Source organism: Cavia porcellus, unplaced genomic scaffold (genome assembly GCF_034190915.1).
Source record: "Cavia porcellus strain 051 isolate PalLab524CR breed Dunkin Hartley unplaced genomic scaffold, mCavPor4.1 scaffold_66, whole genome shotgun sequence".
In the NCBI taxonomy this organism is placed as follows: Eukaryota; Metazoa; Chordata; class Mammalia; order Rodentia; family Caviidae; genus Cavia; species Cavia porcellus.
In genome coordinates this window covers 72023-216201 of record NW_026947549.1, presented here as the reverse complement: position 1 = coordinate 216201, position 144179 = coordinate 72023, and positions in this window count along the sequence as shown.

The window sequence follows — 144179 nt, the reverse complement described above, 5'->3', positions numbered from 1 at the left end:
ACGGGGTGGTGCGCATTGTATGGGTGTGTGTTACATTACATTCACTAGTAGGAGTGAGAAAAACATCACGGGGTGGTGCGCATTGTATGGGTGTGTGTTACATTACATTCACTAGTAGGAGTGGGAAAAACATCACGGGGTGGTGCGCATTGTATGGGTGTGTGTTACATTACATTCACTAGTAGGAGTGAGAAAAACATCACGGGGTGGCGCGCATTGTATGGGTGTGTGTTACATTACATTCACTAGTAGGAGTGAGAAAAAATCACGGGGTGGTTCGCATTGTATGGGTGTGTGTTACATTACATTCACTAGTAGGTTTGAGAAAAACATCACGGGGTGGTGCGCATTGTATGGGTGTGTGTAACATTACATTCACTAGTAGGAGTGAGAAAAACATCACGGGGTGGTGTGAATTGGAGGGTCTGTATTAGGATAGGCAGTAAGTGGCACTGTAGGATGGAGAAAAGCACCGCGGGGTGGTCAGCATGGGGAGGTCAGGGAACATGCAGTGGCAATGTAGGATAGGTTTCTGAAAAACATCGCGGGGTGGTGCGCATTGTATGGGTGTGTGTTACATTACATTCACTAGTAGGAGTGAGAAAAACCTCACGGGGTGGTGCGCATTGTATGGGTGTGTGTTACATTACATTCACTAGTAGGAGTGAGAAAAACATCACGGGGTGGTTCGCATTGTATGGGTGTGTGTTACATTACATTCACTAGTAGGAGTGAGAAAAACATCACGGGGTGCTGCGCATTGTATGGGTGTGTGTTACATTACATTCACTAGTAGGAGTGAGAAAAACATCACGGGGTGGTGCGCATTGTATGGGTGTGTGTTACATTACATTCACTAGTAGGAGTGAGAAAAAAATCACGGGGTGGTACGCATTGTATGGGTGTGTGTTACATTACATTCACTAGTAGGTGTGAGAAAAACAACACGGGGTGGTGCGCATTGTATGGGTGTGTGTTACATTACATTCACTAGTAGGAGTGAGAAAAACATCACGGGGTGGTGCGCATTGTATGGGTGTGTGTTACATTACATTCACTAGTAGGTGTGAGAAAAACATCACGGTGTGGTGCGCATTGTATGGGTGTGTGTTACATTACATTCACTAGTAGGATTGAGAAAAACATCACGGGGTGGTGCGCATTGTATGGGTGTCTGTTACATTACATTCACTAGTAGGAGTGAGAAAAAAAGCACGGGATGGTTCGCATTGTATGGGTGTGTGTCACATTACATTTACTAGTAGGTGTGAGAAAAACATCACGTGGTGGTGCGCTTTGTATGGGTGTGTGTTACATTTCATTCACTAGTAGGAGTGAGAAAAACATCACGGGGTGGTGCGCATTGTATGGGTGTGTGTTACATTACATTCACTAGTAGGAGTGAGAAAAACATCACGGGGTGATGCGCATTGTATGGGTGTGTGTTACATTACATTCACTAGTAGGTGTGAGAAAGACATCACGGTGTGGTGTGCATTGTATGGGTGTGTGTTACATTACATTCACTAGTAGGAGTGAGAAAAACATCACGGGGTGGTGTGAATTGGAAGGTCTGAATTAGGATAGGCAGTAAGTGGCAATGTAGGATGGAGAAAAGCACCGCGGGGTGGTCAGCATGGGGAGGTCAGGGAACATGCAGTGGCAATGTAGGATAGTTTTCTGAAAAACATCGCGGGGTGGTGCGCATTGTATGGGTGTGTGTTACATTACATTCACTAGTAGGAGTGAGAAAAACATCACGGGTTGGTGCGCATTGTATGGGTGTGTGTTACATTACATTCACTAGTAGGAGTGAGAAAAACATCACGGGGTGGTGCGCAATGTATGGGTGTGTGTTACATTACATTCACTAGTAGGAGTGAGAAAAACATCACGGGGTGGTGCGCATTGTATGGGTGTGTGTTACATTACATTCACTAGTAGGAGTGAGAAAAACATCACGTGGTGGTGCGCATTGTATGGGTGTGTGTTACATTACATTCACTAGTAGGAGTGAGAAAAAAATCACGGGGTGGTACGCATTGTATGGGTGTGTGTTACATTACATTCACTAGTAGGTGTGAGAAAAACAACACGGGGTGGTGCGCATTGTATGGGTGTGTGTTACATTACATTCACTAGTAGGAGTGCGAAAAACATCACGGGGTGGTGCGCATTGTATGGGTGTGTGTTACATTACATTCACTAGTAGGTGTGAGAAAAACATCACGGTGTGGTGCGCATTGTATGGGTGTGTGTTACATTACATTCACTAGTAGGATTGAGAAAAACATCACGGGGTGGTGCGCATTGTATGGGTGTCTGTTACATTACATTCACTAGTAGGAGTGAGAAAAAAAGCACGGGATGGTTCGCATTGTATGGGTGTGTGTCACATTACATTTACTAGTAGGTGTGAGAAAAACATCACGGGGTGGTGCGCTTTGTATGGGTGTGTGTTACATTTCATTCACTAGTAGGAGTGAGAAAAACATCACGGGGTGGTGCGCATTGTATGGGTGTGTGTTACATTACATTCACTAGTAGGAGTGAGAAAAACATCACGGGGTGATGCGCATTGTATGGGTGTGTGTTACATTACATTCACTAGTAGGTGTGAGAAAGACATCACGGTGTGGTGTGCATTGTATGGGTGTGTGTTACATTACATTCACTAGTAGGAGTGAGAAAAACATCACGGGGTGGTGTGAATTGGAAGGTCTGAATTAGGATAGGCAGTAAGTGGCAATGTAGGATGGAGAAAAGCACCGCGGGGTGGTCAGCATGGGGAGGTCAGGGAACATGCAGTGGCAATGTAGGATAGTTTTCTGAAAAACATCGCGGGGTGGTGCGCATTGTATGGGTGTGTGTTACATTACATTCACTAGTAGGAGTGAGAAAAACATCACGGGTTGGTGCGCATTGTATGGGTGTGTGTTACATTACATTCACTAGTAGGAGTGAGAAAAACATCACGGGGTGGTGCGCATTGTATGGGTGTGTGTTACATTACATTCACTAGTAGGAGTGAGAAAAACATCACGTGGTGGTGCGCATTGTATGGGTGTGTGTTACATTACATTCACTAGTAGGAGTGAGAAAAACATCACGGGGTGGTGCGCATTGTATGGGTGTGTGTTACATTACATTCACTAGTAGGAGTGAGAAAAACATCACGGGGTGGTGCGCATTGTATGGGTGTGTGTTACATTACATTCACTAGTAGGAGTGAGAAAAACATCACGGGGTGGTGTGAATCGGGGGTCTGAATTAGGATAGGCAGTGAGTGGCAATGTAGGATGGAGAAAAGCACCGCGGGGTGGTCAGCATGGGGAGGTCAGGGAACATGCAGTGGCAATATAGGATAGGTTTCTGAAAAACATCACGGAGTGGTGCACATTGTAAGGGTGTGTGTTACATTAAATTCACTAGTAGGAGTGAGAAAAACATCACGGGGTGGTGCGCATTGTATGGGTGTGTGTTACATTACATTCACTAGTAGGAGTGAGAAAAACATCACGGGGTGGTGCGCATTGTATGGTTGTGTGTTACATTACATTCACTAGTAGGTGTGAGAAAGACATCACGTTGTGGTGCGCATTGTATGGGTGTGTGTTACATTACATTCACTAGTAGGAGTGAGAAAAACATCACGGGGTGGTGCGCATTGTATGGGTGTGTGTTACATTACATTCACTAGTAGGAGTGAGAAAAACATCACGGGGTGGCGCGCATTGTATGGGTGTGTGTTACATTACATTCACTAGTAGGAGTGAGAAAAACATCACGGGGTGGTGTGAATTGGAGGGTCTGAATTAGGATAGGCAGTAAGTGGCACTGTAGGATGGAGAAAAGCACCGCGCGGTGGTCAGCATGGGGAGGTCAGGGAACATGCAGTGGCAATGTAGGATAGGTTTCTGAAAAACATCGCGGGGTGGTGCGCATTGTATGGGTGTGTGTTACATTACATTCACTAGTAGGAGTGATAAAAACATCACGGGGTGGTGCGCATTGTATGGGTGTGTGTTACATTACATTCACTAGTAGGAGTGAGAAAAACATCACGGGGTGGTGCGCATTGTATGGGTGTGTGTTACATTACATTCACTAGTAGGAGTGAGAAAAACTTCACGGGGTGGTGTGCATTGTATGGGTGTGTGTTACATTACATTCACTAGTAGGAGTGAGAAAAACATCACGGGGTGGTGTGAATTGGAGGGTCTGAATTAGGATAGGCAGTAAGTGGCACTGTAGGATGGAGAAAAGCACCGCGCGGTGGTCAGCATGGGGAGGTCAGGGAACATGCAGTGGCAATGTAGGATAGGTTTCTGAAAAACATCGCGGGGTGGTGCGCATTGTATGGGTGTGTGTTACATTACATTCACTAGTAGGAGTGATAAAAACATCACGGGGTGGTGCGCATTGTATGGGTGTGTGTTACATTACATTCACTAGTAGGAGTGAGAAAAACATCACGGGGTGGTGCGCATGGTATGGGTGTGTGTTACATTACATTCACTAGTAGGAGTGAGAAAAACATCACGGGGTGGTGCGCATTGTATGGGTGTGTGTTACATTACATTCACTAGTAGGAGTGAGAAAAACATCACGGGGTCGTGCGCATTGTATGGGTGTGTGTTACATTACATTCACTAGTAGGAGTGAGAAAAACATCACGGGGTGGTGCGCATTGTATGGGTGTGTGTTACATTACATTCACTAGTAGGAGTGAGAAAAAAATCACGGGGTGGTGCGCATTGTATGGGTGTGTGTTACATTACATTCACTAGTAGGTGTGAGAAAAACATCACGGGGTGGTGCGCATTGTATGGGTGTGTGTTACATTACATTCACTAGTAGAAGTGAGAAAAACATCACGGGGTGGTGCGCATTGTATGGGTGTGTGTTACATTACATTCACTAGTAGGTGTGAGAAAAACATCACGGGTTGGTGCGCATTGTATGGGTGTGTGTTACATTACATTCACTAGTAGGATTGAGAAAAACATCACGGGGTGGTGCGCATTGTATGAGTGTGTGTTACATTACATTCACTAGTAGGAGTGAGAAAAAAATCACGGGGTGGTTCGCATTGTATGGGTGTGTGTTACATTACATATACTAGTAGGTGTGAGAAAAACATCACGGGGTGGTGCGCATTGTATGGGTGTGTGTTACATTACATTCACTAGTAGGAGTGAGAAAAACATCACGGGGTGGTGCGCATTGTATGGGTGTGTGTTACATTACATTCACTAGTAGGAGTGAGAAAAACATCACGGGGTGATGCGCATTGTATGGGTGTGTGTTACATTACATTCACTAGTAGGTGTGAGAAAGACATCACGGGGTGGTGCGCATTGTATGGGTGTGTGTTACATTACATTCACTAGTAGGAGTGAGAAAAACATCACGGGGTGGTGTGAATTGGAAGGTCTGAATTAGGATAGGCAGTAAGTGGCAATGTAGGATGGAGAAAAGCACCGCGGGGTGGTCAGCATGGGGAGGTCAGGGAACATGCAGTGGCAATGTAGGATAGGTTTCTGAAAAACATCACGGGGTGGTGCACATTGTATGGGTGTGTGTTACATTAAATTCACTAGTAGTAGTGAGAAAAACATCACGGGGTGGTGCGCATTGTATGGGTGTGTGTTACATTACATTCACTAGTAGGAGTGAGAAAAACATCACGGGGTGGTGCGCATTGTATGGGTGTGTGTTACATTACATTCACTAGTAGGAGTGAGAAAAACATCACGGGGTGATGCGCATTGTATGGGTGTGTGTTACATTACATTCACTAGTAGGTGTGAGAAAGACATCACGGGGTGGTGCGCATTGTATGGGTGTGTGTTACATTACATTCACTAGTAGGAGTGAGAAAAACATCACGGGGTGGTGTGAATTGGAGGGTCTGAATTAGGATAGGCAGTAAGTGGCACTGTAGGATGGAGAAAATCACCGCGGGGTGGTCAGCATGGGGAGGTCAGGGAACATGCAGTGGCAATGGAGGATAGGTTTTTGAAAAACATCGCGGGGTGGTGCGCATTGTATGGGTGTGTGTTACATTACATTCACTAGTAGGAGTGATAAAAACATCACGGGGTGGTGCGCATTGTATGGGTGTGTGTTACATTACATTCACTAGTAGGAGTGAGAAAAACATCACGGGGTGGTGCGCATTGTATGGGTGTGTGTTACATTACATTCACTAGTAGGAGTGAGAAAAACATCACGGGGTGGTGCGCATTGTATGGGTGTGTGTTACATTACATTCACTAGTAGGAGTGAGAAAAACATCACGGGGTGGTGCGCATTGTATGGGTGTGTGTTACATTACATTCACTAGTACGAGTGAGAAAAACATCACGGGGTGGTGCGCATTGTATGGGTGTGTGTTACATTACATTCACTAGTAGGAGTGAGAAAAAAATCACGGGGTGGTGCGCATTGTATGGGTGTGTGTTACTTTAGGTGTGAGAAAAACATCACGGGGTGCTGCGCATTGTATGGGTGTGTGTTACATTACATTCACTAGTAGGAGTGAGAAAAATATCACGGGGTGGTGCGCATTGTATGGGTGTGTGTTACATTACATTCACTAGTAGGTGTGAGAAAAACATCACGGGGTGGTGCGCATTGTATGGGTGTGTGTTACATTACAATTACTAGTAGGTGTGAGAAAAACATCACGGGGTGGTGCGCATTGTATGGGTGTGTGTTACATTACATTCACTAGTAGGAGTGAGAAAAACATCACGGGGTGGTGCGCATTGTATGGGTGTGTGTTACATTACATTCACTAGTAGGAGTGAGAAAAACATCACGGGGTGATGCGCATTGTATGGGTGTGTGTTACATTACATTCACTAGTAGGTGTGAGAAAAACATCACACGGTGGTGCGCATTGTATGGGTGTGTGTTACATTACATTCACTAGTAGGAGTGAGAAAAACATCACGGGGTGGTGTGAATTATAAGGTCTGAATTAGGATGGGCAGTAAGTGGCAATGTAGGATGGAGAAAAGCACCGCGGGGTGGTCAGCATGGGGAGGTCAGGGAACATGCAGTGGCAATGTAGGATAGGTTTCTGAAAAACATCACGGGGTGGTGCACATTGTATGGGTGTGTGTTACATTAAATTCACTAGTAGGAGTGAGAAAAACATCACGGGGTGGTGCGCATTGTATGGGTGTGTGTTACATTACATTCACTAGTAGGAGTGAGAAAAACATCACGGGGTGATGCGCATTGTATGGGTGTGTGTTACATTACATTCACTAGTAGGTGTGAGAAAGACATCACGGGGTGGTGCGCATTGTATGGGTGTGTGTTACATTACATTCACTAGTAGGAGTGAGAAAAACATCACGGGTGGGTGCGCATTGTATGGGTGTGTGTTACATTACATTCACTAGTAGGAGTGAGAAAAACATCACGGGGTGGTGTGAATTGGAAGGTCTGAATTAGGATAGGCAGTAAGTGGCAATGTAGGATGGAGAAAAGCACCGCGGGGTGGTCAGCATGGGGAGGTCAGGGAACATGCAGTGGCAATGTAGGATAGTTTTCTGAAAAACATCGCGGGGTGGTGCGCATTGTATGGGTGTGTGTTACATTACATTCACTAGTAGGAGTGAGAAAAACATCACGGGTTGGTGCGCATTGTATGGGTGTGTGTTACATTACATTCACTAGTAGGAGTGAGAAAAACATCACGGGGTGGTGCGCAATGTATGGGTGTGTGTTACATTACATTCACTAGTAGGAGTGAGAAAAACATCACGGGGTGGTGCGCATTGTATGGGTGTGTGTTACATTACATTCACTAGTAGGAGTGAGAAAAACATCACGTGGTGGTGCGCATTGTATGGGTGTGTGTTACATTACATTCACTAGTAGGAGTGAGAAAAACATCACGGGGTGGTGCGCATTGTATGGGTGTGTGTTACATTACATTCACTAGTAGGAGTGAGAAAAACATCACGGGGTGGTGCGCATTGTATGGGTGTGTGTTACATTACATTCACTAGTAGGAGTGAGAAAAACATCACGGGGTGGTGTGAATCGGGGGTCTGAATTAGGATAGGCAGTGAGTGGCAATGTAGGATGGAGAAAAGCACCGCGCGGTGGTCAGCATGGGGAGGTCAGGGAACATGCAGTGGCAATATAGGATAGGTTTCTGAAAAACATCACGGAGTGGTGCACATTGTAAGGGTGTGTGTTACATTAAATTCACAAGTAGGAGTGAGAAAAACATCACGGGGTGGTGCGCATTGTATGGGTGTGTGTTACATTACATTCACTAGTAGGAGTGAGAAAAACATCACGGGGTGGTGCGCATTGTATGGTTGTGTGTTACATTACATTCACTAGTAGGTGTGAGAAAGACATCACGGGGTGGTGCGCATTGTATGGGTGTGTGTTACATTACATTCACTAGTAGGAGTGAGAAAAACATCACGGGGTGGTGCGCATTGTATGGGTGTGTGTTACATTACATTCACTAGTAGGAGTGAGAAAAACATCACGGGGTGGCGCGCATTGTATGGGTGTGTGTTACATTACATTCACTAGTAGGAGTGAGAAAAACATCACGGGGTGGTGTGAATTGGAGGGTCTGAATTAGGATAGGCAGTAAGTGGCACTGTAGGATGGAGAAAAGCACCGCGCGGTGGTCAGCATGGGGAGGTCAGGGAACATGCAGTGGCAATGTAGGATAGGTTTCTGAAAAACATCGCGGGGTGGTGCGCATTGTATGGGTGTGTGTTACATTACATTCACTAGTAGGAGTGATAAAAACATCACGGGGTGGTGCGCATTGTATGGGTGTGTGTTACATTACATTCACTAGTAGGAGTGAGAAAAACATCACGGGGTGGTGCACATTGTATGGGTGTGTGTTACATTACATTCACTAGTAGGAGTGAGAAAAACTTCACGGGGTGGTGTGCATTGTATGGGTGTGTGTTACATTACATTCACTAGTAGGAGTGAGAAAAACATCACGGGGTGGTGTGAATTGGAGGGTCTGAATTAGGATAGGCAGTAAGTGGCACTGTAGGATGGAGAAAAGCACCGCGCGGTGGTCAGCATGGGGAGATCAGGGAACATGCAGTGGCAATGTAGGATAGGTTTCTGAAAAACATCGCGGGGTGGTGCGCATTGTATGGGTGTGTGTTACATTACATTCACTAGTAGGAGTGATAAAAACATCACGGGGTGGTGCGCATTGTATGGGTGTGTGTTACATTACATTCACTAGTAGGAGTGAGAAAAACATCACGGGGTGGTGCGCATTGTATGGGTGTGTGTTACATTACATTCACTAGTAGGAGTGAGAAAAACATCACGGGGTGGTGCGCATTGTATGGGTGTGTGTTACATTACATTCACTAGTAGGAGTGAGAAAAACATCACAGGGTCCTGCGCATTGTATGGGTGTGTGTTACATTACATTCACTAGTAGGAGTGAGAAAAACATCACGGGGTGGTGCGCATTGTATGGGTGTGTGTTACATTACATTCACTAGTAGGAGTGAGAAAAAAATCACGGGGTGGTGCGCATTGTATGGGTGTGTGTTACATTACATTCACTAGTAGGTGTGAGAAAAACATCACGGGGTGGTGCGCATTGTATGGGTGTGTGTTACATTACATTCACTAGTAGAAGTGAGAAAAACATCACGGGGTGGTGCGCATTGTATGGGTGTGTGTTACATTACATTCACTAGTAGGTGTGAGAAAAACATCACGGGTTTGTGCGCATTGTATGGGTGTGTGTTACATTACATTCACTAGTAGGATTGAGAAAAACATCACTAGGTGGTGCGCATTGTATGAGTGTGTGTTACATTACATTCACTAGTAGGAGTGAGAAAAAAATCACGGGGTGGTTCGCATTGTATGGGTGTGTGTTACATTACATATACCAGTAGGTGTGAGAAAAACATCACGGGGTGGTGCGCATTGTATGAGTGTGTGTTACATTACATTCACTAGTAGGAGTGAGAAAAAAATCACGGAGTGCTGCGCATTGTATCGGTGTGTTTTACATTACATTCACTAGTAGGAGTGAGAAAAACATCACGGGGTGGTGCGCATTGTATGGGTGTGTGTTACATTACATTCACTAGTAGGAGTGCGAAAAACATCACGGGGTGGTGCGCATTGTATGGGTGTGTGTTACATTACATTCACTAGTAGGAGTGAGAAAAACATCACGGGGTGGTGCGCATTGTATGGGTGTGTGTTACATTACATTCACTAGTAGGAGTGAGAAAAACATCACGGGGTGGTTCGCATTTTATGGGTGTGTGTTACATTACATTCACTAGTAGGAGTGAGAAAAACATCACGGTGTGGTGCGCATTGTATGACTGTGTGTTACATTACATTCACTAGTAGGAGTGAGAAAAACATCACGGGGTGGTGGGAATCGGAGGGTCTGAATTAGGATAGGCAGTGAGTGGCAATGTAGGATGGAGAAAAGCACCGCGGGGTGGTCAGCATGGGGAGGTCAGGGAACATGCAGTGGCAATGTAGGATAGGTTTCTGAAAAACATCGCGGGGTGGTGCGCATTTTATGGGTGTGAGTTACATTACATTCACTAGTAGGAGTGAGAAAAACATCACGGGGTGGTGCGCATTGCATGGGTGTGTGTTACATTACATTCACTAGTAGGAGTGAGAAAAACATCACGGCGTGGTGCGCATTGTATGGATGTGTGTTACATTACATTCACTAGTAGGAGTGAGAAAAACATCACGGGGTGGTGCGCATTGTATGGGTGTGTGTTACATCACATTCACTAGTAGGAGTGAGAAAAACATCACGGGGTGGTGTGAATCGGATGGTCTGTATTAGGATAGGCAGTGAGTGGCAACGTAGGATGGAGAAAAGCACCGCGGGGTGGTCAGCATGGGGAGGTCAGGGAACATGCAGTGGCAATGTAGGATAGGTTTCTGAAAAACATCACGGGGTGGTGCGCATTGTATGGGTGTGTGTTACATTACATTCACTAGTAGGAGTGAGAAAAACATCAGGGGGTGGTGCGCATTGTATGGGTGTGTGTTACATTACATTCACTAGTAGGAGTGAGAAAAACATCACGGGGTGGTGCGCATTGTATGGGTGTGTGTTACATTACATTCACTAGTAGCAGTGAGAAAAACTTCACGGCGTGGTGTGCATTGTATGGGTGTGTGTTACATTACATTCACTAGTAGGAGTGAGAAAAACATCACGGGGTGATGTGAATCGTAGGGTCTGAATTAGGATAGGCAGTGAGTGGCAATGTAGGATGGAGAAAAGCACCGCGGGGTGGTCAGCATGGGGAGGTCAGGGAACATGCAGTGGCAATGTAGGATAGGTTTCTGAAAAACATCACGGGGTGGTGCGCATTGTATGGGTGTGTGTTACATTACATTCACTAGTAGGAGTGAGAAAAACATCACGGGGTGGTGCGCATTGTAAGGGTGTGTGTTACATTACATTCACTAGTAGGAGTGAGAAAAACATCAAGGGGTGGTGCGCATTGTATGGGTGTGTGTTACATTACATTCACTAGTAGGAGTGAGAAAAACATCACGGGCTGGTGCGCATTGTATGGGTGTGTGTTACATTACATTCACTAGTAGGAGTGAAAAAACATCACGTGGTGTTGCGCATTGTATGGGTGTGTGTTACATTACATTCACTAGTAAGTGTGAGAAAAACATCACGGGGTGGTGCGCATGTGTGTGTTACATTACATTCACTAGTAGGAGTGAGAAAATCATCACGGGGTGGTGCGCATTGTATGGGTGTGTGTTACATTACATTCACTAGTAGGAGTGAGAAAAAAATCACGGGGTGGTGCGCATTGTATGGGTGTGTGTTACATTACATTCACTAGTAGGTGTGAGAAAAACATCACGGGGTGGTGCGCATTGTATGGGTGTGTGTTACATTACATTCACTAGTAGGAGTGAGAAAACTATCACGGGGTGGTGCGCATTGTATGGGTGTGTGTTACATTACATTCACTAGTAGGAGTGAGAAAAACATCACGGGCTGGTGCGCATTGTATGGGTGTGTTTTACATTACATTCACTAGTAGGAGTGAGAAAAACATCACGGGGTAGTGCGCATTGTATGGGTGTGTGTTACATTACATTCACTAGTAGGAGTGAGAAAAACATCACGGGGTGGTGCGCATTGTATGGATGTGTGTTACATTACATTCACTAGTAGGAGTGAGAAAAACATCACGGAGTGGTGCGCATTGTATCGGTGTGTTTTACATTACATTCACTAGTAGGAGTGAGAAAAACATCACGGGGTGGTTCGCATTGTATGGGTGTGTGTTACATTACATTCACTAGTAGGAGTGAGAAAAACATCACGGGGTGGTGCGCATTGTATGGGTGTGTGTTACATTACATTCACTAGTAGGAGTGCGAAAAACATCACGGGGTGGTGCGCATTGTATGGGTGTGTGTTACATTACATTCACTAGTAGGAGTGAGAAAAACATCACGGGGTGGTGCGCATTGTATGGGTGTGTGTTACATTACATTCACTAGTAGGAGTGAGAAAAACATCACGGGGTGGTTCGCATTTTATGGGTGTGTGTTACATTACATTCACTAGTAGGAGTGAGAAAAACATCACGGTGAGGTGCGCATTGTATGACTGTGTGTTACATTACATTCACTAGTAGGAGTGAGAAAAACATCACGGGGTGGTGGGAATCGGAGGGTCTGAATTAGGATAGGCAGTGAGTTGCAATGTAGGATGGAGAAAAGCACCGCGGGGTGGTCAGCATGGGGAGGTCAGGGAACATGCAGTGGCAATGTAGGATAGGTTTCTGAAAAACATCGCGGGGTGGTGCGCATTTTATGGGTGTGAGTTACATTACATTCACTAGTAGGAGTGAGAAAAACATCACGGGGTGGTGCGCATTGCATGGGTGTGTGTTACATTACATTCACTAGTAGGAGTGAGAAAAACATCACGGCGTGGTGCGCATTGTATGGATGTGTGTTACATTACATTCACTAATAGGAGTGAGAAAAACATCACGGGGTGGTGCGCATTGTATGGGTGTGTGTTACATCACATTCACTAGTAGGAGTGAGAAAAACATCACGGGGTGGTGTGAATCGGATGGTCTGTATTAGGATAGGCAGTGAGTGGCAACGTAGGATGGAGAAAAGCACCGCGGGGTGGTCAGCATGGGGAGGTCAGGGAACATGCAGTGGCAATGTAGGATAGGTTTCTGAAAAACATCACGGGGTGGTGCGCATTGTATGGGTGTGTGTTACATTACATTCACTAGTAGGAGTGAGAAAAACATCAGGGGGTGGTGCGCATTGTATGGGTGTGTGTTACATTACATTCACTAGTAGGAGTGAGAAAAACATCACGGGGTGGTGCGCATTGTATGGGTGTGTGTTACATTACATTCACTAGTAGCAGTGAGAAAAACTTCACGGCGTGGTGTGCATTGTATGGGTGTGTGTTACATTACATTCACTAGTAGGAGTGAGAAAAACATCACGGGGTGATGTGAATCGTAGGGTCTGAATTAGGATAGGCAGTGAGTGGCAATGTAGGATGGAGAAAAGCACCGCGGGGTGGTCAGCATGGGGAGGTCAGGGAACATGCAGTGGCAATGTAGGATAGCTTTCTGAAAAACATCACGGGGTGGTGCGCATTGTATGGGTGTGTGTTACATTACATTCACTAGTAGGAGTGAGAAAAACATCACGGGGTGGTGCGCATTGTAAGGGTGTGTGTTACATTACATTCACTAGTAGGAGTGAGAAAAACATCAAGGGGTGGTGCGAATTGTATGGGTGTGTGTTACATTACATTCACTAGTAGGAGTGAGAAAAACATCACGGGCTGGTGCGCATTGTATGGGTGTGTGTTACATTACATTCACTAGTAGGAGTGAAAAAACATCACGTGGTGGTGCGCATTGTATGGGTGTGTGTTACATTACATTCACTAGTAGGTGTGAGAAAAACATCACGGGGTGGTTCGCATTGTATGGGTGTGTGTTACGTTACATTCACTAGTAGGAGTGAGAAAAACATCACGGGGTGGTGCGCATTGTATGGGTGTGTGTTACATTACATTCACTAGTAGGAGTGAGAAAAACATCACGGGGTGGTGGGAATCGGAGGGTCTGAATTAGGATAGGCAGTGAGTGGCAATGTAGGATGGAGAAAAGCACCGCGGGGTGGTCAGCATGGGGATGTCAGGGAACATGCAGTCTCAATGTAGCATAGGTTTCTGAAAAACATCGCGGGGTGGTGCGCATTGTATGGGTGTGTGTTACATTACATTCACTAGTAGGAGTGAGAAAAACATCACGGGGTGGTGCGCATTGTATGACTGTGTGCTACATTACATTCACTAGTAGGAGTGAGAAAAACATCACGGGGTGGTGTGAATCGGAGGGTCTGAATTAGGATAGGCAGTGAGTGGCAATGTAGGATGGAGAAAAGCACCGCGGGGTGGTCAGCATGGGGAGGTCAGGGAACATGCAGTGGCAATGTAGGATAGGTTTCTGAAAAACATCGCGGGGTGGTGTGCATTTTATGGGTGTGTGTTACATTACATTCACTAGTAGGAGTGAGAAAAATATCACGGGGTGGTGCGCATTGTATGGGTGTGTGTTACATTACATTCACTAGTAGGAGTGAGAAAAACATCACGGGGTGGTGCGCATTGTATGGGTGTGTGTTACATTACATTCACTAGTAGGAGTGAGAAAAACATCACGGGGTGGTGCGCATTGTATGGGTGTGTGTAACATTACATTCACTAGTAGGAGTGAGAAAAACATTACGGGGTGGTGCGCATTGTATGGGTGTGTGTTACATTACATTCACTAGTAGGAGTGAGAAAAACATCACGGGGTGGTGCGCATTGTATGGGTGTGTGTTACATTACATTCACTAGTAGGAGTGAGAAAAACATCACGCGGTGGTGCGCATTGTATGGGTGTGTGTTACATTACATTCACTAGTAGGAGTGAGAAAAACATCACGGGGTGGTGCGCATTGTATGGGTGTGTGTTACTTTACATTCACTAGTAGGTGTGAGAAAAAACATCACGGGGTGGTGCGCATTGTATGGGTGTGTGTTACATTACATTCATTAGTAGGAGTGAGAAAAACATCACGGGGTGGTTCGCATTTTATGTGTGTGTGTTACATTACATTCACTAGTAGGAGTGAGAAAAACATCACGGTGAGGTGCGCATTGTATGACTGTGTGTTACATTACATTCACTAGTAGGAGTGAGAAAAACATCACGGGGTGGTGGGAATCGGAGGGTCTGAATTAGGATAGGCAGTGAGTTGCAATGTAGGATGGAGAAAAGCACCGCGGGGTGGTCAGCATGGGGAGGTCAGGGAACATGCAGTGGCAATGTAGGATAGGTTTCTGAAAAACATCGCGGGGTGGTGCGCATTTTATGGGTGTGAGTTACATTACATTCACTAGTAGGAGTGAGAAAAACATCACGGGGTGGTGCGCATTGCATGGGTGTGTGTTACATTACATTCACTAGTAGGAGTGAGAAAAACATCACGGCGTGGTGCGCATTGTATGGATGTGTGTTACATTACATTCACTAATAGGAGTGAGAAAAACATCACGGGGTGGTGCGCATTGTATGGGTGTGTGTTACATCACATTCACTAGTAGGAGTGAGAAAAACATCACGGGGTGGTGTGAATCGGATGGTCTGTATTAGGATAGGCAGTGAGTGGCAACGTAGGATGGAGAAAAGCACCGCGGGGTGGTCAGCATGGGGAGGTCAGGGAACATGCAGTGGCAATGTAGGATAGGTTTCTGAAAAACATCACGGGGTGGTGCGCATTGTATGGGTGTGTGTTACATTACATTCACTAGTAGGAGTGAGAAAAACATCAGGGGGTGGTGCGCATTGTATGGGTGTGTGTTACATTACATTCACTAGTAGGAGTGAGAAAAACATCACGGGGTGGTGCGCATTGTATGGGTGTGTGTTACATTACATTCACTAGTAGCAGTGAGAAAAACTTCACGGCGTGGTGTGCATTGTATGGGTGTGTGTTACATTACATTCACTAGTAGGAGTGAGAAAAACATCACGGGGTGATGTGAATCGTAGGGTCTGAATTAGGATAGGCAGTGAGTGGCAATGTAGGATGGAGAAAAGCACCGCGGGGTGGTCAGCATGGGGAGGTCAGGGAACATGCAGTGGCAATGTAGGATAGGTTTCTGAAAAACATCACGGGGTGGTGCGCATTGTATGGGTGTGTGTTACATTACATTCACTAGTAGGAGTGAGAAAAACATCACGGGGTGGTGCGCATTGTAAGGGTGTGTGTTACATTACATTCACTAGTAGGAGTGAGAAAAACATCAAGGGGTGGTGCGAATTGTATGGGTGTGTGTTACATTACATTCACTAGTAGGAGTGAGAAAAACATCACGGGCTGGTGCGCATTGTATGGGTGTGTGTTACATTACATTCACTAGTAGGAGTGAAAAAACATCACGTGGTGGTGCGCATTGTATGGGTGTGTGTTACATTACATTCACTAGTAGGTGTGAGAAAAACATCACGGGGTGGTTCGCATTGTATGGGTGTGTGTTACGTTACATTCACTAGTAGGAGTGAGAAAAACATCACGGGGTGGTGCGCATTGTATGGGTGTGTGTTACATTACATTCACTAGTAGGAGTGAGAAAAACATCACGGGGTGGTGGGAATCGGAGGGTCTGAATTAGGATAGGCAGTGAGTGGCAATGTAGGATGGAGAAAAGCACCGCGGGGTGGTCAGCATGGGGATGTCAGGGAACATGCAGTGGCAATGTAGGATAGGTTTCTGAAAAACATCGCGGGGTGGTGCGCATTGTATGGGTGTGTGTTACATTACATTCACTAGTAGGAGTGAGAAAAACATCACGGGGTGGTGCGCATTGTATGACTGTGTGCTACATTACATTCACTAGTAGGAGTGAGAAAAACATCACGGGGTGGTGTGAATCGGAGGGTCTGAATTAGGATAGGCAGTGAGTGGCAATGTAGGATGGAGAAAAGCACCGCGGGGTGGTCAGCATGGGGAGGTCAGGGAACATGCAGTGGCAATGTAGGATAGGTTTCTGAAAAACATCGCGGGGTGGTGTGCATTTTATGGGTGTGTGTTACATTACATTCACTAGTAGGAGTGAGAAAAATATCACGGGGTGGTGCGCATTGTATGGGTGTGTGTTACATTACATTCACTAGTAGGAGTGAGAAAAACATCACGGGGTGGTGCGCATTGTATGGGTGTGTGTTACATTACATTCACTAGTAGGAGTGAGAAAAACATCACGGGGTGGTGCGCATTGTATGGGTGTGTGTAACATTACATTCACTAGTAGGAGTGAGAAAAACATTACGGGGTGGTGCGCATTGTATGGGTGTGTGTTACATTACATTCACTAGTAGGAGTGAGAAAAACATCACGGGGTGGTGCGCATTGTATGGGTGTGTGTTACATTACATTCACTAGTAGGAGTGAGAAAAACATCACGCGGTGGTGCGCATTGTATGGGTGTGTGTTACATTACATTCACTAGTAGGAGTGAGAAAAACATCACGGGGTGGTGCGCATTGTATGGGTGTGTGTTACTTTACATTCACTAGTAGGTGTGAGAAAAACATCACGGGGTGGTGCGCATTGTATGGGTGTGTGTTACATTACATTCATTAGTAGGAGTGAGAAAAACATCACGGGGTGGTGTGAATTGGAGGGTCTGAATTAGGATAGGCAGTAAGTGGCACTGTAGGATGGAGAAAAGCACCGCGGGGTGGTCAGCATGTGGAGGTCAGGGAACATGCTGTGGCAATGTAGGATAGGTTTCTGAAAAACATCGCGGGGTGGTGCGCATTGTATGGGTGTGTGTTACATTACATTCACTAGTAGGAGTGAGAAAAACATCACGGGGTGGTGCGCATTGTATGGGTGTGTGTTACATTACATTCACTAGTAGGAGTGAGAAAAACATCACGGGGTGGTGCGCATTGTATGGGTGTGTGTTACATTACATTCACTAGTAGGAGTGAGAAAAACATCACGGAGTGGTGCGCATTGTATGGGTGTGTGTTACATTACAATCACTAGTAGGAGTGAGAAAAACATCACGGGGTGGTGCGCATTGTATGGGTGTGTTTTACATTACATTCAATAGTAGGATTGAGAAAAACATTACGGGGTGGTGCGCATTGTATGGGTGTGTGTTACATTACATTCACTAGTAGGAGTGAGAAAAACATCACGGAGTGGTGCGCATTGTATGGGTGTGTGTTACATTACATTCACTAGTAGGTGTGAGAAAGACAGCACGGGGTGGTGCGCATTGTATGGGTGTGTGTTACATTACATTCACTAGTAGGAGTGAGAAAAACATCACGGAGTAGTGCGCATTGTATGGGTGTGTGTTACATTACAATCACTAGTAGGAGTGAGAAAAACATCACGGGGTGGTGCGCATTGTATGGGTGTGTTTTACATTACATTCAATAGTAGGATTGAGAAAAACATTACGGGGTGGTGCGCATTGTATGGGTGTGTGTTACATTACATTCACTAGTAGGAGTGAGAAAAACATCACGGAGTGGTGCGCATTGTATGGGTGTGTGTTACATTACATTCACTAGTAGGTGTGAGAAAGACAGCACGGGGTGGTGAGCATTGTATGGGTGTGTGTTACATTACATTCACTAGTAGGAGTGAGAAAAACATCACGGGGTGGTGCGCATTGTATGGGTGTGTGTTACATTACATTCACTAGTAGGAGTGAGAAAAACATCACGGGGTGGTGCGCATTGTATGGGTGTGTGTTACATTACATTCACTAGTAGGAGTGAGAAAAACATCACGGGGTGGTGCGCTTTGTATGGGTGTGTGTTACATTACATTCACTAGTAGGAGTGAGAAAAACATCACGGGGTGGTGCGCATTGTATGGGTGTGTGTTACATTACATTCACTAGTAGGTGTGAGAAAAACATCACGGGGTGGTGCGCATTGTATGGGTGTGTATTACATTACATTCACTAGTAGGAGTGAGAAAATCATCACGGTGTGGTGCGCATTGTATGAGTGTGTGTTACATTACATTCACTAGTAGGAGTGAGAAAAACATCACGGGGTGGTGCGAATTGTATGGGTGTGTGTTACATTACATTCACTAGTAGGAGTGAGAAAAACATCAAGGGGTGGTGCGCATTGTATGGGTGTGTGTTACATTACATTCACTAGTAGGAATGAGAAAAACATCACGGGGTGGTGTGCATTGTATGGGTGTGTGTTACATTACATTCACTAGTAGGAGTGAGAAAAACATCACGGGGTGGTGTGAATCGGAGGGTCTGAATTAGGATAGGCAGTGAGTGGCAATGTAGGATGGAGAAAAGCACCGCGGGGTGGTCAGCATGAGGAGGTCAGGGAACATGCAGTGGCAATGTAGGATAGGTTTCTGAAAAACATCACGGGGTGGTGCGCATTGTATGGGTTTGTGTTACATTACATTCACTAGTAGGAGTGAGAAAAACATCACGGGGTGGTGCGCATTGCATGGGTGTGTGTTACATTACATTCACTAGTAGGAGTGAGAAAAACATCACGGCGTGGTGCGCATTGTATGGATGTGTGTTACATTACATTCACTAGTAGGAGTGAGAAAAACATCACGGGGTGGTGCGCATTGTATGGGTGTGTGTTACATCACATTCACTAGTAGGAGTGAGAAAAACATCACGGGGTGGTGTGAATCGGATGGTCTGTATTAGGATAGGCAGTGAGTGGCAACGTAGGATGGAGAAAAGCACCGCGGGGTGGTCAGCATGGGGAGGTCAGGGAACATGCAGTGGCAATGTAGGATAGGTTTCTGAAAAACATCACGGGGTGGTGCACATTGTATGGGTGTGTGTTACATTACATTCACTAGTAAGAGTGAGAAAAACATCAGGGGGTGGTGCGCATTGTATGGGTGTGTGTTACATTACATTCACTAGTAGGAGTGAGAAAAACATCACGGGGTGGTGCGCATTGTATGGGTGTGTGTTACATTACATTCACTAGTAGCAGTGAGAAAAACTTCACGGCGTGGTGTGCATTGTATGGGTGTGTGTTACATTACATTCACTAGTAGGAGTGAGAAAAACATCACGGGGTGATGTGAATCGGAGGGTCTGAATTAGGATAGGCAGTGAGTGGCAATGTAGGATGGAGAAAAGCACCGCGGGGTGGTCAGCATGGGGAGGTCAGGGAACATGCAGTGGCAATGTAGGATAGGTTTCTGAAAAACATCTCGGGGTGGTGCGCATTGTATGGGTGTGTGTTACATTACATTCACTAGTAGAGTGAGAAAAACATCACGGGGTGGTGCGCATTGTAAGGGTGTGTGTTACATTACATTCACTAGTAGGAGTGAGAAAATCATCACGGTGTGGTGCGCATTGTATGAGTGTGTGTTACATTACATTCACTAGTAGGAGTGAGAAAAACATCACGGGGTGGTGCGAATTGTATGGGTGTGTGTTACATTACATTCACTAGTAGGAGTGAGAAAAACATCAAGGGGTGGTGCGCATTGTATGGGTGTGTGTTACATTACATTCACTAGTAGGAGTGAGAAAAACATCACCGGCTGGTGCGCATTGTATGGGTGTGTGTTACATTACATTCACTAGTAGGAGTGAAAAAACATCACGTGGTGGTGCGCATTGTATGGGTGTGTGTTACATTACATTCACTAGTAGGTGTGAGAAAAACATCACGGGGTGGTGCGCATTGTATGGGTGTATGTTACGTTACATTCACTAGTAGGAGTGAGAAAAACATCACGGGGTGGTGCGCATTGTATGGGTGTGTGTTACATTACATTCACTAGTAGGAGTGAGAAAAACATCACGGGGTGGTGGGAATCGGAGGGTCTGAATTAGGATAGGCACTGAGTGGCAATGTAGGATGGAGAAAAGCACCGCGGGGTGGTCAGCATGGGGATGTCAGGGAACATGCAGTGGCAATGTAGGATAGGTTTCTGAAAAACATCGCGGGGTGGTGCGCATTGTATGGGTGTGTGTTACATTACATTCACTAGTAGGAGTGAGAAAAACATCACGGGGTGGTGCGCATTGTATGACTGTGTGTTACATTACATTCACTAGTAGGAGTGAGAAAAACATCACGGGGTGGTGTGAATCGGAGGGTCTGAATTAGGATAGGCAGTGAGTGGCAATGTAGGATGGAGAAAAGCACCGCGGGGTGGTCAGCATGGGGAGGTCAGGGAACATGCAGTGGCAATGTAGGATAGGTTTCTGAAAAACATCGCGGGGTGGTGTGCATTTTATGGGTGTGTGTTACATTACATTCACTAGTAGGAATGAGAAAAATATCACGGGGTGGTGCGCATTGTATGGGTGTGTGTTACATTACATTCACTAGTAGGAGTGAGAAAAACATCACGGGGTGGTGCGCATTGTATGGGTGTGTGTTACATTACATTCACTAGTAGGAGTGAGAAAAACATCACGGGGTGGTGCGCATTTTATGGGTGTGTCTTACATTACATTCACTAGTAGGAGTGAGAAAAACATCACGGGGTGGTGCGCATTGTATGGGTGTGTGTTACATTACATTCACTAGTAGGAGTGAGAAAAACATCACGGGGTGGTGCGCATTGTATGGGTGTGTGTTACATTACATTCACTAGTAGGAGTGAGAAAAACATCACGCGGTGGTGCGCATTGTATGGGTGTGTGTTACATTACATTCACTAGTAGGAGTGAGAAAAACATCACGGGGTGGTGCGCATTGTATGGGTGTGTGTTACATCACATTCACTAGTAGGAGTGAGAAAAACATCACGGGGTTGTGTGAATCGGAGGGTCTGAATTAGGATAGGCAGTGAGTGGCAACGTAGGATGGAGAAAAGCACCGCGGGGTGGTCAGCATGGGGAGGTCAGGGAACATGCAGTGGCAATGTAGGATAGGTTTCTGAAAAACATCACGGGGTGGTGCGCATTGTATGGGTGTGTGTTACATTACATTCACTAGTAGGAGTGAGAAAAAAATCACGGGGTGGTGCGCATTGTATGGGTGTGTGTTACATTACATTCACTAGTAGGTGTGAGAAAAACATCACGGGGTGGTGCGCATTGTATGGGTGTGTGTTACATTACATTCATTAGTAGGAGTGAGAAAAACATCACGGGGTGGTGTGAATTGGAGGGTCTGAATTAGGATAGGCAGTAAGTGGCACTGTAGGATGGAGAAAAGCACCGCGGGGTGGTCAGAATGGGGAGGTCAGGGAACATGCAGTGGCAATGTAGGATAGGTTTCTGAAAAACATCGCGGGGTGGTGCGCATTGTATGGGTGTGTGTTACATTACATTCACTAGTAGGAGTGAGAAAAACATCACGGAGTAGTGCGCATTGTATGGGTGTGTGTTACATTACAATCACTAGTAGGAGTGAGAAAAACATCACGGGGTGGTGCGCATTGTATGGGTGTGTTTTACATTACATTCACTAGTAGGATTGAGAAAAACATTACGGGGTGGTGCGCATTGTATGGGTGTGTGTTACATTACATTCACTAGTAGGAGTGAGAAAAACATCACGGAGTGGTGCGCATTGTATGGGTGTGTGTTACATTACATTCACTAGTAGGTGTGAGAAAGACAGCACGGGGTGGTGCGCATTGTATGGGTGTGTGTTACATTACATTCACTAGTAGGAGTGAGAAAAACATCACGGGGTGCTGCGCATTGTATGGGTGTGTGTTACATTACATTCACTAGTAGGAGTGAGAAAAACATCACGGGGTGGTGCGCATTGTATGGGTGTGTGTTACATTACATTCACTAGTAGGAGTGAGAAAAACATCACGGGGTGGTGCGCTTTGTATGGGTGTGTGTTACATTACATTCACTAGTAGGAGTGAGAAAAACATCACGGGGTGGTGCGCATTGTATGGGTGTGTGTTACATTACATTCACTAGTAGGTGTGAGAAAAACATCACGGGGTGGTGCGCATTGTATGGGTGTGTGTTACATTACATTCACTAGTAGGAGTGAGAAAATCATCACGGTGTGGTGCGCATTGTATGGGTGTGTGTTACATTACATTCACTAGTAGGAGTGAGAAAAACATCACGGGGTGGTGCGAATTGTATGGGTGTGTGTTACATTACATTCACTAGTAGGAGTGAGAAAAACATCACGGGGTGGTGCGCATTGTATGGGTGTGTGTTACATTACATTCACTAGTAGGAATGAGAAAACCATCACGGGGTGGTGTGCATTGTATGGGTGTGTGTTACATTACATTCACTAGTAGGAGTGAGAAAAACATCACGGGGTGGTGTGAATCGGAGGGTCTGAATTAGGATAGGCAGTGAGTGGCAATGTAGGATGGAGAAAAGCACCGCGGGGTGGTCAGCATTAGGAGGTCAGGGAACATGCAGTGGCAATGTAGGATAGGTTTCTGAAAAACATCACGGGGTGGTGCGCATTGTAGGGGTGTGTGTTACATTACATTCACTAGTATGAGTGAGAAAAACATCACGGGGTGGTGCGCATTGTATGGGTGTGTGTTACATTACATTCACTAGTAGGAGTGAGAAAAACATCACGGGGTGGTGCGCATTGTATGGGTGTGTTTTACATTACATTCACTAGTAGGAGTGAGAAAAACATCACGGGGTAGTGCGCATTGTATGGGTGTGTGTTACATTACATTCACTAGTAGGAGTGAGAAAAACATCACGGGGTGGTGCGCATTGTATGGGTGTGTGTTACATTACATTCACTAGTAGGAGTGAGAAAAACATCACGGGGTGGTGCGCATTGTATGGGTGTGTGTTACATTACATTCACTAGTAGGAGTGAGAAAAACATCACGGGGTGGTGCGCATTGTATGGGTGTGTGTTACATTACATTCACTAGTAGGAGTGAGAAAAACATCACGGGGTGGTGCGCATTGTATGGGTGTGTGTTACATTACATTCACTAGTAGGAGTGAGAAAAACATCACGGGGTGGTTCACATTGTATGGGTGTGTGTTACATTACATTCACTAGTAGGAGTGAGAAAAACATCACGGGGTGGTGCGCATTGTATGGGTGTGTGTTACATTACATTCACTAGTAGGTGTGAGAAAGACATCACGGGGTGGTGCGCATTGTATGGGTGTGTGTTACATTACATTCACTAGTAGGAGTGAGAAAAACATCACGGGGTGGTGCGCATTGTATGGGTGTGTGTTACTTTACATTCACTAGTAGGAGTGAGAAAAACATCACGGGGTGGTGTGAATTGGAAGGTCTGAATTAGGATAGGCAGTAAGTGGCAATGTAGGATGGAGAAAAGCACCGCGGGGTGGTCAGCATGGGGAGGTCAGGGAACATGCAGTGGCAATGTAGGATAGGTTTCTGAAAAACATCGCGGGGTGGTGCGCATTGTATGGGTGTGTGTTACATTACATTCACTAGTAGGAGTGAGAAAAACATCACGGGGTGGTGCGCATTGAATGGGTGTGTGTTACATTACATTCACTAGTAGGAGTGAGAAAAACATCACGGGGTGGTGCGCATTGTATGGGTGTGTGTTACAATACATTCACTAGTAGGAGTCAGAAAAACATCACGGGGTGGTGCGCATTTTATGGGTGTGTGTTACATTACATTCACTAGTAGGAGTGAGAAATACATCACGGGGTGGTGTGAATCGGAAGGTCTGAATTAGGATAGGCAGTGAGTGGCAATGTAGGATGGAGAAAAGCACCGCGGGGTGGTCAGCATGGGGAGGTCAGGGAACATGCAGTGGCAATGTAGGATAGCTTTCTGAAAAACATCACGGGGTCGTGCACATTGTATGGGTTTGTGTTACATTAAATTCACTAGTAGGAGTGAGAAAAACATCACGGGGTGGTGCGCATTGTATGGGTGTGTGTTACATTACATTCACTAGTAGGAGTGAGAAAAACATCACGGGGTGGTGCGCATTGTATGGGTGTGTGTTACTATACATTCACTAGTAGGTGTGAGAAAGACATCACGGGGTGGTGCGCATTGTATGTTTGTGTGTTACATTTCATTCACTAGTAGGAGTGAGAAAAACATCACCGGGTGGTGCGCATTGTATGGGTGTGTGTTACATTACATTCACTAGTAGGAGTGAGAAAAACATCACGGGGTGGTGTGAATTGGAGGGTCTGAATCAGGATAGGCAGTAAGTGGCAATGTAGGATGGAGAAAAGCACCGCGGGGTGGTCAACATGGGGAGGTCAGGGAACATGCAGTGGCAATGTAGGATAGGTTTCTGAAAAACATCGCGGCGTGGTGCGCATTGTATGGGTGTGTGTTACATTACATTCACTAGTAGGAGTGAGAAAAACATCACGGGGTGGTGCGCATTGTATGGGTGTGTGTTACATTACATTCACTAGTAGGAGTGAGAAAAACATCACGGGGTGGTGCGCATTGTATGGGTGTGTGGTACATTACATTCACTAGCAGGTGTGAGAAAAACATCACGGGATGGTGCGCATTGTATGGGTGTGTGTTTCATTACATTCACTAGCAGGAGTGAGAAAAACATCACGGGGTGGTGCGCATTGTATGGGTGTGTGTTACATTACATTCACAAGTAGGAGTGAGAAAAAAATCACGGGGTGGTGCGCATTGTATGGGTGTGTGTTACATTACATTCACTAGTAGGAGTGAGAAAAAAATCACGGGGTGGTGCGCATTGTATGGGTGTGTGTTACATTACATTCACTAGTAGATGTGAGAAAAACATCACGGGGTGGTGCGCATTGTATGGGTGTGTGTTACATTACATTCACTAGTAGGTGTGAGAAAAACATCATGGGGTGGTGCGCATTGTATGGGTGTGTGTTACATTACATTCACTAGTAGGAGTGAGAAAAACATCACGGGGTGGTGCGCATTGTATAGGTGTGTGTTACATTACATTCACTAGTAGGAGTGAGAAAAACATCACGGGGTGGTGTGAATCGGAGGGTCTGAATTAGGATAGGCACTGAGTGGCAATGTAGGATGGAGAAAAGCACCGCGGGCTGGTCAGCATGGGGAGGTCAAGGAACATGCAGTGGCAATGTAGGATAGGTTTCTGAAAAACATCACGGGGTGGTGCGCATTGTATGGGTGTGTGTTACATTACATTCACTAGTAGGAGTGAGAAAAACATCACGGGGTGGTGCGCATTGTATGGGTGTGTGTTACATTACATTCACTAGTAGGAGTGAGAAAAACATCACGGGTTGGTGCGCATTGTATGGGTGTGTGTTACATTACATTCACTAGTAGGTGTGAGAAAAGCATCACTGGGTGGTGCGCATTGTATGGGTGTGTGTTACATTACATTCACTAGTAGGAGTGAGAAAAACATCACGGGGTGGTGCGCATTGTACGGGTGTGTGTTACATTACATTCACTACTAGGTGTGAGAAAGACAACACGGGGTGGTGCGCATTGTACGGGTGTGTGTTACATTACATTCACTAGTAGGAGTGAGAAAAACATCACGGGGTGGTGCGCAATGTACGGGTGTGTATTACATTACATTCACTAGTAGGAGTGAGAAAAACATCACGGGGTGGTGCGCATTGTATGGGTGTGTGTTACATTACATTCACTAGTAGGTGTGAGAAAGACATCACGGGGTGGTGCGCATTGTATGGGTGTGTGTTACATTACATTCACTAGTAGGAGTGAGAAAAATATCACGGGGTGGTGCGCATTGTATGGGTGTGTGTTACATTACATTCACTAGTAGGAGTGAGAAAAACATCACGGGTTGGTGCGCATTGTATGGGTGTGTGTTACATTACATTCACTAGTAGGTGTGAGAAAAACATCACGGGGTGGTGCGCATTGTATGGGTGTGTGTTACATTACATTCACTAGTAGGAGTGATAAAAACATCACGGGGTGGTGCGCATTGTATGGGTGTGTGTTACATTATATTCACTAGTAGGAGTGAGAAAAACATCACGGGGTGGTGCGCATTGTATGGGTGTGTGTTACATTACATTCAATAGTAGGAGTGAGAAAAACATCACGGGGTGGTGTGAATCGGAGGGTGTGAATTAGGATAGGCAGTGAGTGGTAATGTAGGATGGAGAAAAGCACCGAGGGGTGGTCAGCATGGGGAAGTCAGGGAACATGCAGTGGCAATGTAGGATAGGTTTCTGAAAAACATCACGGGGTGGTGCACATTGTATGGGTGTGTGTTACATTAAATTCACTAGTAGGAGTGAGAAAAACATCACGGGGTGGTGCGCATTGTATGGGTGTGTGTTACATTACATTCCCTAGTAGGAGTGAGAAAAACATCACGGGGTGATGCGCATTGTATGGGTGTGTGTTACATTACATTCACTAGTAGGAGTGAGAAAAACATCACGGGGTGGTGCGCATTGTATTGGTGTGTGTTACATTACATTCACTAGTAGGAGTGAGAAAAACATCACGGGGTGGTGTGAATTGGAAGCTCTGAATTAGGATAGGCAGTAAGTGGCAATGTAGGATGGAGAAAAGCACCGCGGGGTGGTCAGCATCGGGAGGTCAGGGAACATGCAGTGGCAATGTAGGATACGTTTCTGAAAAACATCGCGGGGTGGTGCTCATTGTATGGGTGTGTGTTACATTACATTCACTAGTAGGAGTGAGAAAAACATCACGGGTTGGTGCGCATTGTATGGGTGTGTGTTACATTACATACACTAGTAGGAGTGAGAAAAACATCACGGGGTGGTGCGCATTGTATGGGTGTGTGTTACATTACATTCACTAGTAGGAGTGAGAAAAACATCACGGGGTGGTGCGCATTGTATGGGTGTGTGTTACATTACATTCACTAGTAGGAGTGAGAAAAACATCACGGGGTGGTGCGCATTGTATGGGTGTGTGTTACATTACATTCACTAGTAGGAGTGAGAAAAACATCACGGGGTGGTGCGCTTTGTATGGGTGTGTGTTACATTACATTCACTAGTAGGAGTGAGAAAAACATCACGGGTGGTGCGCATTGTATGGGTGTGTGTTACATTACATTCACTAGTAGGTGTGAGAAAAACATCACGGGGTGGTGCGCATTGTATGGGTGTGTGTTACATTACATTCACTAGTAGGAGTGAGAAAAACATCACGGGGTGTTGCGCATTGTATGGGTGTGTGTTACATTACATTCACTAGTAGGAGTGAGAAAAACATCACAGGGTGGTGCGCATTGTATGGGTGTGTGTTACAATACATTCACTAGTAGGAGTCAGAAAAACATCACGGGGTGGTGCGCATTTTATGGGTGTGTGTTACATTACATTCACTAGTAGGAGTGAGAAATACATCACGGGGTGGTGTGAATCGGAGGGTCTGAATTAGGATAGGCAGTGAGTGGCAATGTAGGATGGAGAAAAGCACCGCGGGGTGGTCAGCATGGGGAGGTCAGGGAACATGCAGTGGCAATGTAGGATAGCTTTCTGAAAAACATCACGGGGTCGTGCACATTGTATGGGTTTGTGTTACATTAAATTCATTAGTAGGAGTGAGAAAAACATCACGGGGTGGTGCGCATTGTATGGGTGTGTGTTACATTACATTCACTAGTAGGAGTGAGAAAAACATCACGGGGTGGTGCGCATTGTATGGGTGTGTGTTACTATACATTCACTAGTAGGTGTGAGAAAGACATCACGGGGTGGTGCGCATTGTATGTTTGTGTGTTACATTTCATTCACTAGTAGGAGTGAGAAAAACATCACCGGGTGGTCCGCATTGTATGGGTGTGTGTTACATTACATTCACTAGTAGGAGTGAGAAAAACATCACGGGGTGGTGTGAATTGGAGGGTCTGAATCAGGATAGGCAGTAAGTGGCAATGTAGGATGGAGAAAAGCACCGCGGGGTGGTCAACATGGGGAGGTCAGGGAACATGCAGTGGCAATGTAGGATAGGTTTCTGAAAAACATCGCGGCGTGGTGCGCATTGTATGGGTGTGTGTTACATTACATTCACTAGTAGGAGTGAGAAAAACATCACGGGGTGGTGCGCATTGTATGGGTGTGTGTTACATTACATTCACTAGTAGGAGTGAGAAAAACATCACGGGGTGGTGCGCATTGTATGGGTGTGTGGTACATTACATTCACTAGCAGGTGTGAGAAAAACATCACGGGATGGTGCGCATTGTATGGGTGTGTGTTTCATTACATTCACTAGTAGGAGTGAGAAAAACATCACGGGGTGGTGCGCATTGTATGGGTGTGTGTTACATTACATTCACAAGTAGGAGTGAGAAAAAAATCACGGGGTGGTGCGCATTGTATGGGTGTGTGTTACATTACATTCACTAGTAGGAGTGAGAAAAACATCACGGGGTGGTGCGCATTGTATGGGTGTGTGTTACATTACATTCACTAGTAGATGTGAGAAAAACATCACGGGGTGGTGCGCATTGTATGGGTGTGTGTTACATTACATTCACTAGTAGGTGTGAGAAAAACATCACGGGGTGGTGCGCATTGTATGGGTGTGTGTTACATTACATTCACTAGTAGGAGTGAGAAAAACATCACGGGGTGGTGCGCATTGTATAGGTGTGTGTTACATTACATTCACTAGTAGGAGTGAGAAAAACATCACGGGGTGGTGTGAATCGGAGGGTCTGAATTAGGATAGGCACTGAGTGGCAATGTAGGATGGAGAAAAGCACCGCGGGCTGGTCAGCATGGGGAGGTCAAGGAACATGCAGTGGCAATGTAGGATAGGTTTCTGAAAAACATCACGGGGTGGTGCGCATTGTATGGGTGTGTGTTACATTACATTCACTAGTAGGAGTGAGAAAAACATCACGGGGTGGTGCGCATTGTATGGGTGTGTGTTACATTACATTCACTAGTAGGAGTGAGAAAAACATCACGGGTTGGTGCGCATTGTATGGGTGTGTGTTACATTACATTCACTAGTAGGTGTGAGAAAAGCATCACTGGGTGGTGCGCATTGTATGGGTGTGTGTTACATTACATTCACTAGTAGGAGTGAGAAAAACATCACGGGGTGGTGCGCATTGTACGGGTGTGTGTTACATTACATTCACTACTAGGTGTGAGAAAGACAACACGGGGTGGTGCGCATTGTACGGGTGTGTGTTACATTACATTCACTAGTAATAGTGAGAAAAACATCACGGGGTGGTGCGCAATGTATGGGTGTGTGTTACATTACATTCACTAGTAGGAGTGAGAAAAACATCACGGGGTGGTGCGCATTGTATGGGTGTGTGTTACATTACATTCACTAGTAGGTGTGAGAAAGACATCACGGGGTGGTGCGCATTGTAGGGGTGTGTGTTACATTACATTCACTAGTAGGAGTGAGAAAAACATCACGGGGTGGTGCGCATTGTATGGGTGTGTGTTACATTACATTCTCTAGTAGGAGTGAGAAAAACATCACGGGTTGGTGCGCATTGTATGGGTGTGTGTTACATTACATTCACTAGTAGGAGTGAGAAAAACATCACGGGGTGGTGCGCATTGTATGGGTGTGTGTTACATTACATTCTCTAGTAGGAGTGAGAAAAACATCACGGGTTGGTGCGCATTGTATGGGTGTGTGTTACATTACATTCACTAGTAGGTGTGAGAAAAACATCACGGGGTGGTGCGCATTGTATGGGTGTGTGTTACATTACATTCACTAGTAGGAGTGATAAAAACATCACGGGGTGGTGCGCATTGTATGGGTGTGTGTTACATTATATTCACTAGTAGGAGTGAGAAAAACATCACGGGGTGGTGCGCATTGTATGGGTGTGTGTTACATTACATTCAATAGTAGGAGTGAGAAAAACATCACGGGGTGGTGTGAATCGGAGGGTGTGAATTAGGATAGGCAGTGAGTGGCAATGTAGGATGGAGAAAAGCACCGAGGGGTGGTCAGCATGGGGAAGTCAGGGAACATGCAGTGGCAATGTAGGATAGGTTTCTGAAAAACATCACGGGGTGGTGCACATTGTATGGGTGTGTGTTACATTAAATTCACTAGTAGGAGTGAGAAAAACATCACGGGGTGGTGCGCATTGTATGGGTGTGTGTTACATTACATTCCCTAGTAGGAGTGAGAAAAACATCACGGGGTGATGCGCATTGTATGGGTGTGTGTTACATTACATTCACTAGTAGGAGTGAGAAAAACATCACGGGGTGGTGCGCATTGTATTGGTGTGTGTTACATTACATTCACTAGTAGGAGTGAGAAAAACATCACGGGGTGGTGTGAATTGGAAGGTCTGAATTAGGATAGGCAGTAAGTGGCAATGTAGGATGGAGAAAAGCACCGCGGGGTGGTCAGCATGGGGAGGTCAGGGAACATGCAGTGGCAATATAGGATACGTTTCTGAAAAACATCGCGGGGTGGTGCGCATTGTATGGGTGTGTGTTACATTACATTCACTAGTAGGAGTGAGAAAAACATCACGGGTTGGTGCGCATTGTATGGGTGTGTGTTACATTACATTCACTAGTAGGAGTGAGAAAAACATCACGGGGTGGTGCGCATTGTATGGGTGTGTGTTACATTACATTCACTAGTAGGAGTGAGAAAAACATCACGGGGTGGTGCGCATTGTATGGGTGTGTGTTACATTACATTCACTAGTAGGAGTGAGAAAAACATCACGGGGTGGTGCGCATTGTATGGGTGTGTGTTACATTACATTCACTAGTAGGAGTGAGAAAAACATCACGGGGTGGTGCGCTTTGTATGGGTGTGTGTTACATTACATTCACTAGTAGGAGTGAGAAAAACATCACGGGTGGTGCGCATTGTATGGGTGTGTGTTACATTACATTCACTAGTAGGTGTGAGAAAAACATCACGGGGTGGTGCGCATTGTATGGGTGTGTGTTACATTACATTCACTAGTAGGAGTGAGAAAATCATCACGGTGTGGTGCGCATTGTATGAGTGTGTGTTACATTACATTCACTAGTAGGAGTGAGAAAAACATCACGGGGTGGTGCGAATTGTATGGGTGTGTGTTACATTACATTCCCTAGTAGGAGTGAGAAAAACATCACGGGGTGGTGCGCATTGTATGGGTGTGTGTTACATTACATTCACTAGTAGGAATGAGAAAAACATCACGGGGTGGTGTGCATTGTATGGGTGTGTGTTACATTACATTCACTAGTAGGAGTGAGAAAAACATCACGGGGTGGTGTGAATCGGAGGGTCTGAATTAGGATAGGCAGTGAGTGGCAATGTAGGATGGAGAAAAGCACCGCGGGGTGGTCAGCATGAGCAGGTCAGGGAACATGCAGTGGCAATGTAGGATAGGTTTCTGAAAAACATCACGGGGTGGTGCGCATTGTATGGGTGTGTGTTACATTACATTCACTAGTATGAGTGAGAAAAACATCACGGGGTGGTGCGCATTGTATGGGTGTGTGTTACATTACATTCACTAGTAGGAGTGAGAAAAACTTCACGGGGTGGTGCGCATTGTATGGGTGTGTTTTACATTACATTCACTAGTAGGAGTGAGAAAAACATCACGGGGTAGTGCGCATTGTATGGGTGTGTGTTACATTACATTCACTAGTAGGAGTGAGAAAAACATCACGGGGTGGTGCGCATTGTATGGGTGTGTGTTACATTACATTCACTAGTAGGAGTGAGAAAAACATCACGGGGTGGTGCGCATTGTATGGGTGTGTGTTACATTACATTCACTAGTAGGAGTGAGAAAAACATCACGGGGTGGTGCGCATTGTATGGGTGTGTGTTACATTACATTCACTAGTAGGAGTGAGAAAAACATCACGGGGTGGTGCGCATTGTATGGGTGTGTGTTACATTACATTCACTAGTAGGAGTGAGAAAAACATCACGGGGTGGTTCACATTGTATGGGTGTGTGTTACATTACATTCACTAGTAGGAGTGAGAAAAACATCACGGGGTGGTGCGCATTGTATGGGTGTGTGTTACATTACATTCACTAGTAGGTGTGAGAAAGACATCACGGGGTGGTGCGCATTGTATGGGTGTGTGTTACATTACATTCACTAGTAGGAGTGAGAAAAACATCACGGGGTGGTGCGCATTGTATGGGTGTGTGTTACATTACATTCACTAGTAGGAGTGAGAAAAACATCACGGGGTGGTGTGAATTGGAAGGTCTGAATTAGGATAGGCAGTAAGTGGCAATGTAGGATGGAGAAAAGCACCGCGGGGTGGTCAGCATGGGGAGGTCAGGGAACATGCAGTGGCAATGTAGGATAGGTTTCTGAAAAACATCGCGGGGTGGTGCGCATTGTATGGGTGTGTGTTACATTACATTCACTAGTAGGAGTGAGAAATACATCACGGGGTGGTGTGAATCGGAGGGTCTGAGTTAGGATAGGCAGTGAGTGACAATGTAGGATGGAGAAAAGCACCGCGGGGTGGTCAGCATGGGGAGGTCAGGGAACATGCAGTGGCAATGTAGGATAGCTTTCTGAAAAACATCACGGGGTCGTGCACATTGTATGGGTGTGTGTTACATTAAATTCATTAGTAGGAGTGAGAAAAACATCACGGGGTGGTGCGCACTGTATGGGTGTGTGTTACTATACATTCACTAGTAGGTGTGAGAAAGACATCACGGGGTGGTGCGCATTGTATGTTTGTGTGTTACATTTCATTCACTAGTAGGAGTGAGAAAAACATCACCGGGTGGTGCGCATTGTATGGGTGTGTGTTACATTACATTCACTAGTAGGAGTGAGAAAAACATCACGGGGTGGTGTGAATTGGAGGGTCTGAATCAGGATAGGCAGTAAGTGGCAATGTAGGATGGAGAAAAGCACCGCGGGGTGGTCAACATGGGGAGGTCAGGGAACATGCAGTGGCAATGTAGGATAGGTTTCTGAAAAACATCGCGGCGTGGTGCGCATTGTATGGGTGTGTGTTACATTACATTCACTAGTAGGAGTGAGAAAAACATCACGGGGTGGTGCGCATTGTATGGGTGTGTGTTACATTACATTCACTAGTAGGAGTGAGAAAAACATCACGGGGTGGTGCGCATTGTATGGGTGTGTGGTACATTACATTCACTAGCAGGTGTGAGAAAAACATCACGGGATGGTGCGCATTGTATGGGTGTGTGTTTCATTACATTCACTAGTAGGAGTGAGAAAAACATCACGGGGTGGTGCGCATTGTATGGGTGTGTGTTACATTACATTCACAAGTAGGAGTGAGAAAAAAATCACGGGGTGGTGCGCATTGTATGGGTGTGTGTTACATTACATTCACTAGTAGGAGTGAGAAAAACATCACGGGGTGGTGCGCATTGTATGGGTGTGTGTTACATTACATTCACTAGTAGATGTGAGAAAAACATCACGGGGTGGTGCGCATTGTATGGGTGTGTGTTACATTACATTCACTAGTAGGTGTGAGAAAAACATCACGGGGTGGTGCGCATTGTATGGGTGTGTGTTACATTACATTCACTAGTAGGAGTGAGAAAAACATCACGGGGTGGTGCGCATTGTATAGGTGTGTGTTACATTACATTCACTAGTAGGAGTGAGAAAAACATCACGGGGTGGTGTGAATCGGAGGGTCTGAATTAGGATAGGCACTGAGTGGCAATGTAGGATGGAGAAAAGCACCGCGGGCTGGTCAGCATGGGGAGGTCAAGGAACATGCAGTTGCAATGTAGGATAGGTTTCTGAAAAACATCACGGGGTGGTGCGCATTGTATGGGTGTGTGTTACATTACATTCACTAGTAGGAGTGAGAAAAACATCACGGGGTGGTGCGCATTGTATGGGTGTGTGTTACATTACATTCACTAGTAGGAGTGAGAAAAACATCACGGGTTGGTGCGCATTGTATGGGTGTGTGTTACATTACATTCACTAGTAGGTGTGAGAAAAGCATCACTGGGTGGTGCGCATTGTATGGGTGTGTGTTACATTACATTCACTAGTAGGAGTGAGAAAAACATCACGGGGTGGTGCGCATTGTACGGGTGTGTGTTGCATTACATTCACTACTAGGTGTGAGAAAGACAACACGGGGTGGTGCGCATTGTACGGGTGTGTGTTACATTACATTCACTAGTAGGAGTGAGAAAAACATCACGGGGTGGTGCGCAATGTATGGGTGTGTGTTACATTACATTCACTAGTAGGAGTGAGAAAAACATCACGGGGTGGTGCGCATTGTATGGGTGTGTGTTACATTACATTCACTAGTAGGTGTGAGAAAGACATCACGGGGTGGTGCGCATTGTATGGGTGTGTGTTACATTACATTCACTAGTAGGAGTGAGAAAAACATCACGGGGTGGTGCGCATTGTATGGGTGTGTGTTACATTACATTCTCTAGTAGGAGTGAGAAAAACATCACGGGTTGGTGCGCATTGTATGGGTGTGTGTTACATTACATTCACTAGTAGGTGTGAGAAAAACATCACGGGGTGGTGCGCATTGTATGGGTGTGTGTTACATTACATTCACTAGTAGGAGTGATAAAAACATCACGGGGTGGTGCGCATTGTATGGGTGTGTGTTACATTATATTCACTAGTAGGAGTGAGAAAAACATCACGGGGTGGTGCGCATTGTATGGGTGTGTGTTACATTACATTCAATAGTAGGAGTGAGAAAAACATCACGGGGTGGTGTGAATCGGAGGGTGTGAATTAGGATAGGCAGTGAGTGGCAATGTAGGATGGAGAAAAGCACCGAGGGGTGGTCAGCATGGGGAAGTCAGGGAACATGCAGTGGCAATGTAGGATAGGTTTCTGAAAAACATCACGGGGTGGTGCACATTGTATGGGTGTGTGTTACATTAAATTCACTAGTAGGAGTGAGAAAAACATCACGGGGTGGTGCGCATTGTATGGGTGTGTGTTACATTACATTCCCTAGTAGGAGTGAGAAAAACATCACGGGGTGATGCGCATTGTATGGGTGTGTGTTACATTACATTCACTAGTAGGAGTGAGAAAAACATCACGGGGTGGTGCGCATTGTATTGGTGTGTGTTACATTACATTCACTAGTAGGAGTGAGAAAAACATCACGGGGTGGTGTGAATTGGAAGCTCTGAATTAGGATAGGCAGTAAGTGGCAATGTAGGATGGAGAAAAGCACCGCGGGGTGGTCAGCATGGGGAGGTCAGGGAACATGCAGTGGCAATGTAGGATACGTTTCTGAAAAACATCGCGGGGTGGTGCGCATTGTATGGGTGTGTGTTACATTACATTCACTAGTAGGAGTGAGAAAAACATCACGGGGTGGTGCGCATTGTATGGGTGTGTGTTACATTACATTCACTAGTAGGAGTGAGAAAAACATCACGGGGTGGTGCGCATTGTATGGGTGTGTGTTACATTACATTCACTAGTAGGAGTGAGAAAAACATCACGGGGTGGTGCGCATTGTATGGGTGTGTGTTACATTACATTCACTAGTAGGAGTGAGAAAAACATCACGGGGTGGTGCGCTTTGTATGGGTGTGTGTTACATTACATTCACTAGTAGGAGTGAGAAAAACATCACGGGTGGTGCGCATTGTATGGGTGTGTGTTACATTACATTCACTAGTAGGTGTGAGAAAAACATCACGGGGTGGTGCGCATTGTATGGGTGTGTGTTACATTACATTCACTAGTAGGAGTGAGAAAATCATCACGGTGTGGTGCGCATTGTATGAGTGTGTGTTACATTACATTCACTAGTAGGAGTGAGAAAAACATCACGGGGTGGTGCGAATTGTATGGGTGTGTGTTACATTACATTCACTAGTAGGAGTGAGAAAAACATCACGGGGTGGTGCGCATTGTATGGGTGTGTGTTACATTACATTCACTAGTAGGAGTGAGAAAAACATCACGGGGTGGTGCGCTTTGTATGGGTGTGTGTTACATTACATTCACTAGTAGGTGTGAGAAAAGCATCACTGGGTGGTGTGCATTGTATGGGTGTGTGTTACATTACATTCACTAGTAGGAGTGAGAAAAACATCACGGGGTGGTGTGAATCGGAGGGTCTGAATTAGGATAGGCAGTGAGTGGCAATGTAGGATGCAGAAAAGCACCGCGGGGTGGTCAGCATGGGGAGGTCAGGGAACATGCAGTGGCAATGTAGGATAGGTTTCTGAAAAACATCACGGGGTGGTGCGCATTGTATCGGTGTGTGTTACATTACATTCACTACTATGAGTGAGAAAAACATCACGGGGTGGTGCGCATTGTATGGGTGTGTGTTACATTACATTCACTAGTAGGAGTGAGAAAAACATCACGGGGTGGTGCGCATTGTATGGGTGTGTTTTACATTACATTCACTAGTAGGAGTGAGAAAAACATCACGGGGTAGTGCGCATTGTATGGGTGTGTGTTACATTACATTCCCTGGTAGGAGTGAGAAAAACATCACGGGGTGGTGCGCATTGTATGGGTGTGTGTTACATTACATTCACTAGTAGGAGTGAGAAAAACATCACGGGGTGGTGCGCATTGTATGACTGTGTGTTACATTACATTCACTAGTAGGAGTGAGAAAAACATCACGGGGTGGTGGGAATCGGAGGGTCTGAATTAGGATAGGCAGTGAGTGGCAATGTAGGATGGAGAAAAGCACCGCGGGGTGGTCAGCATGGGGAGGTCAGGGAACATGCAGTGGCAATGTAGGATAGGTTTCTGAAAAACATCGCGGGGTGGTGCGCATTTTATGGGTGTGTGTTACATTACATTCACTAGTAGGAGTGAGAAAAAAATCACGGGGTGGTGCGCATTGTATGTTTGTGTGTTACATTACATTCACTAGTAGGAGTGAGAAAAACATCACTGGGTGGTGCGCATTGTATGGGTGTGTGTTACATTACATTCACTAGTAGGAGTGAGAAAAACATCACGGGGTGGTGCGCATTGTATGGGTGTGTGTTACATTACATTCACTAGTAGGAGTGAGAGAAACATCACGGGGTGGTGCGCATTGTATGGGTGTGTGTTACATCACATTCACTAGTAGGAGTGAGAAAAACATCACGGGGTGGTGTGAATCGGATGGTCTGAATTAGGATAGGCAGTGAGTGACAACGTAGGATGGAGAAAAGCACCGCGTGGTGGTCCACATGGGGAGGTCAGGGAACATGCAGTGGCAATGTAGGATAGGTTTCTGAAAAACATCACGGGGTGGTGCGCATTGTATGGGTGTGTGTTACATTACATTCACTAGTAGGAGTGAGATAAACATCACGGGGTGGTGCGCATTGTATGGGTGTGTGTTACATTACATTCACTAGTAGGTGTGAGAAAGACATCACGGGGTGGTGCGCATTTTATGGGTGTGTGTTACATTACATTCACTAGTAGGAGTGAGAAAACATCACGGGGTGGTGCGCATTGTATGGGTGTGTGTTACATTACATTCAATAGTAGGAGTGAGAAGAACATCACGGGGTGGTGCGCTTTGTATGGGTGTGTGTTACATTACATTCACTAGTAGGAGTGAGAAAAACATCACGGGGTGGTGCGCATTGTATGGGTGTGTGTTACATTACATTCACTAGTAGGTGTGAGAAAAACATCACGGGGTGGTGCGCATTGTATGGGTGTGTCTTACATTACATTCACTAGTAGGAGTGAGAAAATCATCACGGGGTGGTGCGCATTGTATGGGTGTGTGTTACATTACATTCACTAGTAGGAGTGAGAAAAACATCACTGGGTGGTGCGCATTGTATGAGTGTGTGTTACATTACATTCACTAGTAGGGGTGAGAAAAACATGACGGGGTGGTGCGCATTGTATGGGTGTGTATTACATTACATTCACTAGTAGGAGTGAGAAAAACATCACGGGGTGGTGCGCATTGTATGGGTGTGTGTTACATTACATTCACTAGTAGGAGTGAGAAAAACATCACGGGGTGGGGCGCATTGTATGGGTGTGTGTTACATTACATTCACTAGTAGGAGTGAGAAAAACATCACGGGGTGGTGCGCTTTGTATGGGTGTGTGTTACATTACATTCACTAGTAGGTGTGAGAAAAGCATCACTGGGTGGTGTGCATTGTATGGGTGTGTGTTACATTACATTCACTAGTAGGAGTGAGAAAAACATCACGGGGTGGTGTGAATCGGAGGGTCTGAATTAGGATAGGCAGTGAGTGGCAATGTAGGATGCAGAAAAGCACCGCGGGGTGGTCAGCATGGGGAGGTCAGGGAACATGCAGTGGCAATGTAGGATAGGTTTCTGAAAAACATCACGGGGTGGTGCGCATTGTATCGGTGTGTGTTACATTACATTCACTAGTAGGAGTGAGAAAAACATCACGGGGTGGTGCGCATTGTATGGGTGTGTGTTACATTACATTCACTAGTAGGAGTGAGAAAAACATCACGGGGTAGTGCGCATTGTATGGGTGTGTGTTACATTACATTCCCTGGTAGGAGTGAGAAAAACATCACGGGGTGGTGCGCATTGTATGGGTGTGTGTTACATTACATTCACTAGTAGGAGTGAGAAAAACATCACGGGGTAGTGCGCATTGTATGGGTGTGTGTTACATTACATTCCCTGGTAGGAGTGAGAAAAACATCACGGGGTGGTGCGCATTGTATGGGTGTGTGTTACATTACATTCACTAGTAGGAGTGAGAAAAACATCACGGGGTGGTGCGCATTGTATGACTGTGTGTTACATTACATTCACTAGTAGGAGTGAGAAAAACATCACGGGGTGGTGGGAATCGGAGGGTCTGAATTAGGATAGGCAGTGAGTGGCAATGTAGGATGGAGAAAAGCACCGCGGGGTGGTCAGCATGGGGAGGTCAGGGAACATGCAGTGACAATGTAGGATAGGTTTCTGAAAAACATCGCGGGGTGGTGCGCATTTTATGGGTGTGTGTTACATTACATTCACTAGTAGGAGTGAGAAAAACATCACGGGGTGGTGCGCATTGTATGGGTGTGTGTTACATTACATTCACTAGTAGGAGTGAGAAAAACATCACGGGGTGGTGCGCATTGTATGGGTGTGTGTTACATTACATTCACTAGTAGGAGTGAGAAAAACATCACGGGGTGGTGCGCATTGTATGGGTGTGTGTTACATTACATTCACTAGTAGGAGTGAGAGAAACATCACGGGGTGGTGCGCATTGTATGGGTGTGTGTTACATCACATTCACTAGTAGGAGTGAGAAAAACATCACGGGGTGGTGTGAATCGGATGGTCTGAATTAGGATAGGCAGTGAGTGGCAACGTAGGATGGAGAAAAGCACCGCGTGGTGGTCCACATGGGGAGGTCAGGGAACATGCAGTGGCAATGTAGGATAGGTTTCTGAAAAACATCACGGGGTGGTGCGCATTGTATGGGTGTGTGTTACATTACATTCACTAGTAGGAGTGAGAAAAACATCACGGGGTGGTGCGCATTGTATGGGTGTGTGTTACATTACATTCACTAGTAGGTGTGAGAAAGACATCACGGGGTGGTGCGCATTGTATGGGTGTTTGTTACATTACATTCACTAGTAGGAGTGAGAAAAACATCACGGGGTGGTGCGCATTGTATGGGTGTGTGTTACATTACAATCACTAGTAGGAGTGAGAAGAACATCACGGGGTGGTGCGCTTTGTATGGGTGTGTGTTACATTACATTCACTAGTAGGAGTGAGAAAAACATCACGGGGTGGTGCGCATTGTATGGGTGTGTGTTACATTACATTCACTAGTAGGTGTGAGAAAAACATCACGGGGTGGTGCGCATTGTATGGGTGTGTGTTACATTACATTCACTAGTAGGAGTGAGAAAATCATCACGGGGTGGTGCGCATTGTATGGGTGTGTGTTACATTACATTCACTAGTAGGAGTGAGAAAAACATCACTGGGTGGTGCGCATTGTATGGGTGTGTTTTACATTACATTCACTAGTAGGGGTGAGAAAAACATGACGGGGTGGTGCGCATTGTATGGGTGTGTGTTACATTACATTCACTAGTAGGAGTGAGAAAAACATCACGGGGTGGTGCGCATTGTATGGGTGTGTGTTACATTACATTCACTATTAGGAGTGAGAAAAACATCACGGGGTGGTGCGCATTGTATGGGTGTGTGTTACATTACATTCACTAGTAGGAGTGAGAAAAACATCACGGGGTGGTGCGCATTGTATGGGTGTGTGTTACATTACATTCACTAGTAGGAGTGATAAAAACATCACGGGGTGGTGCGCATTGTATGGGTGTGTGTTACATTACATTCACTAGTAGGAGTGAGAGAAACATCACGGGGTGGTGCGCATTGTATGGGTGTGTGTTACATCACATTCACTAGTAGGAGTGAGAAAAACATCACGTGGTGGTGTGAATCGGATGGTCTGAATTAGGATAGGCAGTGAGTGGCAACGTAGGATGGAGAAAAGCACCGCGTGGTGGTCCACATGGGGAGGTCAGGGAACATGCAGTGGCAATGTAGGATAGGTTTCTGAAAAACATCACGGGGTGGTGCGCATTGTATGGGTGTGTGTTACATTACATTCACTAGTAGGAGTGAGAAAAACATCACGGGGTGGTGCGCATTGTATGGGTGTGTGTTACATTACATTCACTAGTAGGTGTGAGAAAGACATCACGGGGTGGTGCGCATTGTATGGGTGTGTGTTACATTACATTCACTAGTAGGTGTGAGAAAGACATCACGGGGTGGTGCGCATTGTATGGGTGTGTGTTACATTACATTCACTAGTAGGAGTGAGAAAAACATCACGGAGTGGTGCGCATTGCATGGGTGTGTGTTACATTACATTCACTAGTAGGAGTGAGAAAAACATCACGGGGTGGTGCGCTTTGTATGGGTGTGTGTTACATTACATTCACTAGTAGGAGTGAGAAAAACATCACGGGGTGGTGCGCATTGTATGGGTGTGTGTTACATTACATTCACTAGTAGGTGTGAGAAAAACATCACGGTGTGGTGCGCATAGTATGGGTGTGTGTTACATTACATTCACTAGTAGGAGTGAGAAAATCATCACGGGGTGGTGCGCATTGTATGGGTGTGTGTTACATTACATTCACTAGTAGGAGTGAGAAAAAAATCACGGGGTGGTGCGCATTGTATGGGTGTGTGTTACATTACCTTCACTAGTAGGTGTGAGAAAAACATGACGGGGTGGTGCGCATTGTATGGGTGTGTGTTACATTACATTCACTAGTAGGAGTGAGAAAAACATCACGGGGTGGTGCGCATTGTATGGGTGTGTGTTACATTACATTCACTAGTAGGAGTGAGAAAAACATCACGGGGTGGTGCGCATTGTATGGGTGTGTGTTACATTACATTCACTAGTAGGAGTGAGAAAAACATCACTGGGTGGTGCGCATTGTATGGGTGTGTTTTACATTACATTCACTAGTAGGGGTGAGAAAAACATGACGGGGTGGTGCGCATTGTATGGGTGTGTGTTACATTACATTCACTAGTAGGAGTGAGAAAAACATCACGGGGTGGTGCGCATTGTATGGGTGTGTGTTACATTACATTCACTATTAGGAGTGAGAAAAACATCACGGGGTGGTGCGCATTGTATGGGTGTGTGTTACATTACATTCACTAGTAGGAGTGAGAAAAACATCACGGGGTGGTGCGCATTGTATGGGTGTGTGTTACATTACATTCACTAGTAGGAGTGATAAAAACATCACGGGGTGGTGCGCATTGTATGGGTGTGTGTTACATTACATTCACTAGTAGGAGTGAGAGAAACATCACGGGGTGGTGCGCATTGTATGGGTGTGTGTTACATCACATTCACTAGTAGGAGTGAGAAAAACATCACGTGGTGGTGTGAATCGGATGGTCTGAATTAGGATAGGCAGTGAGTGGCAACGTAGGATGGAGAAAAGCACCGCGTGGTGGTCCACATGGGGAGGTCAGGGAACATGCAGTGGCAATGTAGGATAGGTTTCTGAAAAACATCACGGGGTGGTGCGCATTGTATGGGTGTGTGTTACATTACATTCACTAGTAGGAGTGAGAAAAACATCACGGGGTGGTGCGCATTGTATGGGTGTGTGTTACATTACATTCACTAGTAGGTGTGAGAAAGACATCACGGGGTGGTGCGCATTGTATGGGTGTGTGTTACATTACATTCACTAGTAGGTGTGAGAAAGACATCACGGGGTGGTGCGCATTGTATGGGTGTGTGTTACATTACATTCACTAGTAGGAGTGAGAAAAACATCACGGAGTGGTGCGCATTGCATGGGTGTGTGTTACATTACATTCACTAGTAGGAGTGAGAAAAACATCACGGGGTGGTGCGCTTTGTATGGGTGTGTGTTACATTACATTCACTAGTAGGAGTGAGAAAAACATCACGGGGTGGTGCGCATTGTATGGGTGTGTGTTACATTACATTCACTAGTAGGTGTGAGAAAAACATCACGGTGTGGTGCGCATAGTATGGGTGTGTGTTACATTACATTCACTAGTAGGAGTGAGAAAATCATCACGGGGTGGTGCGCATTGTATGGGTGTGTGTTACATTACATTCACTAGTAGGAGTGAGAAAAAAATCACGGGGTGGTGCGCATTGTATGGGTGTGTGTTACATTACCTTCACTAGTAGGTGTGAGAAAAACATGACGGGGTGGTGCGCATTGTATGGGTGTGTGTTACATTACATTCACTAGTAGGAGTGAGAAAAACATCACGGGGTGGTGCGCATTGTATGGGTGTGTGTTACATTACATTCACTAGTAGGAGTGAGAAAAACATCACGGGGTGGTGCGCATTGTATGGGTGTGTGTTACATTTAATTCAATAGTAGGAGTGAGAAAAACATCACGGGGTGGTGTGCATTGTATGGGTGTGTGTTACATTACATTCACTAGTAGGAGTGAGAAAAGCATCACGGGGTGGTGTGAATCGGAGGGTCTGAATTAGGATAGGCAGTGAGTGGCAATGTAGGATGGAGAAAAGCACCGCGGGGTGGTCAGCATGGGGAGGTCAGGGAACATGCAGTGGCAATGTAGGATAGGTTTCTGAAAAACATCGCGGGGTGGTGTGCATTGTATGCATGTGTGTTACATTACATTCACTAGTAGGAGTGAGAAAAACATCACGGGGTGGTGCGCATTGTATGGGTGTGTGTTACATCATATTCACGAGTAGGAGTGAGAAAAACATCACGGGGTGGTGCGCATTGTATGGGTGTGTGTTACATCATATTCACGAGTAGGAGTGAGAAAAACATCACGGGGTGGTGCGCATTGTATGGGTGTGTGTTACATTACATTCACTAGTAGGAGTGAGAAAAACATCACGGGGTGGTGCGCATTGTATGGGTGTGTTTTACATTACATTCACTAGTAGGAGTGAGAAAAACATCACGGGGTAGTGCGCATTGTATGGGTGTGTGTTACATTACATTCACTAGTAGGAGTGAGAAAAACATCACGGGGTGGTGCGCATTGTATGGGTGTGTGTTACATTACTTTCACTAGTAGGAGTGAGAAAAACATCACGGGGTGGTGCGCATTGTATGGGTGTGTGTTACATTACATTCACTAGTAGGAGTGAGAAAAACATCACGGGGTGGTGCGCATTGTATGGGTGTGTGTTACATTACATTCACTAGTAGGAGTGAGAAAAACATCACGGGGTGGTTCGCATTGTATGGGTGTGTGTTACATTACATTCACTAGTAGGAGTGAGAAAAACATCACGGGGTGGTGCGCATTGTATGACTGTGTGTTACATTACATTCACTAGTAGGAGTGAGAAAAACATCACGGGGTGGTGGGAATCGGAGGGTCTGAATTAGGATAGGCAGTGAGTGGCAATGTAGGATGGAGAAAAGCAACGCGGGGTGGTCAGCATGGGGAGGTCATGGAACATGCAGTGGCAATGTAGGATAGGTTTCTGAAAAACATCGCGGGGTGGTGCGCATTGTATGGGTGTGTGTTACATTACATTCACTAGTAGGAGTGAGAAAAACATCACGGGGTGGTGCGCATTGTATGGGTGTGTGTTACATTACATTCACTAGTAGGAGTGAGAAAAACATCACGGGGTGGTGCGCATTGTATGGGTGTGTGTTACATTACATTCACTAGTAGGAGTGAGAAAAACATCACGGGGTGGTGCGCATTGTATGGGTGTGTGTTACATTACATTCACTAGTAGGAGTGAGAGAAACATCACGGGGTGGTGCGCATGTATGGGTGTGTGTTACATCACATTCACTAGTAGGAGTGAGAAAAACATCACGGGGTGGTGTGAATCGGATGGTCTGAATTAGGATAGGCAGTGAGTCGCAACATAGGATGGAGAAAAGCACCGCGTGGTGGTCAGCATGGGGAGTTCAGGGAACATGCAGTGGCAATGTAGGATAGGTTTCTGAAAAACATCACGGGGTGGTGCGCATTGTATGGGTGTGTGTTACATTACATTCACTAGTAGGAGTGAGAAAAACATCACGGGGTGGTGTGCATTGTATGGGTGTGTGTTACACTACATTCACTAGTAGGAGTGAGAAAAACATCACGGGGTGGTGCGCATTGTATGGGTGTGTGTTACATTACATTCACTAGTAGGAGTGAGAAAAACATCACGGGGGGGTGCGCATTGTATGGGTGTGTGTTACATTACATTCACTAGTAGGAGTGAGAAAAACATCACGGAGTGGTGCGCATTGTATGGGTGTGTGTTACATTACATTCACTAGTAGGAGTGAGAAAAACATCACGGGGCGGTTCGCATTGTATGGGTGTGTGTTACATTACATTCACTAGTAGGAGTGAGAAAAACATCACGGGGTGGTGCCCATTGTATGACTGTGTGTTACATTACATTCACTAGTAGGAGTGAGAAAAACATCACGGGGTGGTGGGAATCGGAGGGTCTGAATTAGGATAGGCAGTGAGTGGCAATGTAGGATGGAGAAAAGCACCGCGGGGTGGTCAGCATGGGGAGGTCAGGGAACATGCAGTGGCAATGTAGGATAGGTTTCTGAAAAACATCGCGGGGTGGTGCGCATTTTATGGGTGTGTGTTACATTACATTCACTAGTAGGAGTGAGAAAAACATCACGGGGTGGTGCGCATTGTATATGTGTGTGTTACATTACATTCACTAGTAGCAGTGAGAAAAACTTCACGGCGTGGTGTGCATTGTATGGGTGTGTGTTACATTACATTCACTAGTAGGAGTGAGAAAAACATCACGGCGTGGTGTGAATTGGAGGCTCTGAATTAGGATAGGCAGTGAGTGGCAATGTAGGATGGAGAAAAGCACCGCGGGGTGGTCAGCATGGGGAGGTCAGGGAACATGCAGTGGCAATGTAGGATAGGTTTCTGAAAAACATCACGGGGTGGTGCGCATTGTATGGGTGTGTGTTACATTACATTCACTAGTAGGAGTGAAAAAAACATCACGGGGTGGTGCGCATTGTATGGGTGTGTGTTACATTACATTCACTAGTAGGAGTGAGAAAAACATCACGGGGTGGTGCGCATTGTATGGGTGTGTGTTACATTACATTCACTAGTAGGTGTGAGAAAGACATCACGGGGTGGTGCGCATTGTATGGGTGTGTGTTACATTACATTCACTAGTAGGAGTGAGAAAAACATCACGGGGTGGTGCGCATTGTATGGGTGTGTGTTACATTACATTCACTAGTAGGAGTGAGAAAAACATCACGGGGTGGTGCGCTTTGTATGGGTGTGTGTTACATTACATTCACTAGTAGGTGTGAGAAAAGCATCACTGGGTGGTGTGCATTGTATGGGTGTGTGTTACATTACATTCACTAGTAGGAGTGAGAAAAACATCACGGGGTGGTGTGAATCGGAGGGTCTGAATTAGGATAGGCAGTGAGTGGCAATGTAGGATGCAGAAAAGCACCGCGGGGTGGTCAGCATGGGGAGGTCAGGGAACATGCAGTGGCAATGTAGGATAGGTTTCTGAAAAACATCACGGGGTGGTGCGCATTGTATCGGTGTGTGTTACATTACATTCACTACTATGAGTGAGAAAAACATCACGGGGTGGTGCGCATTGTATGGGTGTGTGTTACATTACATTCACTAGTAGGAGTGAGAAAAACATCACGGGGTGGTGCGCATTGTATGGGTGTGTTTTACATTACATTCACTAGTAGGAGTGAGAAAAACATCACGGGGTAGTGCGCATTGTATGGGTGTGTGTTACATTACATTCCCTGGTAGGAGTGAGAAAAACATCACGGGGTGGTGCGCATTGTATGGGTGTGTGTTACATTACATTCACTAGTAGGAGTGAGAAAAACATCACGGGGTGGTGCGCATTGTATGACTGTGTGTTACATTACATTCACTAGTAGGAGTGAGAAAAACATCACGGGGTGGTGGGAATCGGAGGGTCTGAATTAGGATAGGCAGTGAGTGGCAATGTAGGATGGAGAAAAGCACCGCGGGGTGATCAGCATGGGGAGGTCAGGGAACATGCAGTGGCAATGTAGGATAGGTTTCTGAAAAACATCGCGGGGTGGTGCGCATTTTATGGGTGTGTGTTACATTACATTCACTAGTAGGAGTGAGAAAAACATCACGGGGTGGTGCGCATTGTATGGGTGTGTGTTACATTACATTCACTAGTAGGAGTGAGAAAAACATCACGGGGTGGTGCGCATTGTATGGGTGTGTGTTACATTACATTCACTAGTAGGAGTGAGAAAAACATCACGGGGTGGTGCGCATTGTATGGGTGTGTGTTACATTACATTCACTAGTAGGAGTGAGAGAAACATCACGGGGTGGTGCGCATTGTATGGGTGTGTGTTACATCACATTCACTAGTAGGAGTGAGAAAAACATCACGGGGTGGTGTGAATCGGATGGTCTGAATTAGGATAGGCAGTGAGTGACAACGTAGGATGGAGAAAAGCACCGCGTGGTGGTCCACATGGGGAGGTCAGGGAACATGCAGTGGCAATGTAGGATAGGTTTCTGAAAAACATCACGGGGTGGTGCGCATTGTATGGGTGTGTGTTACATTACATTCACTAGTAGGAGTGAGAAAAACATCACGGGGTGGTGCGCATTGTATGGGTGTGTGTTACATTACATTCACTAGTAGGTGTGAGAAAGACATCACGGGGTGTTGCGCATTTTATGGGTGTGTGTTACATTACATTCACTAGTAGGAGTGAGAAAACATCACGGGGTGGTGCGCATTGTATGGGTGTGTGTTACATTACATTCACTAGTAGGAGTGAGAAGAACATCACGGGGTGGTGCGCTTTGTATGGGTGTGTGTTACATTACATTCACTAGTAGGAGTGAGAAAAACATCACGGGGTGGTGCGCATTGTATGGGTGTGTGTTACATTACATTCACTAGTAGGTGTGAGAAAAACATCACGGGGTGGTGCGCATTGTATGGGTGTGTCTTACATTACATTCACTAGTAGGAGTGAGAAAATCATCACGGGGTGGTGCGCATTGTATGGGTGTGTGTTACATTACATTCACTAGTAGGAGTGAGAAAAACATCACTGGGTGGTGCGCATTGTATGGGTGTGTGTTACATTACATTCACTAGTAGGGGTGAGAAAAACATGACGGGGTGGTGCGCATTGTATGGGTGTGTATTACATTACATTCACTAGTAGGAGTGAGAAAAACATCACGGGGTGGTGCGCATTGTATGGGTGTGTGTTACATTACATTCACTAGTAGGAGTGAGAAAAACATCACGGTGTGGTGCGCTTTGTATGGGTGTGTGTTACATTACATTCACTAGTAGGTGTGAGAAAAGCATCACTGGGTGGTGTGCATTGTATGGGTGTGTGTTACATTACATTCACTAGTAGGAGTGAGAAAAACATCACGGGGTGGTGTGAATCGGAGGGTCTGAATTAGGATAGGCAGTGAGTGGCAATGTAGGATGCAGAAAAGCACCGCGGGGTGGTCAGCATGGGGAGGTCAGGGAACATGCAGTGGCAATGTAGGATAGGTTTCTGAAAAACATCACGGGGTGGTGCGCATTGTATCGGTGTGTGTTACATTACATTCACTACTATGAGTGAGAAAAACATCACGGGGTGGTGCGCATTGTATGGGTGTGTGTTACATTACATTCACTAGTAGGAGTGAGAAAAACATCACGGGGTGGTGCGCATTGTATGGGTGTGTTTTACATTACATTCACTAGTAGGAGTGAGAAAAACATCACGGGGTAGTGCGCATTGTATGGGTGTGTGTTACATTACATTCCCTGGTAGGAGTGAGAAAAACATCACGGGGTGGTGCGCATTGTATGGGTGTGTGTTACATTACATTCACTAGTAGGAGTGAGAAAAACATCACGGGGTAGTGCGCATTGTATGGGTGTGTGTTACATTACATTCCCTGGTAGGAGTGAGAAAAACATCACGGGGTGGTGCGCATTGTATGGGTGTGTGTTACATTACATTCACTAGTAGGAGTGAGAAAAACATCACGGGGTGGTGCGCATTGTATGACTGTGTGTTACATTACATTCACTAGTAGGAGTGAGAAAAACATCACGGGGTGGTGGGAATCGGAGTGTCTGAATTAGGATAGGCAGTGAGTGGCAATGTAGGATGGAGAAAAGCACCGCGGGGTGGTCAGCATGGGGAGGTCAGGGAACATGCAGTGGCAATGTAGGATAGGTTTCTGATAAACATCGCGGGGTGGTGCGCATTTTATGGGTGTGTGTTACATTACATTCACTAGTAGGAGTGAGAAAAACATCACGGGGTGGTGCGCATTGTATGGGTGTGTGTTACATTACATTCACTAGTAGGAGTGAGAAAAACATCACGGGGTGGTGCGCATTGTATGGGTGTGTGTTACATTACATTCACTAGTAGGAGTGAGAAAAACATCACGGGGTGGTGCGCATTGTATGGGTGTGTGTTACATTACATTCACTAGTAGGAGTGAGAGAAACATCACGGGGTGGTGCGCATTGTATGGGTGTGTGTTACATCACATTCACTAGTAGGAGTGAGAAAAACATCACGGGGTGGTGTGAATCGGATGGTCTGAATTAGGATAGGCAGTGAGTGGCAACGTAGGATGGAGAAAAGCACCGCGTGGTGGTCCACATGGGGAGGTCAGGGAACATGCAGTGGCAATGTAGGATAGGTTTCTGAAAAACATCACGGGGTGGTGCGCATTGTATGGGTGTGTGTTACATTACATTCACTAGTAGGAGTGAGAAAAACATCACGGGGTGGTGCGCATTGTATGGGTGTGTGTTACATTACATTCACTAGTAGGAGTGAGAAAAACATCACGGGGTGGTGGGAATCGGAGGGTCTGAATTAGGATAGGCAGTGAGTGGCAATGTAGGATGGAGAAAAGCACCGCGGGGTGGTCAGCATGGGGAGGTCAGGGAACATGCAGTGGCAATGTAGGATAGGTTTCTGAAAAACATCGCGGGGTGGTGCGCATTTTATGGGTGTGTGTTACATTACATTCACTAGTAGGAGTGAGAAAAACATCACTGGGTGGTGCGCATTGTATGGGTGTGTGTTACATTACATTCACTAGTAGGAGTGAGAAAAACATCACTGGGTGGTGCGCATTGTATGGGTGTGTGTTGCATTACATTCACTAGTAGGAGTGAGAGAAACATCACGGGGTGGTGCGCATTGTATGGGTGTGTGTTACATTACATTCACTAGTAGGAGTGACAGAAACATCACGGGGTGGTGCGCATTGTATGGGTGTGTGTTACATCACATTCACTAGTAGGAGTGAGAAAAACATCACGGGGTGGTGTGAATCGGATGGTCTGAATTAGGATAGGCAGTGAGTGGCAACGTATGATGGAGAAAAGCACCGCGTGGTGGTCAGCATGGGGAGGTCAGGGAACATGCAGTGGCAATGTAGGATAGGTTTCTGAAAAACATCACGGGGTGGTGCGCATTGTATGGGTGTGTGTTACATTACATTCACTAGTAGGAGTGAGAAAAACATCACGGGGTGGTGCGCATTGTATGGGTGTGTGTTACATTACATTCACTAGTAGGAGTGAGAAAAACATCACGGGGTGGTGCGCATTGTATGGGTGTGTGTTACATTACATTCACTAGTAGCAGTGAGAAAAACTTCACGGCGTGATGTGCATTGTATGGGTGTGTGTTACATTACATTCACTACTAGGAGTGAGAAAAACATCACGGGGTGGTGTGAATCGGAGGGTCTGAATTAGGATAGGCAGTGAGTGGCAATGTAGGATGGAGAAAAGCACCGCGGGGTGGTCAGCATGGGGAGGTCAGGGAACATGCAGTGGCAATGTAGGATAGGTTTCTGAAAAACATCACGGGGTGGTGCGCATTGTATGGGTGTGTGTTACATTACATTCACTAGTAGGAGTGAGAAAATCATCACGGGGTGGTGCGCATTGTATGGGTGTGTGTTACATTACATTCACTAGTAGGATTGAGAAAAAAATCACGGGGTGGTGCGCATTGTATGGGTGTGTGTTACATTACATTCACTAGTAGGTGTCAGAAAAACATCACGGGGTGGTGCGCATTGTATGGGTGTGTGTTACATTACATTCACTAGTAGGAGTGAGAAAAACATCACGGGGTGGTGCGCCTTGTATGGGTGTGTGTTACATTACATTCACTAGTAGGAGTGAGAAAAACATCACGGGGTGGTGCGCATTGTATGGGTGTGTGTTACATTACATTCACTAGTAGGAGTGAGAAAAACATCACGGGGTGGTGTGCATTGTATGGGTGTGTGTTACATTACATTCACTAGTAGGAGTGAGAAAAACATCACGGGGTGGTGTGAATCGGAAGGTCTGAATTAGGATAGTCAGTGAGTGGCAATGTAGGATGGAGAAAAGCACCGCGGGGTGGTCAGCATGGGGAGGTCAGGGAACATGCAGTGGCAATGTAGGATAGGTTTCTGAAAAACATCACGGGGTGGTGCGCATTGTATGGGTGTGTGTTACATTACATTCACTAGTATGAGTGAGAAAAACATCACGGGGTGGTGCGCATTGTATGGGTGTGTGTTACATTACATTCACTAGTAGGAGTGAGAAAGACATCACGTGGTGGTGCGCATTGTATGGGTGTGTGTTACATTACATTCACTAGTAGGAGTGAGAAAAACATCACGGGGTGGTGCGCATTGTATGGGTGTGTGTTACATTACATTCACTAGTAGGAGTGAGAAAAACATCACTGGGTGGTGCGCATTGTATGGGTGTGTGTTACATTACATTCACTAGTAGGAGTGAGAAAAACATCACTGGGTGGTGCGCATTGTATGGGTGTGTGTTGCATTACATTCACTAGTAGGAGTGAGAGAAACATCACGGGGTGGTGCGCATTGTATGGGTGTGTGTTACATTACATTCACTAGTAGGAGTGACAGAAACATCACGGGGTGGTGCGCATTGTATGGGTGTGTGTTACATCACATTCACTAGTAGGAGTGAGAAAAACATCACGGGGTGGTGTGAATCGGATGGTCTGAATTAGGATAGGCAGTGAGTGGCAACGTATGATGGAGAAAAGCACCGCGTGGTGGTCAGCATGGGGAGGTCAGGGAACATGCAGTGGCAATGTAGGATAGGTTTCTGAAAAACATCACGGGGTGGTGCGCATTGTATGGGTGTGTGTTACATTACATTCACTAGTAGGAGTGAGAAAAACATCACGGGGTGGTGCGCATTGTATGGGTGTGTGTTACATTACATTCACTAGTAGGAGTGAGAAAAACATCACGGGGTGGTGCGCATTGTATGGGTGTGTGTTACATTACATTCACTAGTAGCAGTGAGAAAAACTTCACGGCGTGATGTGCATTGTATGGGTGTGTGTTACATTACATTCACTACTAGGAGTGAGAAAAACATCACGGGGTGGTGTGAATCGGAGGGTCTGAATTAGGATAGGCAGTGAGTGGCAATGTAGGATGGAGAAAAGCACCGCGGGGTGGTCAGCATGGGGAGGTCAGGGAACATGCAGTGGCAATGTAGGATAGGTTTCTGAAAAACATCACGGGGTGGTGCGCATTGTATGGGTGTGTGTTACATTACATTCACTAGTAGGAGTGAGAAAATCATCACGGGGTGGTGCGCATTGTATGGGTGTGTGTTACATTACATTCACTAGTAGGATTGAGAAAAAAATCACGGGGTGGTGCGCATTGTATGGGTGTGTGTTACATTACATTCACTAGTAGGTGTCAGAAAAACATCACGGGGTGGTGCGCATTGTATGGGTGTGTGTTACATTACATTCACTAGTAGGAGTGAGAAAAACATCACGGGGTGGTGCGCCTTGTATGGGTGTGTGTTACATTACATTCACTAGTAGGAGTGAGAAAAACATCACGGGGTGGTGTGAATCGGAAGGTCTGAATTAGGATAGTCAGTGAGTGGCAATGTAGGATGGAGAAAAGCACCGCGGGGTGGTCAGCATGGGGAGGTCAGGGAACATGCAGTGGCAATGTAGGATAGGTTTCTGAAAAACATCACGGGGTGGTGCGCATTGTATGGGTGTGTGTTACATTACATTCACTAGTATGAGTGAGAAAAACATCACGGGGTGGTGCGCATTGTATGGGTGTGTGTTACATTACATTCACTAGTAGGAGTGAGAAAAACATCACGGGGTAGTGCACATTGTATGGGTGTGTGTTACATTACATTCACTAGTAGGAGTGAGAAAAACATCACGGGGTGGTGCGCATTGTATGGGTGTGTGTTACATTACTTTCACTAGTAGGAGTGAGAAAAACATCACGGGTGGTGCGCATTGTATGGGTGTGTGTTACATTACATTCACTAGTAGGAGTGAGAAAAACATCACGGGGTGGTGCGCATTGTATGGGTGTGTGTTACATTACATTCACTAGTAGGAGTGAGAAAAACATCACGGGGTGGTTCGCATTGTATGGGTGTGTGTTACATTACATTCATTAGTAGGAGTGAGAAAAACATCACGGGGTGGTGCGCATTGTATGACTGTGTGTTACATTACATTCACTAGGAGGAGTGAGAAAAACATCACGGGGTGGTGGGAATTGGAGGGTCTGAATTAGGATAGGCAGTGAGTGGCAATGTAGGATGGAGAAAAGCACCGCGGGGTGGTCAGCATGGGGAGGTCAGGGAACATGCAGTGGCAATGTAGGATAGGTTTCTGAAAAACATCGCGGGGTGGTGCGCATTTTATGGGTGTGTGTTACATTACATTCACTAGTAGGAGTGAGAAAAACATCACGGGGTGGTGCGCATTGTATGGGTGTGTGTTACATTACATTCACTAGTAGGAGTGAGAAAAACATCACGGGGTGGTGCGCATTGTATGGGTGTGTGTTACATTACATTCACTAGTAGCAGTGAGAAAAACTTCACGGCGTGATGTGCATTGTATGGGTGTGTGTTACATTACATTCACTACTAGGAGTGAGAAAAACATCACGGGGTGGTGTGAATCGGAGGGTCTGAATTAGGATAGGCAGTGAGTGGCAATGTAGGATGGAGAAAAGCACCGCGGGGTGGTCAGCATGGGGAGGTCAGGGAACATGCAGTGGCAATGTAGGATAGGTTTCTGAAAAACATCACGGGGTGGTGCGCATTGTATGGGTGTGTGTTACATTACATTCACTAGTAGGAGTGAGAAAAACATCACGGGGTGGTGCGCATTGTATGGGTGTGTGTTACATTACATTCACTAGTAGGAGTGAGAAAAACATCAAGGGGTGGTGCGCATTGTATGGGTGTGTGTTACATTACATTCACTAGTAGGAGTGAGAAAAACATCACGGGCTGGTGCGCATTGTATGGGTGTGTGTTACATTACATTCACTAGTAGGAGTGAAAAAACATCACGTGGTGGTGCGCATTGTATGGGTGTGTGTTACATTACATTCACTAGTAGGTGTGAGAAAAACATCACGGGGTGGTGCGCATTGCATGGGTGTGTGTTACATTACATTCACTAGTAGTAGTGAGAAAAACATCACGGGGTGGTGCGCATTGTATGGGAGTGTGTTACATTACATTCACTAGTAGGAGTGAGAAAAACATCACGGGGTGGTGGGAATCGGAGTGTCTGAATTAGGATAGGCAGTGAGTGGCAATGTAGGATGGAGAAAAGCACCGCGGGGTGGTCAGCATGGGGAGGTCAGGGAACATGCAGTGGCAATGTAGGATAGGTTTCTGAAAAACATCGCGGGGTGGTGCGCATTTTTTGGGTGTGTGTTACATTACATTCACTAGTAGGAGTGAGAAAAACATCACGGGGTGGTGCGCATTGTATGGGTGTGTGTTACATTACATTCACTAGTAGGAGTGAGAAAAACATCACTGGGTGGTGCGCATTGTATGGGTGTGTGTTACATTACATTCACTAGTAGGAGTGAGAAAAACATCACGGGGTGGTGCGCATTGTATGGGTGTGTGTTACATTACATTCACTAGTAGCAGTGAGAAAAACTTCACGGCGTGGTGTGCATTGTATGGGTGTGTGTTACATTACATTCACTTGTAGGAGTGAGAAAAACATCACGGCGTGGTGTGAATCGGAGGGTCTGAATTAGGATAGGCAGTGAGTGGCAATGTAGGATGGAGAAAAGCACCGCGGGGTGGTCAGCATGGGAAGGTCAGGGAACATGCAGTGGCAATGTAGGATAGGTTTCTGAAAAACATCACGGGGTGGTGCGCATTGTATGGGTGTGTGTTACATTACATTCACTAGTAGGAGTGAGAAAAACATCACGGGGTGGTGCGCATTGTATGGGTGTGTGTTACATTACATTCACTAGTAGGAGTGAGAAAAACATCACGGGGTGGTGGGAATCGGAGGGTCTGAATTAGGATAGGCAGTGAGTGGCAATGTAGGATGGAGAAAAGCACCGCGGGGTGGTCAGCATGGGGAGGTCAGGGAACATGCAGTGGCAATGTAGGATAGGTTTCTGAAAAACATCGCGGGGTGGTGCGCATTTTATGGGTGTGTGTTACATTACATTCACTAGTAGGAGTGAGAAAAACATCACGGGGTGGTGCGCATTGTATGGGTGTGTGTTACATTACATTCACTAGTAGGAGTGAGAAAAACATCACTGGGTGGTGCGCATTGTATGGATGTGTGTTGCATTACATTCACTAGTAGGAGTGAGAGAAACATCACGGGGTGGTGCGCATTGTATGGGTGTGTGTTACATTACATTCACTAGTAGGAGTGACAGAAACATCACGGGGTGGTGCGCATTGTATGGGTGTGTGTTACATCACATTCACTAGTAGGAGTGAGAAAAACATCACGGGGTGGTGTGAATCGGATGGTCTGAATTAGGATAGGCAGTGAGTGGCAACGTATGATGGAGAAAAGCACCGCGTGGTGGTCAGCATGGGGAGGTCAGGGAACATGCAGTGGCAATGTAGGATAGGTTTCTGAAAAACATCACGGGGTGGTGCGCATTGTATGGGTGTGTGTTACATTACATTCACTAGTAGGAGTGAGAAAAACATCACGGGGTGGTGCGCATTGTATGGGTGTGTGTTACATTACATTCACTAGTAGGAGTGAGAAAAACATCACGGTGTGGTGCGCATTGTATGGGTGTGTGTTACATTACATTCACTAGTAGCAGTGAGAAAAACTTCACGGCGTGATGTGCATTGTATGGGTGTGTGTTACATTACATTCACTACTAGGAGTGAGAAAAACATCACGGGGTGGTGTGAATCGGAGGGTCTGAATTAGGATAGGCAGTGAGTGGCAATGTAGGATGGAGAAAAGCACAGCGGGATGGTCAGCATGGGGAGGTCAGGGAACATGCAGTGGCAATGTAGGATAGGTTTCTGAAAAACATCATGGGGTGGTGCGCATTGTATGGGTGTGTGTTACATTACATTCACTAGTAGGAGTGAGAAAAACATCACGGGGTGGTGCGCATTGTATGGGTGTGTGTTACATTACATTCACTAGTAGGAGTGAGAAAAACATCAAGGGGTGGTGCGCATTGTATGGGTGTGTGTTACATTACATTCACTAGTAGGAGTGAGAAAAACATCACGGGCTGGTGCGCATTGTATGGGTGTGTGTTACATTACATTCACTAGTAGGAGTGAAAAAACATCACGTGGTGGTGCGCATTGTATGGGTGTGTGTTACATTACATTCACTAGTAGGTGTGAGAAAAACATCACGGGGTGGTGCGCATTGCATGGGTGTGTGTTACATTACATTCACTAGTAGTAGTGAGAAAAACATCACGGGGTGGTGCGCATTGTATGGGTGTGTGTTACATTACATTCACTAGTAGGAGTGAGAAAAACATCACGGGGTGGTGGGAATCGGAGTGTCTGAATTAGGATAGGCAGTGAGTGGCAATGTAGGATGGAGAAAAGCACCGCGGGGTGGTCAGCATGGGAAGGTCAGGGAACATGCAGTGGCAATGTAGGATAGGTTTCTGAAAAACATCGCGGGGTGGTGCGCATTTTATGGGTGTGTGTTACATTACATTCACTAGTAGGAGTGAGAAAAACATCACGGGGTGGTGCGCATTGTATGGGGGTGTGTTACATTACATTCACTAGTAGGAGTGAGAAAAACATCACTGGGCGGTGCGCATTGTATGGGTGTGTGTTACATTACATTCACTAGTAGGAGTCAGAAAAACATCACGGGGTGGTGCGCATTGTATGGGTGTGTGTTACATTACATTCACTAGTAGCAGTGAGAAAAACTTCACGGCGTGGTGTGCATTGTATGGGTGTGTGTTACATTACATTCACTAGTAGGAGTGAGAAAAACATCACGGCGTGGTGTGAATCGGAGGGTCTGAATTAGGATAGGCAGTGAGTGGCAATGTAGGATGGAGAAAAGCACCGCGGGGTGGTCAGCATGGGAAGGTCAGGGAACATGCAGTGGCAATGTAGGATAGGTTTCTGAAAAACATCACGGGGTGGTGCGCATTGTATGGGTGTGTGTTACATTACATTCACTAGTAGGAGTGAGAAAAACATCACGGGGTGGTGCGCATTGTATGGGTGTGTGTTACATTACATTCACTAGTAGGAGTGAGAAAAACATCAAGGGGTGGTGCGCATTGTATGGGTGTGTGTTACATTACATTCACTAGTAGGAGTGAGTAAAACATCACGGGGTGGTGCGCATTGTATGGGTGTGTGTTACATTACATTCACTAGTAGGAGTGAGAAAAACATCACGGGGTGGTGCGCATTGTATGGGTGTGTGTTACATTACATTCACTAGTAGCAGTGAGAAAAACTTCACGGCGTGATGTGCATTGTATGGGTGTGTGTTACATTACATTCACTACTAGGAGTGAGAAAAACATCACGGGGTGGTGTGAATCGGAGGGTCTGAATTAGGATAGGCAGTGAGTGGCAATGTAGGATGGAGAAAAGCACCGCGGGGTGGTCAGCATGGGGAGGTCAGGGAACATGCAGTGGCAATGTAGGACAGGTTTCTGAAATACATCACGGGGTGGTGCGCATTGTATGGGTGTGTGTTACATTACATTCACTAGTAGGAGTGAGAAAAACATCACGGGGTGGTGCGCATTGTATGGGTGTGTGTTACATTACATTCACTAGTAGGAGTGAGAAAAACATCAAGGGGTGGTGTGCATTGTATGGGTGTGTGTTACATTACATTCACTAGTAGGAGTGAGAAAAACATCACGGGCTGGTGCGCATTGTATGGGTGTGTGTTACATTACATTCACTAGTAGGAGTGAAAAAACATCACGTGGTGGGGCGCATTGTATGGGTGTGTGTTACATTACATTCACTAGTAGGTGTGAGAAAAACATCACGGGGTGGTGCGCATTGTATGGGTGTGTGTTACATTACATTCACTAGTAGGAGTGAGAAAAACATCACGGGGTGGTGCGCATTGTATGGGTGTGTGTTACATTACATTCACTAGTAGGAGTGAGAAAAACATCACGGGGTGGTGGGAATCGGAGTGTATGAATTAGGATAGGCAGTGAGTGGCAATGTAGGATGGAGAAAAGCACCGCGGGGTGGTCAGCATGGGGAGGTCAGGGAACATGCAGTGGCAATGTAGGATAGGTTTCTGAAAAACATCGCGGGGTGGTGCGCATTTTATGGGTGTGTGTTACATTACATTCACTAGTAGGAGTGAGAAAAACATCACGGGGTGGTGCGCATTGTATGGGTGTGTGTTACATTACATTCACTAGTAGGAGTGAGAAAAACATCACGGGGTGGTGCGCATTGTATGGGGGTGTGTTACATTACATTCACTAGTAGGAGTGAGAAAAACATCACTGGGCGGTGCGCATTGTATGGGTGTGTGTTACATTACATTCACTAGTAGGAGTCAGAAAAACATCACGGGGTGGTGCGCATTGTATGGGTGTGTGTTACATTACATTCACTAGTAGCAGTGAGAAAAACTTCACGGCGTGGTGTGCATTGTATGGGTGTGTGTTACATTACATTCACTAGTAGGAGTGAGAAAAACATCACGGCGTGGTGTGAATCGGAGGGTCTGAATTAGGATAGGCAGTGAGTGGCAATGTAGGATGGAGAAAAGCACCGCGGGGTGGTCAGCATGGGAAGGTCAGGGAACATGCAGTGGCAATGTAGGATAGGTTTCTGAAAAACATCACGGGGTGGTGCGCATTGTATGGGTGTGTGTTACATTACATTCACTAGTAGGAGTGAGAAAAACATCACGGGGTGGTGCGCATTGTATGGGTGTGTGTTACATTACATTCACTAGTAGGAGTGAGAAAAACATCAAGGGGTGGTGCGCATTGTATGGGTGTGTGTTACATTACATTCACTAGTAGGAGTGAGTAAAACATCACGGGGTGGTGCGCATTGTATGGGTGTGTGTTACATTACATTCACTAGTAGGAGTGAGAAAAACATCACGGGGTGGTGCGCATTGTATGGGTGTGTGTTACATTACATTCACTAGTAGCAGTGAGAAAAACTTCACGGCGTGATGTGCATTGTATGGGTGTGTGTTACATTACATTCACTACTAGGAGTGAGAAAAACATCACGGGGTGGTGTGAATCGGAGGGTCTGAATTAGGATAGGCAGTGAGTGGCAATGTAGGATGGAGAAAAGCACCGCGGGGTGGTCAGCATGGGGAGGTCAGGGAACATGCAGTGGCAATGTAGGACAGGTTTCTGAAATACATCACGGGGTGGTGCGCATTGTATGGGTGTGTGTTACATTACATTCACTAGTAGGAGTGAGAAAAACATCACGGGGTGGTGCGCATTGTATGGGTGTGTGTTACATTACATTCACTAGTAGGATTGAGAAAAACATCAAGGGGTGGTGTGCATTGTATGGGTGTGTGTTACATTACATTCACTAGTAGGAGTGAGAAAAACATCACGGGCTGGTGCGCATTGTATGGGTGTGTGTTACATTACATTCACTAGTAGGAGTGAAAAAACATCACGTGGTGGGGCGCATTGTATGGGTGTGTGTTACATTACATTCACTAGTAGGTGTGAGAAAAACATCACGGGGTGGTGCGCATTGTATGGGTGTGTGTTACATTACATTCACTAGTAGGAGTGAGAAAAACATCACGGGGTGGTGCGCATTGTATGGGTGTGTGTTACATTACATTCACTAGTAGGAGTGAGAAAAACATCACGGGGTGGTGGGAATCGGAGTGCATGAATTAGGATAGGCAGTGAGTGGCAATGTAGGATGGAGAAAAGCACCGCGGGGTGGTCAGCATGGGGAGGTCAGGGAACATGCAGTGGCAATGTAGGATAGGTTTCTGAAAAACATCGCGGGGTGGTGCGCATTTTATGGGTGTGTGTTACATTACATTCACTAGTAGGAGTGAGAAAAACATCACGGGGTGGTGCGCATTGTATGGGTGTGTGTTACATTACATTCACTAGTAGGAGTGAGAAAAACATCACGGGGTGGTGCGCATTGTATGGGTGTGTGTTACATTACATTCACTAGTAGGAGTGAGAAAAACATCACGGTGTGGTACGCATTGTATGGGTGTGTGTTACATTACATTCACTAGTAGGAGTGAGAAAAACATCACGGGGTGGTGTGCATTGTATGGGTGTGTGTTACATTACATTCACTAGTAGAAGTGAGAAAAACATCACGGGGTGGTGTGAATCGGAGGGTCTGAATTAGGATAGGCAGTGAGTGGCAATGTAGGATGGAGAAAAGCACCGCGGGGTGGTCAGCATGGGGAGGTCAGGGAACATGCAGTGGCAATGTAGGATAGGTTTCTGAAAAACATCACGGGGTGGTGCGCATTGTATGGGTGTGTGTTACATTACATTCACTAGTATGAGTGAGAAAAACATCACGGGGTGGTGCGCATTGTATGGGTGTGTGTTACATTACATTCACTAGTAGGAGTGAGAAAAACATCACGGGGTGGTGCGCATTGTATGGGTGTGTGTTACATTACTTTCACTAGTAGGAGTGAGAAAAATATCATGGGTGGTGCGCATTGTATGGGTGTGTGTTACATTACATTCACTAGTAGGAGTGAGAAAAACATCACTGGGCGGTGCGCATTGTATGGGTGTGTGTTACATTACATTCACTAGTAGGAGTGAGAAAAACATCACGGGGTGGTGCGCATTGTATGGGTGTGTGTTACATTACATTCACTAGTAGCAGTGAGAAAAACTTCACGGCGTGGTGTGCATTGTATGGGTGTGTGTTACATTACATTCACTTGTAGGAGTGAGAAAAACATCACGGCGTGGTGTGAATCGGAGGGTCTGAATTAGGATAGGCAGTGAGTGGCAATGTAGGATGGAGAAAAGCACCGCGGGGTGGTCAGCATGGGAAGGTCAGGGAACATGCAGTGGCAATGTAGGATAGGTTTCTGAAAAACATCACGGGGTGGTGCGCATTGTATGGGTGTGTGTTACATTACATTCACTAGTAGGAGTGAGAAAAACATCACGGGGTGGTGCGCATTGTATGGGTGTGTGTTACATTACATTCACTAGTAGGAGTGAGAAAAACATCACGGGGTGGTGGGAATCGGAGGGTCTGAATTAGGATAGGCAGTGAGTGGCAATGTAGGATGGAGAAAAGCACCGCGGGGTGGTCAGCATGGGGAGGTCAGGGAACATGCAGTGGCAATGTAGGATAGGTTTCTGAAAAACATCGCGGGGTGGTGCGCATTTTATGGGTGTGTGTTACATTACATTCACTAGTAGGAGTGAGAAAAACATCACGGGGTGGTGCGCATTGTATGGGTGTGTGTTACATTACATTCACTAGTAGGAGTGAGAAAAACATCACTGGGTGGTGCGCATTGTATGGATGTGTGTTGCATTACATTCACTAGTAGGAGTGAGAGAAACATCACGGGGTGGTGCGCATTGTATGGGTGTGTGTTACATTACATTCACTAGTAGGAGTGACAGAAACATCACGGGGTGGTGCGCATTGTATGGGTGTGTGTTACATCACATTCACTAGTAGGAGTGAGAAAAACATCACGGGGTGGTGTGAATCGGATGGTCTGAATTAGGATAGGCAGTGAGTGGCAACGTATGATGGAGAAAAGCACCGCGTGGTGGTCAGCATGGGGAGGTCAGGGAACATGCAGTGGCAATGTAGGATAGGTTTCTGAAAAACATCACGGGGTGGTGCGCATTGTATGGGTGTGTGTTACATTACATTCACTAGTAGGAGTGAGAAAAACATCACGGGGTGGTGCGCATTGTATGGGTGTGTGTTACATTACATTCACTAGTAGGAGTGAGAAAAACATCACGGTGTGGTGCGCATTGTATGGGTGTGTGTTACATTACATTCACTAGTAGCAGTGAGAAAAACTTCACGGCGTGATGTGCATTGTATGGGTGTGTGTTACATTACATTCACTACTAGGAGTGAGAAAAACATCACGGGGTGGTGTGAATCGGAGGGTCTGAATTAGGATAGGCAGTGAGTGGCAATGTAGGATGGAGAAAAGCACAGCGGGGTGGTCAGCATGGGGAGGTCAGGGAACATGCAGTGGCAATGTAGGATAGGTTTCTGAAAAACATCATGGGGTGGTGCGCATTGTATGGGTGTGTGTTACATTACATTCACTAGTAGGAGTGAGAAAAACATCACGGGGTGGTGCGCATTGTATGGGTGTGTGTTACATTACATTCACTAGTAGGAGTGAGAAAAACATCAAGGGGTGGTGCGCATTGTATGGGTGTGTGTTACATTACATTCACTAGTAGGAGTGAGAAAAACATCACGGGCTGGTGCGCATTGTATGGGTGTGTGTTACATTACATTCACTAGTAGGAGTGAAAAAACATCACGTGGTGGTGCGCATTGTATGGGTGTGTGTTACATTACATTCACTAGTAGGTGTGAGAAAAACATCACGGGGTGGTGCGCATTGCATGGGTGTGTGTTACATTACATTCACTAGTAGTAGTGAGAAAAACATCACGGGGTGGTGCGCATTGTATGGGTGTGTGTTACATTACATTCACTAGTAGGAGTGAGAAAAACATCACGGGGTGGTGGGAATCGGAGTGTCTGAATTAGGATAGGCAGTGAGTGGCAATGTAGGATGGAGAAAAGCACCGCGGGGTGGTCAGCATGGGAAGGTCAGGGAACATGCAGTGGCAATGTAGGATAGGTTTCTGAAAAACATCGCGGGGTGGTGCGCATTTTATGGGTGTGTGTTACATTACATTCACTAGTAGGAGTGAGAAAAACATCACGGGGTGGTGCGCATTGTATGGGGGTGTGTTACATTACATTCACTAGTAGGAGTGAGAAAAACATCACTGGGCGGTGCGCATTGTATGGGTGTGTGTTACATTACATTCACTAGTAGGAGTCAGAAAAACATCACGGGGTGGTGCGCATTGTATGGGTGTGTGTTACATTACATTCACTAGTAGCAGTGAGAAAAACTTCACGGCGTGGTGTGCATTGTATGGGTGTGTGTTACATTACATTCACTAGTAGGAGTGAGAAAAACATCACGGCGTGGTGTGAATCGGAGGGTCTGAATTAGGATAGGCAGTGAGTGGCAATGTAGGATGGAGAAAAGCACCGCGGGGTGGTCAGCATGGGAAGGTCAGGGAACATGCAGTGGCAATGTAGGATAGGTTTCTGAAAAACATCACGGGGTGGTGCGCATTGTATGGGTGTGTGTTACATTACATTCACTAGTAGGAGTGAGAAAAACATCACGGGGTGGTGCGCATTGTATGGGTGTGTGTTACATTACATTCACTAGTAGGAGTGAGAAAAACATCAAGGGGTGGTGCGCATTGTATGGGTGTGTGTTACATTACATTCACTAGTAGGAGTGAGTAAAACATCACGGGGTGGTGCGCATTGTATGGGTGTGTGTTACATTACATTCACTAGTAGGAGTGAGAAAAACATCACGGGGTGGTGCGCATTGTATGGGTGTGTGTTACATTACATTCACTAGTAGCAGTGAGAAAAACTTCACGGCGTGATGTGCATTGTATGGGTGTGTGTTACATTACATTCACTACTAGGAGTGAGAAAAACATCACGGGGTGGTGTGAATCGGAGGGTCTGAATTAGGATAGGCAGTGAGTGGCAATGTAGGATGGAGAAAAGCACCGCGGGGTGGTCAGCATGGGGAGGTCAGGGAACATGCAGTGGCAATGTAGGACAGGTTTCTGAAATACATCACGGGGTGGTGCGCATTGTATGGGTGTGTGTTACATTACATTCACTAGTAGGAGTGAGAAAAACATCACGGGGTGGTGCGCATTGTATGGGTGTGTGTTACATTACATTCACTAGTAGGAGTGAGAAAAACATCAAGGGGTGGTGTGCATTGTATGGGTGTGTGTTACATTACATTCACTAGTAGGAGTGAGAAAAACATCACGGGCTGGTGCGCATTGTATGGGTGTGTGTTACATTACATTCACTAGTAGGAGTGAAAAAACATCACGTGGTGGGGCGCATTGTATGGGTGTGTGTTACATTACATTCACTAGTAGGTGTGAGAAAAACATCACGGGGTGGTGCGCATTGTATGGGTGTGTGTTACATTACATTCACTAGTAGGAGTGAGAAAAACATCACGGGGTGGTGCGCATTGTATGGGTGTGTGTTACATTACATTCACTAGTAGGAGTGAGAAAAACATCACGGGGTGGTGGGAATCGGAGTGTATGAATTAGGATAGGCAGTGAGTGGCAATGTAGGATGGAGAAAAGCACCGCGGGGTGGTCAGCATGGGGAGGTCAGGGAACATGCAGTGGCAATGTAGGATAGGTTTCTGAAAAACATCGCGGGGTGGTGCGCATTTTATGGGTGTGTGTTACATTACATTCACTAGTAGGAGTGAGAAAAACATCACGGGGTGGTGCGCATTGTATGGGTGTGTGTTACATTACATTCACTAGTAGGAGTGAGAAAAACATCACGGGGTGGTGCGCATTGTATGGGTGTGTGTTACATTACATTCACTAGTAGGAGTGAGAAAAACATCACGGGGTGGTACGCATTGTATGGGTGTGTGTTACATTACATTCACTAGTAGGAGTGAGAAAAACATCACGGGGTGGTGTGCATTGTATGGGTGTGTGTTACATTACATTCACTAGTAGAAGTGAGAAAAACATCACGGGGTGGTGTGAATCGGAGGGTCTGAATTAGGATAGGCAGTGAGTGGCAATGTAGGATGGAGAAAAGCACCGCGGGGTGGTCAGCATGGGGAGGTCAGGGAACATGCAGTGGCAATGTAGGATAGGTTTCTGAAAAACATCACGGGGTGGTGCGCATTGTATGGGTGTGTGTTACATTACATTCACTAGTATGAGTGAGAAAAACATCACGGGGTGGTGCGCATTGTATGGGTGTGTGTTACATTACATTCACTAGTAGGAGTGAGAAAAACATCACGGGGTAGTGCGCATTGTATGGGTGTGTGTTACATTACATTCACTAGTAGGAGTGAGAAAAACATCACGGGGTGGTGCGCATTGTATGGGTGTGTGTTACATTACTTTCACTAGTAGGAGTGAGAAAAATATCATGGGTGGTGCGCATTGTATGGTGTGTGTTACATTACATTCACTAGTAGGAGTGAGAAAAACATCACTGGGCGGTGCGCATTGTATGGGTGTGTGTTACATTACATTCACTAGTAGGAGTGAGAAAAACATCACGGGGTGGTGCGCATTGTATGGGTGTGTGTTACATTACATTCACTAGTAGCAGTGAGAAAAACTTCACGGCGTGGTGTGCATTGTATGGGTGTGTGTTACATTACATTCACTAGTAGGAGTGAGAAAAACATCACGGCGTGGTGTGAATCGGAGGGTCTGAATTAGGATAGGCAGTGAGTGGCAATGTAGGATGGAGAAAAGCACCGCGGGGTGGTCAGCATGGGAAGGTCAGGGAACATGCAGTGGCAATGTAGGATAGGTTTCTGAAAAACATCACGGGGTGGTGCGCATTGTATGGGTGTGTGTTACATTACATTCACTAGTAGGAGTGAGAAAAACATCACGGGGTGGTGCGCATTGTATGGGTGTGTGTTACATTACATTCACTAGTAGGAGTGAGAAAAACATCAAGGGGTGGTGCGCATTGTATGGGTGTGTGTTACATTACATTCACTAGTAGGAGTGAGTAAAACATCACGGGGTGGTGCGCATTGTATGGGTGTGTGTTACATTACATTCACTAGTAGGAGTGAGAAAAACATCACGGGGTGGTGCGCATTGTATGGGTGTGTGTTACATTACATTCACTAGTAGCAGTGAGAAAAACTTCACGGCGTGATGTGCATTGTATGGGTGTGTGTTACATTACATTCACTACTAGGAGTGAGAAAAACATCACGGGGTGGTGTGAATCGGAGGGTCTGAATTAGGATAGGCAGTGAGTGGCAATGTAGGATGGAGAAAAGCACCGCGGGGTGGTCAGCATGGGGAGGTCAGGGAACATGCAGTGGCAATGTAGGACAGGTTTCTGAAAAACATCACGGGGTGGTGCGCATTGTATGGGTGTGTGTTACATTACATTCACTAGTAGGAGTGAGAAAAACATCACGGGGTGGTGCGCATTGTATGGGTGTGTGTTACATTACATTCACTAGTAGGAGTGAGAAAAACATCAAGGGGTGGTGTGCATTGTATGGGTGTGTGTTACATTACATTCACTAGTAGGAGTGAGAAAAACATCACGGGCTGGTGCGCATTGTATGGGTGTGTGTTACATTACATTCACTAGTAGGAGTGAAAAAACATCACGTGGTGGGGCGCATTGTATGGGTGTGTGTTACATTACATTCACTAGTAGGTGTGAGAAAAACATCACGGGGTGGTGCGCATTGTATGGGTGTGTGTTACATTACATTCACTAGTAGGAGTGAGAAAAACATCACGGGGTGGTGCGCATTGTATGGGTGTGTGTTACATTACATTCACTAGTAGGAGTGAGAAAAACATCACGGGGTGGTGGGAATCGGAGTGTATGAATTAGGATAGGCAGTGAGTGGCAATGTAGGATGGAGAAAAGCACCGCGGAGTGGTCAGCATGGGGAGGTCAGGGAACATGCAGTGGCAATGTAGGATAGGTTTCTGAAAAACATCGCGGGGTGGTGCGCATTTTATGGGTGTGTGTTACATTACATTCACTAGTAGGAGTGAGAAAAACATCACGGGGTGGTGCGCATTGTATGGGTGTGTGTTACATTACATTCACTAGTAGGAGTGAGAAAAACATCACGGGGTGGTGCGCATTGTATGGGTGTGTGTTACATTACATTCACTAGTAGGAGTGAGAAAAACATCACGGGGTGGTACGCATTGTATGGGTGTGTGTTACATTACATTCACTAGTAGGAGTGAGAAAAACATCACGGGGTGGTGCGCATTGTATGACTGTGTGTTACATTACATTCACTAGTAGGAGTGAGAAAAACATCAGGGGGTGGTGGGAATCGGAGGGTCAGAATTAGGATAGGCAGTGAGTGGCAATGTAGGATGGAGAAAAGCACTGCGGGGTGGTCAGCATGGGGAGGTCAGGGAACATGCAGTGGCAAGGTAGGATAGGTTTCTGAAAAACATCACGGGGTGGTGTGCATTGTATGGGTGTGTGTTACATTACATTCACTAGTAGGTGTGAGAAAGACATCACGGGGTGGTGCGCATTGTATGGGTGTGTGTTACATTACATTCACTAGTAGGAGTGAGAAAAACATCACGGGGTGGTGCGCATTGTATGGGTGTGTGTTACATTACATTCACTAGTAGGAGTGAGAAAAACATCACGGGGTGGTGCGCATTGTATGGGTGTGTGTTACATTACATTCACTAGTAGGAGTGAGAAAAACATCACGGGGTGGTGTGCATTGTATGGGTGTGTGTTACATTACATTCACTAGTAGAAGTGAGAAAAACATCACGGGGTGGTGTGAATCGGAGGGTCTGAATTAGGATAGGCAGTGAGTGGCAATGTAGGATGGAGAAAAGCACCGCGGGGTGGTCAGCATGGGGAGGTCAGGGAACATGCAGTGGCAATGTAGGATAGGTTTCTGAAAAACATCACGGGGTGGTGCGCATTGTATGGGTGTGTGTTACATTACATTCACTAGTATGAGTGAGAAAAACATCACGGGTTGGTGCGCATTGTATGGGTGTGTGTTACATTACATTCACTAGTAGGAGTGAGAAAAACATCACGGGGTAGTGCGCATTGTATGGGTGTGTGTTACATTACATTCACTAGTAGGAGTGAGAAAAACATCATGGGGTGGTTCGCATTGTATGGGTGTGTGTTACATTACATTCATTAGTAGGAGTGAGAAAAACATCACGGGGTGGTGCGCATTGTATGACTGTGTGTTACATTACATTCACTAGTAGGAGTGAGAAAAACATCACGGGGTTGTGGGAATCGGAGGGTCTGAATTAGGATAGGCAGTGAGTGGCAATGTAGGATGGAGAAAAGCACCGCGGGGTGGTCAGCATGGGGAGGTCAGGGAACATGCAGTGGCAATGTAGGATAGGTTTCTGAAAAACATCGCGGGGTGGTGCGCATTTTATGGGTGTGTGTTACATTACATTCACTAGTAGGAGTGAGAAAAACATCACGGGGTGGTGCGCATTGTATGGGTGTGTGTTATATTACATTCACTAGTAGGAGTGAGAAAAACATCACTGGGTGGTGCGCATTGTATGGGTGTGTGTTACATTACATTCACTAGTAGGAGTGAGAGAAACATCACGGGGTGGTGCGCATTGTATGGGTGTGTGTTACGTTACATTCACTAGTAGGAGTGAGAGAAACATCACGGGGTGGTGTGAATCGGATGGTCTGAATTAGGATAGGCAGTGAGTGGCAACGTATGATGGAGAAAAGCACCGCGTGGTGGTCAGCATGGGGAGGTCAGGGAACATGCAGTGGCAATGTAGGATAGGTTTCTGAAAAACATCACGGGGTGGTGCGCATTGTATGGGTGTGTGTTACATTACATTCACTAGTAGGAGTGAGAAAAACATCACGGGGTGGTGCGCATTGTATGGGTGTGTGTTACATTACATTCACTAGTAGGAGTGAGAAAAACATCAAGGGGTGGTGCGCATTGTATGGGTGTGTGTTACATTACTTTCACTAGTAGGAGTGAGAAAAATATCATGGGTGGTGCGCATTGTATGGGTGTGTGTTACATTACATTCACTAGTAGGAGTGAGAAAAACATCACTGGGCGGTGCGCATTGTATGGGTGTGTGTTACATTACATTCACTAGTAGGAGTGAGAAAAACATCACGGGGTGGTGCGCATTGTATGGGTGTGTGTTACATTACATTCACTAGTAGCAGTGAGAAAAACTTCACGGCGTGGTGTGCATTGTATGGGTGTGTGTTACATTACATTCACTAGTAGGAGTGAGAAAAACATCACGGCGTGGTGTGAATCGGAGGGTCTGAATTAGGATAGGCAGTGAGTGGCAATGTAGGATGGAGAAAAGCACCGCGGGGTGGTCAGCATGGGAAGGTCAGGGAACATGCAGTGGCAATGTAGGATAGGTTTCTGAAAAACATCACGGGGTGGTGCGCATTGTATGGGTGTGTGTTACATTACATTCACTAGTAGGAGTGAGAAAAACATCACGGGGTGGTGCGCATTGTATGGGTGTGTGTTACATTACATTCACTAGTAGGAGTGAGAAAAACATCAAGGGGTGGTGCGCATTGTATGGGTGTGTGTTACATTACATTCACTAGTAGGAGTGAGTAAAACATCACGGGGTGGTGCGCATTGTATGGGTGTGTGTTACATTACATTCACTAGTAGGAGTGAGAAAAACATCACGGGGTGGTGCGCATTGTATGGGTGTGTGTTACATTACATTCACTAGTAGCAGTGAGAAAAACTTCACGGCGTGATGTGCATTGTATGGGTGTGTGTTACATTACATTCACTACTAGGAGTGAGAAAAACATCACGGGGTGGTGTGAATCGGAGGGTCTGAATTAGGATAGGCAGTGAGTGGCAATGTAGGATGGAGAAAAGCACCGCGGGGTGGTCAGCATGGGGAGGTCAGGGAACATGCAGTGGCAATGTAGGACAGGTTTCTGAAAAACATCACGGGGTGGTGCGCATTGTATGGGTGTGTGTTACATTACATTCACTAGTAGGAGTGAGAAAAACATCACGGGGTGGTGCGCATTGTATGGGTGTGTGTTACATTACATTCACTAGTAGGAGTGAGAAAAACATCAAGGGGTGGTGTGCATTGTATGGGTGTGTGTTACATTACATTCACTAGTAGGAGTGAGAAAAACATCACGGGCTGGTGCGCATTGTATGGGTGTGTGTTACATTACATTCACTAGTAGGAGTGAAAAAACATCACGTGGTGGGGCGCATTGTATGGGTGTGTGTTACATTACATTCACTAGTAGGTGTGAGAAAAACATCACGGGGTGGTGCCCATTGTATGGGTGTGTGTTACATTACATTCACTAGTAGGAGTGAGAAAAACATCACGGGGTGGTGCGCATTGTATGGGTGTGTGTTACATTACATTCACTAGTAGGAGTGAGAAAAACATCACGGGGTGGTGGGAATCGGAGTGTATGAATTAGGATAGGCAGTGAGTGGCAATGTAGGATGGAGAAAAGCACCGCGTGGTGGTCAGCATGGGGAGGTCAGGGAACATGCAGTGGCAATGTAGGATAGGTTTCTGAAAAACATCGCGGGGTGGTGCGCATTTTATGGGTGTGTGTTACATTACATTCACTAGTAGGAGTGAGAAAAACATCACGGGGTGGTGCGCATTGTATGGGTGTGTGTTACATTACATTCACTAGTAGGAGTGAGAAAAACATCACGGGGTGGTACGCATTGTATGGGTGTGTGTTACATTACATTCACTAGTAGGAGTGAGAAAAACATCACGGGGTGGTGCGCATTGTATGACTGTGTGTTACATTACATTCACTAGTAGGAGTGAGAAAAACATCAGGGGGTGGTGGGAATCGGAGGGTCAGAATTAGGATAGGCAGTGAGTGGCAATGTAGGATGGAGAAAAGCACTGCGGGGTGGTCAGCATGGGGAGGTCAGGGAACATGCAGTGGCAAGGTAGGATAGGTTTCTGAAAAACATCACGGGGTGGTGTGCATTGTATGGGTGTGTGTTACATTACATTCACTAGTAGGTGTGAGAAAGACATCACGGGGTGGTGCGCATTGTATGGGTGTGTGTTACATTACATTCACTAGTAGGAGTGAGAAAAACATCACGGGGTGGTGCGCATTGTATGGGTGTGTGTTACATTACATTCACTAGTAGGAGTGAGAAAAACATCACGGGGTGGTGCGCATTGTATGGGTGTGTGTTACATTACATTCACTAGTAGGAGTGAGAAAAACATCACGGGGTGGTGTGCATTGTATGGGTGTGTGTTACATTACATTCACTAGTAGAAGTGAGAAAAACATCACGGGGTGGTGTGAATCGGAGGGTCTGAATTAGGATAGGCAGTGAGTGGCAATGTAGGATGGAGAAAAGCACCGCGGGGTGGTCAGCATGGGGAGGTCAGGGAACATGCAGTGGCAATGTAGGATAGGTTTCTGAAAAACATCACGGGGTGGTGCGCATTGTATGGGTGTGTGTTACATTACATTCACTAGTATGAGTGAGAAAAACATCACGGGGTGGTGCGCATTGTATGGGTGTGTGTTACATTACATTCACTAGTAGGAGTGACAAAAACATCACGGGGTAGTGCGCATTGTATGGGTGTGTGTTACATTACATTCACTAGTAGGAGTGAGAAAAACATCACGGGGTGGTGCGCATTGTATGGGTGTGTGTTACATTACTTTCACTAGTAGGAGTGAGAAAAATATCATGGGTGGTGCGCATTGTATGGGTGTGTGTTACATTACATTCACTAGTAGGAGTGAGAAAAACATCACGGCGTGGTGCGCATTGTATGGGTGTGTGTTACATTACATTCACTAGTAGGAGTGAGAAAAACATCATGGGGTGGTTCGCATTGTATGGGTGTGTGTTACATTACATTCATTAGTAGGAGTGAGAAAAACATCACGGGGTGGTGCGCATTGTATGACTGTGTGTTACATTACATTCACTAGTAGGAGTGAGAAAAACATCACGGGGTTGTGGGAATCGGAGGGTCTGAATTAGGATAGGCAGTGAGTGGCAATGTAGGATGGAGAAAAGCACCGCGGGGTGGTCAGCATGGGGAGGTCAGGGAACATGCAGTGGCAATGTAGGATAGGTTTCTGAAAAACATCGCGGGGTGGTGCGCATTTTATGGGTGTGTGTTACATTACATTCACTAGTAGGAGTGAGAAAAACATCACGGGGTGGTGCGCATTGTATGGGTGTGTGTTATATTACATTCACTAGTAGGAGTGAGAAAAACATCACTGGGTGGTGCGCATTGTATGGGTGTGTGTTACATTACATTCACTAGTAGGAGTGAGAGAAACATCACGGGGTGGTGCGCATTGTATGGGTGTGTGTTACGTTACATTCACTAGTAGGAGTGAGAGAAACATCACGGGGTGGTGTGAATCGGATGGTCTGAATTAGGATAGGCAGTGAGTGGCAACGTATGATGGAGAAAAGCACCGCGTGGTGGTCAGCATGGGGAGGTCATGGAACATGCAGTGGCAATGTAGGATAGGTTTCTGAAAAACATCACGGGGTGGTGCGCATTGTATGGGTGTGTGTTACATTACATTCACTAGTAGGAGTGAGAAAAACATCACGGGGTGGTGCGCATTGTATGGGTGTGTGTTACATTACATTCACTAGTAGGAGTGAGAAAAACATCAAGGGGTGGTGCGCATTGTATGGGTGTGTGTTACATTACATTCACTAGTAGGAGTGAGAAAAACATCACGGGCTGGTGCGCATTGTATGGGTGTGTGTTACATTACATTCACTAGTAGGAGTGAAAAAACATCACGTGGTGGTGCGCATTGTATGGGTGTGTGTTACATTACATTCACTAGTAGGTGTGAGAAAAACATCACGGGGTGGTGCGCATTGTATGGGTGTGTGTTACATTACATTCACTAGTAGGAGTGAGAAAAACATCACGGGGTGGTGCGCATTGTATGGGTGTGTGTTACATTACATTCACTAGTAGGAGTGAGAAAAACATCACGGGGTGGTGGGAATCGGAGTGTCTGAATTAGGATAGGCAGTGAGTGGCAATGTAGGATGGAGAAAAGCACCGCGGGGTGGTCAGCATGGGGAGGTCAGGTAACATGCAGTGGCAATGTAGGATAGGTTTCTGAAAAACATCGCGGGGTGGTGCGCATTTTATGGGTGTGTGTTACATTACATTCACTAGTAGGAGTGAGAAAAATATCACGGGGTGGTGCGCATTGTATGGGTGTGTGTTACATTACATTCACTAGTAGGAGTGAGAAAAACATCACTGGGTGGTGCGCATTGTATGGGTGTGTGTTACATTACATTCACTAGTAGGAGTGAGAAAAACATCACGGGGTGGTGCGCATTGTATGGGTGTGTGTTACATTACATTCACTAGTAGCAGTGAGAAACACTTCACGGCGTGGTGTGCATTGTATGGGTGTGTGTTACATTACATTCACTAGTAGGAGTGAGAAAAACATCACGGCGTGGTGTGAATCGGAGGGTCTGAATTAGGATAGGCAGTGAGTGGCAATGTAGGATGGAGAAAAGCACCGCGGGGTGGTCAGCATGGGGAGGTCAGGGAACATGCAGTGGCAATGTAGGATAGGTTTCTGAAAAACATCACGGGGTGGTGCGCATTGTATGGGTGTGTGTTACATTACATTCACTAGTAGGAGTGAGAAAAACATCACGCGGTGGTGCGCATTGTATGGGTGTGTGTTACATTACATTCACTAGTAGGAGTGAGAAAAACATCAAGGGGTGGTGCGCATTGTATGGGTGTGTGTTACATTACATTGACTAGTAGGAGTGAGAAAAACATCACGGGCTGGTGCGCATTGTATGGGTGTGTGTTACATTACATTCACTAGTAGGAGTGAGAAAAACATCACGGGGTGGTGCGCATTGTATGGCTGTGTGTTACATTACATTCACTAGTAGGAGTGAGAAAAACATCACGGGGTGGTGGGAATCGGAGGTTCTGAATCAGGATAGGCAGTGAGTGGCAATGTAGGATGGAGAAAACCACAGCGGGGTGGTCAGCATGGGGAGGTCAGGGAACTTGCAGTGGCAATGTAGGATAGGTTTCTAAAAAACATCGCGGGGTGGTGCACATTGTATGGGTGTGTTTTACATTACATTCACTAGTAGGAGTGAGAAAAACATCACGGGATGGTGCGCATTGTATGGGTGTGTGTTACATTACATTCACTAGTAGGAGTGAGAAAAATATCACGGGGTGGTGCGCATTGTATGGGTGTGTGTTACATTACATTCACTAGTAGGAGTGAGAAAAACATCACGGGATGGTGCGCATTGTATGGGTGTGTGTTACATTACATTCACTAGTAGGAGTGAGAAAATCATCACCGGGTGGTGCACATTTTATGGGTGTGTGTTACATTACATTCACTAGCAGGAGTGAGAAAAACATCACGGGGTGGTGTGAACTGGAGGGTCTGAATTAGGATTGGCAGTGAGTGGCAATGTAGGATGGAGAAAAGCACCGCGGGGTGGTCAGCATGGGAGGTCAGGGAACCTGCAGTGGCAATGCAGGATAGGTTTCTGAAAAACATCACGGGGTGGTGCGCATTGTATGGGTGTGTGTTACATTACATTCACTAGTAGGAGTGAGAAAAACATCATGGGGTGGTGCGCATTGCATGGGTGTGTGTTACATTACATTCACTAGTAGGAGTGAGAAAAACATCACGGGGTGGTGCGCATTGTATGGGTGTGTGTTACATTACATTCACTAGTAGGAGTGAGAAAAACATCACGGGGTGGTGCGCATTGTATGGGTGTGTGTTACATTACATTCACTAGTAGGAGTGAGAAAAACATCACGGGGTGATTCGCACTGTATGGGTGTGTGTTACATTACATTCACTAGTAGGAGTGAGAAAAACATCACGGGGTGGTGCACATTGAATGGGTGTGTGTTACATTACATTCACTAGTAGGAGTGAGAAAAACATCACGGGGTGGTGCGCATTGCATGGGTGTGTGTTACATTACATTCACTAGTAGGAGTGAGAAAAACATCACGGGGTGGTGCGCATTGTATGGGTGTGTGTTACATTACATTCACTAGTAGGATTGAGAAAATCATCACCGGGTGGTGCACATTTTATGGGTGGGTGTTACATTACATTCACTAGCAGGAGTGAGAAAAACATCACGGGCTGGTGTGAATTGGAGGGTCCGAATTAGGATTGGCAGTGAGTGGCAATGTAGGATGGAGAAAAGCACCGCGGGGTGGTCAGCATGGGAGGTCAGGGAACCTGCAATGGCAATGCAGGATAGGTTTCGGAAAAACATCGCAGGGTGGTGCGCATTGTATGGGTGTGTGTTACATTACATTCACTAGTAGGAGTGAGAAAAACATCACGGGGTGGTGCGCATTGTATGGGTTTGTGTTACATTACATTCACTAGTAGGAGTGAGAAAAACATCACGGGGTGGTGCGCATTGCATGGGTGTGTGTTACATTACATTCACTACTAGGAGTGAGAAAAACATAACGGGGTGGTGCGCATTGTATGGGTGTGTGTTACATTACATTCACTAGTAGGAGTGAGAAAAACATCACGTTGTGGTGCGCATTGTATGGGAGTGTGTTACATTGCATTCACTAGTAGGAGTGAGAAAAACATCACTGGGTGATTCGCATTGTATGGGTGTGTGTTACATTACATTCACTAGTAGGAGTGAGAAAAACATCACGGGGTGGTGTGCATTGTATGTGTGTGTGTTACATTACATTCACTAGGAGGAGTTAGAAAAACATCACGGGGTGGTGTGAATTGGAGAGTCTGAATTAGGATTGGCAGTGAGTGGCAATGTAGGATGGAGAAAAGCACCGCGGGGTGGTCAGCATGGGAGGTCAGGGAACATGCAGTGGCAATGTAGGATAGGTTTATAAAAAACATCACGGGGTGGTGCGCATTGTATGGGTGTGTGTTACATTACATTCACTAGTAGGAGTGAGAAAAACATCACGGAGTGGTGCGCATTGTATGGGTGTGTGTTACATTACATTCACTAGTAGGAGTGAGAAAAACATCATGGGGTGGTGCGCATTGTATGAGTGTGTGTTACATTACATTCACTAGTAGGAGTGAGAAAAACATAACGGGGTGGTGCGCATTGTATGGGTGTGTGTTACATTACATTCACTAGTAGGAGTGAGAAAAACATCACGGGGTAGTGCGCATTGTATGGGTGTGTGTTACATTACATTCACTAGTAGGTGTGAGAAAAACATCACGGGGTGGTGCGCATTGTATGGGTGTGTGTTACATTACATTCACTAGTAGGAGTGAGAAAAACAACACGGGGTGGTGCGCATTGTATGGGTGTGTGCTACATTACATTCAGTAGTAGGAGTGAGAAAAACATCACGGGGTGGTGTGAATTGGAGGGTCTGAATTGGGATTGGCAGTGAGTGGCAATGTAGGATGGAGAAAAGCACCGCGGGGTGGTCAGCATGGGGAGGTCAGGGAACATGCAGTTGCAATGTAGGATAGGTTTCTGAAAAACATCGCGGGGTGGTGCGCATTGTATGGGTGTGTGTTACATTACATTCACTAGTAGGAGTGAGAAAAACATCACGGGGTGGTGCGCATTGTATGGGTGTGTGTTACATTACATTCACTAGTAGGAGTGAGAAAAACATCACGGGGTGGTGCGCATTGTATGGGTGTGTGTTACATTACATTCACTAGTAGGAGTGAGAAAAACATCACGGGGTGGTGCGCATTGTATGGGTGTGTGTTACATTACATTCACTAGCAGGAGTGAGAAAAACATCACGGGGTGGTGCGCATTGTATGGGTGTGTGTTACATTACATTAACTAGTAGGAGTGAGAAAAACATCACGGGGTGATTCGCATTGTATGGGTGTGTGTTACATTACATTCACTAGTAGGAGTGAGAAAAACATCGCGGGGTGGTGCGCATTATATGGGTGTGTGTTACATTACATTCACTAGTAGGAGTGAGAAAAACATCGCGGGGTGGTGCGCATTGTATGGGTGTGTGTTACATTACATTCACTAGTAGGAGTGAGAAAAACATCGCGGGGTGGTGCGCATTGTATGGGTGTGTGTTACATTACATTCACTACTAGGAGTGAGAAAAACATCACGGGGTGGTGCGCATTATATGGGTGTGTGTTACATTACATTCACTAGTAGGAGTGAGAAAAACATCACGGGGTGGTGCGCATTGTATGGGTGTGTGTTACATTACATTCACTAGTAGGAGTGAGAAAAACATCACGGGTTGGTGCGCATTGTATGGGTGTGTGTTACATTACATGCACTAGTAGGAGTGAGAAAAACATCACGGGGTGGTGCGCATTGTATGGGTGTGTGTTACATTACATTCACTAGTAGGAGTGAGAAAAACGTCACGGGGTGGTGCGCATTGTATGGGTGTGTGTTACATTACATTCACTAGTAGGAGTGAGAAAAACGTCACGGGGTGGTGCGCATTGTATGGGTGTGTGTTACATTACATTCACTAGTAGCAGTGAGAAAAACATCACGGGGTGGTGCGCATTTTATGGGTGTGTGTTACATTACATTCACTAGTAGGAGTGAGAAAAACATCACGGGGTGGTGCGCATTGTATGGGTGTGTGTTACATTACATTCACTAGTAGGAGTGAGAAAAACATCATGGGGTGGTGCGCATTGTATGGGTGTGTGTTACATTACATTCACTAGTAGGAGTGAGAAAAACATCACGGGGTGGTGCGCATTGTATGGGTGTGTGTTACATTACATTCACTAGTAGGAGTGAGAAAAACATCACGGGGTGGTGCGCATTGTATGGGTGTGTGTTACATTGCATTCACTAGTAGGAGTGAGAAAAATATCAGGGGTGGTGCGCATTGTATGGGTGTGTGTTACATTACATTCACTAGTAGCAGTGAGAAAAACATCACGGCGTGGTGCGCATTGTATGGGTGTGTGTTACATTACATTCACTAGTAGGAGTGAGAAAAACATCACGGGGTGGTGCGCATTGTATGGGTGTGTGTTACATTACATTCACTAGTAGGTCTGAGAAAAACATCACGGGGTGGTGCGCATTGTATGGGTGTGTGTTACATTACATTCACTAGTAGGAGTGAGAAAACCATCACGGGGTGGTGCGCATTGTATTGGTGTGTGTTACATTACATTCACTAGTAGGAGTGAGAAAAACATCACGGGGTGGTGCGCATTGTATGGCTGTGTGTTACATTACATTCACTAGTAGGAGTGAGAAAAATATCACGGGGTGGTGCGCATTGTATGGGTGTGTGTTACATTACATTCACTAGTAGGAGTGAGAAAAACATCACGGGGTGGTGCGCATTGTATGGGTGTGTGTTACATTACATTCACTAGTAGGAGTGAGAAAAACATCATGGGGTGGTGCGCATTGCATGGGTGTGTGTACATTACATTCACTCGTAGGAGTGAGAAAAACATCACGGGGTGGTGCGCATTGTATGGGTGTGTGTTACATTACATTCACTAGTAGGAGTGATAAAAACATCACGGGGTGGTGCGCATTGCATGGGTGTGTTTTACATTACATTCACTAGTAGGAGTGAGAAAAACATCACGGGGTGGTGCGCATTGTATGGGTGTGTGTTACATTACATTCACTAGTAGGAGTGAGAAAAACATCACGGGGTGGTGCGCATTGTATGGGTGTGTGTTACATTGCATTCACTAGTAGGAGTGAGAAAAATATCAGGGGTGGTGCGCATTGTATGGGTGTGTGTTACATTACATTCACTAGTAGGAGTGAGAAAAACATAACGGGGTGGTGCGCATTGTATGGGTGTGTGTTACATTACATTCACTAGTAGGAGTGAGAAAAACATCACGGGGTGGTGCGCATTGTATGGGTGTGTGTTACATTACATTCACTAGTAGGTGTGAGAAAAACATCACGGGGTGGTGCGCATTGTATGGGTGTGTGTTACATTACATTCACTAGTAGGAGTGAGAAAAACATCACGGGGTGGTGCGCATTGTATGGGTGTGTGTTACATTTCATTCACTAGTAGGAGTGAGAAAAACATCACGGGGTGGTGCGCATTGTATGGGTGTGTGTTACATTACATTCACTAGTAGGAGTGAGAAAATCATCACCGGGTGGTGCACATTTTATGGGTGTGTGTTACATTACATTCACTAGCAGGAGTGAGAAAAATATCACGGGGTGGTGTGAATTGGAGGGTCTGAATTAGGATTGGCAGTGAGTGGCAATGTAGGATGGAGAAAAGCACCGCGGGGTGGTCAGCATGGGAGGTCAGGGAACCTGCAGTGGCAATGCAGGATAGGTTTCTGAAAAACATCACGGGGTGGTGCGCATTGTATGGGTGTGTGTTACATTACATTCACTAGTAGGAGTGAGAAAAACATCACGGGGTGGTGCGCATTGCATGGGTGTGTGTTACATTACATTCACTAGTAGGAGTGAGAAAAACATCACGGGGTGGTGCGCATTGTATGGGTGTGTGTTACATTACATTCACTAGTAGGAGTGACAAAAACATCACGGGGTGGTGCGCATTGCATGGGTGTGTGTTACATTACATTTACTAGTAGGAGTGAGAAAAACATCACGGGGTGGTGCGCATTGTATGGGTGTGTGTTACATTACATTCACTAGTAGGAGTGAGAAAAACATCACGGGGTGGTGCGCATTGTATGGGTGTGTGTTACATTGCATTCACTAGTAGGAGTGAGAAAAATATCAGGGGTGGTGCGCATTGTATGGGTGTGTGTTACATTGCATTCACTAGTAGGAGTGAGAAAAATATCAGGGGTGGTGCGCATTGTATGGGTGTGTGTTACGTTACATTCACTAGTAGGAGTGAGAAAAACATAACGGGGTGGTGCGCATTGTATGGGTGTGTGTTACATTACATTCACTAGTAGGAGTGAGAAAAACATCACGGGGTGGTGCGCATTGTATGGGTGTGTGTTACATTACATTCACTAGTAGGTGTCAGAAAAACGTCACGGGGTGGTGCGCATTGTATGGGTGTGTGTTACATTACATTCACTAGTAGGAGTGAAAAAAACAACACGGGGTGGTGCGCATTGTATGGGTGTGTGTTACATTACATTCACTATTAGGAGTGAGAAAAACATCACGGGGTGGTGTGAATTGGAGGGTCTGAATTGGGATTGGCAGTGAGTGGCAATGTAGGATGGAGAAAAGCACCGTGGGGTGGTCAGCATGGGGAGGTCAGGGAACATGCAGTGGCAATGTAGGATAGGTTTCTGAAAAACATCGCGGGGTGGTGCGCATTGTATGGGTGTGTGTTACATTATATTCACTAGTAGGAGTGAGAAAAACATCACGGGGTGGTGCGCATTGTATGGGTGTGTGTTACATTACATTCACTATTAGGAGTGAGAAAAACATCACGGGGTGGTGCGCATTGTATGGGTGTGTGTTACATTACATTCACTAGTAGGAGTGAGAAAAACATCACGGGGTGGTGCGCATTGTATGGGTGTGTGTTACATTACATTCACTAGTAGGAGTGAGAAAAACATCACGGGGTGGTGCGCATTGTATGGGTGTGTGTTACATTACATTCACTAGTAGGAGTGAGAAAAACATCACGGGGTGATTCGCATTGTATGGGTGTGTGTTACATTACATTCACTAGTAGGAGTGAGAAAAACATCACGGGGTGGTGCACATTGTATGGGTGTGTGTTACATTACATTCACTAGTAGGAGTGAGAAAAACATCACGGGGTGGTGCGCATTGTATGGGTGTGTGTTACATTACATTCACTAGTAGGAGTGAGAAAAACATCACGGGGTGGTGTGAATTGGAGGGTCTGAATTAGGATTGGCAGTGACTGGCAATGTAGGATGGAGAAAAGCACCGCGGGGTGGTCAGCATGGGAGGTCAGGGAACATGCAGTGGCAATGTAGGATAGGTTTATAAAAAACATCACGGGGTGGTGCGCATTGTATGGGTGTGTGTTACATTACATTCACTAGTAGGAGTGAGAAAAACATCACGGGGTGGTGCGCATTGCATGGGTGTGTGTTACATTACATTCACTAGTAGGAGTGAGAAAAACATCACGGGGTGGTGCGCATTGTATGGGTGTGTGTTACATTACATTCACTAGTAGGAGTGAGAAAAACATCACGGGGTGGTGCGCATTGCATGGGTGTGTGTTACATTACATTCACTAGTAGGAGTGAGAAAAACATCACGGGGTGGTGCGCATTGTATGGGTGTGTGTTACATTACATTCACTAGTAGGAGTGAGAAAAACATCACGGGGTGGTGCGCATTGTATGGGTGTGTGTTACATTGCATTCACTAGTAGGAGTGAGAAAAACATCACGGGTTGGTGCGCATTGTATGGGTGTGTGTTACATTACATTCACAAGTAGGAGTGAGAAAAACATCACGGGGTGGTGCGCATTGTATGGGTGTGTGTTACATTACATTCACTAGTAGGAGTGAGAAAAACATCACGGGGTGGTGCGCATTGTATGGGTGTGTGTTACATTACATTCACTAGTAGGAGTGAGAAAAACATCACGGGGTGATTCGCATTGTATGGGTGTGTGTTACATTACATTCACTAGTAGGAGTGAGAAAAACATCACGGGGTGGTGCGCATTGTATGGGTGTGTGTTACATTACATTCACTAGTAGGAGTGAGAAAAACATCACGGGGTGGTGCGCATTGTATGGGTGTGTGTTACATTACATTCACTAGTAGGAGTGAGAAAAACATCACGGGGTGGTGTGAATTGGAGGGTCTGAATTAGGATTGGCAGTGAGTGGCAATGTAGGATGGAGAAAAGCACCGCGGGGTGGTCAGCATGGGAGGTCAGGGAACATGCAGTGGCCATGTAGGATAGGTTTATAAAAAACATCACGGAGTGGTGCGCATTGTATGGGTGTGTGTTACATTACATTCACTAGTAGGAGTGAGAAAAACATCACGGGGTGGTGCGCATTGTATGGCTGTGTGTTACATTACATTCACTAGTAGGGGTGAGAAATACATCACGGGGTGGTGCGCATTGTATGGGTGTGTGTTACATTACATTCAGTAGTAGGAGTGAGAAAAACATCACGGGGTGGTGCGCATTTTATGGGTGTGTGTTATATTACATTCACTAGTAGGAGTGAGAAAAACATCACGGGGTGGTGCGCATTGTATGGGTGTGGGTTACATTACATTCACTAGTAGGTGTGAGAAAAACATCACGGGGTGGTGCGCATTGTATGGGTGTGTGTTACATTACATTCACTAGTAGGAGTGAGAAAAACAACACGGGGTGGTGCGAATTGTATGGGTGTGTGTTACATTACATTCACTAGTAGGAATGAGAAAAACATCACGGGGTGGTGCGAATTGGAGGGTCTGAATTGGGATTGGCAGTGAGTGGCAATGTAGGATGGAGAAAAGCACCGCGGGGTGGTCTGCATGGGGAGGTCAGGGAACATGCAGTGGCAATGTAGGATAGGTTTCTGAAAAACATCGCGGGGTGGTGCGCATTGTATGGGTGTGTGTTACATTACATTCACTAGTAGAAGTGAGAAAAACATCACGGGGTGGTGCGCATTGTATGGGTGTGTGTTACATTACATTCACTATTAGGAGTGAGAAAACATCACGGGGTGGTGCGCATTGTATGGGTGTGTGTTACATTACATTCACTAGTAGGAGTGAGAAAAACATCACGGGGTGGTGCGCATTGTATGGGTGTGTGTTACATTACATTCACTAGTAGGAGTGAGAAAAACATTACGGGGTGGTGCGCATTGTATGGGTGTGTGTTACATTACATTCACTAGTAGGAGTGAGAAAAACATCACGGGGTGATTCGCATTGTATGGGTGTGTGTTACATTACATTCACTCGCAGGAGTGAGAAAAACATCACGGGGTGGTGCGCATTGTATGGGTGTGTGTTACATTACATTCACTAGTAGGAGTGAGAAAAACATCACGGGGTGGTGCGCATTGTATGGGTGTGTGTTACATTACATTCACTACTAGGAGTGAGAAAAACATCACGGGGTGGTGTGAATTGGAGGGTCTGAATTAGGATTGGCAGTGAGTGGCAATGTAGGATGGAGAAAAGCACCGCGGGGTGGTCAGCATGTGAGGTCAGGGAACATGCAGTGGCAATGTAGGATAGGTTTATAAAAAACATCACGGGGTGGTGCGCATTGTATGGGTGTGTGTTACATTACATTCACTAGTAGGAGTGAGAAAAACATCACGGAGTGGTGCGCATTGTATGGGTGTGTGTTACATTACATTCACTAGTAGGAGTGAGAAAAACATCATGGGGTGGTGCGCATTGTATGGGTGTGTGTTACATTACATTCACTAGTAGGAGTGAGAAAAACATAACGGGGTGGTGCGCATTGTATGGGTGTGTGTTACATTACATTCACTAGTAGGAGTGAGAAAAACATCACGGGGTGGTGCGCATTGTATGGGTGTGTGTTACATTACATTCACTAGTAGGTGTGAGAAAAACATCACGGGGTGGTGCGCATTGTATGGGTGTGTGTTACATTACATTCACTAGTAGGAGTGAGAAAAACAACACGGGGTGGTGCGCATTGTATGGGTGTGTGTTACATTACATTCACTAGTAGGAGTGAGAAAAACATCACGGGGTGGTGTGAATTGGAGGGTCTGAATTGGGATTGGCAGTGAGTGGCAATGTAGGATGGAGAAAAGCACCGCGGGGTGGTCAGCATGGGGAGGTCAGGGAACATGCAGTGGCAATGTAGGATAGGTTTATAAAAAACATCACGGGGTGGTGCGCATTGTATGGGTGTGTGTTACATTACATTCACTAGTAGGAGTGAGAAAAACATCACGGGGTGGTGCGCATTGCATGGGTGTGTGTTACATTACATTCACTAGTAGGAGTGAGAAAAACATCACGGGGTGGTGCGCATTGTATGGGTGTGTGTTACATTACATTCACTAGTAGGAGTGAGAAAAACATCACGGGGTGGTGCGCATTGCATGGGTGTGTGTTACATTACATTCACTAGTAGGAGTGAGAAAAACATCACGGGGTGGTGCGCATTGTATGGGTGTGTGTTACATTACATTCACTAGTAGGAGTGAGAAAAACATCACGGGGTGGTGCGCATTGTATGGGTGTGTGTTACATTGCATTCACTAGTAGGAGTGAGAAAAACATCACGGGTTGGTGCGCATTGTATGGGTGTGTGTTACATTACATTCACAAGTAGGAGTGAGAAAAACATCACGGGGTGGTGCGCATTGTATGGGTGTGTGTTACATTACATTCACTAGTAGGAGTGAGAAAAACATCACGGGGTGGTGCGCATTGTATGGGTGTGTGTTACATTACATTCACTAGTAGGAGTGAGAAAAACATCACGGGGTGATTCGCATTGTATGGGTGTGTGTTACATTACATTCACTAGTAGGAGTGAGAAAAACATCACGGGGTGGTGCGCATTGTATGGGTGTGTGTTACATTACATTCACTAGTAGGAGTGAGAAAAACATCACGGGGTGGTGCGCATTGTATGGGTGTGTGTTACATTACATTCACTAGTAGGAGTGAGAAAAACATCACGGGGTGGTGTGAATTGGAGGGTCTGAATTAGGATTGGCAGTGAGTGGCAATGTAGGATGGAGAAAAGCACCGCGGGGTGGTCAGCATGGGAGGTCAGGGAACATGCAGTGGCCATGTAGGATAGGTTTATAAAAAACATCACGGAGTGGTATGCATTGTATGGGTGTGTGTTACATTACATTCACTAGTAGGAGTGAGAAAAACATCACGGGGTGGTGCGCATTGTATGGGTGTGTGTTACATTACATTCACTAGTAGGGGTGAGAAATACATCACGGGGTGGTGCGCATTGTATGGGTGTGTGTTACATTACATTCACTAGTAGGAGTGAGAAAAACATCACGGGGTGGTGCGCATTGTATGGGTGTGTGTTACATTACATTCACTAGTAGGAGTGAGAAAAACATCACGGGGTGGTGCGCATTGTATCGGTGTGTGTTACATTACATTCACTAGTAGGAGTGAGAAAAACATCACGGGGTGGTGCGCATTGTATGGCTGTGTGTTACATTACATTCACTAGTAGGAGTGAGAAAAACATCACGGGGTGGTGGGAATCGGAGTGTCTGAATCAGGATAGGCAGTGAGTGGCAATGTAGGATGGAGAAAACCACCGCGGGGTGGTCAGCATGGGGAGGTTAGGGAACTTGCAGTGGCAATGTAGGATAGGTTTCTGAAAAACATCGCGGGGTGGTGCACATTGTATGGGTGTGTGTTACATTACATTCAGTAGTAGGAGTGAGAAAAACATCACGGGGTGGTGCGCATTTTATGGGTGTGTGTTATATTACATTCACTAGTAGGAGTGAGAAAAACATCACGGGGTGGTGCGCATTGTATGGGTGTGGGTTACATTACATTCACTAGTAGGTGTGAGAAAAACATCACGGGGTGGTGCGCATTGTATGGGTGTGTGTTACATTACATTCACTAGTAGGAGTGAGAAAAACAACACGGGGTGGTGCGAATTGTATGGGTGTGTGTTACATTACATTCACTAGTAGGAATGAGAAAAACATCACGGGGTGGTGCGAATTGGAGGGTCTGAATTGGGATTGGCAGTGAGTGGCAATGTAGGATGGAGAAAAGCACCGCGGGGTGGTCTGCATGGGGAGGTCAGGGAACATGCAGTGGCAATGTAGGATAGGTTTCTGAAAAACATCGCGGGGTGGTGCGCATTGTATGGGTGTGTGTTACATTACATTCACTAGTAGAAGTGAGAAAAACATCACGGGGTGGTGCGCATTGTATGGGTGTGTGTTACATTACATTCACTATTAGGAGTGAGAAAACATCACGGGGTGGTGCGCATTGTATGGGTGTGTGTTACATTACATTCACTAGTAGGAGTGAGAAAAACATCACGGGGTGGTGCGCATTGTATGGGTGTGTGTTACATTACATTCACTAGTAGGAGTGAGAAAAACATTACGGGGTGGTGCGCATTGTATGGGTGTGTGTTACATTACATTCACTAGTAGGAGTGAGAAAAACATCACGGGGTGATTCGCATTGTATGGGTGTGTGTTACATTACATTCACTCGCAGGAGTGAGAAAAACATCACGGGGTGGTGCGCATTGTATGGGTGTGTGTTACATTACATTCACTAGTAGGAGTGAGAAAAACATCACGGGGTGGTGCGCATTGAATGGGTGTGTGTTACATTACATTCACTACTAGGAGTGAGAAAAACATCACGGGGTGGTGTGAATTGGAGGGTCTGAATTAGGATTGGCAGTGAGTGGCAATGTAGGATGGAGAAAAGCACCGCGGGGTGGTCAGCATGGGAGGTCAGGGAACATGCAGTGGCAATGTAGGATAGGTTTATAAAAAACATCACGGGGTGGTGCGCATTGTATGGGTGTGTGTTACATTACATTCACTAGTAGGAGTGAGAAAAACATCACGGAGTGGTGCGCATTGTATGGGTGTGTGTTACATTACATTCACTAGTAGGAGTGAGAAAAACATCATGGGGTGGTGCGCATTGTATGGGTGTGTGTTACATTACATTCACTAGTAGGAGTGAGAAAAACATAACGGGGTGGTGCGCATTGTATGGGTGTGTGTTACATTACATTCACTAGTAGGAGTGAGAAAAACATCACGGGGTGGTGCGCATTGTATGGGTGTGTGTTACATTACATTCACTAGTAGGTGTGAGAAAAACATCACGGGGTGGTGCGCATTGTATGGGTGTGTGTTACATTACATTCACTAGTAGGAGTGAGAAAAACAACACGGGGTGGTGCGCATTGTATGGGTGTGTGTTACATTACATTCACTAGTAGGAGTGAGAAAAACATCACGGGGTGGTGTGAATTGGAGGGTCTGAATTGGGATTGGCAGTGAGTGGCAATGTAGGATGGAGAAAAGCACCGCGGGGTGGTCAGCATGGGGAGGTCAGGGAACATGCAGTGGCAATGTAGGATAGGTTTCTGAAAAACATCGCGGGGTGGTGCGCATTGTATGGGTGTGTGTTACATTACATTCACTAGTAGGAGTGAGAAAAACATCACGGGGTGGTGCGCATTGTATGGGTGTGTGTTACATTACATTCACTAGTAGGAGTGAGAAAAACATCACGGGGTGGTGCGCATTGTATGGGTGTGTTTTACATTACATTCACTAGTAGGAGTGAGAAAAACATCACGGGGTGGTGCGCATTGCATGGGTGTGTGTTACATTACATTCACTAGTAGGAGTGAGAAAAACATCACGGGGTGGTGCGCATTGCATGGGTGTGTGTTACATTTCATTAACTAGTAGGAGTGAGAAAAACATCACGGGGTGATTCGCATTGTATGGGTGTGTGTTACATTACATTCACTAGTAGGAGTGAGAAAAACATCACGGGGTGGTGCGCATTGTATGGGTGTGTGTTACATTACATTCACTAGTAGGAGTGAGAAAAACATCACGGGTTGGTGCGCATTGTATGGGTGTGTGTTACATTACATTCACTAGTAGGAGTGAGAAAAACATCACGGGGTGGTGCGCATTGTATGGGTGTGTGTTACATTACATTCACTAGTAGCAGTGAGAAAAACATCACGGGGTGGTGCGCATTGTATGGGTGTGTGTTACATTACATTCATTAGTAGCAGTGAGAAAAACATCACGGGGTGGTGCGCATTGTATGGGTGTGTGTTACATTACATTCACTAGTAGGAGTGAGAAAAACATCACGGGGTGGTGCGCATTGTATGGTTGTGTGTTACATTACATTCACTAGTAGGAGTGAGAAAAACATCACGGGGTGGTGCGCATTGTATGGGTGTGTGTTACATTACTTTCACTAGTAGGAGTGAGAAAAACATCACGGGGTGGTGTGAATTGGAGGGTCTGAATTAGGATTGGCAGTGAGTGGCAATGTAGGATGGAGAAAAGCACCGCGGGGTGGTCAGCATGGGGAGGTCAGGGAACATGCAGTGGCAATGTAGGATAGGTTTCTGAAAAACATCACGGGGTGGTGCGCATTGTATGGTTGTGTGTTACATTACATTCACTAGTAGGAGTGAGAAAAACATCACGGGGTGGTGCGCATTGTATGGGTGTGTGTTACATTACATTCACTAGTAGGAGTGAGAAAAACATCACGGGGTGGTGCGCATTGTATGGGTGTGTGTTACATTACATTCACTAGTAGGAGTGAGAAAAACATCACGGGGTGGTGCGTATTGTATGGGTGTGTGTTACATTACATTCACTAGTAGGAGTGAGAAAAACATCACGGGGTGGTGCGTATTGTATGGGTGTGTGTTACATTACATTCACTAGTAGGAGTGAGAAAAACATCACGGGGTGGTGCGTATTGTATGGGTGTGTGTTACATTACATTCACTAGTAGGAGTGAGAAAAACAACACGGGGTGGTGCGCATTGTATGGGTGTGTGTTACATTACATTCACTAGTAGGAGTGAGAAAAACATCACGGGGTGGTGCGCATTGTATGGGTGTGTGTTACATTACATTCACTAGTAGGAGTGAGAAAAACATCACGGGGTGGTGCGCATTGTATGGGTGTGTGTTACATTACATTCACTAGTAGGAGTGAGAAAAACATCACGGGGTGGTTCGCATTGTATGGGTGTGTGTTACATTTCATTAACTAGTAGGAGTGAGAAAAACATCACGGGGTGATTCGCATTGTATGGGTGTGTGTTACATTACATTCACTAGTAGGAGTGAGAAAACATCACGGGGTGGTGCGCATTGTATGGCTGTGTGTTACATTACATTCACTAGTAGGAGTGAGAAAAACATCACGGGGTGGTGCGCATTGTATGGCTGTGTGTTACATTACATTTACTAGTAGGAGTGAGAAAAACATCACGGGGTGGTGGGAATCGGAGGGTCTGAATCAGGATAGGAAGTGAGTGGCAATGTAGGATGGAGAAAACCACCGCGGGGTGGTCAGCATGGGGAGGTCAGGGAACTTGCAGTGGCAATGTAGGATAGGTTTCTGAAAAACATCGCGGGGTGGTGCACAATGTATGGGTGTGTGTTACATTACATTCACTAGTAGGAGTGAGAAAAACATCACGGGGTGGGTCGCATTTTATGGGTGTGTGTTACATTACATTCACTAGTAGGAGTGAGAAAAATATCACGGGGTGGTGCGCATTGTATGGGTGTGTGTTACATTACATTCACTAGTAGGAGTGAGAAAAACATCACGGGGTGGTGCGCATTGTATGGGTGTGTGTTACATTACATTCACTAGTAGGAGTGAGAAAAACATAACGGGGTGGTGCGCATTGTATGGGTGTGTGTTACATTACATTCACTAGTAGGAGTGAGAAAATCATCACCGGGTGGTGCACATTTTATGGGTCTGTGTTACATTACATTCACTAGCAGGAGTGAGAAAAACATCACGGGGTGGTGTGAACTGGAGGGTCTGAATTAGGATTGGCAGTGAGTGGCATTGTAGGATGGAGAAAAGCACCGCGGGGTGGTCAGCATGGGAGGTCAGGGAACCTGCAGTGGCAATGCAGGATAGGTTTCTGAAAAACATCACGGGGTGGTGCGCATTGTATGGGTGTGTGTTACATTACATTCACTAGTAGGAGTGAGAAAAACATCACGGGGTGGTGCGCATTGCATGGGTGTGTGTTACATTACATTCACTAGTAGGAGTGAGAAAAACACACGGGGTGGTGCGCACTGTATGGGTGTGTGTTACATTACATTCAATAGTAGGAGTGAGAAAAACATCACGGGGTGGTGCGCATTGCATGGATGTGTGTTACATTACATTCACTAGTAGGAGTGAGAAAAACATCACGGGGTGGTGCGCATTGTATGGGTGTGTGTTACATTACATTCAGTAGTAGGAGTGAGAAATACATCACGGGGTGGTGCGCATTGTATGGGTGTGTGTTACATTGCATTCACTAGTAGGAGTGAGAAAAATATCAGGGGTGGTGCGCATTGTATGGGTGTGTGTTACATTACATTCACTAGTAGGAGTGAGAAAAACATCACGGGGTGGTGCGCATTGTATGGGTGTGTGTTACATTACATTCACTAGTAGGAGTGAGAAAAACATCACGGGGTGGTGCGCATTGTATGGCTGTGTGTTACATTACATTCACTAGTAGGTGTGAGAAAAACATCACGGGGTGGTGCGCATTGTATGGGTGTGTGTTACATTACATTCACTAGTAGGAGTGAGAAAAACATCACGGGGTGGTGCGCATTGTATCGGTGTGTGTTACATTACATTCACTAGTAGGAGTGAGAAAAACATCGCGGGGTGGTGCGCATTGTATGGGTGTGTGTTACATTACATTCACTAGTAGGAGTGAGAAAAACATCACGGGGTGGTGCGCATTGTATGGGTGTGTGTTACATTACATTCACTATTAGGAGTGAGAAAAACATCACGGGGTGGTGCGCATTGTATGGGTGTGTGTTACATTACATTCACTAGTAGGAGTGAGAAAAACATCACGGGGTGGTGCGCATTGTATGGGTGTGTGTTACATTACGTTCACTAGTAGGAGTGAGAAAAACATCACGGGGTGGTGCGCATTGTATGGGTGTGTGTTACATTACATTCACTAGTAGGAGTGAGAAAAACATCACGGGGTGATTCGCATTGTATGGGTGTGTGTTACATTACATTCACTAGTAGGAGTGAGAAAAACATCACGGGGTGGTGCGCATTGTATGGGTGTGTGTTACATTACATTCACTAGTAGGAGTGAGAAAAACATCACGGGGTGGTGTGCATTGTATGGGTGTGTGTTACATTACATTCACTAGTAGGAGTGAGAAAAACATCGCGGGGTGGTGTGCATTATATGGGTGTGTGTTACATTACATTCACCAGTAGGAGTGAGAAAAACATCACGGGGTGATTCACATTGTATGGATGTGTGTTACACTGCATTCACTAGTAGGAGTGAGAAAAACATCACGGTGTGGTGCGCATTGTATGGGTGTGTGTTACATTACAATCACTATTAGGAGTGAGAAATACATCGTCGGGTGGTGCGCATTGTATGGGTGTGTGTTACATTACATTCACTAGTAGGAGTGAGAAAAACATCGCGGGGTGGTGCGCATTATATGGGTGTGTGTTACATTACATTCACTAGTAGGAGTGAGAAAAACATCGCGGGGTGGTGCGCATTGTATGGGTGTGTGTTACATTACATTCACTAGTAGGAGTGAGAAAAACATCGCGGGGTGGTGCGCATTGTATGGGTGTGTGTTACATTACATTCACTAGTAGGAGTGAGAAAAACATCACGGGGTGGTGCGCATTATATGTGTGTGTGTTACATTACATTCACTAGTAGGAGTGAGAAAAACATCACGTGGTGGTGCGCATTGTATGGGTGTGTGTTACATTACATTCACTAGTAGGAGTGAGAAAAACATCACGGGTTGGTGCGCATTGTATGGGTGTGTGTTACATTACATTCACTAGTAGGAGTGAGAAAAACATCACGGGGTGGTGCGCATTGTATGGGTGTGTGTTACATTACATTCACTAGTAGGAGTGAGAAAAACATCACGGGGTGGTGTGAATTGGAGGGTCTGAATTAGGATTGGCAGTGAGTGGCAATGTAGGATGGAGAAAAGCACCGCGGGGTGGTCAGCATGGGAGGTCAGGGAACATGCAGTGGCAATGTAGGATAGGTTTATAAAAAACATCACGGGGTGGTGCGCATTGTATGGGTGTGTGTTACATTACATTCACTAGTAGGAGTGAGAAAAACATCACGGAGTGGTGCGCATTGTATGGGTGTTTGTTACATTACATTCACTAGTAGGAGTGAGAAAAACATCACGGGTTGGTGCGCATTGTATGGGTGTGTGTTACATTACATTCACTAGTAGGAGTGAGAAAAACATCACGGGGTGGTGCGCATTGTATGGGTGTGTGTTACATTACATTCACTAGTAGGAGTGAGAAAAACATCACGGGGTGGTGTGAATTGGAGGGTCTGAATTAGGATTGGCAGTGAGTGGCAATGTAGGATGGAGAAAAGCACCGCGGGGTGGTCAGCATGGGGAGGTCAGGGAACATGCAGTGGCAATGTAGGATAGGTTTCTGAAAAACATCGCGGGGTGGTGCGCATTGTATGGGTGTGTGTTACATTACATTCACTAGTAGGAGTGAGAAAAACATCACGGGGTGGTGCGCATTGTATGGGTGTGTGTTACATTACATTCACTAGTAGGAGTGAGAAAAACATCACCGGGTGGTGCACATTTTATGAGTGTGTGTTACATTACATTCACTAGCAGGAGTGAGAAAAACATCACGGGGTGGTGTGAACTGGAGGGTCTGAATTAGGATTGGCAGTGAGTGGCAATGTAGGATGGAGAAAAGCACCGCGGGGTGGTCAGCATGGGAGGTCAGGGAACCTGCAGTGGCAATGCAGGATAGGTTTCTGAAAAACATCACGGGGTGGTGCGCATTGTATGGGTGTGTGTTACATTACATTCACTAGTAGGAGTGAGAAAAACATCACGGGGTGGTGCGCATTGTATGGGTGTGTGTTACATTACATTCACTACTAGGAGTGAGAAAAATATCACGGGGTGGTGCGCATTGTATGGGTGTGTGTTACATTACATTCACTAGTAGGAGTGAGAAAAACATCACGGGGTGGTGCGCATTGTATGGGTGTGTGTTACATTACATTCACTAGTAGGAGTGAGAAAAACATCACGGGGTGGTGCGCATTGTATGGGTGTGTGTTACATTACATTCACTATTAGGAGTGAGAAAATCATCACCGGGTGGTGCACATTTTATGGGTGTGTGTTACATTACATTCACTAGCAGGAGTGAGAAAAACATCACGGGGTGGTGTGAATTGGAGGGTCTGAATTAGGATTGGCAGTGAGTGGCAATGTAGGATGGAGAAAAGCACCGCGGGTTGGTCAGCATGGGGAGGTCAGGGAACATGCAGTGGCAATGTAGGATAGGTTTCTGAAAAACATCGCGGGGTGGTGCGCATTGTATGGGTGCGTGTTACATTACATTCACTAGTAGGAGTGAGAAAAACATCACGGGGTGGTGCGCATCGTATGGGTGTGTGTTACATTACATTCACTAGTAGGAGTGAGAAAAGCATCACGGGGTGGTGCGCATTGTATGCGTGTGTGTTACATTACATTCACTAGTAGGAGTGAGAAAAACATCACGGGGTGGTGCGTATTGTATGGGTGTGTGTTACATTACATTCACTAGTAGGAGTGAGAAAAACATCACGTGGTAGCGCGCATTGTATCGGTGTGTGTTACATTACATTCACTAGTAGGAGTGAGAAAAACATCACGGGGTGGTGCGCATTGTATCGGTGTGTGTTACATTACATTCACTAGTAGGAGTGAGAAAAACATCACGGGGTGGTGCGCATTGTATGGGTGTGTGTTACATTACATTCACTAGTAGGAGTGAGAAAAACATCACGGGGTGGTGCGCATTGTATGGGTGTGTGTTACATTACATTCACTAGTAGGAGTGAGAAAAACATCACGGGGTGGTGCGCATTGTATCGGTGTGTGTTACATTACATTCACTAGTAGGAGTGAGAAAAACATCACGGGGTTGTGCGCATTGTATGGCTGTGTGTTACATTACATTCACTAGTAGGAGTGAGAAAAACATCACGGGGTGGTGCGCATTGTATGGCTGTGTGTTACATTACATTCACTAGTAGGAGTGAGAAAAACATCACGGGGTGGTGGGAATTGGAGGGTCTGAATCAGGATAGGCAGTGAGTGGCAATGTAGGATGGAGAAAACCACCGCGGGGTGGTCAGCATGGGGAGGTCAGGGAACTTGCAGTGGCAATGTATGATAGGTTTCTGAAAAACATCGCGGGGTGGTGCACATTGTATGGGTGTGTGTTACATTACATTCACTAGTAGGAGTGAGAAAAACATCACGGGGTGGTGCGCATTGTATGGGTGTGTGTTACATTACATTCACTAGTAGGAGTGAGAAAAATATCACGGGGTGGTGCGCATTGTATGGGTGTGTGTTACATTACATTCACTAGTAGGAGTGAGAAAAACATCACGGGGTGGTGCGCATTGTATGGGTGTGTGTTACATTACATTCACTAGTAGGAGTGAGAAAAACATCACGGGGTGGTGCGCATTGTATGGGTGTGTGTTACATTACATTCACTAGTAGGAGTGAGAAAATCATCACCGGGTGGTGCACATTTTATGGGTGTGTGTTACATTACATTCACTAGCAGGAGTGAGAAAAACATCACGGGGTGGTGTGAACTGGAGGGTCTGAATTAGGATTGGCAGTGAGTGGCAATGTAGGATGGAGAAAAGCACCGCGGCGTGGTCAGCATGGGAGGTCAGGGAACCTGCAGTGGCAATGCAGGATAGGTTTCTGAAAAACATCACGGGGTGGTGCGCATTGTATGGGTGTGTGTTACATTACATTCACTAGTAGGAGTGAGAAAAACATCACGGGGTGCTGCGCATTGTATGGGTGTGTGTTACATTACATTCACTAGTAGCAGTGAGAAAAACATCACGGGGTGGTGTGAATTGGAGGGTCTGAATTAGGATTGGCAGTGAGTGGCAATGTAGGATGGAGAAAAGCACCGCGGGGTGGTCAGCATGGGGAGGTCAGGGAACATGCAGTGGCAATGTAGGATAGGTTTCTGAAAAACATCGCGGGGTGGTGCGCATTGTATGGGTGTGTGTTACATTACATTCACTAGTAGGAGTGAGAAAAACATCACGGGGTGGTGCGCATCGTATGGGTGTGTGTTACATTACATTCACTAGTAGGAGTGAGAAAAACATCACGGGGTGGTGCGCATTTTATGGGTGTGTGTTACATTACATTCACTAGTAGCAGTGAGAAAAACATCACGGGGTGGTGCGCATTGTATGGGTGTGTGTTACATTACATTCACTAGTAGGAGTGAGAAAAATATCACGGGGTGGTGCGCATTGTATGGGTGTGTGTTACATTACATTCACTAGTAGGAGTGAGAAAAACATCACGGGGTGGTGCGCATTGTATGGGTGTGTGTTACATTACATTCACTAGTAGGAGTGAGAAAAACATCACGGGGTGGTGCGCATTGTATGGGTGTGTGTTACATTACATTCACTATTAGGAGTGAGAAAATCATCACCGGGTGGTGCACATTTTATGGGTGTGTGTTACATTACATTCACTAGCAGGAGTGAGAAAAACATCACGGGGTGGTATGAATTGGAGGGTCTGAATTAGGATTGGCAGTGAGTGGCAATGTAGGATGGAGAAAAGCACCGCGGGGTGGTCAGCATGGGGAGGTCAGGGAACATGCAGTGGCAATGTAGGATAGGTTTCTGAAAAACATCGCGGGGTGGTGCGCATTGTATGGGTGTGTGTTACATTACATTCACTAGTAGGAGTGAGAAAAACATCACGGGGTGGTGCGCATTGTATGGCTGTGTGTTACATTACATTCACTAGTAGGAGTGAGAAAAACATCACGGGGTGGTGGGAATCGGAGGGTCTGAATCAGGATAGGCAGTGAGTGGCAATGTAGGATGGAGAAAACCACCGCGGGGTGGTCAGCATGGGGAGGTCAGGGAACTTGCAGTGGCAATGTAGGATAGGTTTCTGAAAAACATCGCGGGGTGGTGCACATTGTATGGGTGTGTGTTACATTACATTCACTAGTAGGAGTGAGAAAAACATCACGGGGTGGTGCGCATTGTATGGGTGTGTGTTACATTACATTCACTAGTAGGAGTGAGAAAAATATCACGGGGTGGTGCGCATTGTATGGGTGTGTGTTACATTACATTCACTAGTAGGAGTGAGAAAAACATCACGGGGTGGTGCGCATTGTATGGGTGTGTGTTACATTACATTCACTAGTAGGAGTGAGAAAAACATCACGGGGTGGTGCGCATTGTATGGGTGTGTGTTACATTACATTCACTAGTAGGAGTGAGAAAATCATCACCGGGTGGTGCACATTTTATGGGTGTGTGTTACATTACATTCACTAGCAGGAGTGAGAAAAACATCACGGGGTGGTGTGAACTGGAGGGTCTGAATTAGGATTGGCAGTGAGTGGCAATGTAGGATGGAGAAAAGCACTGCGGGGTGGTCAGCATGGGAGGTCAGGGAACCTGCAGTGGCAATGCAGGATAGGTTTCTGAAAAACATCACTGGGTGGTGCGCATTGTATGGGTGTGTGTTACATTCCATTCACTAGTAGGAGTGAGAAAAACATCACGGGGTGGTGCGCATTGCATGGGTGTGTGTTACATTACATTCACTAGTAGGAGTGAGAAAAACATCACGGGGTGGTGCGCATTGTATGGGTGTGTGTTACATTACATTCACTAGTAGGAGTGAGAAAAACATCACGGGGTGGTGCGCATTGCATGGGTGTGTGTTACATTACATTCACTAGTAGGAGTGAGAAAAACATCACGGGGTGGTGCGCATTGTATGGGTGTGTGTTACATTACATTCACTAGTAGGAGTGAGAAAAACATCACGGGGTGGTCCGCATTGTATGGGTGTGTGTTACATTGCATTCACTAGTAGGAGTGAGAAAAATATCAGGGGTGGTGCGCATTGTATGGGTGTGTGTTACATTACATTCACTAGTAGGAGTGAGAAAAACATAACGGGGTGGTGCGCATTGTATGGGTGTGTGTTACATTACATTCACTAGTAGGAGTGAGAAAAACATCACGGGGTGGTGCGCATTGTATGGGTGTGTGTTACATTACATTCACTAGTAGGTGTGAGAAAAACATCACGGGGTGGTGCGCATTGTATGGGTGTGTGTTACATTACATTTACTAGTAGGAGTGAGAAAAACATCACGGGGTGGTGCGCATTGTATCGGTGTGTGTTACATTACATTCACTAGTAGGAGTGAGAAAAACATCACGGGGTGGTGCGCATTGTATGGCTGTGTGTTACATTACATTCACTAGTAGGAGTGAGAAAAACATCACGGGGTGGTGCGCATTGTATGGCTGTGTGTTACATTACATTCACTAGTAGGAGTGAGAAAAACATCACGGGGTGGTGGGAATCGGAGGGTCTGAATCAGGATAGGCAGTGAGTGGCAATGTAGGATGGAGAAAACCACCGCGGGGTGGTCAGCATGGGGAGGTCAGGGAACTTGCAGTGGCAATGTAGGATAGGTTTCTGAAAAACATCGCGGGGTGGTGCACATTGTATGGGTGTGTGTTACATTACATTCACTAGTAGGAGTGAGAAAAACATCACGGGGTGGTGCGCATTGTATGGGTGTGTGTTACATTACATTCACTAGTAGGAGTGAGAAAAATATCACGGGGTGGTGCGCATTGTATGGGTGTGTGTTACATTACATTCACTAGTAGGAGTGAGAAAAACATCACGGGGTGGTGCGCATTGTATGGGTGTGTGTTACATTACATTCACTAGTAGGAGTGAGAAAATCATCACCGGGTGGTGCACACTTTATGGGTGTGTGTTACATTACATTCACTAGCAGGAGTGAGAAAAACATCACGGGGTGGTGTGAATTGGAGGGTCTGAATTAGGATTGGCAGTGAGTGGCAATGTAGGATGGAGAAAAGCACCGCGGGGTGGTCAGCATGGGAGGTCAGGGAACCTGCAGTGGCAATGCAGGATAGGTTTCTGAAAAACATCACGGGGTGGTGCGCATTGTATGGGTGTGTGTTACATTACATTCACTAGTAGGAGTGAGAAAAACATCACGGGGTGGTGTGCATTATATGGGTGTGTGTTACATTACATTCACTAGTAGGAGTGAGAAAAACATCACGGGGTGATTCGCATTGTATGGGTGTGTGTTGCACTGCATTCACTAGTAGGAGTGAGAAAAACATCACGGTGTGGTGCGCATTGTATGGGTGTGTGTTACACTACAATCACTAGTAGGAGTGAGAAATACATCGCGGGGTGGTGCGCATTGTATGGGTGTGTGCTACATTACATTCACTAGTAGGAGTGAGAAAAACATCGCGTGGTGGTGTGCATTATATGGGTGTGTGTTACATTACATTCACTAGTAGGAGTGAGAAAAACATCGCGTGGTGGTGCGCATTGTATGGGTGTGTGTTACATTACATTCACTAGTATGAGTGAGAAAAACATCGCCGGGTGGTGCGCATTGTATGGGTGTGTGTTACATTACATTCACTAGTAGGAGTGAGAAAAACATCACGGGGTGGTGCGCATTGTATGGGTGTGTGTTACATTACATTCACTACTAGGAGTGAGAAAAATATCACGGGGTGGTGCGCATTGTATGGGTGTGTGTTACATTACATTCACTAGTAGGAGTGAGAAAAACATCACGGGGTGGTGCGCATTGTATGGGTGTGTGTTACATTACATTCACTAGTAGGAGTGAGAAAAACATCACGGGGTGGTGCGCATTGTATGGGTGTGTGTTACATTACATTCACTATTAGGAGTGAGAAAATCATCACCGGGTGGTGCACATTTTATGGGTGTGTGTTACATTACATTCACTAGCAGGAGTGAGAAAAACATCACGGGGTGGTGTGAATTGGAGGGTCTGAATTAGGATTGGCAGTGAGTGGCAATGTAGGATGGAGAAAAGCACCGCGGGTTGGTCAGCATGGGGAGGTCAGGGAACATGCAGTGGCAATGTAGGATAGGTTTCTGAAAAACATCGCGGGGTGGTGCGCATTGTATGGGTGCGTGTTACATTACATTCACTAGTAGGAGTGAGAAAAACATCACGGGGTGGTGCGCATCGTATGGGTGTGTGTTACATTACATTCACTAGTAGGAGTGAGAAAAGCATCACGGGGTGGTGCGCATTGTATGCGTGTGTGTTACATTACATTCACTAGTAGGAGTGAGAAAAACATCACGGGGTGGTGCGTATTGTATGGGTGTGTGTTACATTACATTCACTAGTAGGAGTGAGAAAAACATCACGTGGTAGCGCGCATTGTATCGGTGTGTGTTACATTACATTCACTAGTAGGAGTGAGAAAAACATCACGGGGTGGTGCGCATTGTATCGGTGTGTGTTACATTACATTCACTAGTAGGAGTGAGAAAAACATCACGGGGTGGTGCGCATTGTATGGGTGTGTGTTACATTACATTCACTAGTAGGAGTGAGAAAAACATCACGGGGTGGTGCGCATTGTATGGGTGTGTGTTACATTACATTCACTAGTAGGAGTGAGAAAAACATCACGGGGTGGTGCGCATTGTATCGGTGTGTGTTACATTACATTCACTAGTAGGAGTGAGAAAAACATCACGGGGTGGTGCGCATTGTATGGCTGTGTGTTACATTACATTCACTAGTAGGAGTGAGAAAAACATCACGGGGTGGTGCGCATTGTATGGCTGTGTGTTACATTACATTCACTAGTAGGAGTGAGAAAAACATCACGGGGTGGTGGGAATCGGAGGGTCTGAATCAGGATAGGCAGTGAGTGGCAATGTAGGATGGAGAAAACCACCGCGGTGTGGTCAGCATGGGGAGGTCAGGGAACTTGCAGTGGCAATGTATGATAGGTTTCTGAAAAACATCGCGGGGTGGTGCACATTGTATGGGTGTGTGTTACATTACATTCACTAGTAGGAGTGAGAAAAACATCACGGGGTGGTGCGCATTGTATGGGTGTGTGTTACAATACATTCACTAGTAGGAGTGAGAAAAATATCACGGGGTGGTGCGCATTGTATGGGTGTGTGTTACATTACATTCACTAGTAGGAGTGAGAAAAACATCACGGGGTGGTGCGCATTGTATGGGTGTGTGTTACATTACATTCACTAGTAGGAGTGAGAAAAACATCACGGGGTGGTGCGCATTGTATGGGTGTGTGTTACATTACATTCACTAGTAGGAGTGAGAAAATCATCACCGGGTGGTGCACATTTTATGGGTGTGTGTTACATTACATTCACTAGCAGGAGTGAGAAAAACATCACGGGGTGGTGTGAACTGGAGGGTCTGAATTAGGATTGGCAGTGAGTGGCAATGTAGGATGGAGAAAAGCACCGCGGCGTGGTCAGCATGGGAGGTCAGGGAACCTGCAGTGGCAAAGCAGGATAGGTTTCTGAAAAACATCACGGGGTGGTGCGCATTGTATGGGTGTGTGTTACATTACATTCACTAGTAGGAGTGAGAAAAACATCACGGGGTGGTGCGCATTGTATGGGTGTGTGTTACATTACATTCACTAGTAGCAGTGAGAAAAACATCACGGGGTGGTGTGAATTGGAGGGTCTGAATTAGGATTGGCAGTGAGTGGCAATGTAGGATGGAGAAAAGCACCGCGGGGTGGTCAGCATGGGGAGGTCAGGGAACATGCAGTGGCAATGTAGGATAGGTTTCTGAAAAACATCGCGGGGTGGTGCGCATTGTATGGGTGTGTGTTACATTACATTCACTAGTAGGAGTGAGAAAAACATCACGGGGTGGTGCGCATCGTATGGGTGTGTGTTACATTACATTCACTAGTAGGAGTGAGAAAAACATCACGGGGTGGTGCGCATTGTATGGGTGTGTGTTACATTACATTCACTAGTAGGAGTGAGAAAAACATCACGGGGTGGTGCGCATTGTATGGGTGTGTGTTACATTACATTCACTAGTAGGAGTGAGAAAAATATCACGGGGTGGTGCGCATTGTATGGGTGTGTGTTACGTTACATTCACTAGTAGGAGTGAGAAAAACATCACGGGGTGGTGCGCATTGTATGGGTGTGTGTTACATTACATTCACTAGTAGGAGTGAGAAAAACATCACGGGGTGGTGCGCATTGTATGGGTGTGTGTTACATTACATTCACTATTAGGAGTGAGAAAATCATCACCGGGTGGTGCACATTTTATGGGTGTGTGTTACATTACATTCACTAGCAGGAGTGAGAAAAACATCACGGGGTGGTATGAATTGGAGGGTCTGAATTAGGATTGGCAGTGAGTGGCAATGTAGGATGGAGAAAAGCACCGCGGGGTGGTCAGCATGGGGAGGTCAGGGAACATGCAGTGGCAATGTAGGATAGGTTTCTGAAAAACATCGCGGGGTGGTGCGCATTGTATGGGTGTGTGTTACATTACATTCACTAGTAGGAGTGAGAAAAACATCACGGGGTGGTGCGCATCGTATGGGTGTGTGTTACATTACATTCACTAGTAGGAGTGAGAAAAGCATCACGGGGTGGTGCGCATTGTATGGGTGTGTGTTACATTACATTCACTAGTAGGAGTGAGAAAAACATCACGGGGTGGTGCGTATTGTATGGGTGTGTGTTACATTACATTCACTAGTAGGAGTGAGAAAAATATCACGTGGTAGCGCGCATTGTATCGGTGTGTGTTACATTACATTCACTAGTAGGAGTGAGAAAAACATCACGGGGTGGTGCGCATTGTATCGGTGTGTGTTACATTACATTCACTAGTAGGAGTGAGAAAAACATCACGGGGTTGTGCGCATTGTATGGGTGTGTGTTACATTACATTCACTAGTAGGAGTGAGAAAAACATCACGGGGTGGTGCGCATTGTATGGGTGTGTGTTACATTACATTCACTAGTAGGAGTGAGAAAAACATCACGGGGTGGTGCGCATTGTATCGGTGTGTGTTACATTACATTCACTAGTAGGAGTGAGAAAAACATCACGGGGTGGTGCGCATTGTATGGGTGTGTGTTACATTACATTCACTAGTAGGAGTGAGAAAAACATCACGGGGTGGTGTGCATTGTATGGCTGTGTGTTACATTACATTCACTAGTAGGAGTGAGAAAAACATCACGGGGTGGTGGGAATCGGAGGGTCTGAATCAGGATAGGCAGTGAGTGGCAATGTAGGATGGAGAAAACCACCGCGGGGTGGTCAGCATGGGGAGGTCAGGGAACTTGCAGTGGCAATGTAGGATAGGTTTCTGAAAAACATCGCGGGGTGGTGCACATTGTATGGGTGTGTGTTACATTACATTCACTAGTAGGAGTGAGAAAAACATCACGGGGTGGAGCGCATTGTATGGGTGTGTGTTACATTACATTCACTAGTAGGAGTGAGAAAAATATCACGGGGTGGTGCGCATTGTATGGGTGTGTGTTACATTACATTCACTAGTAGGAGTGAGAAAAACATCACGGGGTGGTGCGCATTGTATGGGTGTGTGTTACATTACATTCACTAGTAGGAGTGAGAAAAACATCACGGGGTGGTGCGCATTGTATGGGTGTGTGTTACATTACATTCACTAGTAGGAGTGAGAAAATCATCACCGGGTGGTGCACATTTTATGGGTGTGTGTTACATTACATTCACTAGCAGGAGTGAGAAAAACATCACGGGGTGGTGTGAACTGGAGGGTCTGAATTAGGATTGGCAGTGAGTGGCAATGTAGGATGGAGAAAAGCACTGCGGGGTGGTCAGCATGGGAGGTCAGGGAACCTGCAGTGGCAATGCAGGATAGGTTTCTGAAAAACATCACTGGGTGGTGCGCATTGTATGGGTGTGTGTTACATTCCATTCACTAGTAGGAGTGAGAAAAACATCACGGGGTGGTGCGCATTGCATGGGTGTGTGTTACATTACATTCACTAGTAGGAGTGAGAAAAACATCACGGGGTGGTGCGCATTGTATGGGTGTGTGTTACATTACATTCACTAGTAGGAGTGAGAAAAACATCACGGGGTGGTGCGCATTGCATGGGTGTGTGTTACATTACATTCACTAGTAGGAGTGAGAAAAACATCACGGGGTGGTGCGCATTGTATGGGTGTGTGTTACATTACATTCACTAGTAGGAGTGAGAAAAACATCACGGGGTGGTCCGCATTGTATGGGTGTGTGTTACATTGCATTCACTAGTAGGAGTGAGAAAAATATCAGGGGTGGTGCGCATTGTATGGGTGTGTGTTACATTACATTCACTAGTAGGAGTGAGAAAAACATAACGGGGTGGTGCGCATTGTATGGGTGTGTGTTACATTACATTCACTAGTAGGAGTGAGAAAAACATCACGGGGTGGTGCGCATTGTATGGGTGTGTGTTACATTACATTCACTAGTAGGTGTGAGAAAAACATCACGGGGTGGTGCGCATTGTATGGGTGTGTGTTACATTACATTTACTAGTAGGAGTGAGAAAAACATCACGGGGTGGTGCGCATTGTATCGGTGTGTGTTACATTACTTTCACTAGTAGGAGTGAGAAAAACATCACGGGGTGGTGCGCATTGTATGGCTGTGTGTTACATTACATTCACTAGTAGGAGTGAGAAAAACATCACGGGGTGGTGCGCATTGTATGGCTGTGTGTTACATTACATTCACTAGTAGGAGTGAGAAAAACATCACGGGGTGGTGGGAATCGGAGGGTCTGAATCAGGATAGGCAGTGAGTGGCAATGTAGGATGGAGAAAACCACCGCGGGGTGGTCAGCATGGGGAGGTCAGGGAACTTGCAGTGGCAATGTAGGATAGGTTTCTGAAAAACATCGCGGGGTGGTGCACATTGTATGGGTGTGTGTTACATTACATTCACTAGTAGGAGTGAGAAAAACATCACGGGGTGGTGCGCATTGTATGGGTGTGTGTTACATTACATTCACTAGTAGGAGTGAGAAAAATATCACGGGGTGGTGCGCATTGTATGGGTGTGTGTTACATTACATTCACTAGTAGGAGTGAGAAAAACATCACGGGGTGGTGCGCATTGTATGGGTGTGTGTTACATTACATTCACTAGTAGGAGTGAGAAAATCATCACCGGGTGGTGCACACTTTATGGGTGTGTGTTACATTACATTCACTAGCAGGAGTGAGAAAAACATCACGGGGTGGTGTGAATTGGAGGGTCTGAATTAGGATTGGCAGTGAGTGGCAATGTAGGATGGAGAAAAGCACCGCGGGGTGGTCAGCATGGGAGGTCAGGGAACCTGCAGTGGCAATGCAGGATAGGTTTCTGAAAAACATCACGGGGTGGTGCGCATTGTATGGGTGTGTGTTACATTACATTCACTAGTAGGAGTGAGAAAAACATCACGGGGTGGTGTGCATTATATGGGTGTGTGTTACATTACATTCACTAGTAGGAGTGAGAAAAACATCACGGGGTGATTCGCATTGTATGGGTGTGTGTTGCACTGCATTCACTAGTAGGAGTGAGAAAAACATCATGGGGTGGTGGGAATCGGAGGGTCTGAATCAGGATAGGCAGTGAGTGGCAATGTAGGATGGAGAAAACCACCGCGGGGTGGTCAGCATGGGGAGGTCAGGGAACTTGCAGTGGCAATGTAGGATAGGTTTCTGAAAAACATCGCGGGGTGGTGCACATTGTATGGCTGTGTGTTACATTACATTCACTAGTAGGAGTGAGAAAAACATCACGGGGTGGTGCGCATTGTATGGGTGTGTGTTACATTACATTCACTAGTAGGAGTGAGAAAAATATCACGGGGTGGTGCGCATTGTATGGGTGTGTGTTACATTACATTCACTAGTAGGAGTGAGAAAAACATCACGGGGTGGTGCGCATTGTATGGGTGTGTGTTACATTACATTCACTAGTAGGAGTGAGAAAATCATCACCGGGTGGTGCACACTTTATGGGTGTGTGTTACATTACATTCACTAGCAGGAGTGAGAAAAACATCACGGGGTGGTGTGAATTGGAGGGTCTGAATTAGGATTGGCAGTGAGTGGCAATGTAGGATGGAGAAAAGCACCGCGGGGTGGTCAGCATGGGAGGTCAGGGAACCTGCAGTGGCAATGCAGGATAGGTTTCTGAAAAACATCACGGGGTGGTGCGCATTGTATGGGTGTGTGTTACATTACATTCACTAGTAGGAGTGAGAAAAACATCACGGGGTGGTGTGCATTATATGGGTGTGTGTTACATTACATTCACTAGTAGGAGTGAGAAAAACATCACGGGGTGATTCGCATTGTATGGGTGTGTGTTGCACTGCATTCACTAGTAGGAGTGAGAAAAACATCACGGTGTGGTGCGCATTGTATGGGTGTGTGTTACACTACAATCACTAGTAGGAGTGAGAAATACATCGCGGGGTGGTGCGCATTGTATGGGTGTGTGCTACATTACATTCACTAGTAGGAGTCAGAAAAACATCGCGTGGTGGTGTGCATTATATGGGTGTGTGTTACATTACATTCACTAGTAGGAGTGAGAAAAACATCGCGTGGTGGTGCGCATTGTATGGGTGTGTGTTACATTACATTCACTAGTATGAGTGAGAAAAACATCGCCGGGTGGTGCGCATTGTATGGGTGTGTGTTACATTACATTCACTAGTAGGAGTGAGAAAAACATCACGGGGTGGTGCGCATTATATGGGTGTGTGTTACATTACATTCACTAGTAGGAGTGAGAAAAACATCACGGGGTGGTGCGCATTGTATGGGTGTGTGTTACATTACATTCACTAGTAGGAGTGAGAAAAACATCACGGGTTGGTGCGCATTGTATGGGTGTGTGTTACATTACATTCACTAGTAGGAGTGAGAAAAACATCACGGGGTGGTGCGCATTGTATGGGTGTGTGTTACATTACATTCACTAGTAGGAGTGAGAAAAACATCACGGGGTGGTGCGCATTGTATGGGTGTGTGTTACATTACATTCACTAGTAGGAGTGAGAAAAACATCACGGGGTGGTGCGCATTTTTTGGGTGTGTGTTACATTACATTCACTAGTAGCAGTGAGAAAAACATCACGGGGTGGTGCGCATTGTATGGGTGTGTGTTACATTACATTCACTACCAGGTGTGAGAAAAACATCACGGGGTGGTGCGCATTGTATGGGTCTGTGTTACATTACATTCACTAGTAGGAGTGAGAAAAACATCACGGGGTGGTGCGCATTGTATGGGTGTGTGTTACATTACATTCACTAGTAGGAGTGAGAAACACATCACGGGGTGGTGCGCATTGTATGGGTGTGTGTTACGTTACATTCACTAGTAGGAGTGAGAAAATCATCACCGGGTGGTGCGCATTATATGGGTGTGTGTTACATTACATTCACTAGCAGGAGTGAGAAAAACATCACCGGGTGGTGTGAATTGCAGGGTCTGAATTAGGATTGGCAGTGAGTGGCAATGTAGGATGGAGAAAAGCACCGCGGGGTGGTCAGCATGGGGAGGTCAGGGAACATGCAGTGGCAATGTAGGATAGGTTTCTGAAAAACATCGCGGGGTGGTGCGCATTGTATGGGTGTGTGTTACATTACATTCACTAGTAGGAGTGAGAAAAACATCACGGGGTGGTGCGCATTGCATGGGTGTGTGTTACATTACATTCACTAGTAGGAGTGAGAAAAACATCACAGGGTGGTGCGCATGGTATGGGTGTGTGTTACATTACATTCACTAGTAGGAGTGAGAAAAACATCACGGGGTGGTGCGCATTGTATGGCTGTGTTTTACATTACATTCACTAGTAGGAGTGAGAAAAACATCACGGGTTGGTGCGCATTGTATGGGTGTGTGTTACATGACATTCACTAGTAGGAGTGAGAAAAACATCACGGGGTGGTGCGCATTGTATGGGTGTGTGTTACATTACATTCACTAGTAGGAGTGAGAAAAACATCACGGGGTCGTGTGAATTGGAGGGTCTGAATTGGGATTGGCAGTGAGTGGCAATGTAGGATGGAGAAAAGCACCGCGGGGTGGTCAGCATGCGGAGGTCAGGGAACATGCAGTGGCAATGTAGGATAGGTTTCTGAAAAACATCGCGGGGTGGTGCGCATTGTATGGGTGTGTGTTACATTACATTCACTAGTAGGAGTGAGAAAAACATCACGGGGTGGTGCGCATTGTATGGGTGTGTGTTACATTACATTCACTATTAGGAGTGAGAAAAACATCACGGGGTGGTGCGCATTGTATGGGTGTGTGTTACATTACATTCACTAGTAGGAGTGAGAAAAACATCACGGGGTGGTGCGCATTGTATGGGTGTGTGTTACATTACATTCACTAATAGGAGTGAGAAAAACATCACGGGGTGGTGCGCATTGTATGGGTGTGTGTTACATTACATTCACTAGTAGGAGTGAGAAAAACATCACGCGGTGATTCGCATTGTATCTGTGTGTGTTACATTACATTCACTAGTAGGAGTGAGAAAAACATCACGGGGTGGTGCGCATTGTATGGGTGTGTGTTACATTACATTCACTAGTAGGAGTGAGAAAAACATCGCGGGGTGGTGCGCATTGTATGGGTGTGTGTTACATTACATTCACTAGTAGGAGTGAGAAAAACATCGCGGGGTGGTGTGCATTATATGGGTGTGTGTTACATTACATTCACTAGTAGGAGTGAGAAAAACATCACGGGGTGGTGGGCATTGTATGGGTGTGTGTTACATTACATTCACTAGTAGGAGTGAGAAATACATCGCGGGGTGGTGCGCATTGTATGGGTGTGTGCTACATTACATTCACTAGTAGGAGTGAGAAAAACATCGCGGGGTGGTGTGCATTATATGGGTGTGTGTTACATTACATTCACTAGTAGGAGTGAGAAAAACATCGCATGGTGGTGCGCATTGTATGGGTGTGTGTTACATTACATTCACTAGCAGGTGTGAGAAAAACATCACGGGGTGGTGCGCATTGTATGGGTCTGTGTTACATTACATTCACTAGTAGGAGTGAGAAAAACATCACGGGGTGGTGCGCATTGTATGGGTGTGTGTTACATTACATTCACTAGTAGGAGTGAGAAAAACATCACGGGGTGGTGTGCATTGTATGTGTGTGTGTTACATTACATTCACTAGTAGGAGTTAGAAAAACATCACGGGGTGGTGTGAATTGGAGGGTCTGAATTAGGATTGGCAGTGAGTGGCAATGTAGGATGGAGAAAAGCACCGCGGGGTGGTCAGCAAGGGAGGTCAGGGAACATGCAGCGGCAATGTAGGATAGGTTTATAAAAAACATCACGGGGTGGTGCGCATTGTATGGGTGTGTGTTACATTACATTCACTAGTAGGAGTGAGAAAAACATCACGGAGTGGTGCGCATTGTATGGGTGTGTGTTACATTACATTCACTAGTAGGAGTGAGAAAAACATCATGGGGTGGTGCGCATTGTATGGGTGTGTGTTACATTACATTCACTAGTAGGAGTGAGAAAAACATAACGGGGAGGTGCGCATTGTATGGGTGTGTGTTACATTACATTCACTAGTAGGAGTGAGAAAAACATCACGGGGTGGTGCGCATTGTATGGGTGTGTGTTACATTACATTCACTAGTAGGTGTGAGAAAAACATCACGGGGTGGTGCGCATTGTATGGGTGTGTGTTACATTACATTCACTAGTAGGAGTGAGAAAAACAACACGGGGTGGTGCGCATTGTATGGGTGTGTGTTACATAACATTCACTAGTAGGAGTGAGAAAAACATCACGGGGTGGTGTGAATTGGAGGGTCTGAATTGGGATTGGCAGTGAGTGGCAATGTAGGATGGAGAAAAGCACCGCGGGGTGGTCAGCATGGGGAGGTCAGGGAACATGCAGTGGCAATGTAGGATAGGTTTCTGAAAAACATCACGGGGTGGTGCGCATTGTATGGGTGTGTGTTACATTGCATTCATTAGTAGGAGTGAGAAAAATATCAGGGGTGGTGCGCATTGTATGGGTGTGTGTTACATTACATTCACTAGTAGGAGTGAGAAAAACATCACGGGGTGGTGCGCATTGTATGGGTGTGTGTTACATTACATTCACTAGTAGGAGTGAGAAAAACATCACGGGGTGGTGTGCATTGTATGGGTGTGTGTTACATTACATTCACTAGTAGGAGTGAGAAAAACATCGCGGGGTGGTGTGCATTATATGGGTGTGTGTTACATTACATTCACTAGTAGGAGTGAGAAAAACATCACGGGGTGATTCCCATTGTATGGGTGTGTGTTCCACTGCATTCACTAGTAGGAGTGAGAAAAACATCACGGTGTGTGCGCATTGTATGGGTGTGTGTTACATTACAATCACTAGTAGGAGTGAGAAATACATCGCGGGGTGGTGCGCATTGTATGGGTGTGTGTTACATTACATTCACTAGTAGGAGTGAGAAAAACATCGCGGGGTGGTGCGCATTATATGGGTGTGTGTTACATTACATTCACTAGTAGGAGTGAGAAAAACATCGCGGAGTGGTGCGCATTGTATGGGTGTGTGTTACATTACATTCACTAGTAGGAGTGAGAAAAACATCGCGTGGTGGTGCGCATTGTATGGGTGTGTGTTACATTACATTCACTAGTAGGAGTGAGAAAAACATCACGGGGTGGTGCGCATTGTATGGGTGTGTGTTACATTACATTCACTAGTAGGAGTGAGAAAAACATCACGGAGTGGTGCGCATTGTATGGGTGTGTGTTACATTACATTCACTAGTAGCAGTGAGAAAAACATCACGGGGTGGTGCGCATTGTATGGGTGTGTGTTACGTTACATTCACTAGTAGGAGTGAGAAAATCATCACCGGGTGGTGCGCATGATATGGGTGTGTGTTACATTACATTCACTAGCAGGAGTGAGAAAAACATCACGGGGTGGTGTGAATTGGAGGGTCTGAATTAGGATTGGCAGTGAGTGGCAATGTAGGATGGAGAAAAGCACCGCGGGGTGGTCAGCATGGGGAGGTCAGGGAACATGCAGTGGCAATGTAGGATAGGTTTCTGAAAAACATCGCGTGGTGGTGCGCATTGTATGGGTGTGTGTTACATTACATTCACTAGTAGGAGTGAGAAAAACATCACGGGGTGGTGCGCATTGCATGGGTGTGTGTTACATTACATTCACTAGTAGGAGTGAGAAAAACATCACAGGGTGGTTCGCATTGTATGGGTGTGTGTTACATTACATTCACTAGTAGGAGTGAGAAAAACATCACGGGGTGGTGCGCATTGTATGGCTGTGTGTTACATTACATTCACTAGTAGGAGTGAGAAAAACATCACGGTGTGGTGCGCATTGTATGGGTGTGTGTTACATTACATTCACTAGTAGGAGTGAGAAAAACATCACGGGGTGGTGCGCATTGTATGGGTGTGTGTTACATTACATTCACTAGTAGGAGTGAGAAAAACATCACGGGGTGATTCGCACTGTATGGGTGTGTGTTATATTACATTCAATAGTAGGAGTGAGAAAACCATCACGGGGTGGTGCACATTGTATGGGTGTGTGTTACATTACATTCACTAGTAGGAGTGAGAAAAACATCACGGGGTGGTGCGCATTGCATGGGTGTGTGTTACATTACATACACTAGTAGCAGTGAGAAAAACATCACGGGGTGGTGCGCATTGTATGGGTGTGTGTTACATTACATTCACTAGTAGGAGTGAGAAAAACATCACGGGGTGGTGTGCATTGTATGTGTGTGTGTTACATTACATTCACTAGGAGGAGTTAGAAAAACATCACGGGGTGGTGTGAATTGGAGGGACTGAATTAGGATTGGCAGTGAGTGGCAATGTAGGATGGAGAAAAGCACCGCGGGGTGGTCAGCATGGGGAGGTCAGGGAACATGCAGTGGCAATGTAGGATAGGTTTCTGAAAAACATCACGGGGTGGTGCGCATTGTATGGGTGTGTGTTACATTGCATTCATTAGTAGGAGTGAGAAAAATATCAGGGGTGGTGCGCATTGTATGGGTGTGTGTTACATTATATTCACTAGTAGGAGTGAGAAAAACATCACGGGGTGGTGCGCATTGTATGGGTGTGTGTTACATTACATTCACTAGTAGGAGTGAGAAAAACATCACGGGGTGGTGTGCATTGTATGGGTGTGTGTTACATTACATTCACTAGTAGGAGTGAGAAAAACATCGCGGGGTGGTGTGCATTATATGGGTGTGTGTTACATTACATTCACTAGTAGGAGTGAGAAAAACATCACGGGGTGGTGTGCATTATATGGGTGTGTGTTACATTACATTCACTAGTAGGAGTGAGAAAAACATCACGGGGTGATTCGCATTGTATGGGTGTGTGTTACACTGCATTCACTAGTAGGAGTGAGAAAAACATCACGGTGTGGTGCGCATTGTATGTGTGTGTGTTACATTACAATCACTAGTAGGAGTGAGAAATACATCGCGGGGTGGTGCGCATTGTATGGGTGTGTGTTACATTACATTCACTGGTAGGAGTGAGAAAAACATCGCGGGGTGGTGTGCAGTATATGGGTGTGTGTTACATTACATTCACTAGTAGGAGTGAGAAAAACATCGCGGAGAGGTGCGCATTGTATGGGTGTGTGTTACATTACATTCACTAGTAGGAGTGAGAAAAACATCGCGTGGTGGTGCGCATTGTATGGGTGTGTGTTACATTACATTCACTAGTAGGAGTGAGAAAAACATCACGGGGTGGTGCGCATTTTATGGGTGTGTGTTACATTACATTCACTAGTAGGAGTGAGAAAAACATCACGGAGTGGTGCGCATTGTATGGGTGTGTGTTACATTACATTCACTAGTAGCAGTGAGAAAAACATCACGGGGTGGTGCGCATTGTATGGTTGTGTGTTACGTTACATTCACTAGTAGGAGTGAGAAAATCATCACCGGGTGGTGCGCATTATATGGGTGTGTGTTACATTACATTCACTAGCAGGAGTGAGAAAAACATCACGGGGTGGTGTGAATTGGAGGGTCTGAATTAGGATTGGCAGTGAGTGGCAATGTAGGATGGAGAAAAGCACCGCGGGGTGGTCAGCATGGGGAGGTCAGGGAACATGCAGTGGCAATGTAGGATAGGTTTCTGAAAAACATCGCGTGGTGGTGCGCATTGTATGGGTATGTGTTACATTACATTCACTAGTAGGAGTGAGAAAAACATCACGGGGTGGTGCGCATTGCATGGGTGTGTGTTACATTACATTCACTAGTAGGAGTGAGAAAAACATCACAGGGTGGTGCGCATTGTATGGGTGTGTGTCACATTACATTCACTAGTAGGAGTGAGAAAAACATCACGGGGTGGTGCGCATTGTATGGCTGTGTGTTACATTACATTCACTAGTAGGAGTGAGAAAAACATCACGGTGTGGTGCGCATTGTATGGGTGTGTTTTACATTACATTCACTAGTAGGAGTGAGAAAAACATCACGGGGTGGTGCGCATTGTATGGGTGTGTGTTACATTACATTCACTAGTAGGAGTGAGAAAAACATCACGGGGTGGTGCGCATTGTATGGGTGTGTGTTATATTACATTCACTAGTAGGAGTGAGAAAAATATCACGGGGTGGTGCACATTGTATGGGTGTGTGTTACATTACATGCACTAGTAGGAGTGAGAAAAACATCACGGGGTGGTGCGCATTGCATGGGTGTGTGTTACATTACATACACTAGTAGGAGTGAGAAAAACATCACGGGGTGGTGCGCATTGTATGGGTGTGTGTTACATTACATTCACTAGTAGGAGTGAGAAAAACATCACGGGGTGGTGTGCATTGTATGTGTGTGTGTTACATTACATTCACTAGGAGGAGTTAGAAAAACATCACGGGGTGGTGTGAATTGGAGGGTCTGAATTAGGATTGGCAGTGAGTGGCAATGTAGGATGGAGAAAAGCACCGCGGGGTGGTCAGCATGGGAGGTCAGGGAACATGCAGTGGCAATGTAGGATAGGTTTATAAAAAACATCACGGGGTGGTGCGCATTGTATGGGTGTGTGTTACATTACATTCACTAGTAGGAGTGAGAAAAACATCACGGAGTGGTGCGCATTGTATGGGTGTGTGTTACATTACATTCACTAGTAGGAGTGAGAAAAACATCATGGGGTGGTGCGCATTGTATGGGTGTGTGTTACATTACATTCACTAGTAGGAGTGAGAAAAACATAACGGGGTGGTGCGCATTGTATGGGTGTGTGTTACATTACATTCACTAGTAGGAGTGAGAAAAACATCACGGTGTGGTGCGCATTGTATGGGTGTGTGTTACATTACATTCACTAGTAGGTGTGAGAAAAACATCACGGGGTGGTGCGCATTGTATGGGTGTGTGTTACATTACATTCACTAGTAGGAGTGAGAAAAACAACACGGGGTGGTGCGCATTGTATGGGTGTGTGTTACATTACATTCACTAGTAGGAGTGAGAAAAACATCACGGGGTGGTGTGAATTGGAGGGTCTGAATTGGGATTGGCAGTGAGTGGCAATGTAGGATGGAGAAAAGCACCGCGGGGTGGTCAGCATGGGGAGGTCAGGGAAAATGCAGTGGCAATGTAGGATAGGTTTCTGAAAAACATCACGGGGTGGTGCGCATTGTATGGGTGTGTGTTACATTGCATTCACTAGTAGGAGTGAGAAAAATATCAGGGGTGGTGCGCATTGTATGGGTGTGTGTTACATTACATTCACTAGTAGGAGTGAGAAAAATATCACGGGGTGGTGCGCATTGTATGGGTGTGTGTTACATTACATTCACTAGTAGGAGTGAGAAAAACATCACGGGGTGGTGCGCATTATATGGGTGTGTGTTACATTACGTTCACTAGTAGGAGTGAGAAAAACATCACGGGGTGGTGCGCATTGTATGGGTGTGTGTTACATTACATTCACCAGTAGGAGTGAGAAAAACATCACGGGTTGGTGCGCATTGTATGGGTGTGTGTTACATTACATTCACTAGTAGGAGTGAGAAAAACATCACGGGGTGGTGCGCATTGTATGGGTGTGTGTTACATTACATTCACTAGTAGGAGTGAGAAAAACATCACGGGGTGGTGCGCATTGTATGGGTGTGTGTTACATTACATTCACTAGTAGGAGTGAGAAAAACATCACGGGGTGGTGCGCATTGTATGGGTGTGTGTTACATTACATTCACTAGTAGCAGTGAGAAAAACATCACGGGGTGGTGCGCATTGTATGGGTGTGTGTTACATTACATTCACTAGTAGGAGTGAGAAAAACATCACGTGGTGGTGCGCATTGTATGGGTGTGTGTTACATTACATTCACTAGTAGGAGTGAGAAAAACATCACGTGGTGGTGCGCATTGTATGGGTGTGTGTTACATTACATTCACTAGTAGGAGTGAGAAACACATCACGGGGTGGTGCGCATTGTATGGGTGTGTGTTACGTTACATTCACTAGTAGGAGTGAGAAAATCATCACCGGGTGGTGCGCATTATATGGGGGTGTGTTACATTACATTCACTAGCAGGAGTGAGAAAAACATCACGGGGTGGTGTGAATTGGAGGGTCTGAATTAGGATTGGCAGTGAGTGGCAATGTAGGATGGAGAAAAGCACCGCGGGGTGGTCAACATGGGGAGGTCAGGGAACATGCAGTGGCAATGTAGGATAGGTTTCTGAAAAACATCGCGGGGTGGTGCGCATTGTATGGGTGTGTGTTACATTACATTCACTAGTAGGAGTGAGAAAAACATCACGGGGTATTGCGCATTGTATGGGTGTGTGTTACATTGCATTCACTAGTAGGAGTGAGAAAAATATCAGGGGTGGTGCGCATTGGATGGGTGTGTGTTACATTACATTCACTAGTAGGAGTGAGAAAAACATCACGGGGTGGTGCGCATTGTATGGGTGTGTGTTACATTACATTCACTAGTAGGAGTGAGAAAAACATCACGGGGTGGTGCGCATTGTATGGGTGTGTGTTACATTGCATTCACTAGTAGGAGTGAGAAAAATATCAGGGGTGGTGCGCATTGGATGGGTGTGTGTTACATTACATTCACTAGTAGGAGTGAGAAAAACATCACGGGGTGGTGCGCATTATATGGGTGTGTGTTACATTACATTCACTAGCAGGAGTGAGAAAAACATCACGGGGTGGTTTGAATTGGAGGGTCTGAATTAGGATTGGCAGTGAGTGGCAATGTAGGATGGAGAAAAGCACCGCGGGGTGGTCAACATGGGGAGGTCAGGGAACATGCAGTGGCAATGTAGGATAGGTTTCTGAAAAACATCGCGGGGTGGTGCGCATTGTATGGGTGTGTGTTACATTACATTCACTAGTAGGAGTGAGAAAAACATCACGGGGTATTGCGCATTGTATGGGTGTGTGTTACATTGCATTCACTAGTAGGAGTGAGAAAAATATCAGGGGTGGTGCGCATTGGATGGGTGTGTGTTACATTACATTCACTAGTAGGAGTGAGAAAAACATCACGGGGTGGTGCGCATTGTATGGGTGTGTGTTACATTACATTCACTAGTAGGAGTGAGAAAAACATCACGGGGTGGTGCGCATTGTATGGGTGTGTGTTACATTGCATTCACTAGTAGGAGTGAGAAAAATATCAGGGGTGGTGCACATTGTATGGGTGTGTGTTACATTACATTCACTAGTAGGAGTGAGAAAAACATCACGGGGTGGTGCGCATTGTATGGGTGTGTGTCACATTACATTCACTAGTAGGAGTGAGAAAAACATCACGGCGTGGTGTGCATTGTATGGGTGTGTGTTACATTACATTCACTAGTAGGAGTGAGAAAAACATCGCGGGGTGGTGTGCATTATATGGGTGTGTGTTACATTACATTCACTAGTAGGAGTGAGAAAAACATCACGGGGTGATTCTCATTGTATGGGTGTGTGTTACACTGCATTCACTAGTAGGAGTGAGAAAAACATCACGGTGTGGTTCGCATTGTATGGGTGTGTGTTACATTACAATCACTAGTAGGAGTGAGAAATACATCGCGGGGTGGTGCGCATTGTATGGGTGTGTGTTACATTACATTCACTAGTAAGAGTGAGAAAAACATCGCGGGGTGGTGCGCATTGTATGGGTGTGTGTTACATTACATTCACTAGTAGGAGTGAGAAAAACATCACGGGGTGGTGCGCATTTTATGGGTGTGTGTTACATTACATTCACTAGTAGGAGTGAGAAAGACATCACGGGGTGGTGCGCATTGTATGGGTGTGTGTTACATTACATTCACTAGTAGGAGTGAGAAAAACATCACGGGTTGGTGCGCATTGTATGGGTGTGTGTTACATTACATTCACTAGTAGGAGTGAGAAAAACATCACGGGGTGGTGCGCATTGTATGGGTGTGTGTTACATTACATTCACTAGTAGGAGTGAGAAAAACATCACGGGGTGGTGCGCATTGTATGGGTGTGTGTTACATTACATTCACTAGTAGGAGGGAGAAAAACATCACGGGGTGGTGCGCGTTGTATGGGTGTGTGTTACATTACATTCACTAGTAGCAGTGAAAAAAACATCACGGGGTGGTGCGCATTGTATGGGTGTGTGTTACATTACATTCCCTAGTAGGAGTGAGAAAAACATCACGGGGTGGTGCGCATTGTATGGGTGTGTGTTACATTACATTCACTAGTAGGAGTGAGAAAAACATCACGGGGTGGTGCGCATTGTATGGGTGTGTTACATTACATTCACTAGTAGGAGTGAGAAACACATCACGGGGTGGTGCGCATTGTATGGGTGTGTGTTACGTTACATTCACTAGTAGGAGTGACAAAATCATCACCGGGTGGTGCGCATTATATGGGTGTGTGTTACATTACATTCACTAGCAGGAGTGAGAAAAACATCACGGGGTGGTGTGAATTGGAGGGTCTGAATTAGGATTGGCAGTGAGTGGCAATGTAGGATGGAGAAAAACACCGCGGGGTGGTCAGCATGGGGAGGTCAGGGAACATGCAGTGGCAATGTAGGATAGGTTTCTGAAAAACATCGCGGGGTGGTGCGCATTGTATGGGTGTGTGTTACATTACATTCACTAGTAGGAGTGAGAAAAACATCACGGGGTGGTGCGCATTACATGGGTGTGTGTTACATTACATTCACTAGTAGGAGTGAGAAAAACATCACAGGGTGGTGCGCATTGTATGGGTGTGTGTTACATTACATTCACTAGTAGGAGTGAGAAAAACATCACGGGGTGGTGCGCATTGTATGGCTGTGTGTTACATTACATTCACTAGTAGGAGTGAGAAAAAAATCACGGGGTGGTGCGCATTGTATGGGTGTGTGTTACATTACATTCACTAGTAGGAGTGAGAAAAACATCACGGAGTGGTGCGCATTGTATGGGTGTGTGTTACATTACATTCACTAGTAGGAGTGAGAAAAACATCACGGGGTGATTCGCACTGTATGGGTGTGTGTTACATTACATTCACTAGTAGGAGTGAGAAAAACATCACGGGGTGGTGCACATTGTATGGGTGTGTGTTACATTACATTCACTAGTAGGAGTGAGAAAAACATCACGGGGTGGTGCGCATTGCATGGGTGTGTGTTACATTACATTCACTAGTAGGAGTGAGAAAAACATCACGGGGTGGTGCGCATTGTATGTGTGTGTGTTACATTACATTCACTAGGAGGAGTTAGAAAAACATCACGGGGTGGTGTGAATTGGAGGGTCTGAATTAGGATTGGCAGTGAGTGGCAATGTAGGATGGAGAAAAGCACCGCGGGGTGGTCAGCATGGGAGGTCAGGGAACATGCAGTGGCAATGTAGGATAGGTTTATAAAAAACATCACCGGGTGGTGCGCATTGTATGGGTGTGTGTTACACTACATTCACTAGTAGGAGTGAGAAAAGCATCACGGAGTGGTGCGCATTGTATGGGTGTGTGTTACATTACATTCACTAGTAGGAGTGAGAAAAACATCATGGGGTGGTGCGCATTGTATGGGTGTGTGTTACATTACATTCACTAGTAGGAGTGAGAAAAACATAACGGGGTGGTGCGCATTGTATGGGTGTGTGTTACATTACATTCACTAGTCGGAGTGAGAAAAACATCACGGGGTGGTGCGCATTGTATGGGTGTCTGTTACATTACATTCACTAGTAGGTGTGAGAAAAACATCACGGGGTGGTGCGCATTGTATGAGTGTGTGTTACATTACATTCACTAGTAGGAGTGAGAAAAACAACACGGGGTGGTGCGCATTGTATGGGTGTGTGTTACATTACATTCACTAGTAGGAGTGAGAAAGACATCACGGGGTGGTGCCCATTGTATGGGTGTGTGTTACATTACATTCACTAGTAGGAGTGAGAAAAACATCACGGGTTGGTGCGCATTGTATGGGTGTGTGTTACATTACATTCACTAGTAGGAGTGAGAAAAACATAACGGGGTGGTGCGCATTGTATGGGTGTGTGTTACATTACATTCACTAGTAGGAGTGAGAAAAACATCACGGGGTTGTGCGCATTGTATGGGTGTGTGTTACATTACATTCACTAGTAGGAGTGAGAAAAACATCACGGGGTGGTGCGCATTGTATGGGTGTGTGTTACATTACATTCACTAGTAGCAGTGAAAAAAACATCACGGGGTGGTGCGCATTGTATGGGTGTGTGTTACATTACATTCCCTAGTAGGAGTGAGAAAAACATCACGGGGTGGTGCGCATTGTATGGGTGTGTGTTACATTACATTCACTAGTAGGAGTGAGAAAAACATCACGGGGTGGTGCGCATTGTATGGGTGTGTGTTACATTACATTCACTAGTAGGAGTGAGAAACACATCACGGGGTGGTGCGCATTGTATGGGTGTGTGTTACGTTACATTCACTAGTAGGAGTGAGAAAATCATCACCGGGTGGTGCGCATTATATGGGTGTGTGTTAAATTACATTCACTAGCAGGAGTGAGAAAAACATCACGGGGTGGTGTGAATTGGAGGGTATGAATTAGGATTGGCAGTGAGTGGCAATGTAGGATGGAGAAAAACACCGCGGGATGGTCAGCATGGGGAAGTCAGGGAACATGCAGTGGCAATTTAGGATAGGTTTCTGAAAAACATCGCGGGGTGGTGCGCATTGTATGGGTGTGTGTTACATTAAATTCACTAGTAGGAGTGAGAAAAACCTCACGGGGTGGTGCGCATTGCATGGGTGTGTGTTACATTACATTCACTAGTAGGAGTGAGAAAAACATCACAGGGTGGTGCGCATTGTATGGGTGTGTGTTATATTACATTCACTAGTAGGAGTTAGAAAAACATCACGGGGTGGTGCGCATTGTATGGCTGTGTGTTACATTACATTCACTAGTAGGAGTGAGAAAAAAATCACGGGGTGGTGCGCATTGTATGGGTGTGTGTTACATTACATTCACTAGTAGGAGTGAGAAAAACATCACGGGGTGGTGCGCATTGTATGGGTGTGTGTTACATTACATTCACTAGTAGGAGTGAGAAAAACATCACGGGGTGATTCGCACTGTATGGGTGTGTGTTACATTACATTCACTAGTAGGAGTGAGAAAAACATCACGGGGTGGTCCACATTGTATGGGTGTGTGTTACATTACATTCACTAGTAGGAGTGAGAAAAACATCACGGGGTGGTGCGCATTGCATGGGTGTGTGTTACATTACATTCACTAGTAGGAGTGAGAAAAACATCACGGGGTGGTGCGCATTGTATGGGTGTGTGTTACATTACATTCACTAGTAGGAGTGAGAAAAACATCACGGGGTGGTGTGCATTGTATGTGTGTGTGTTACATTACATTCACTAGGAGGAGTTAGAAAAACATCACGGGGTGGTGTGAATTGGAGGGTCTGAATTAGGATTGGCAGTGAGTGGCAATGTAGGATGGAGAAAAGCACCGCGGGGTGGTCAGCATGGGAGGTCACGGAACATGCAGTGGCAATGTAGGATAGGTTTATAAAAAACATCACGGGGTGGTTCGCATTGTATGGGTGTGTGTTACACTACATTCACTAGTAGGAGTGAGAAAAGCATCACGGAGTGGTGCGCATTGTATGGGTGTGTGTTACATTACATTCACTAGTAGGAGTGAGAAAAACATCATGGGGTGGTGCGCATTGTATGGGTGTGTGTTACATTACATTCACTAGTAGGAGTGAGAAAAACATAACGGGGTGGTGCGCATTGTATGGGTGTGTGTTACATTACATTCACTAGTAGGAGTGAGAAAAACATCACGGGGTGGTGCGCATTGTATGGGTGTGTGTTACATTACATTCACTAGTAGGTGTGAGAAAAACATCACGGGGTGGTGCGCATTGTATGGGTGTGTGTTACATTACATTCACTAGTAGGATTGAGAAAAACAACACGGGTTGGTGCGCATTGTATGGGTGTGTGTTACATTACATTCACTAGTAGGAGTGAGAAAAACATCACGGGGTGGTGTGAATTGGAGGGTCTGAATTGGGATTGGCAGTGAGTGGCAATGTAGGATGGAGAAAAGCACCGCGGGGTGGTCAGCATGGGGAGGTCAGGGAACATGCAGTGGCAATGTAGGATAGGTTTCTGAAAAACATCGCGGGGTGGTGCGCATTGTATGGGTGTGTGTTACATTACATTCACTAGTAGGAGTGAGAAAAACATCACGGGGTGGTGCGCATTGTATGGGTGTGTGTTACATTACATTCACTAGTAGGAGTGAGAAAAACATCCCGGGGTGGTGCGCATTTTATGGGTGTGTGTTACATAACATTCACTAGTAGGAGTGAGAAAAACATCACGGGGTGGTGCGCATTGTATGTGTGTGTGTTACATTACATTCACTAGTAGGAGTGAGAAAAACATCACGGGGTGGTGCGCATTGTATGGGTGTGTGTTACCTTACATTCACTAGTAGGAGTGAGAAAAACATCACGGGGTGGTGCGCATTGTATGGGTGTGTGTTACATTACATTCACTAGTAGGTGTGAGAAAAACATCACGGGGTGGTGCGCATTGTATGGGTGTGTGTTACATTACATTCACTAGGAGTGAGAAAAACAACACGGGGTGGTGCGCATTGTATGGGTGTGTGTTACATTACATTCACTAGTAGGAGTGAGAAAAACATCACGGGGTGGTGTGAATTGGAGGGTCTGAATTGGGATTGGCAGTGAGTGGCAATGTAGGATGGAGAAAAGCACCGCGGGGTGGTCAGCATGGGGAGGTCAGGGAACATGCAGTGGCAATGTAGGATAGGTTTCTGAAAAACATCGCGGGGTGGTACGCATTGTATGGGTGTGTGTTACATTACATTCACTAGTAGGAGTGAGAAAAACATCACGGGGTGGTGCGCATTGTACGGGTGTGTGTTACATTACATTCACTATTAGGAGTGAGAAAAACATCACGGGGTGGTGCGCATTGTATGGGTGTGTGTTATATTACATTCACTAGTAGGAGTGAGAAAAACATCACGGGGTGGTGCGCATTGTATGGGTGTGTGTTACCTTACATTCACTAGTAGGAGTGAGAAAAACATCACGGGGTGGTGCGCATTGTATGGGTGTGTGTTACATTACATTCACTAGTAGGAGTGAGAAAAACATCACGCGGTGATTCGCATTGTATGGGTGTGTGTTACATTACATTCACTAGTAGGAGTGAGAAAAACATCACGGGGTGGTGGGCATTGTATGGGTGTGTGTTACATTACATTCACTAGTAGGAGTGAGAAAAACATCGCGGGGTGGTGTGCATTATATGGGTGTGTGTTACATTACATTCACTAGTAGGAGTGAGAAAAACATCGCGGGGTGGTGTGCATTGTATGGGTGTGTGTTACACTGCATTCACTAGTAGGAGTGAGAAAAACATCACGGGGTGGTTCGCATTGTATGGGTGTGTGTTACACTGCATTCACTAGTAGGAGTGAGAAAAACATCGCGGTGAGGTTCGCATTGTATGGGTGTGTGTTACATTACAATCACTAGTAGGAGTGAGAAATACATCGCGGGGTGGTGCGCATTGTATGGGTGTGTGTTACATTACATTCACTAGTAGGAGTGAGAAAAACATCGCGTGGTGGTGCGCATTGTATGGGTGTGTGTTACATTACATTCACTATTAGGAGTGAGAAAAACATCGCGGGGTGGTGCGCATTGTATGGGTGTGTGTTACATTACATTCACTAGTAGGAGTGAGAAAAACATCACGGGGTGGTGCGCATTATATGGGTGTGTGTTATATTACATTCACTAGTAGGAGTGAGAAAGACATCACGGGGTGGTGCGCATTGTATGGGTGTGTGTTACATTACATTCACTAGTAGGAGTGAGAAAAACATCACGGGTTGGTGCGCATTGTATGGGTGTGTGTTACATTACATTCACTAGTAGGAGTGAGAAAAACATCACGGGGTGGTGCGCATTGTATGGGTGTGTGTTACATTACATTCACTAGTAGGAGTGAGAAAAACATCACGGGGTGGTGCGCATTTTATGGGTGTGTGTTACATTACATTCACTAGCAGAAGTGAGAAAAACATCACGGGGTGGTGTGAATTGGAGGGTCTGAATTAGGATTCGCAGTGAGTGGCAATGTAGGATGGAGAAAAGCACCGCGGGGTGGTCAGCATGGGGAGGTCAGGGAACATGCAGTGGCAATGTAGAATAGGTTTCTGAAAAACATCGCGGAGTGGTGCGCATTGTATCGGTGTGTGTTACATTACATTCACTAGTAGGAGTGAGAAAAACATCACGGGGTGGTGCGCATTGCATGGGTGTGTGTTACATTACATTCACTAGTAGGAGTGAGAAAATCATCACGGGGTAGTGCGCATTGTATGGGTGTGTGTTACATTACATTCACTAGTAGGAGTGAGAAAAACATCACGGGGTGGTGCGCATTGCATGGGTGTGTGTTACATTACATTCACTAGTAGGAGTGAGAAAAACATCACGGGGTGGTGCGCATTGTATGGGTGTGTGTTACATTACATTCACTAGTAGGAGTGAGAAAATCATCACGGGGTAGTGCGCATTGTATGGGTGTGTGTTACATTACATTCACTAGTAGGAGTGAGAAAAACATGACGCGGTGGTGCGCATTGTATGGGTGTGTGTTACATTACATTCACTAGTAGGAGTGAGAAAAACATCACGGGGTGGTGCGCATTGTATGGGTGTGTGTTACATTACATTCACTAGTAGGAGTGAGAAAAACATCACGGGGTGATTCGCATTGTATGGGTGTGTGTTACATTACATTCACTAGTAGGAGTGAGAAAAAATTCACGGGTTGGTGCGCATTGTATGGGTGTGTGTTACATTACATTCACTAGTAGCAGTGAGAAAAACATCACGGGGTGGTGCGCATTGTATAGGTCTGTGTTACATAACATTCACTAGTAGGAGTGAGAAAAACATCACGGGGTGGTGCGCATTGTATGGGTGTGTGTTACATTACATTCACTAGTAGGAGTGAGAAAAACATCATGGGGTGGTGCGCATTGTATGGGTGTGTGTTACATTACATTCACTAGTAGGAGTGAGAAAAACATAACGGAGTGGTGCGCATTGTATGGGTGTGTGTTACATTACATTCACTAGTAGGAGTGAGAAAATCATCACCGTGTTGTGCGCATTTTATGGGTGTGTGTTACATTACATTCACTAGCAGGAGTGAGAAAAACATCACGGGGTGGTGTGAATTGGAGGGTCTGAATTAGGATTGGCAGTGAGTGGCAATGTAGGATGGAGAAAAGCACCGCGGGGTGGTCAGCATGGGGAGGTCAGGGAACATGCAGTGGCAATGTAGGATAGGTTTCTGAAAAACATCGCGGGGTGGTGCACATTGTATGGGTGTGTGTTACATTACATTCACTAGTAGGAGTGAGAAAAACATCACGGGGTGGTGCGCATTGCATGGGTGTGTGTTACATTACATTCACTAGTAGGAGTGAGAAAAACATCACAGGGTGGTGCGCATTGTATGGGTGTGTGTTAAATTACATTCACTAGTAGGAGTGAGAAAAACATCACGGGGTGGTGCGCATTGTATGGCTGTGTGTTACATTACATTCACTAGTAGGAGTGAGAAAAAAATCACGGGGTGGTGCGCATTGTATGGGTGTGTGTTACATTACATTCACTAGTAGGAGTGAGAAAAACATCACGGGGTGGTGCGCATTGTATGGGTGTGTGTTACATTACATTCACTAGTAGGAGTGAGAAAAACATCACGGGGTGATTCGCACTGTATGGGTGTGTGTTACATTACATTCACTAGTAGGAGTGAGAAAAACATCACGGGGAGGTGCACATTGTATGGGTGTGTGTTACATTACATTCACTAGTAGGAGTGAGAAAAACATCACGGGGTGGTGCGCATTGTATGGGTGTGTGTTACATTACATTCACTAGTAGGAGTGAGAAAATCATCACCGGGTGGTGCGCATTATATGGGTGTGTGTTACATTACATTCACTAGCAGGAGTGAGAAAAACATCACGGGGTGGTGTGAATTGGAGGGTCTGAATTAGGATTGGCAGTGAGTGGCCATGTAGGATGGAGACAAGCACCGCGGGGTGGTCAGCATGGGGAGGTCAGGGAACATGCAGTGGCAATGTAGGATAGGTTTCTGAAAAACATCGCGGGGTGGTGCGCATTGTATGGGTGTGTGTTACATTACATTCACTAGTAGGAGTGAGAAAAACATCACGGGGTGGTGCGCATTGCATGGGTGTGTGTTACATTACATTCACTAGTAGGAGTGAGAAAAACATCACAGGGTGGTGCGCATTGTATGGGTGTGTGTTAAATTACATTCACTAGTAGGAGTGAGAAAAACATCACGGGGTGGTGCGCATTGTATGGCTGTGTGTTACATTACATTCACTAGTAGGAGTGAGAAAAAAATCACGGGGTGGTGCGCATTGTATGGGTGTGTGTTACATTACATTCACTAGTAGGAGTGAGAAAAACATCATGGGGTGGTGCGCATTGTATGGGTGTGTGTTACATTACATTCACTAGTAGGCGTGAGAAAAACATCACGGGGTGATTCGCACTGTATGGGTGTGTGTTACATTACATTCACTAGTAGGAGTGAGAAAAACATCGTGGGGTGGTGCACATTGTATGGGTGTGTGTTACATTACATTCACTAGTAGGAGTGAGAAAAACATCACGGGGTGGTGCGCATTGCATGGGTGTGTGTTACATTACATTCACTAGTAGGAGTGAGAAAAACTTCACGGGGTGGTGCGCATTGTATGGGTGTGTGTTACATTACATTCACTAGTAGGAGTGAGAAAAACATCACGGGGTGGTGTGCATTGTATGTGTGTGTGTTACATTACATTCACTAGGAGGAGTTAGAAAAACATCATGGGGTGGTGTGAATTGGAGGGTCTGAATTAGGATTGGCAGTGAGTGGCAATGTAGGATGGAGAAAAGCACCGCGGGGTGGTCAGCATGGGAGGTCAGGGAACATGCAGTGGCAATGTAGGATAGGTTTATAAAAAACATCACGGGGTGGTGCGCATTGTATGGGTGTGTGTTACACTACATTCACTAGTAGGAGTGAGAAAAACATCACGGAGTGGTGCGCATTGTATGGGTGTGTGTTACATTACATTCACTAGTAGGAGTGAGAAAAACATCATGGGGTGGTGCGCATTGTATGGGTGTGTGTTACATTACATTCACTTGTAGGAGTGAGAAAAACATAACGGGGTGGTGCGCATTGTATGGGTGTGTGTTACATTACATTCACTAGTAGGAGTTAGAAAAACATCACGGGGTGGTGCGCATTGTATGGGTGTGTGTTACATTACATTCACTAGTAGGTGTGAGAAAAACATCACGGGGTGGTGCGCATTGTATGGGTGTGTGTTACATTACATTCACTAGTAGGAGTGAGAAAAACAACACGGGGTGGTGCGCATTGTATGGGTGTGTGTTACATTACATTCACTAGTAGGCGTGAGAAAAACAACACGGGGTGGTGCGCATTGTATGGGTGTGTGTTACATTACATTCACTAGTAGGCGTGAGAAAAACATCACGGGGTGATTCGCACTGTATGGGTGTGTGTTACATTACATTCACTAGTAGGAGTGAGAAAAACATCACGGGGTGGTGCGCATTGTATGGGTGTGTGTTACATTACATTCACTAGTAGGAGTGAGAAAAACATCACGGGGTGGTGTGCATTGTATGTGTGTGTGTTACATTACATTCACTAGGAGGAGTTAGAAAAACATCATGGGGTGGTGTGAATTGGAGGGTCTGAATTAGGATTGGCAGTGAGTGGCAATGTAGGATGGAGAAAAGCACCGCGGGGTGGTCAGCATGGGAGGTCAGGGAACATGCAGTGGCAATGTAGGATAGGTTTATAAAAAACATCACGGGGTGGTGCGCATTGTATGGGTGTGTGTTACACTACATTCACTAGTAGGAGTGAGAAAAACATCACGGAGTGGTGCGCATTGTATGGGTGTGTGTTACATTACATTCACTAGTAGGAGTGAGAAAAACATCATGGGGTGGTGCGCATTGTATGGGTGTGTGTTACATTACATTCACTTGTAGGAGTGAGAAAAACATAACGGGGTGGTGCGCATTGTATGGGTGTGTGTTACATTACATTCACTAGTAGGAGTTAGAAAAACATCACGGGGTGGTGCGCATTGTATGGGTGTGTGTTACATTACATTCACTAGTAGGAGTGAGAAAAACATCACGGGGTGGTGTGAATTGGAGGGTCTGAATTGGGATTGGCAGTGAGTGGCAATGTAGGATGGAGAAAAGCACCGCGGGGTGGTCAGCATGGGGAGGTCAGGGAACATGCAGTGGCAATGTAGGATAGGTTTCTGAAAAACATCGCGGGGTGGTGCGCATTGTATGGGTGTGTGTTACATTACATTCACTAGTAGGAGTGAGAAAAACATCACGGGGTGGTGCGCATTGTATGGGTGCGTGTTACATTACATTCACTAGTAGGAGTGAGAAAAACATCACGGGGTGGTGCGCATTGTATGGGTGCGTGTTACATTACATTCACTAGTAGGAGTGAGAAAAACATCACGGGGTGGTGCGCATTGTATGGGTGTGTGTTACATTACATTCACTAGTAGGAGTGAGAAAAACATCACGGGGTGGTGCGCATTGTATGGGTGTGTGTTACATTACATTAACTAGTAGGAGTGAGAAAAAGATCACGGGGTGATTCGCATTGTATGGGTGTGTGTTACATTACATTCACTAGTAGGAGTGAGAAAAACATTACGGGGTGGTGCGCATTGTATGGGTGTGTGTTACATTACATTCACTAGGAGGAGTTAGAAAAACATCACGGGGTGGTGTGAATTGGAGGGTCTGAATTAGGATTCGCAGTGAGTGGCAATGTAGGATGGAGAAAAGCACCGCGGGGTGGTCAGCATGGGGAGGTCAGGGAACATGCAGAGGCAATGTAGAATAGGTTTCTGAAAAACATCGCCTGGTGGTGCGCATTGTATCGGTGTGTGTTACATTACATTCACTAGTAGGAGTGAGAAAAACATCACGGGGTGGTGCGCATTGCATAGGTGTGTGTTACATTACATTCACTAGTAGGAGTGAGAAAAACATCACGGGGTGGTGTGAATCGGAGGGTCTGAATTAGGATAGGCAGTGAGTGGCAATGTAGGATGGAGAAAAGCACCGCGGGGTGGTCAGCCTGGGGAGGTCAGGGAACATGCAGTGGCAATGTAGGATAGGTTTCTGAAAAACATCAAGGGGTGGTGCGCATTGTATGGGTGTGTGTTACATTACATTCACTAGTAGGAGTGAGAAAAACATCACGGGGTGGTGCGCATTGTATGGGTGTGTGTTACATTACATTCACTAGTAGGAGTGATAAAAACATCACGGGGTGGTGCGCATTGTATGGGTGTGTGTTACATTACATTCACTAGTAGGAGTGAGAAAAACATCACGGGGTGGTGCGCATTGTATGGGTGTGTGTTACATTACATTCACTAGTAGGAGTGAGAAAAACATCACGGGGTGATTCGCATTGTATGGGTGTGTGTTACATTACATTCACTAGTAGGAGTGAGAAAAAATTCACGGGTTGGTGCGCATTGTATGGGTGTGTGTTACATTACATTCACTAGTAGGAGTGAGAAAAACATCACGGGGTGGTGCGCATTGTATGGGTGTGTGTTACATTACATTCACTAGTAGGAGTGAGAAAAACATCACGGGGTGGTGAGCATTGTATGGGTGTGTGTTACATTACATTCACTAGTAGGAGTGAGAAAAACATCACGGGGTGGTGCGCATTGTATGGGTGTGTGTTACATTACATTCACTAGTAGCAGTGAGAAAAACATCACGGGGTGGTGCGCATTGTATGGGTGTGTGTTACATTACATTCACTAGTAGGAGTGAGAAAAACATCACGGGGTGGTGCGCATTGTATGGGTGTGTGTTACATTACATTCACTAGTAGGAGTGAGAAAAACATCACGGGGTGGTGCGCATTGTATGGGTGTGTGTTACATTACATTCACTAGTAGGAGTGAGAAAAACATCACGGGGTGGTTCGCATTGTATTGGTGTGTGTTACATTACATTCACTAGTAGGAGTGAGAAAATCATCACCGGGTGGTGCGCATTTTATGGGTGTGTGTTACATTACATTCACTAGCAGGAGTGAGAAAAACATCACGGGGTGGTGTGAATTGGAGGGTCTGAATTAGGATTGGCAGTGAGTGGCAATGTACGATGGAGAAAAGCACCGCGGGGTGGTCAGCATGGGGAGGTCAGGGAACATGCAGTGGCAATGTAGAATAGGTTTCTGAAAAACATCGCGGGGTGGTGCGCATTGTATGGGTGTGTGTTACATTACATTCACTAGTAGGAGTGAGAAAAACATCACGGTGTGGTGCGCATTGCATGGGTGGTGTTACATTACATTCACTAGTAGGAGTGAGAAAAACATCACGGGGTGGTGCGCATTGTATGGGTGTGTGTTACATTACATTCAATAGTAGGAGTGAGAAAAACATCACGGGGTGGTGCGCATTGTATGGGTGTGTGTTACATTACATTCACTAGTAGGAGTGAGAAAAACATCACGGGGTGGTGGGAATCGGAGGGTCTGAATTAGGATAGGCAGTGAGTGGCAATGTAGGATGGAGAAAAGCACCACGGGGTGGTCAGCATGGGGAGGTCAGGGAACATGCAGTGGCAATGTAGGATAGGTTTCTGCAACACATCGCTAGGTGGTGTGCATTGTATGGCTGTGTGTTACATTACATTCACTAGTAGGAGTGAGAAAAACATCACGGGGTGGTGCGCATTGTATGCGTGTGTGTTACATTACATTCACTAGTAGGAGTGAGAAAAACATCACGGGGTGGTGAGAATCGGAGGGTCTGAATTAGGATAGGCAGTGAGTGGCAATGTAGGATGGAGAAAAGCACCGCGGGGTGGTCAGCATGGGGAGGTCATGGAACATGCAGTGACAATGTAGGATAGGTTTCTGAAAAACATCACGGGGTGGTGCGCGTTGCATGGGTGTGTGTTACATTACATTCACTAGTAGGAGTGAGAAAAACATCACGGGGTGGTGCGCATTGTATGCGTGTGTGTTACGTTACATTCACTAGTAGGAGTGAGAAAAACATCACGGGGTGGTGCGCATTGTATGGGTGTGTGTTACATTACATTCACTAGTAGGAGTGAGAAAAACATCACGGGGTGGTGCGCATTGTATGGGTGTGTGTTACATTACATTCACTAGTAGGAGTGAGAAAAACATCACGGGGTGGTGCGCATTGTATGGGTGTGTGTTACATTACATTCACTAGTAGGAGTGAGAAAAACATCACGGGGTAGTGTGAATCGCCGGGTCTGAATTAGGATAGGCAGTGAGTGGCAATGTAGGATGGAGAAAAGCACCGCGGGGTGGTCAGCATGGGGAGGTCAGGGAACATGCAGTGGGAATGTAGGATGGGTTTCTGAAAAACATGGTGGGGTGGTGCGCATTGTAGGGGTGTGTGTTACATTACATTCACTAGTAGGAGTGAGAAAAACATCACGGGGTGGTGCGCATTGTATGGGTGTGTGTTACATTACATTCACTAGTAGCAGTGAGAAAAACATCACGGGGTGGTGCGCATTGTATGGGTGTGTGTTACATTACATTCACTAGTAGGTGTGAGAAAAACATCACGGGGTGGTGCGCATTGTATGGGTGTGTGTTACATTACATTCACTAGTAGGAGTGAGAAAAACATCACGGGGTGGTGCGCATTGTATGGGTGTGTGTTACATTACATTCACTAGTAGGAGTGAGAAAAACATCACGGGGTGGTGCGCATTGTATGGGTGTGTGTTACATTACATTCACTAGTAGGAGTGAGAAAAACATCACGGGGTGGTGCGCATTGTATGGGTGTGTGTTACATTACATTCACTAGTAGGAGTGAGAAAAACATCACGGGGTGGTGCGCATTGTATGGGTGTGTGTTACATTACATTCACTAGTAGGTGTGAGAAAAACATCACGGGGTGGTGGGCATTGTATGGGTGTGTGTTACATTACATTCACTAGTAGGAGTGAGAAAAACATCACGGGGTGGTGCGCATTCTATGGGTGTGTGTTACATTACATTCACTAGTAGGAGTGAGAAAAACTTCACGGGGTGGTGTGAATTGGTGGGTCTGAATTAGGATTGGCAGTGAGTGGCAATGTAGGATGGAGAAAAGCACCGCGGGGTGGTCAGCATGGGGAGGTCAGGGAACATGCAGTGGCAATGTAGGATAGGATTCTGAAAAACATCGCGGGGTGGTGCGCATTGTATGGGTGTGTGTTACATTACATTCACAAGTAGGAGTGAGAAAAACATCACGGGGTGGTGCGCATTGCATGGGTGTGTGTTACATTACATTCACTAGTAGGAGTGAGAAAAACATCACGGGGTGGTGCGCATTGTATGGGTGTGTGTTACATTACATTCACTAGTAGAAGTGAGAAAAACATCACGGGGTGGTGCGCAATGTATGGGTGTGTGTTACATTGCATTCACTAGTAGGAGTGAGAAAAATATCACCGGGTGGTACGCATTGTAATGGTGTGTGTTACATTACATTCACTAGTAGGAGTGAGAAAAACATCACGGGGTGGTGCACATTGCATGGGTGTGTGTTACATTACATTCACTAGTAGGAGTGAGAAAAACATCACAGGGTGGTGCGCATTGCATGGGTGTGTGTTACATTACATTCACTAGTAGGAGTGAGAAAAACATCACGGGGTGGTGCCCATTGTATGGGTGTGTGTTACATTACATTCACTAGGAGGAGTGAGAAAAACATCACGGGGTGGTGCGCATTGTATGGGTGTGTGTTACATTACATTCACTAGTAGGAGTGAGAAAAACATCACGGGGTGGTGCGCATTGTATGGGTGTGTGTTACATTACATTCACTAGTAGGAGTGAGAAAAACATCACGGGGTGGTGCGCATTGTATGGGTGTGTGTTACATTACATTCACTAGTAGGAGTGAGAAAAACATCACGGGGTGGTTCGCATTGTATTGGTGTGTGTTACATTACATTCACTAGTAGGAGTGAGAAAATCATCACCGGGTGGTGCGCATTTTATGGGTGTGTGTTACATTACGTTCACTAGCAGGAGTGAGAAAAACATCACGGGGTGGTGTGAAATGGAGGGTCTGAATTAGGATTGGCAGTGAGTGGCAATGTAGGATGGAGAAAAGCACCGCGGGTTGGTCAGCATGGGGAGGTCAGGGAACATGCAGTGGCAATGTAGAATAGGTTTCTGAAAAACATCGCGGGGTGGTGCGCATTGTATGGGTGTGTGTTACATTACATTCACTAGTAGGAGTTAGAAAAACATCACGGGGTGGTGCGCATTGCATGGGTGTGTGTTACATTACATTCACTAGTAGGAGTGAGAAAAACATCACGGGGTGGTGCGCATTGTATGGGTGTGTGTTACATTACATTCACTAGTAGGAGTGAGAAAAACATCACGGGGTGGTGCGCATTGTATGGGTGTGTGTTACATTACATTCACTAGTAGGAGTGAGAAAAACATCACGGGGTGGTGGGAATCGGAGGGTCTGAATTAGGATAGGCAGTGAGTGGCAATGTAGGATGGAGAAAAGCACCACGGGGTGGTCAGCATGGGGAGGTCAGGGAACATGCAGTGGCAATGTAGGATAGGTTTCTGAAACACATCGCTGGGTGGTGTGCATTGTATGGCTGTGTGTTACATTACATTCACTAGTAGGAGTGAGAAAAACATCACGGGGTGGTGTGCATTGTATGCGTGTGTGTTACATTACATTCACTAGTAGGAGTGAGAAAAACATCACGGGGTGGTGAGAATCGGAGGGTCTGAATTAGGATAGGCAGTGAGTGGCAATGTAGGATGGAGAAAAGCACCGCGGGGTGGTCAGCATGGGGAGGTCATGGAACATGCAGTGACAATGTAGGATAGGTTTCTGAAAAACATCACGGGGTGGTGCGCGTTGCATGGGTGTGTGTTACATTACATTCACTAGTAGGAGTGAGAAAAACATCACGGGGTGGTGCGCATTGTATGCGTGTGTGTTACGTTACATTCACTAGTAGGAGTGAGAAAAACATCACGGGGTGGTGCGCATTGTATGGGTGTGTGTTACATTACATTCACTAGTAGGAGTGAGAAAAACATCACGGGGTGGTGCGCATTGTATGGGTGTGTGTTACATTACATTCACTAGTAGGAGTGAGAAAAACATCACGGGGTAGTGTGAATCGCCGGGGCTGAATTAGGATAGGCAGTGAGTGGCAATGTAGGATGGAGAAAAGCACCGCGGGGTGGTCAGCATGGGGAGGTCAGGGAACATGCAGTGGGAATGTAGGATGGGTTTCTGAAAAACATCGTGGGGTGGTGCGCATTGTAGGGGTGTGTGTTACATTACATTCACTAGTAGGAGTGAGAAAAACATCACGGGGTGGTGCGCATTGTATGGGTGTGTGTTACATTACATTCACTAGTAGGAGTGAGAAAAACATCACGGGGTGGTGCGCATTGTATGGGTGTGTGTTACATTACATTCACTAGTAGGTGTGAGAAAAACATCACGGGGTGGTGCGCATTGTATGGGTGTGTGTTACATTACATTCACTAGTAGGAGTGAGAAAAACATCACGGGGTGGTGCGCATTGTATGGGTGTGTGTTACATTACATTCACTAGTAGGAGTGAGAAAAACATCACGGGGTGGTGCGCATTGTATGGGTGTGTGTTACATTACATTCACTAGTAGGTGTGAGAAAAACATCACGGGGTGGTGCGCATTGTATGGGTGTGTGTTACATTACATTCACTAGTAGGAGTGAGAAAAACATCACGGGGTGGTGCGCATTGTATGGGTGTGTGTTACATTACATTCACTAGTCGGAGTGAGAAAAACATCACGGGGTGGTGCGCATTGTATGGGTGTGTGTTACATTACATTCACTAGTAGGTGTGAGAAAAACATCACGGGGTGGTGCGCATTGTATGGGTGTGTGTTACATTACATTCACTAGTAGGAGTGAGAAAAACATCACGGGGTGGTGCGCATTCTATGGGTGTGTGTTACATTACATTCACTAGTAGGAGTGAGAAAAACTTCACGGGGTGGTGTGAATTGGTGGGTCTGAATTAGGATTGGCAGTGAGTGGCAATGTAGGATGGAGAAAAGCACCGCGGGGTGGTCAGCATGGGGAGGTCAGGGAACATGCAGTGGCAATGTAGGATAGGTTTCTGAAAAACATCGCGGGGTGGTGCGCATTGTATGGGTGTGTGTTACATTACATTCACTAGTAGGAGTGAGAAAAACATCACGGGGTGGTGCGCATTGCATGGGTGTGTGTTACATTACATTCACTAGTAGGAGTGAGAAAAACATCACGGGGTGGTGCGCATTGTATGGGTGTGTGTTACATTACATTCAATAGTAGAAGTGAGAAAAACATCACGGGGTGGTGCGCATTGTATGGGTGTGTGTTACATTGCATTCACTAGTAGGAGTGAGAAAAATATCACCGGGTGGTACGCATTGTATGGGTGTGTGTTACATTACATTCACTAGTAGGAGTGAGAAAAACATCACGGGGTGGTGCGCATTGCATGGGTGTGTGTTACATTACATTCACTAGTAGGAGTGAGAAAAACATCACAGGGTGGTGCGCATTGCATGGGTGTGTGTTACATTACATTCACTAGTAGGAGTGAGAAAAACATCACGGGGTGGTGCCCATTGTATGGGTGTGTGTTACATTACATTCACTAGTAGGAGTGAGAAAAACATCACGGGGTGGTGCGCATTGTATGGGTGTGTGTTACATTACATTCACTAGTAGGAGTGAGAAAAACATCACGGGGTGGTGGGAATCGGAGGGTCTGAATTAGGATGGGCAGTGAGTGGCAATGAAGGATGGAGAAAAGCACCGCGGGGTGGTCAGCATGGGGAGGTCAGGGAACATGCAGTGGCAATGTAGGATAGGTTTCTGAAAAACATCGCGGGGTGGTGCGCATTGTATGGCTGTGTGTTACATTACATTCACTAGTAGGAGTGAGAAAAACATCACGGGGTGGTGTGAATCGAAGGGTCTGAATTAGGATAGGCAGTGAGTGGCAATGTAGGATGGAGAAAAGCACCGCGAGGTGGTCAGCATGGGGAGGCCATGGAACATGCAGTGACAATGTAGGATAGGTTTCTGAAAAACATCACGGGGTGGTGCGCATTGTATGGGTGTGTGTTACATTACATTCACTAGTAGGAGTGAGAAAAACATCAAGGGGTGGTGCGCATTGAATGGGTGTGTGTTACATTACATTCACTAGTAGGAGTGAGAAAAACATCACGGGGTGGTGCGCATTGTATGGGTGTGTGTTACATTACATTCACTAGTAGGAGTGAGAAAAACATCACGGGGTGGTGCGCATTGTATGGGTGTGTGTTACATTACATTCACTAGTAGGAGTGAGAAAAACATCACGGGGTGGTACGCATTGTATGGGTGTGTGTTACATTACATTCACTAGTAGGAGTGAGAAAAACATCACGGGGTGGTGCGCATTGTATGGGTGTGTGTTACATTACATTCACTAGTAGGAGTGAGAAAAACATCACGGGGTGGTGCGCATTGTATGGGTGTGTGTTACATTACATTCACTAGTAGGAGTGAGAAAAACATCACGGGCTGGTGTGAATCGGCGGGTCTGAATTAGGATAGGCAGTGAGTGGCAATGTAGGATGGATAAAAGCACCGCGGGGTGGTCAGCATGGGGAGGTCAGGGAACATGCAGTGGGAATGTAGGATAGGTTTCTGAAAAACATCGTGGGGTGGTGCGCATTGTATGGGTGTGTGTTACATTACATTCACTAGTAGGAGTGAGAAAAACATCACGGGGTGGTGCGCATTGTATGGGTGTGTGTTACATTACATTCACTAGTAGGAGTGAGAAAAACATCACGGGGTGGTGCGCATTGTATGGGTGTGTGTTACATTACATTCACTAGTAGGTGTGAGAAAAACATCACGGGGTGGTGCGCATTGCATGGGTGTGTGTTACATTACATTCACTAGTAGGAGTGAGAAAAACATCAGGGCGTGGTGCGCATTGTATGGGTGTGTGTTACATTACATTCACTAGTAGGAGTGAGAAAAACATCACGGGGTGGTGCGCATTGCATGGGTGTGTGTTACATTACATTCACTAGTAGGAGTGAGAAAAACATCACGGGGTGGTGCGCATTGTATGGGTGTGTGTTACATTACATTCACTAGTAGGAGTGAGAAAAACATCACGGGGTGGTGCGCATTGTATGGGTGTGTGTTACATTACATTCACTAGTAGGAGTGAGAAAAACATCACGGGGTGGTGTGAATTGGAGGGTCTGAATTAGGATTGGCACTGAGTGGCAATGTAGGATGGAGAAAAGCACCGCGGGGTGGTCAGCATGGGGAGGTCGGGGAACATGCAGTGGCAATGTAGGATAGGTTTCTGAAAAACATCACGGGGTGGTGCGCATTGTATGGGTGTGTGTTACATTACATTCACTAGTAGGAGTGAGAAAAACATCACGGGGTGGTGCACATTGTATGGGTGTGTGTTACATTACATTCACTAGTAGGAGTGAGAAAATCATCACCGGGTGGTGCGCATTTTATGGGTGTGTGTTACATTACATTCACTAGCAGGAGTGAGAAAAACATCACGGGGTGGTGTGAATTGGAGGGTCTGAATTAGGATTGGCAGTGAGTGGCAATGTAGGATGGAGAAAAGCACCGCGGGGTGGTCAGCATGGGGAGGTCAGGGAACATGCAGTGGCAATGTAGGATAGGTTTCTGAAAAACTTCGCGGGGTGGTGCGCATTGTATGGGTGTGTGTTACATTACATTCACTAGTAGGAGTGAGAAAAACATCACAGGGTGATTCGAATTGTATGGGTGTGTGTTACATTACATACACTAGTAGGAGTGAGAAAAACATCACGGGGTGGTGCGCATTGTATGGGTGTGTGTTACATTACATTCACTAGTATGAGTGAGAAAAACATCACGGGGTGATTCGCATTGTATGGGTGTGTGTTACATTACATTCACTAGTAGGAGTGATAAAAACATCACGGGGTGGTGCGCATTGTATGGGTGTGTGTTACATTACATTCACTAGTAGGAGTGAGAAAAACATCACGGGGTAGTGTGAATCGGCGGGTCTGAATTAGGATAGGCAGTGAGTGGCAATGTAGGATGGAGAAAAGCACCGCAGGGTGGTCAGCATCGGGAGGTCAGGGAACATGCACTGGGAATGTAGGATGGGTTTCTGAAAATCATCGTGTGGCGGTGCGCATTGTATGGGTGTGTGTTACATTACATCCACTAGTAGGAGTGAGAAAAACATCACGGGGTGGTGCGCATTGTATGGGTGTGTGTTACATTACATTCACTAGTAAGAGTGAGAAAAACATCACGGGGTGGTGCCATTGTATGTGTGTGTGTTACATTACATTCACTAGTAGGACTGAGAAAAACATCACGGGGTGGTGCGCATTGTATGGGTGTGTGTTAAATTACATTCACTAGTAGGAGTGAGAAAAACACAACGGAGTGGTGCGCATTGTATGTGTGTGTGTTACATTACATTCACTAGTAGGAGTGAGAAAAACATCGCGGGGTGGTGCGCATTGTATGGGTGTGTGTTACATTACATTCACTAGTAGGAGTGAGAAAAACATCGCGGGGTGGTGCGCATTGTATGGGTGTGTGTTACATTACATTCACTAGTAGGAGTGAGAAAAACATCGCGGGGTGGTGCGCATTGTATGGGTGTGTGTTACATTACATTCACTAGTAGGAGTGAGAAAAACATCACGGGTTGGTGCGCATTGTATGGGTGTGTGTTACATTACATTCACTAGTAGGAGTGAGAAAAACATCACGGGGTGGTGCGCATTGTATGGGTGTGTGTTACATTACATTCACTAGTAGGAGTGAGAAAAACATCACGGGGTGGTGCGCATTGTATGGGTGTGTGTTACATTACATTCACTATTAGGTGTGAGAAAAACATCACGGGGTGGTGCGCATTGTATGGGTGTATGTTACATTACATTCACTAGTAGCAGTGAGAAAAACATCACGGGGTGGTGCGCATTGTATGGGTGTGTGTTACATAACATTCACTAGTAGGAGTGAGAAAAACATCACGGGGTGGTGCGCATTGTATGGGTGTGTGTTACATTACATTCACTAGTAGGAGTGAGAAAAACATCACGGGGTGGTGCGCATTGTATGGGTGTGTGTTACATTACATTCACTAGTAGGAGTGAGAAAAACATAACGGAGTGGTGCGCATTGTATGGGTGTGTGTTACATTACATTCACTAGTAGGAGTGAGAAAATCATCACCGTGTTGTGCGCATTTTATGGGTGTGTCTTACATTACATTCACTAGCAGGAGTGAGAAAAATATCACGGGGTGGTGTGAATTGGAGGGTCTGAATTAGGATTGGCAGTGAGTGGCAATGTAGGATGGAGAAAAGCACCGCGGGGTGGTCAGCATGGGGAGGTCAGGGAACATGCAGTGTTAATGTAGGATAGGTTTCTGAAAAACATCGTGGGGTGGTGCGCATTGTATGGGTGTGTGTTACATTACATTCACTAGTAGGAGTGAGGAAAACATCACGGGGTGGTGCCCATTGCATGGGTGTGTGTTACATTACATTCACTAGTAGGAGTGAGAAAAACATCACGGGGTGGTGCGCATTGTATGGGTGTGTGTTACATTACATTCACTAGTAGGAGTGAGAAAAACATCACGGGGTGGTGCGCATTGTATGGGTGTGTGTTACATTACATTCACTAGTAGGAGTGAGAAAAACATCACGGGGTGGTGGGAATCGGAGGGTCTGAATTAGGATAGGCAGTGAGTGGCAATGTAGGATGGAGAAAAGCACCGCGGGGTGGTCAGCATGGGGAGGTCAGGGAACATGCAGTGGCAATGTAGGATAGGTTTCTGAAACACATCGCTGGATGGTGCGCATTGTATGGCTGTGTGTTACATTACATTCACTAGTAGGAGTGAGAAAAACATCACGGCGTGGTTCGCATTGTATGGGTGTGTGTTACATTACATTCACTAGTAGGAGTGAGAAAAACATCACGGGGTGGTGTGAATCGAAGGGTCTGAATTAGGATAGGCAGTGAGTGGCAATGTAGGATGGAGAAAAGCACCGCGGGGTGGTCAGCATGGGGAGGCCATGGAACATGCAGTGACAATGTAGGATAGGTTTCTGAAAAACATCACGGGGTGGTGCGCATTGTATGGGTGTGTGTTACATTACATTCACTAGTAGGAGTGAGAAAAACATCAAGGGGTGGTGCGCATTGTATGGGTGTGTGTTACATTACATTCACTATTAGGAGTGAGAAAAACATCACGGGGTGGTGCGCATTGTATGGGTGTGTGTTACATTACATTCACTAGTAGGAGTGAGAAAAACATCACGGGGTGGTGCGCATTGTATGGGTGTGTGTTACATTACATTCACTATTAGGAGTGAGAAAAACATCACGGGGTGGTGCGCATTGTATGGGTGTGTGTTACATTACATTCACTAGTAGGAGTGAGAAAAACATCACGGCGTGGTGCGCATTGTATGGGTGTGTGTTACATTACATTCACTAGTAGGAGTGAGAAAAACATCACGGGGTGGTGCGCATTGTATGGGTGTGTGTTACATTACATTCACTAGTAGGAGTGAGAAAAACATCACGGGGTGGTGTGAATCGGCGGGTCTGAATTAGGATAGGCAATGAGTGGCAATGTAGGATGGATAAAAGCACCGCGGGGTGGTCAGCATGGGGAGGTCAGGGAACATGCAGTGGGAATGTAGGATAGGTTTCTGAAAAACATCGTGGGGTGGTGCGCATTGTATGGGTGTGTGTTACATTACATTCACTAGTAGGAGTGAGAAAAACATCACGGGTGGTGCGCATTGTATGGGTGTGTGTTACATTACATTCACTAGTAGGAGTGAGAAAAACATCACGGGGTGGTGCGCATTGTATGGGTGTGTGTTACATTACATTCACTAGTAGGAGTGAGAAAAACATCACGGGGTGGTGCGCATTGCATGGGTGTGTGTTACATTACATTCACTAGTAGGAGTGAGAAAAACATCACGGGGTGGTGCGCATTGTATGGGTGTGTGTTACATTACATTCACTAGTAGGAGTGAGAAAAACATCACGGGGTGGTGTGAATCGGAGGGTCTGAATTAGGATAGGCAGTGAGTGGCAATGTAGGATGGAGAAAAGCACCGCGGGGTGGTCAGCATGGGGAGGCCATGGAACATGCAGTGACAATGTAGGATAGGTTTCTGAAAAACATCATGGGGTGGTGCGCATTGTATGGGTGTGTGTTACATTACATTCACTAGTAGGAGTGAGAAAAACATCAAGGGGTGGTGCGCATTGTATGGGTGTGTGTTACATTACATTCACTAGTAGGAGTGAGAAAAAAATCACGGGGTGGTGTGAATTGGAGGGTCTGAATTAGGATTGGCAGTGAGTGGCAATGTAGGATGGAGAAAAGCACCGCGGGGTGGTCAGCATGGGGAGGTCAGGGAACATGCAGTGGCAATGTAGGATAGGTTTCTGAAAAACATCGCTGGGTGGTGCGCATTGTATGGCTGTGTGTTACATTACATTCACTAGTAGGAGTGAGAAAAACATCACGGGGTGGTGTGAATCGGCGGGTCTGAATTAGGATAGGCAGTGAGTGGCAATGTAGGATGGAGAAAAGCACCGCGGGGTGGTCAGCATGGGGAGGCCATGGAACATGCAGTGACAATGTAGGATAGGTTTCTGAAAAACATCATGGGGTGGTGCGCATTGTATGGGTGTGTGTTACATTACATTCACTAGTAGGAGTGAGAAAAACATCAAGGGGTGGTGCGCATTGTATGGGTGTGTGTTACATTACATTCACTAGTAGGAGTGAGAAAAAAATCACGGGGTGGTGTGAATTGGAGGGTCTGAATTAGGATTGGCAGTGAGTGGCAATGTAGGATGGAGAAAAGCACCGCGGGGTGGTCAGCATGGGGAGGTCAGGGAACATGCAGTGGCAATGTAGGATAGGTTTCTGAAAAACATCACGGGGTGGTGCGCATTGTATGGGTGTGTGTTACATTACATTCACTAGTAGGAGTGAGAAAAACATCACGGGGTGGTGCACATTGTATGGGTGTGTGTTACATTACATTCACTAGTAGGAGTGAGAAAATCATCACCGGGTGGTGCGCATTTTATGGGTGTGTGTTACATTACATTCACTAGCAGGAGTGAGAAAAACATCACGGGGTGGTGTGAATTGGAGGGTCTGAATTAGGATTGGCAGTGAGTGGCAATGTAGGATGGAGAAAAGCACCGCGGGGTGGTCAGCATGGGGAGGTCAGGGAACATGCAGTGGCAATGTAGGATAGGTTTCTGAAAAACATCGCGGGGTGGTGTGAATTGTATGGGTGTGTGTTACATTGCATTCACTAGTAGGAGTGAGAAAAACATCGCGGGGTGGTGCGCATTGTATGGGTGTGTGTTACATTACATTCACTAGTAGGAGTGAGAAAAACATCACGGGTTGATTCGCATTGTATGGGTGTGTGTTACATTACATACACTAGTAGGAGTGAGAAAAACATCACGGGGTGGTGCGCATTGTATGGGTGTGTGTTACATTACATTCACTAGTAGGAGTGAGAAAAACATCGCGGGGTGGTGCGTATTGTATGGGTGTGTGTTACATTGCATTCACTAGTAGGAGTGAGAAAAACATCGCGGGGTGGTGCGCATTGTATGGGTGTGTGTTACATTACATTCACTAGTAGGAGTGAGAAAAACATCGCGGGGTGGTGCGCATTACATGGGTGTGTGTTACATTACATTCACTAGTAGGAGTGAGAAAAACATCGCGGGGTGGTGCGCATTGTATGGGTGTGTGTTACATTACATTCACTAGTAGGAGTGAGAAAAACATCGCGGGGTGGTGCGCATTGTATGGGTTAGTGTTACATTACATTCACTAGTAGGAGTGAGAAAAACATCACGGGGTGGTGCGCATTGTATGGGTGTGTGTTACATTACATTCACTAGTAGGAGTGAGAAAAACATCACGGGGTGGTGCGCATTGTATGGGTGTGTGTTACATTACATTCACTAGTAGGAGTGAGAAAAACATCACGGGTTGGTGCGCATTGTATGGGTGTGTGTTACCTTACATTCACTAGTAGGAGTGAGAAAAACATCACGGGGTGGTGCGCATTGTATGGGTGTGTGTTACATTACATTCACTAGTAGGAGTGAGAAAAACATCACGGGGTGGTGCGCATTGTAGGGGTGTGTGTTACATTACATTCACTAGTAGGAGTGAGAAAAACATCACGGGGTGGTGCACATTGTATGGGTGTGTGTTACATTACATTCACTAGTAGCAGTGAGAAAAACATCACCGGGTTGTGCGCATTGTATGCGTGTGTGTTACATAACATTCACTAGTAGGAGTGAGAAAAACATCACGGGGTGGTGCGCATTGTATGGGTGTGTGTTACATTACATTCACTAGTAGGAGTGAGAAAAACATCACGGGGTGGTGCGCATTGTATGGGTGTGTGTTACATTACATTCAGTAGTAGGAGTGAGAAAAACATAACGGAGTGGTGCGCATTGTATGGGTGTGTGTTACATTACATTCACTAGTAGGAGTGAGAAAAACATCACGGGGTGGTGTGAATCGAAGGGTCTGAATTAGGATAGGCAGTGAGTGGTAATGTAGGATGGAGAAAAGCACCGCGGGGTGGTCAGCATGGGGAGGCCATGGAACATGCAGCGACAATGTAGGATAGGTTTCTGAAAAACATCACGGGGTGGTGCGCATTGTATGGGTGTGTGTTACATTACATTCACTAGTAGGAGTGAGAAAAACATCAAGGGGTGGTGCGCATTGTATGGGTGTGTGTTACATTACATTCACTAGTAGGAGTGAGAAAAACATCACGGGGTGGTGCGCATTGTATGGGTGTGTGTTACATTACATTCACTAGTAGGAGTGAGAAAAACATCACGGGGTGGTGCGCATTGTATGGGTGTGTGTTACATTACATTCACTAGTAGGAGTGAGAAAAACATCACGGGGTGGTGCGCATTGTATGGGTGTGTGTTACATTACATTCACTAGTAGGAGTGAGAAAAACATCACGGGGTGGTGCGCATTGTATGGGTGTGTGTTACATTACATTCACTAGTAGGACTGAGAAAAACATCACGGGGTGGTGCTCATTGTATGGGTGTGTGTTACATTACATTCACTAGTAGGAGTGAGAAAAACATCACGGGGTGGTGTGAATCGGCGGGTCTGAATTAGGATAGGCAGTGAGTGGCAATGTAGGATGGATAAAAGCACCGCGGGGTGGTCAGCATGGGGAGGTCAGGGAACATGCAGTGGGAATGTAGGATAGGTTTCTGAAAAACATCGTGGGGTGGTGCGCATTGTATGGGTGTGTGTTACATTACATTCACTAGTAGGAGTGAGAAAAACATCACGGGGTGGTGCGCATTGTATGGGTGTGTGTTACATTACATTCACTAGTAGGAGTGAGAAAAACATCAAGGGGTGGTGCGCATTGTATGGGTGTGTGTTACATTACATTCACTAGTAGGTGTGAGAAAAACATCACGGGGTGTTGCGCATTGTATGGGTGTGTCTTACATTACATTCACTAGTAGGAGTGAGAAAAACATCACGGCGTGGTGCGCATTGTATGGGTGTGTGTTACATTACATTCACTACTAGGAGTGAGAAAAACATCACGGGGTGGTGCGCATTGCATGGGTGTGTGTTACATTACATTCACTAGTAGGAGTGAGAAAAACATCACGGGGTGGTGCGCATTGTATGGGTGTGTGTTACATTACATTCAC